A 144179-nucleotide genomic window follows, 5' to 3' on the forward strand; every position below is an offset into this window, starting at 1 on the left:
ATACAGAATTCCCTCTACCCAATGATCCTGTTTCTGCTGGAATGTTTATGTTCAGAAAGAGAAGAGATTAGCAAAATACATCCTCTCTGGGAGAGCAGGAAGGACTTCTTGAAGTTAAGATAACAAATAAATATATTGTCAAGAATTCTCTGTTGAGGGTCAGGCTTCTCTTTTCCAAATCTGTAGATATTAGATTAAAACATGCAAATTAATCACATAGAAGTTGCTTGGGACCAGACCATGATGTTTCACAGTTGGGTACATTTGGCTTAGCATAGCTGCTGTTTACCTCTTGAGTTCCATGAAAGGTAGAAAGCTGATATATGCCCACTGATATAATAACTGGCAAAGGAGAGGGGGGCAGAGTGTCTGGACTGAAAAATAAAAAATAAAATGGTTTAGGATTGCTCAGACATTTAAAGGATCTAAAGGAATGTTGAACATTTTTTTTTCTTCCAGCAGCAGAGTTCCATGCATGAATATCAGAGCTTGTGTTTGAAAAGGAATTCCCTTGTCTTCCCACATGGCTTGTCATGGGATCTAGAAGAGTCCGAGAAGCCCAAACCAAAAATGTTCACTGTCAGATCCAGATGGTGGCACTAAGAAGACCTGTCAAAGCATGACTAAACCTCCAAGCAAATTCCCTCCATTGTCTACAGCTGGGCATCATCAAGTGTTAAGGGCCCTGATGGTCTCTGAGTTCCATATTGCTGCTTTTCATTAGGCTGAGAGAAGGAAGATCGATGCTTTTGAACTGTGGTGTTGGAGGAAAGTTCTGAGAGTGCCTTGGACTGCAAGAAGATCAAACCAGTCCATCCTCCAGGAAATAAAGCCAGACTGCTCATTTGAGGGAATGATACTAAAGGCACAACCAAAATACTTTGGCCACATCATGAGAAGACAGGACACCCTGGAGAAGATGCTGATGCTAGGGAGAGTGGAGGGCAAAAGGAAGAGGGGCCGACCAAGGGCAAGATGGATGGATGATATTCTAGAGGTGACGGACTCGTCCCTGGGGGAGCTGGGGGTGTTGACCGACAGGAAGCTCTGGCGTGGGCTGGTCCATGAAGTCACGAAGAGTCGGAAGCGACTAAACGAATAAACAACAACAACAAAGCTTCCCAGAGTTGTCTGGAAGGGGACAGCTTATAATCCCAAGAAGGCAGGCAGGCAGGCAGGCCATGAAGCTAAAACAGGTGCAAATCAACCTTGGGAAAAATCCTTAGGGGGATTTTTTTACTTTTTGTTCTGAAGAGCACCTCTCCCCATCCCTTTGGAAGTCCTATCAGATTCCACAGGGGTTGCTAAGTAATACAAGGGCTGGAGTTTAAGCAATAAGACAAAAACTTCCACAAAGGCACTGAACTGAATCCTCCTCCTCTGCATATATCCCGTGTTTTCTCTGAGTGTTCAAGGTGGCTCACAAGAGGCTCTGCACTAATTTCTTCTCTCCCCCCAGACTCCAACTCTGTGAGTTTGGTTTTGCTGAGGGAACATGACTGGCCCAAAGTCATCTACTCAGTTTTGTGATCTGGGTGAGGACTTGAACCTAGGTCTCTCCAGCTCAGATCATAACTGCTAACTCTACGTTGGCCTGCTGGATCCCAGGCTATATTAAAAGGCAACATGTTAGAAAGGTATCATCTCTCTTTCTAGAGTGGAAAAAGTCGGCCTATAGCAATACCAATTCTACTGAATCGATCTCCACAGGGGTCCGTTCTAATTTTCAGGGCTTTTCTTTCATAGGCTGGATCCAGTTTGTGAACAGTCTTGCATATGTGAGGCTGTCTCTCCCTCTCACTGAGGAAAGCCAATCTCTTCAGTTCAAGAAGGAAAAGTAGTAACTTCCCAAGTGAAATGCTGTCATCCTGACCAATGACCTCGCCTTGTCTTTTGGCCAGATTAGTCATCCACCTAGCCCAATAACTTTTATGTGTTGTTTTTCCTGTTTTGACATTTTATGGCAATTTCTTTACTTGTGATCACATAGAAGTTTCCCCCTTTCATTCCTGAGTCTGTTTGTTGGGTATAAGAATGTATAATGGTACCTTCTGCTTGTACTCAAGATCATTCATGCGACTGATTTGTGCTACCAAAGAGAAAAAGAGAGAGAGAGAATGTTTTAAAAAGGAAGGGAAAGAGAACATCTACTAAGAGGAAGGAATCACAAAGAAGAAATTGGAGAGGGTGAGCGACAAGATAGTGTATGGGGTTCTAATTAAAATATTGGGGAAGGTTGGGGAAGAAGAGTAAGAAGAGGGAATAATTTTATTTGTTTGTTTGTCTGTAAAATTTATATAGTGGCCCATCTCATGAATGTGACTCTGGGCAACTTGCAATAAAACCAAACAATTAAAAATAAAACTTTAAAGAAACATTAAACAATTCAAACATAAATCCAGCGGTTTCAAGCACAAGTCCTATGCATTTGAACTAAAATTGCCATTACATGAGATTATTGTTAAGGGCAGATATGTTATAATGTACTGAGAGTGTGATCGGTATAAAATTCCAGATTTTATTATTTATGATTCCTTGACTTTAGAACTCAAAGAAGTTTTATGCCAAGGTTCCAGGTAAAATCCAAAAGCAAGAGCTGTAAGCTTGTCAATATCTGCCGCTTTCTTTAATTTTTGGAAATTACCTTATGTGAAATTTCAGAAGCTTTTAACGGACAATTTTTTTTTGAAAAAAATATTGAATCAAACGTTTATCATGCATTCATACACACAATTGAGTTCAGAAGGTGATATAACTCTAAAAGGAAAAATAAGACCAGACGGAAGAAGAAACAAGTACTGGAGATCATACAAAAGAGAAAACTTGTCCAAAATCTTAACTAAATACTTTAAACTCCTCTTCTTTGAGAAGAAAGTACCGCAAATTACTATTAGAAATGAAATGCAATTATATATCAATCATTTAATACTAAATAGCAGATATTATCAGATGTTAAATTCACCTGCATGTCAAATATTGTCAGAATACTAATTCTGACACAACAGGTGTCAAATGGTATTTTAAAAGTAGCAGATAATTCTATGAATATTCAAGTTTGGTAAAATGAATCAGTTGTAATCGCTTCCTAGAGTGATTAAGCTTCCCCAATCTGCTGCCTTCTAGTGTGACTACAAGCTGCTGTAGCCTAACACATCTGGAGGGGACCAAGTTTGGATGGGCTGCCCATTACCTGTCCTTTAATGTCAGTAAGACTCTTCACCAGATTCAGTAGAGGATCATGCATTTATAAATTCCCTAGATCAAAGTTTCAACAAACTTGGATGAGGTAACCTTCTGTTCATAGCGAAGAAGTCGAAGACTTCTGAATTGCTTCCATACTGTGAAGCATATGAACTCTACAGTTTCAGACCATTGTAGCCAAAATTACTTTCATGGGAAAGAAGGATGAAGGCAACATTATATTACCAAAAATTGGCTGGGTTTTAGGACAGTATATTCAGGAAAAAAGAAATTCCACTTTGGAATGCTATTTTTACCCTATGAGTGTAAAGTGACTTTTTAAGCATTTAAATCTAACATTAGTTCATTTCCTAACTTTGTTCTGCAAAAAAGTCTGAAAGGAATAATTAATCATTAAAAGGTTTTATTCCTCAGAGTTGAATATGCCAAGCAAAACAAAACACATACTGTCAGATACAAATTAATAACTGTGCCATATAATATACAACTCTCTAAAATATATAGACATATTTTTGTTAATATTTCAGCACAGTTATAATACAGCCTGTTTTATTGTTTGTATTTCTTGTAGATGAAAAGAAGATCAGATTAAATTATCAGCATTAATGCATCTAATGAATATTGTGCTTGACAATTTTGTGAATTTTTGTCTTTTCTCCATGTTATGTTAAAATAGAGTAACTGAGAACATGATTTGAAAGTTCAGGCAATCCTAATGAATGCTGTTAACCTGGGATAACAGTACTGGCTGTCTTTTGGGCCATTTTGTCCTCAAGATCAGTTCTTCCAAGGATCTTATGAGCATGGCTGTAAGGTCAAAAACAGCAATTTATATACATGTTTAATAACCTCAGTGTGAAATATGACTTTTGCCCTGTATCTCCTGTTTCCTTATCCTAGTCCTACCTACACTTTGAGATATGGCTCAGAACTTGCAATCAGAAGACTGTGCTGCTAACCCAGAAAGCTTTCTGACTAGATAGCCATCAGAGTGGTAAAGATGATCGCCAGCAATAGTATCTCACTGATGCCCGCTAGAGCAGTGTTTCTCAACCTTAGCAACTTTAAGACGTGTGGACTTCAACTCCCAGAATTCCCCAGCATGTGGCTGGGGAATTCTGGGAGTTGAAGTCCACACGTCTTAAAGTTGCTAAGGTTGGGAAACACTGCCCTAGAGTGAAGCTGCTTCTGGGGGATCAGATTCAGACAGCAAGCTGGAGTTGCTGGCACCAGCACCATCTGTCTACCTGGCAGTCTCTCTGGACAATAGTTTAGAAAGCTCAGGAATTGTCCCTGGCCCTACCAGGGATTCATATTGCTGGGAGGTTATTTGAAACTTCTGAGATTGCTACCACTGTTCATTTATCTAGTCATTTCTTGCTTTTTCCTACTGCAGGTCATGTCCCACAGGGAAAACTGAGTAGGCTTTTGAGTTATACTGACAATGGAACCCTAGGCATTTACATTACACACACACACAGACATACACAAGTAATCCCTCCAGGAGCTCCATCTCAGATAAATGGGTATCTGATTCCAAGCATTAGACTGCATTAAGCATGATTTGTTTAATCAACCTTTATTAAATACACCATATGGTGGTTCAGAAACTATGGCTTACAAACCATTATGACCTGATTCATAAGCCATGCTAAATCCAACCTAAACAAACTATATTCAGTTTAATGGTCCCTAACCTATGGCCCATGTTTCGCAAGCACACCGCAGGCTATTCCTGGGGTAGGGGAAGATAATGCAATCTCAGCTTATGTACTTCTTACGCATCATGAGCAACATCACATTATTATTCACACTGGATAACTTACAAATATCCTGGCATAATATAATATTCTTTGGACTGTAGCCTGTTTGTGAGCAAGCATACCAAATTATTACCAAATAGCTGTGTTTTGAATGATAATGTTATGTGATTCACAGAGTCTGCAGAAATGTTCTGGGGCAGCTTCAGTGTAAAATACAGACTCTAAACTCCATGCATGCCTCTTGCCTCTGCCACCTCTCTGTCCAAACTTTTTGACAGCTTCACATGATGTAGCAGGAAAAGGCTCCTAAAATAGGAACACAGGAAGTTGCCTTAGTCAGACCATTAGTTCATCTAACTTAATATTGTCTACACTGACAGCTGCTCTCCAGAATTTGGGTTTTGGTTTAAAGAATTTTGGTTTAAAGGGTTGTAGGGATGGCATAATATGGGGTCTTTTAGTGACTGTCTTGTTTTTTGCAAGGTGCATGTAACCATGATGGCCTGTAGACCCTTTGCAAGCATTTAAAAAAAAGGTTTAGAAAGAGGACAGTCAGCATTTTTTAAAGATCTGAATTACAAATAGAGGATTTTTAAAAGATCTGAATTACAAATAATATAGTACAGTATAGAATCCTACCTTCGTTACTGCTTTTTGTTTGTTTTTTGGTAAACATACCAAATCATTGATTGTTTTTGATTGATTATATGGCATCAAGTCGGTGTCAACTTTTAGCAACCACATAGATAGATTTTCTCCATAGATTGTCCATAGACAATCATAGTTACCCTAAATTCAGATTTTTAATCACTTCTTTTCAGAAAAGATCCCCAAAGCATAACTTCTTCTGACAGCATTAGAAACCAAACAGGCCTGTCTTACAAATTGTGTGTTTTGATTTGTCTCTCAACTTCTAGAAGAGCTCAAGAATAGTTCTTGGGAGCTAGGAATTTGGTGAGAACAGAAAGGGAAGCCCCCTTGTGAACATGGTGTGATCCCAGTCTAATTTGTAATCCAGAGTTTATCTGGACCCACAATGGAGGAATGGATTGTGAATGTGGCAGAATTCGCAGAAATGGCAAAGTTGACCTGTTTGATCAGGGATAAAACGGCAAGTATTTTTATAAAAGACTGGAAAACTGTAATGGACTTTTTGCTGAAAATGGAAAAAAAATGAAATCGTGGGTTTTGGATTTGCTGATTAAAAGGGTTGAATTTGAGATAGAGAAGAATTATGTGATGCACTTGTTGAGAGGGAGAAGGGGTAATAAGTTGGTTTGTAACTGCTGTAAAGAAGATAAGTCCCTTCTTTGTCTTTTTCTTTTCTTCTTTCTTTATTTGTATTGTCTCTCATACTTTTTCTTGACTTTCCTTTATATATGTTCTTATGTTTATCTTTTATTCATGTAAAAATATTCAATAAAAATTAGACATGTAACCAGAGTTTATTTGGTATAAACTGAAGGGGTAACAATAATGGAAACTGAGCTACATAATACGGCTTCAATCTAGCCAGGGGAGAACTCAGTCTCTGAATAATCTCCCATATTGAAGGGCGCCCATGCAGAATCCATATGCACCTCTCTTCCTACATATAAACATAAGAAAATGATGTTCTTCAGTTTCTGGTTTTTAAACTCAGAAAGTTATGTACAAGCAAGAACACTTAATTTCCCTCTGTCAACTGCTGAATAACAATGCTTGTATCTTATGAGCCTGCTGAATGTGAATTTTGGCTCTTTTGCCTTTTCAAATATGATATATTTGAAAAGGCAAAAGCAGGGCTTTAATTTCCCACCTTTGTTCAGATCCTATTTTTTTTTAAAGAAATGCTAAAGGAAAACATTATTGTTATTATTGTTATTGTCTTGCTTGACATTGACAGAGGAAGTAATATGTAGCTCTCCAGATGTTGGATACAGTTCCATGGTTGCTCATCACTGCCAAGTTGGATTGTTGCAAACTATTTCATCCCCAAGAAGCCAATTTCTGGTGGCATTTATAAGTCCTTATTGCCCAAATAGGTCTAAAGACTAATGGTCCATCATCTCTGTTCCAGTGACTACTGGCAAGAGCTTGGCTACCAGATGGAAGCCTCCTAGCTCAACAAATCAAAATATGGCATGAAGCTATTACAGATTTTTCCCTTCAATTAATTTATTCCCTAGAAGGAAAGAAGTTAGAAGGAGCAGTGGAAAAAACACAGGAAGATTTAACATCCCCTCTGGACTTTAAAAGTCCATTAAGTGGGATCAAATCCTTGCACATAAAAGACCCTATTGGAAGCAGCCAAAGTTATAAGGTTGATAAGTATCAATCAAACAATCAATCAGTCAGTCAGTCAGTCAGTCAGTCAGTCAAAATTTATTTACGGTCCAAAACCAAACACATTGATCAGTAATAATAATACCAGTTGAGCTAGAACTACTTGAGTCAAATGCAACCAGCTTTCAATATCTAGCACCCCTCCTGGTTTTGATCAACTGTGTTTTGCTGCCAAGAACCAAAAGACAAGGGAACTATAACTTACCTTCCAATCCACAACCCCTGATTGGTGACTGGCATTGCTTGATAGATCAAATCTTGTGAAGGTCTGGGACAGGGACACCATGGAGATGCTGCTAGGAATCAAACCAGCAACACATTTCTCCTCTGCGAACTCTAATCCAGCTTCTCCCTCTTCAACTGCTTTATAATAAATCAGCCCTGGAGCATTGGTCTATTAGTCCAGTATTTGTCAGCTCTGCCATCCTTTTAATTAAAGATGTTAGGGACTTAACTGCAGGCTGTCTGCATACCACACTATTGCTAGAGTTCACTGGGAGTTTTGCAATATATAATATCATTGTAATGACATCACCTGAAAGAACGGTTTCTCATGCATTTTGCAGCCATGTGTTTTCTTCTCTTACTTGAAGAATTTTTTAAAATAATAGTTCTTAATTTTTTTAAACAATGATGTCAGAAAAACAATTTTAAAGTAATCAGAATGGCCATATTAATATTTATTGAAATACTGGAAATAAAAATCCATTAGTGTTGAGAAAATTCCTGGCAAGGACTGACATGAGACAACATGAACTTCACAGATACATTCAGAGAACTTCAACAAGTAACTAACTGCACAGTTTAAAGAGTTGCATGGATTCAAATGCCAGGTAGCTGTGGAACATATTGGTAATACAAATATTCAGACACTACAGGTTGTCTGATTACAAACACTGAAACAACGATAAGAAACCAGCCAAAGCCAAAACCTTTGCATTTTAGTCTGCTTTTACTAATATGTAATCAATAAAGCAACTGTAAGTTAACTGTCTTGTTACAAAGTGGTTAACAATTAACATTCATTTTGCAAACTTGGGCAATCAGATTAATTTCTGGAACCTCAGATGTAGGCTAATGTGTATGATAATTTATTTGTGACTTTGTCCAATAATCATTCTTGGCCCTTAATATCCACGTGAATGATCTGGTTGTGTCTACTGAAAATTGTGCTCTGTTAGTGGTGTTAGTCTGTTTTCAGCTTTGAAGTGAAATCTGCCATAGTGTTTCAGTAAAAAAGGGTTTTACAAGACACCCATGTGAAAAATCTGAATTAAATAATTTTATAATTAACCTTAAATACCACAGATGATTACTTGATTTTTTTAAAGCAATCTTCCTGCTTTTATAGGAAATATAAAGTGAACTATCAACATAAGTTCCCTAAGATAGAGCTGTTAGTAGCTGCCACTGGAGAACCATTGGAGAATTCCAGAGCACTGGGCTTCCTAAAGTTTCTCAGCCTCACATCCCCACTTTAATGGCATGCGCAAGAGTTCTAGACCCTTTCTAGAATAATTAGGAAATAATTGTCAATACTGCTTTAACCCTATTAACATACTTAGGGTACTGAAGATGGAGATATTTCCAACATTTGATAAGGTGACACAATTGACTTTTTGGTACCAAGGAAGTCTATCAAGAAAGTTCATTTAATATATCATGGGCTTGGATACTAAGTGGTACATCGCATGCAGCCAATGGCTTGGGCTTACCTTGTGAAACTTCTGACTTTGCTTTCTCTTTTAACAGTAGATTCTCACACCTATTCTGAAGCCTCTTTCACTGCTTTCTGTCTGGCATGGATATACAGAAGCCCAACCCATCTGCATCTGTAGAGTGAACTGAAGGGGCTGGGACTTAGCTGTTAGGCTGCTACTTTGATTTCCATTTTAAGTTGCCTCTCAGTAAGAGAGGACTGAATTACCCATGTTATCAATAGCCGGGAATTGCAGAAATAAGGTAGCGTGAACTATTTGTGGTCAGAGAAATATCCTTTTGTATGAGCAAAGATGACTTCTCCTCTGTTTCTCCTGCCCCCTCTCCATTAAATGGCTGGCATTTAAAAACAACCAAATTCACATGATGGTAAAGTATTCTAATACTAATATGACAGACGTAAGTGTTGTCTTTGGTATTTAATGTCCACTGTTTAAAAAAATGTTCAGGTAAGAATGCACCTCTCTGTTCACATGAGACAAAGAAAAATGCAAATCACAAAATTTACAATAGATTTTAAATAAACAACATTTAGGATTATGAAAATGTATAAACATTTAATCAAAAAAAATGATTTTAAACTGAAAAGACCCATGAATGTCCCTGAACCGTGAACTATGAGTTGAAGACATGCTGTAATGAACACATATATTTGGCTTCTTTATTCTGCCTATATTTTTATATAAAGATGAAACCGAGGAACAATAAATTAGCATCATAATTGTCTACAATGAAAATGGTGTTATACAATATAAATAAACTATTTAAAAGCCAGCAATCTTCATGAAAACAAATGAACAAACAAACAAAGTTTGTGGATTAGAAGTTTGATACAATTTCTACAAGTGATTGTACAGCCAATAATCCAAACAGAAAAATAAAGCAATTAACACATAAATGAGATTCCTTTTCTGATTTTAGTGTCTCACGACATACAGTAATTAAGTACTGGTAAAACTAGTTACCAATCTAGAAAGGAACATTAAGGAAATCACGGTTTTGCAACATTATCAAGGGATCCCTCCCACCCACCAGGACCTCACAAATGTAAACACAATAATTTTTTTATTTTCTTCAAAACTTTAAAGTATTAATACTTCCACCCTAAACATATATTGATCCACATTTGTACAGTTACTATTCAGAATTCTGAAATAAGGCAAAGCTTTCATTATGGTGGCACATTTTATAATACTGATAACTTCATTTTGGATAAAATTATTTGTCCTCTGATATTTGTTCTGCAGTGGACTTTGGTTTACATAGATTAGGCAGTATCACTCTTCATTTAGCACACCAAAGGTTTTTGCTTGAATTGTTGTTTTAAAATATGTTTTCTGGTTCCAACAAAAAGGATGCAGATTTTTCCAACTACAATTAATATGAACCATCTGCTTGATTTCATTAGCTGATCTATTTGTATCAATAGGACTAACTTGTCATTGACTTTCAAGAAATTTGACTCCAAAGTAAGATAAAGCTGAAGAACTTGGTTTTCTGAATGGACAAGGTGAAATGGGCAAGAGAATGTGTATTGTATTACTTTGTGTTTTGCCTCTTTATGTAAGGGAAGTCCTGGACCTTTAAAAAATACATCAAGAATGTGAGGTTAAGAAGGAGAAACACTGATACAGACCAGCAGATCAAGGCAGAAGGAAGAAACCAGGTTATAGAGAGGGCATAAATGGATACATGTTAGGACCAAAGTAGCATCTTTAATCATGTCTAGATTCAGGATGTTTAGATTTGGACAAATGTGTGTTGAAACCAAAAATTGGCTGGACCAGTTCAGAAGCCACATCTAGCTTCTGCAACTAGCACCCTTAAACATCTTCCAGTTCTCAGTGCCTCAGCAGGACCTGCATATTGTTGGCTATTTTAAATTTCTCACAATGCCTCTTCCTCCCAATCCTCCCACAAAAGTTAATTGAAATTTAATATCATGCCCCTTCCATTGCCAAGAGTTAAGCTTTGACCCATGGGTCTGCTAAAATTAGAGAAGAGCCCCAGGAGAACAATCTGAGGATGGGTCCCTTAAATCTGAAAGTGCCTTCTTCTGACATTCATTTTTTTTTCCCAAGCCCCAGTTCTGGTTAGCTGTCAGTAGCTGGTTTTATTAGTCAGACAGTCAATGTGAATTCAGCCTACCAGTATAGCCATCTAGATAGCTTTTATTCTTAGCTATGAAGGCCAAGCAGGACAATCAGGATGCTGATGGTGATTATACAGGGCTACTGTACTGTCTGCCCTTGAACTGAAGACTCCAAAGTCACGCTAGCCTGCTCTTGAGCTGCACATGCAGATGGTTTGTGAATAACCCCCAACTGAGAAATATGTGGGAAAAGAAAAAGTCACAGTGAAGATTGACAGTGGGATATGATTTGAATTCACTAACCTGAATTCTCTTAAATCCAAGTACTAGACTGGGTTCAAGTGTGACAAGTAAAGAGATGCTACTGCTTGAAGTAATAATGTTTTATTTTAGGCAGTGGTCAGATAGTAGCCACAAGCCGATCTGGCACTAAAAGCTTTGAGAAGCCATTCCAGTAATGTATGAGTTGAGCCTGGAATTAAGGTCCACCATCAATTGCTTTGGAGCAGCTGACTTCCAATAATTGGCCATGGGTGGAAGAGGGATACTGCCTGGCTGAACAACATGAACACAATGACAAAAGCAACCTTAGAAAACATATTAAGAATGTCACGCTAACCGTACGAACAAAATTATTTTCTCTTGTTTGTTATCTGCAGGTCAGAGTCACAGACTACCGAAAATCCAGGCTGCATTTATTTGCTTGCTTGTGACACTTTGTGTGTGTGTGTGTGTGTGTGTGTGCACGCGCGTGTGTGGCTTACTCCAGATTTTTAATATAGATGGGTGCCACATGTTCCTTTTGGAAGGAGAAATAAGAATTCAGTCTTTGGAAAGATGGCACAGGGAAACTGCAGTGTTGCTTCCTTCCTTTAGAGGTGTTTTCAGTCCTGCTAACCAGTGAAGGGTTGTAGTGCATGCAGATCCCCTTGAAATGTTAGCTGAATAACACAGATAAAACTTGCTCCTAAATTTCTCCATAGTGGTAACTGGCAAAGTTTTTTTTTAACTTATAAGAATTGTTCTTTCCTTTCCTTTCCTTTCCTTTCCTTTCCTTTCCTTTCCTTTCCTTTCCTTTCCTTTCCTTTCCTTTCCTTTCCTTTCCTTTCCTTTCCTTTCCTTTCTTTTCCTTTCCTTTCCTTTCCTTTCCTTCCCTTTTTTTTTTTTTTTGCCTTGATTGACAATGATGATGGTAGCCTTTCCACTTGTAAATCTCCTTTCATTCCAGTGGTAAAGTCCTATACAAGTTCCTCTAGGGAGACTGTGTAGCATTTGATTCACAGTTGGCATTGCAAATACCCTGATACATTACTTATTTACTATTAAGTATTTGATTATTATAACATTAATTTTTTTTGCAAAGTTTCTTTAAACCAAGTTATTCCAATTAGTGTCACTTGGAGAACTTTAGAGTATTTTTTAAAATCTTTTCTGAAAAGCAGAAGCTGTATCATAGGCTATAATTTATGCTCTTTTTGCATGCAGCATTTCAATGAGAAGGTTATTACATGGCACATCCCCGTTTAGGTGTTTGTAGTAGAGATACTCTTCAGCCTGCATACTGATCGCCCGGATTTCTGGGAGTCGCAGGAGAAGCTGCCCAAATTTGTCTGTCTGCTGTGGATAGTTGCACATTGTATAGTCCAGCAAAGCAGCATTCACTTGCTCTTGAACACCTTCCACCAGCTGGAAGTTCTCTAGGTTTTTGACATCTGAGTAAAAAAAAAAAAGATTACGATCATGGTAATTTTATGTCAAAGTATAAAATCTGTTAAAATTTTATACTTTTATACTTAGATTATTAAAACAGTATCTCACTAATACGCTTTTATCTGGATCAACAAATGGTTTTCGTGCTTCTGAATATTCAGTTGAATTCCTCTGCCAAGTTTCTTGAGGACAAAAAAAAAAAAAATCACAGCCCAGCTTTAGAATGTCATGCTGAAATTCTGCATATAGCTTAGATCAGTTAGATACCAATGGATTTTGAGCAAGGTGAACCCTTTCTTTTCCATGTATCTTATTGAAAAAAAGGTTGAAGATGCCTAACATTCAGAACTGTAATATATAGTCAGCAAATGAGTCCCCTGAGAGGAAGGCGTAGCTTTAACCCGACATGTTACACAATTCATATAATTCTGTATTAATTCTTCTGATCCAAGGTGAAATCTCTGTCCAGGGTATACTGTGGTTAATTCTAATAAAAAATGACAGGCTTCTTGTTTCTTTTTGACATTTTTCTAAATTATTCTGAAAGACTTTGACTTGTCCATCCTTATGCTAATGAACCATCTGGAACATTCCAGTGACTGCCAAAATAACCTGCCTGACCCACAAATGTGTGTGTGGGTGTCTGTTTCTGAATTCCAGAACTATTGCCCTTTAGGCAAATTGAGAAGAGCATTTAATAGTTTTTGAATATTGATAAATTCCTTCTTCCTACTGGATGGTTTTAACTCCTTTAGACTCAGGTATGTAGAATAGTTTGTAAATATTTTCATTTATTATATTTATTCCTCTACTTCACTATCAACAACTCTAAACTCCTGGAATAAAGTGATGTCCAGAAAGCCTTTCCCTTATCAACTTATGGCTCTCCTAGCCTGTCTTCACTCTAGGACTTCTTATACCATGTAATATCCTGACATGGAACTCACTATGGTATAATCTTTGACTAACAAAAGTTATGCCAGGATACCGAGTAAGATTGGCAGTCTTACGTACAAGTGGATTCTCTCCTACATATTAATTTTGAGGCAGGATGCTTGGACACAAATCTAGGGCCCTATTCAAGTGCACCTTTTCCAGTTTTCTTTTTTGACTCAATACCATCTCCTTTACTATCTCTGTACAGGTAAATCTATCCCTTAATAACATTTCATTACAAGTAGAGCAAGAGGTAATAGTGGTTTAAGGCTCCAGGCTAGAAAGCAGGAGACTGTGAGTTCTAGTCCCACCTTAGGCATGAAAGCTGGCTGGGTGACTTTGGGCCAGTCACTCTCTCTCAGCCCTAGAAAGGAAGCAATGGCAAACCACTTCCGAAAAAGTTGCTAAGAAAACTAGTGCAGGCAGTTGCCGAGAGTCAATGCTGACTTGAGGCATGAAAGAAAAAAAAAAAGATGTATACTATGCTACTGAAAGCATTTTTATACATCTGCAAGGTGGTATGATCCATGTAAAAATGATACACTCAAGTATATATTTCTTGACTGTGTGCTAAAGAAAGTCACTTTGGACAAATCTTCCTATTTGGGTGTCAGGCTTAGGGTTACCAAAAAGAAACCAATTATTTTTCTGTCGCATATGATAACATGATGCAAATACATGTGGATGTTGCCTGGCTTCCTCCATCTGAATTGGTAAAACCATATTTCTTATTATGTTGCTGATTGTACTACATGATGCATTCATAAATTTTAACAGCCAATTCCTATATGTGCTTCAGCCCACAGCAAACTCCTTCAAAACATTGAAATGTGCATGTATAAAGATGGTACCAAACTTCTGACAGAGGTTTTGGATCTGGAAGGGTCCTTAGTTCATAAAGTATTCCATGCCTTGAAGGTCATGTTACTAGACTTCAGGCAAAACCCATTTGCTCTATAGCTATTGGTAATAAATGAAGAGGCAAAATCGACTCTAGGGGGAAAAAAAAGCACCTTTTTATCAGTCCTAGAGAGATCACGCACTCAAATGCTTGATGAGCACTCATTTGCAAGGTCCTATGATTATATTTTATATTGGAATTTATTCATAATTTTGCACTGAAAATGTGTGGCTTTTAAAAAAAAATGCCTTCTGATTTTGTTTTAAAGCAAGGTAATGAAAACAACATTTTGGCAAGACTAAAACTGAAAGGAAAATATTAAATAACCTGTGCTTCTGAAAGAAGGTTACACAGATTACTTTTAAAGCAAAACTCATACTAAGATGAGTTGTTAAACTATTTGAATAATGCCTTGCTATGCATTAAACTGTAGATATTTTTAAAAATCTCTTCAATCATATCTGATTCTTGGAGACTACCTGGATAAGTCCCTGCAGTTTTCTTGGCAAGGTTTTTCAGCAGTGGTTTGCCATTGCCTCCTTCCAAGGGCTGAGCAAGAGTGACTGGCCCAAGCTCACCCAGCTGGTTTGGTGCCTAAAGTGGGACTAGTACTCACGGTCTCCCGGGTTCTAGCCTGATGCCTTCACCACTACACCAGACTGGCTCTGTAAACTGTAGATTAAGTGATCTTAATTAAAATATGTGATTATATAGTAAGGGGTAAGAATTTGGATGAACAAAAAATCTTGTTTTATTGAGGCTTTAAAATGTCTTTTAGGTGCACCTACTGCTGCAGAGAGCTTTGATTTATTTACAGAAAATTATTTTCCTTCTGGGGGAAAAAAGCCTCTGTGAAAACATAATAGCAAATGAGGAAATACAATGCCTTGCCAGTAGGACTTTTTTGGTGTCAGCACTGCCTTGAAATCAAATCTGTTACTTTAACAAAGCAGTCTTTGGAACTTAGAGCACTTTCTTTTCCCAGTGTCCAAGTGCTTGGTAGCTGGAGGTAGAGATCTGAGAACCCATGTGTTATGCATAATCTAAGAAATCAGCATTTTCAAGTTCTGAGAGCCTTGTGCAAAAAAAAAAGGAAATAGGCTCCTACTTGCTGCATACTCTTTCAGTTCTAAATACAAGAAAGGGAAAAATAGTAGCAACCTCTTATCTCTTCCACTTTATTCACTCAGGGACTAATTACCAATTTTTAATATGAAACAGTCCAACTGCATGTTCACAGTGGGACACATCTCTTTCCCCATCCTTACAGGAGAGTAAACCCTGAAGTCTTGTAGAATATATTGTATTTTTGCAAGCTCTTGCAATAGTAGTTTGGTCAAACAGAGAATAAGAAAAGATAAAATTTACTTCTAAAGATCAAGTTTTTAAAACAAAAACAAAAATACCATTCTTAGCTATGCAGTCACTCTAAAAGTCTTCCGGCATCTCCTTAAAATTCCTATTTCTGACAGTTTATCCCATCATCACAAAATAAAGATGCTTAGCTCAAAGTCAGCATATTAAATAAGGCTAGAAAAGAGTATGTTCCCATTTCAGCCTTCAGAGAAGAAAAATATTTAGGTTTCACAGATGCTTCCTTTCCTCATATTTGAGGCACTGAAATTCAGTGCAGAATTAATTGATAGAAAATGCATGTAGTTTGGGAATTCTGAAAGTGAATGGCAGTTATATTTTGAAAAGTGGCTGCTGTGCAAAAGCTGGGTAAGTAGTTTCCAAAGAAAAATAACTATACTCACTGTATAACTTGGATATCTGACTGCTACGCTCAAGGAGCCCAGAGTTTTTCAGTTATATTGGTTTGTAGTTAAAAGATGAAATGCTAGTGGCCTGTAAGAAATGGGTGTCTTGTTTTATATCATTATTTAGAAGATTGATATGCCACCGTCCTCTTAAAAGATCAGCACAACTTACAAAGGTAAAATAAAAACACAGTGAAAACTACAGGAAAAGAATACTTATTAATAAAGCACAACACTAAAACAAGCATTAAAAAGCCTGAGAAAATAAAGGTTTTGAACCCCCTCTTAAACTATAATAAGGAGGAGACTTCTTTTGAATCCAGGGGGAGTTGGTTGCATAATATGGGGCCTGCCACAAGAAAGCAGAAATGAGCATTGACACAACATTAACTTACAGCGAGGGCCACTTTGGTGTGGTGGTTAAGCTATAATGCTAGAAACTGGGAGACTGTGAGTTCTAGTCCCACCTTAGGCACCAAGCCAGCTGGGTGACCTTGGGCCAGTCGCTCTTTCTCAGCCCTAGGAAGGAGGCAATGGTGAACTACTTCTGAAAAATCTTGCCAAGAAAATTGCAGGGTCTAGTCCAGGCAGTCACCAGGAGTCAACACTGACTCAAAGGAACAAACATATATACATGCATGTCCTGCCAATGAGCCAAGAGTGTGGGCTGGACCATATAGTAACATACAAACCTGTAAAGCTTTTATGAAAACTTTGAATTGGGATTGGATGGCAACCATGAAGCAGTTTCAACATGGGGAAGTGTGGAAACTTAAAGAAGCATCACTCAACAACACTGTTGCCACATTCTGGACCACTCACAGTTTCTAGACTATCTTTAAGGACTGTTCTATGCCATATTCGCTCTTGAGATTATCAGCAAACGAATAACCAGTTCTGAGCTCTGAGGTTACCAACACAAGACTACTCAGCACATGAGCGACAAAGCTAGGCCTCTCTTTTGGGTAAGGGCACATCTGATTATCAACCAAATAGATAAAAGCACTCCACCACAGATATTACATGGCCAGAATATAGCCAAATATTTCAGAACAACTTCTTTAGGAAAGGCACTACAATCGTAATGGACGTTCTGGTGCAATCTGGCCTTTCCCCTGAGAGCAAATGCACCACCCAGAGCCCAAAAGAAGACATGATTTTGTATAACATTTGCATGAACCTAACTCATATGCATAGATGCAAATTTAGAAAATATTTAAATATGCACACTATGATATGGTGCTCAGTCAGCCTGCTGTCCAAATACAATTGTTGATGTGCAGCTTCAAGGGCCCTTCAGCCCCTCTTAAGCTCCTTTATATTTAGAATTGGATTATAAAGGTAGGGCACCCTGTAAACAGAAGATGCCTTCAAATAGAGGATGCTCCTCTGGAAACGAGGACACACAGTTCTCCTGTATGTTGCTGCCGTTGGTCCTATTAGATAATTCCCACATAGAGGGGTGGTGGCACTGACACAAGTGAACAACTTTCATACAGTAGCCTTGGGAGGGTTATATTTCAGATACAGGTAGTCCTTGGGTTATGATGGCAATTGGGACTGGGACTGCTGTTGCTATAAGTGATGCAGTCATAAAGTGCGACATCAAGCAGCCATAGTGCTTAGTGACGGCAATCCTGGGCAGTCCTGGTTGCTGTCTTAACCCCAAGATATGTGGGTCATTAAGTGGGAAGAGGCAGAATCCCAGGTAAGGAGCGTGGGGGTGCTGGGGGGTGCTGCAGGGGGATGGAAGGTGCCATGGGGAGGTGGGTGAGAGGCTGGGAGGGCTGGTGCAGGTTGTGTGCCAGCCATGGGAGGCTGGGGGAGGGCCTGGGAGGTCCCGTGGGGCGGTGGGGGGGTGTTCTGCGGATGGGAGAAAAAGCAAGAGCGACATACTGGAGGGACTTGTGACCTTCCCCACTGGCTTCCCCATTAACTTTGTTTGTGGGAAGCCAGCAGGGAAGGTCTCAAATGGTGATCACGTGACCTTGGCTCCCTGCAACGTTGTAATCACTAGCCAGGCGCCTGAGCACCTGGATTGCAATCACATGATTGTGGGGGTGCTGCGATGTCCAGAACTTCAAGGACCGGTCATATGTCCATTTTTTCAGCACCGTGGTAACTTTGAATGGTTGCTGAATGGACGTAAGCCAAGGATGATAGATGTTGCTTTTTATGGACTAGTTTTAAAGAGGAATTTGCACCTTATACCTTTCCCTCTGCTTTCTTAGTTGAGAACATCCAGTTACTATAAAGGAGGTACTTCGATCAATGTTCCCTGATTTCAAAATGTAGGACAAAATGAGCTTTTGGGATAAATGAAAACTTTCCCAGAGTGCTGTGTTCTCTACATGCTCATCTTTTACAATATTTGCCAAAAAAACTGCTGGTTTGTTTAATTAGTGATAATGGTGAATTCACTTAATCATATATCATATAGCAAATGTTGCTAATACATGCTAATAAGAAAAGTCTCATAATTGGGGCAGTTTGTAAATATTGTAATGCAAGCAAGCAAGTAAATAAATAAACAAACAGTAATATGATCCTTGCGATGGTGTTAGCATGAGCAACAGACTATGACGGCAATTGAAATAAATGAATACAATAACAAAGAACACTTTTATCAACTCCCCCCTCCCCAACATCTCTTTTCCACTTCTAAAGATGTCTGTGAAAGACCTGAAGGAGTCGCAAATTAACAGCTCCAAAGGGTATCTGCTAGTTCAGCAGGTGTGGTCTGGAGACCCCTGGAGGTCCCCAAGACCCTTTCAGGGGATCCAGAAAGTCAAATGAATGAATGAATGGTTTTAAAATTTCTCAGTTTAATTTCTAATTCAGTAAATATTGATAGATATAACCTGCAACAAGAAGATGCTTTCTGTGACTGATGATCTCCCAGAACCCATATGACAAGAGATACCTTCCCCTGGAGTCAATATTTCCAAATCATGTCCTTAAGCCACACTTCTCTGTGTGTGTGAGTGTATGTGTATGCATGCTGGGTTGGTGATTGTCATACCATGCAAAGAATAAGAACCCAAATAGACCTTGAATTGTTGCTTAGCTATAGTTCTAGTATCCTCACTATTTGTCAAGCTGACTAAGGGTGCTGGGAATGGTAATTCAGCAACATGGGACACATGATCTACATTCATCTGCTATACAGATTTTGCCCCTTGAATGGATATTAGCCAGTTCTCAAAATCTGGAGTAAAGAGAAAGGAAAGCTAAACGGGGGACAATAATGTTGCACAGGCAATACAAGGTAGAAGGAGCATAGCAATGGAAATTGTACATAACAGGAGATCTGGAAAGCTATTAGTTGCTCTTCAGGAAAGGACCAATGAAAAAGACATGGTTATGATGATACATCATAACACCCTGATATGATGGGGGCAGTACCGTCACCTTTTGAGATATTCTTTATGAAAAAGTGTAATATAAATGTAAATGTATCAATTATGTTTTAAGAGGAAAAAGAAATCCAACTCCCAGCAATTTAGCAGGAAACTTCAACCAAGGCACAACTGGTAAGCCACCTCATTTGCTATGTAAGAACAAGGATGATGGTCTTAAACATTTATTCAAAGTCAGTCACCAAAAGGAGTGAACACACAAGGTGAACAAGCTGGCCAAGGAAAGTCCTGATACTTAATATTTTTTATTACTTGCCTGAGTAAGTTTTGGACACTGTCTCTTTATTGTGGCCATAAAATATTTTTGAAGTTCAATGAAATGTTAAATAATACTTAGATTGTTTTTGGAGTTTTGCCTTTTTAAAGTGCTTTACAACAACTCATGAGTTTCCATTCATGCAGAAATAATAGGTTAGATTCAATGATACTTTCTTGAATAAGATGCTTACATAGTAAGGAAATGCTGGAATTATTGATGTGAATCCTATTTAACTTCTAACTATTAAGGATAGTTAGAACCACAATTTGTTACAGACCAGCTCACAAGTCAAATAAAAGCACATTTTACAACATTTTATGGCATCAGGCTGCCAGGTGTATTATTTAAAATTATATTTCTTTTCTCTTTTCTTTTTCTTTTTTTTTAAAGCATGTAAAATGGTACTTTCCTATACAACAGATCAGCTATGCCTTTCTTCCTTTGCTAGATTGGAAACCCTCTGAACCAGGAAAATGTCTTCTGAGGTCAAAGGAGGAGAGTTTTGATATATCTCCTATAACAAATGGTTACAAATCACAACAAATAAAACTAAACTGTTCACTCCTAGAACTTGTTTCCCCTACCAGATTCAGCATTTTGAACATGGTCAGATAGGAGAGAAAAGAAATGGGGGGATTTCACTGCATCTGTCCCCAAGGTGGCAGTGAAACCATTCCAACAGCTGGCTGCAAGTAGGGCCTGACTGGTTTTTTTTTTCCTCCTCCCTCATCATTCTCTCTTCCTTTTTTGACAGGCATCTTAGATTTGTCTGACAGTATTTTCTGCTTGAAGGATAGATTAAAATAATGAATAATATGCAAAAAATCTTTCTCCACCACTGGCAGAATAGGCTTCCTTAAACAATACATGGAGCTAACAGAATTGCTCTGTTTGTATTATAAAGACCAGGGTGCCCCTTTGAAGTGAACAGGAGGTTCTGTAGGTTCATTAGAGTGTCAACTGCGTGGAAACTGGGGCATCTGGACTGTGCAACTGAACAGTTATAAAAAAGGGGCAGGGCTTTGACTGTGTGCTTGCAGATGCCATCCTAATTTTTTTTTACCTCTGCTGTAGATTTCCTTCAACTGGAAATTTAATTTTTAATTACTTTCAGATCAAATCAAATCTTTATTACGGTCAAAGACCAGCATAAGGAAGATTGGGTACAGTCAGTGAAAAGCATAGAATGTACAATAAAATCTAAAGAACATTATAAAAGCATGTATATGTATATGTATATCACACACAAACATCTAAAAGAAAAGAAAAGAATCTAAAAGGAGGGGTAGGAGCATTAGATAGGCATAGGGGAACATAAAGGTTAGTAGGTCTATCAGTAGAGAAATTATTTTCAAATTATTCTGAAGATGCCAGAGCAGTCTAGCCAGAGTGATGAATATGTAAGAAGAAATACAAGGATTTTCATTTCCTTTCTGAAGACATTTCTCTAGATACATTTTTCTTACATTAAAGCAAAGACCTCTTTTGAGTATACTATGTGCATTCATAAAATTATATCTACTAAATTGGGGTGGGGGGACCCAAGAACACGAAATCAGCTTTTCCTAAGGGGGGGGGGGATCTGTCATCAGTCAGAAAATAAACCAACACTCAACTTTTCCTTTTATTTTCATTGATGAACTCTTGTGTATTTCTCTTTTCTCTCCCCCCACCCCAAGTTTTCTTGGAATAAAATACATAGTTTGGTTTGTTCAGGTGGCAAGTCCAGACTATGAATAAACTAGTGTTATCATATGAAAGAGAATTAAATAGGCAGATCCAAGAGGGGATATATTAAGCCAAAATGCAGGCTCCAGTTGCTGAATTTAGCTGGTACTAGATGTCTGGCTTGCCTCAGGATAAATTCAGCTAATCGAATGAGGAAAACAGCCTCAGGTATGATAAAAATTACAAGAGTTCTCAGTCGAACACTTCTTGTTATAAATATTAGCTCAAAGGCATTCTTCTGGTTCTTGGGAAGAGAATGATATTTGCATGTAATTATGGCATTCAAGCTTTTATGAGCTTGGCTAAATACATTGACTTAGATAATTATTTCATGGGACTGGGAATTCTACCAGGCTAGTGACCCTACCAAACAATACGAGGCACTTCAAAAGACAAATCTGAGAAGCCACAGGTGTCAAGAGAAATGTGTAACACACTGAGTGTTACACATTTCAGAACGTGTCAAAATGAGTGAGAGGAAACGCTATGCCCATTTCCTTCTCAAATGGAAATTGCATGCTGATTTCTTGAGTCTTTCTGCCCACCTCAGTTTTGTTTTGAAACTCTTATTTATCTCCTTGACCGTTTGTTTGGAAATTATTATTTTAACCCTTTTTCCACATTTAAGATCTGCTTTGAGAAGGTAGAAGAGATGACTTGGTGAATGACAATGTTCCTGCCAAAGCCTCCGCACCTCAATTTTTAAAGGGCTTCAAATAGCATTTATACTTTAAAAACTTTTCAGAGAGGATTGGTGGGATTGGGAAAGGATGCTCATCCATGCTGCACCACAGCGATATCAAGATGATAAACAAAATATCATAAGCAGATAAGGAATAATTTACTGCTGCCTCAGTTACTTCCAAAATTCAATAAACCATATGGAAGTGCTCTGGGTCTGGCCAAGGGGGTTTTATCCATCATTGCTTAAGCTAATTTTAATCCTGTTACAGCATTGGAAGAAAATATTTCAACATTTATAACCCTGGTTTGCATTAAGCCAACAATGATTGAACTTCAGGAGTTATTATGTGTTCCCTCTTCCTTTAACCCTTAAGCTCATAAGCCAAAAGAAAGGAAAGACAATTTGGGGACTGACTACCATTTTCATTCTAAGCAACAGCTACAAGGAGATGACAGTTAAGCTATTGTTTTGATATCCTAAAGAAGCCATTAACACCAAGCATGTATTTATAATTTTCTGACCAAATGGATAAAATCCAAAGAACTCCATTACAAGCAAAAGGAATGTTTGCATGTGTGTGCGCGCACAAGTAGGGCATGCAGAGGGCCACCAATTTTGTAACTGAATTCCCTTGTAATTCATTAACTGCTTTTGCAGAAGATTATCTAACCTTCAGAAAGAGGCCCCAGTGAGAAAAGTGTAGGCTGGAAGAGGCTCATAGTGTGTGTAGAACACATGCAAGCCCTTGGATCGTGGCCTATGTAAATTAAAAATGCATCTGATTGCCATGGGAAATGCATACATTTGCCTTGTACACAGCAGAACATGTGGACTAACCACAGAAAACTGACACTTAAATGGTGGGTGATTTGGGACTGGATTCCACAAAATGAGTCATTTAAAAAAAGAGTTAGAAATAGCTAATTTTTTCCAGCTCCTGTTCCAAATTCAGAAACTCAGCCACATTCCTGATGATATTGTCAGAAATACAACATAATCTCTCTCCTGCTTCCCTTTCCACCAAGCAGCTGATATTAGCAGAGCAGTACCAGTTCAGGTGTCCTAATGAACTAGGTTTCTCCAGCTAGCATCTACGTGTCAGATTATGTCCATCCAGCTCACAAAATGTTGGAGGCAACTGAAAGACTGAACAACAACAAAGTACCAGAGAGTTTTGGGTGTTGTGTTGCCTTTGACGTTATTGTTACTACTGCTACACTGCCACTACCAAGGATTTATGGGGCAGGGCTAATATCAATGATGGAGCTTCGCATTCTTACATTTTAATTTTATGAATGAGTCACCACATAAAAGTTAGTGGAGGGATTAGCACCTTGAAGTGATCTTTAAAATATTAATCACTGAAACACACATTTCTATAAAGATATTGATTCCTAAAGAATGATCTAATTTTGAACACTGAATTAGCAAGAGAAATTTCTCTGGTGTCTCCAACTGCTGGTAAGTTTTTATGGATAATAAGGTGTTCTTGAATACTACTTCAGTAGGCCTGAGGTAATTCTGAAACATGAATGGAAATTAATAAACATTCAGCAATCACCACAGAGACAAAGCAATCTTTCCCAACATGCTGTCCTACAAGATATATTAAAACATATTAAGTCCATCATTCCCAGAATTCCCAGCTGGCATTACTGTGCATACATGACCAGGAAATTTGATGTGAAAAATAGATGGGGAAAAAAAAAAGATCTCAGATAGCTTCAGTAGCCCAAAGTCTTTTCCAGTTGCAATCTCCAGCCTTACATTAAGTCATTTTTAATGAACCTTTGAAGCAGTTTCGCTTAACTCTTGCTTATCAAAGTGCACAAGACTCAGAGGATTGCTCTGCTAATCCTAGAGGAAAGCACCCTTTTGAGATACAGTGAGCCTCACAACAATTAAAACGTCCAGTTCAGGTCAGGTGAGCATGCCAGAAGGACGGTGACACAATTTACAGAAAAACGCCATCTGCAGTTCTCATTTAGCTTTTCTGTTTTGTCTTTCATCCAGGTCTCAGTGTTGGAAAGACAGATCAGTCTTGCTCCTTGCCTCAGGGAAGAACTGCTAGCTAAGCAAACCAGACCCAAGCTTTGGTTGTGTCCAGAATTGGAGATGCTTGATGTTTCAAATTCAGACATCTTTCATTTAGACCAAAATAACAGACATTTATTGTGTACCTTGCAGTCAGTGACTATTTAACAGCAAGACTCTCACAGCGTGGCCCTCTTTTACTTTATGTTCTCAGTAATGAAAGTCTACTATTGATTTTTCTGTAGCTGCTTGTAACTATTGTAGTTGATACATCAATAGAAAAGGAAAGCACAATGTTTCATAGGGAGGCAGAAAATCAGAGAATACACCATGCTGGGACTGTAAATCATGCCATAATCTCTAGAATTGATAGATGGTTACTGCTAACTTGAAACCCATGGCTTTTTCTGAAAAGACTGGCCTATAATCACCCAATATGTCCTCACAGACTGAGAGCCCATAATAGCACTATAGGACATAACACAATCTTTCACTGTGGGTTTTTTTTTTAAGATTGCCAAAATTTGTCTACTTTATACAGGAAAAATCAACTCACTATGATTTTATATCTTGCAGTCCAAATAGGAAGGCAAAAATAAATTAATTAGAAGAAACTACTGATGGTAGTTGCTCATGATTGCTCATGAAATCTATGGATTTGTTTAGAACTGGATGTTTCTTCATGATTCTGAGTGTGCTTCTGTTGAAGGGCATTAATTTAGAAGACAATTTTCTCCACTCAGCAAAATGGGTAGGATGGAGTAATTATGGGTTCAGAAAACTATGGATTCCACTAATCCTCCAGCTTTGGCCTTGAGCAGAGCTGTGTTCCCTGAACAGAGGTGGTATGCAATATGGGGATCCTCTGGGACTCATGACTCTGTTTCAAGGACAGGTGAAACAGGACAGCCTTGGCCCAGCTCTACATGTTATGCAAACTGCAGCCATTCTTGGACTAGGACACTTTCTTGATGGTCACTCATGCCTTTGTGACCTTATAGATGGACAATTGTAATACATTCTACATGAAATGCCTTTCTCTGAAGACTATCTAGAAGCATCTGCTGGTCCAGAATACAACAGCCAGAACAGTAACTGGATCCAGTCTGCTTCCTCATGACACCACTATTTTGGGAGTTGCACTAACTACCAGTAGGCTTCTGAGTGCAGTTAAGGTACTGGTTATTATCTTTAAAATTATTTATGGCTCAGGCCCTGGATATCTGCAGAACTGGCTCTCTGGGTAGAATCTGCCTATCCAGGAAGATTGAGCAGAGGAGGTTTGCTGTGGATCCCAATCCCTAGGGAAAGTTGACTTAGAACCCTGAAGTATCCCATGGCATCCCCATAGATAAGGATGGCTTCCTCTTTGCTTCTGTTTTGGAAGGAAATTATGACCTGGATCTTCTGGGGCCTCTGGACATAGTATGGAAGTAATAATGAAGCCCGAAGAAGTGAAGCCTGTTGTTGATTAGGAGAGTTTTTGTTATGATTGTTCGTTACTTTGTTTTGTTTTATTTTCTTTTACTAATAAGTTGATTGTGACCTTAGTTGTACTTTTTAAATCTAATCAATGCATTCTGAAGTGTATGCTACATACAGAGTCATTTTTTAATTGGAGGAACATATGCACCCTATATATAAAGAAATACATTTTGATTCAACAGAGAAATTTCTGATAGCCTGTACACATGTTTCCAAAGTTGATGGAAAGAAGACTTTTAATGTAGGGATGGACATCATGTGGCTGCCCCGATGATAGTGAAATAAAACTCCCATTAGCCTTTGTTGGCCAATCACAACGGAAGGATAGGAGTAGCAAACCAACTTCTGGAGGGTTGCAATCTACTTGTCCCTGACACCATCATTTAATGTTATTCAGTGAAGTTTAAACATTACTGAAAGTGTGTTTTTGGAGGCTCCAACTCATATTAAATGTGTGAAATACTATCAGGAAGTAATTATTCAATTTCAGCCAATGAAATATAAGGGACGTATGTAGATTGTTTTATATCCTATTTATGTAGCAGTTAGAAAAATATTGAATATGACCATATTGAAAGGGAATAACTCTTATACAATAATGAATTTTTCACTATTGGGTGGTTTCTGACCTGACTGTGATTTCTTTCCTTCTGGTCTGTCAGCTTTTATACATATACACGAAATGGTTCAAATGCAGTATACATATTGTATATATTAGAATAAGAGATATAGGCAGTACAAGCCCACACTTAGTTTGCTATATTTTTTCAATGTACTGAAAAATAAGCTACCAATTAAGAAGAGCAATTGTAATAAAAGCCCTCAGATAAATATTTGACATAAGTGTTTGGGGCAAAAAAAGTATATTCTAATAGAAGTTTCATCTATTACTGTTAGCTGCAACTGTTGTACGTTATTCACTTTTTCTTGTTATAATTATTTATTGAGTTTACATTCTGAACTTCAGAATGAGTTATACCTGGTTACTACTAAAATGCTTAGCTTAACTTCCTTACCCCCCAAAAAACCACCATACCTAACGCCTATTATGCCTCTTAAATTAAGACAAGCATCACTTTTCTATTCAATTATTTGCTTCTGTCAGCTCTCTGTGATGTAAGCATTGAGCAGTCAGCTCTCTTGAATGAGTAATCAATCCTTTCTCCTTTCAGAATTCTAAGCATTTCCATACATTTCAAGAGAAATATATTTGCTGGCATCACCATTCAGTACACATGTTACTCAGGAGTAAAGACACTTCAATTTAGATATTTTTTCCAGGTGATAATATTATGGGCAGGAAGTTAATGAAATGTAAATTGTAACAGTAGTAGAAACTTTAAGATAACCTATCTAGGTTTCAGAAAGGAAAAGCTGAAGAGATGTGAGGAATATGTGACAAGGACTTGCAATGTCCTTTACAAATATAAAGAAGTTGCTTCCTTACATACTGATGTAGATTGAAAGACAGATTTTAAGATGTTCAAGGCAACCAAATTCATTCATTCAGAGCAAGTTGCTTTTACAATATTGTGGTGCAGGTCTCTGAGGAGCAATTAGTAATTGCTAACCACAATTTCCTAACCACAACAGCTTCAATACATGGGTACATGCCAATAGAGCTGAACTGCGAAAAAGCGTGTGGATATCCACAGAGCTTCTCCCAGTATCAGTCGCCAGATACTGAAGATATTTCTTAATCCTGATATGGCAGCAAATGAACAGAAAGGAGTTCTAATTCTTGTTACCCAGAGTTGGGTCTCTGGCTTTCAGAAGCTTCGTTTATAAGCAAGGCTTGAGAATCTCTGATGATAAGTGGCTATGTTGCTCAATAGGAGCGCGTAAATGTTACTGACAAACCTTCAAAACAAATGAAATGTGGTACTTTTTATCTGTCAACCCCATCAGTGTTTTATCTCCCAGTTGTCCTAACTCACTGTTTGCCTTCTGAGACTTCCATGCAGTTGTTAAGTAAATATACAGAATGACAGTCAGTATAGAATTGCGTATCTCCTACTCATAATGAATGAAATCTTAAAGCAGACTAAAGTATATTTTATTTATAACTCATGATACTTCAATTTTATATACTGTAATCCATGCTATATTAAAAATGCTTCAAGGGTTTCACATTCGGTGTTTGTCCTACATGTCATTTCATGCATCAACTTGCCCATGGAGACTTAGGCTGAAATCCTGGAGTTTACTGGGAATTAAACCTCATCAAACTATTACGGCTTGCAAAAGACTGTGTTGGATTCTTATCCATAGTTTACAGATATTCTTCATCTTTACTAAACATTCATAGGAAAGCTGCCAATGATCTCATCGGATATTATTTATTTTAAAGCAACGAACCATATGGAATTGACAGTGGGCAACAGATATGACCAGCAAGAGTGGTCTTTCTGATTGTGGGGAATTGATTAGAGTGCCTTAATAAAAATTTGCTCATGTAGCTGTATTTTAGAAAGAAAAATGTGTTATAAAAACTTTTACTGCAGAATAGATACATGGAACAAGAAAAGCTCCAGTTTGTCATAATTTATTTTTAAATCTGACATTGTTTCAACTCTGTTGCCATTAGAGCACTTACAATAAACAATAAAATATGATCAGCAAAAAACTTTTAAATACTCTGTGGTAAATAATTATGTGAGGCATTTCCCTCCTCAAAATAAAAATTAGCTTACCAGATTAGCCTCACTATCACATACTGGCAGAAAAATCAATGCATTTTGAGAAGAAATCACTAAGTTACAGACAGACAGTTTCCTAATTATGGAAAAACAGAAATGAGAATAAACACAAAAGGGAAAAACTATTCAAAATGAAAACAATGTAAATGAAGCTTTCAAAATGAAGCCACACAGAAGAATTACAACACCTTTTTCTACAAGCTGAGGAGAAAGATAAAAAACTCATTCAAATTTGGTTCAATTGTGTAAGTTAACAAGTGGCAGAATTCTGTGCTCACGTTATTCATACAGTTTAGGTGACGGCGGTTTAAATTTAATTTTGTTTGTTTGCACAAACTACTCACAAGTGTCGCAAAAGGTGGCCCAGAGCCTACGTGAAAACAGGCTTTCTCTGTGTTCAGTAAGAACCTGTTGTTTACCATAAGTAATGACTAAATGTTTATCATTTGTACAAGTTCCAGTTGTCTCTTGTTAAGTGAGACGTGGATCAATAGTTGCTCCGCAATTATTTGCCCATTGATAAAGTCTTCATTTCTTAAATGAAGTACATTGATCTGTAGTCTTGACAGTGATAAGAAAACACTACCCATCACTCGCTGCCTATCCTAGCATTAAGGCCGGTGGACAGACAAGTGACTGGACATGGGTCAAATGATGTCTAACTTTCCTCATATTGGCATTTCGCTTTACAAGCTGTTCCGATGGAAGCGCTGACAAATCATCCTTGCGGACTTCATGTAAGGAAAGCTAGAGGACAAATGGAAAATTTTGGGGAAATTAAAACAAGGACTAGATTGCTGTTGACATGGCTGTGACTGCCAGAAAGAAGACATGCTAAACAAGGGAAAGGGCCGGGCATGCCTAAACAAGAACAGCCTACATTTATATTTTTAAGAAAGAAAGAAAAAGTTTCTCTCTTCTAGTAACTGTTTAAAAGAATGCATTATAGCTTTGCGATGGCTGGATGGTTGCATCTCCCAGATTTATTCCCTAGGAGGGTCCATGCTTTTGAAATGATTTAGGAGAAGCCTGAGCACAGCACACAATTTTTTCAGGCTTTTCTTGTGCGAGTCTAAAAAAAACAAGCTACTCATTTAAGTTAATGCTGTTCTTTAAAGTACCTTTCAGGCTCATGTGGAAACCTGAAAAACAACACGCAGCTGCTCTAATGAAGAGCAGAAAGGTGCAAGGCTTGTACTTGGGTAAGGTCTGAACTGCTCTATTTCCAATAAAAATACTTAATTTTGAGTTGCAATTTTATATGTTTGCCCAGAAAAAAATGCAATTAAATTAAATTATCATATGATTGTTCCCCACATATTTAATAATTCCTCCCTTCTGCCTCACAAGGGGCTGTGGATGGCACAGGGGCCTTTGGACGTGCACTGCCGCCATATATGCTCTGGACTAGATTAAGGGATGCCATTTCTCACCTATATTTGTGAATATAATTGCTTGATTTGTATACTCCTTCCATCTGATATTTCAGTGGCAATGTGGAATCTGTGCAATATCTGTCGGAGAGAAATGTATTTGGTTTCCTCATGTTTCAGATCCAGGCAGCAAGCTAAAATACCATTCTAGAGCACCTTTTAAAAATATAGCAACTGGCTATTATTTATAGTTTTTGCTTTGTGGGGTTGGTTGGTTGATCCAATTTATATAGCTGCCTGCTTGACATGTGACTCAGGGTAGCATACATAATTAAAAACATCAAGTAGTAATCAAAAATCAGTGAAATGTAATAAAACGTATTGCACCAGAGGTGGTTCAGACAACCAGGAATAATAAATCAAGATGGGCTCACCAAATCTGCCCTGCCCTGGAGGAAAAGCCAGGTCTTCACAGCCTTTCAGAAAGGTGGCAGGGGTTGGATTTCAGGGATATGCTGTTCCTCCCCATCCATACCTCCACAGCCTCCAGGCAATCCCTTGGCCTCTCCTTGTCCAGAGAGGCTCTGTTGGCCCAGGCTTGTCACCCACCCGTCGGTCTCCATCACAGTGTCACCTCCACTCCTTTGGAGACATCTTAGTCTGCCATTACCTCACCCAGAAGTCTCACAGCGTCCAGACCAAGCTTCAGTGGCATTGCTTGGCCAGCCAAGGTTTCAGATATTTAACTAACCCCATGCTGATATATGACCTCACTCAGTGGTCACCTCACAGTAGCATTACATAGAGAATTGAATCTTGAGCCATCCTACAAAGCAAGGGTCGAGGGCAAGATCTCTCTCCCCATCAACACCAATTGGAACTGGCCCTGGAGGAAGGAGGAGAACCACTGCAACCCGTGCCCCCTATCTGCCCCCAGAGCCATTCCAGAAGAATACCACGATCAATGTTATTCAAGGCCACCAAGATATCAAGGAGGGCCAGGAAGGGTGAATTATTTTCAACCCAATCTGCCATAAGTCATCCACATGTATGATGAATGCAATCTCAGTACACTAATTGCCCAAACCTGAAACACAACTGGAAGGGATCAAGATAGTCCATTTTCAATAGAGCCCTTTGAAGCTGCATCCTGACCACCTTCTCAACAAACTTCCGTAGAAAAGGAAAGTTGAAGATGGGCCAGAAATTGTCCGATGCTGGGGGATCCAATTATGGTTTCTTGAGGAGGATGCAGATCAATGCTTCCTTAAGCACACAGCCAGAACCCCCTCATCCCTCAAGGATGTACCCAGACTTAATCAATCAGGTGGGACATGGATCTAATGAACAGGTGGCTGCGTTTACAGCCTTGAGCACACTTTCACTTCCTTGGGACCAACAGGTTCAAACTCTTCTCAGATAACATGTTGATGTCATAAGTACAGATGGTGAGCAGGAGGGGGCCCCTATCCAGGGGGGAAAACGCATGCGTAGTTTAGAGACTTTGAGCTGTCATTCAAAGAAACCCAGAACAGACCCACCTTGACTTTTGGGGTTTATCTGTCTGGGTTTTCCCACACTTCTTCAGTTTCGTAGGATTTTCTGTCTACAATAGCAGTAATAAAACGCTAGAGACTACTTCCTTGTCTCGGCGTGGTTCTTGCTTAGTCAGGACAGTCAGACTGTGTATTATCCTATTTGTTCCCTATAGCCCAACTTCACAAATAGGATCTCACATCATATTATTTGTGGAACAGTGCCTCTGAAAGCGGAGGGCATCTCTGGGATGGCAATAGCCACTTCCCCATTCCTGCTCTAGGGTCATGGCTGATGCCACACTCAAAATGCAGGTAGATACATTTCTGAGAGGGGAACCTCCCTTCTGTGCCTATCAAGGTGTAGATAATCATTATATCACATACTGTACCGTCACATATAAACCCATCTGTGGATAAGCTGACCCTCAAAAATTTTCAATATTTTTCATAGTATTTTGGTTAAAAATTGGTTAAAAAATTGGTTAAAAATTTTAGAGTGTGCTTATCTGCAGAGGGGCTTATCCACAAGTATATAAGGGATATACACGTACTTTTAAAAAGTATTACTATATATACTGACAGATAATCCCGTCTGCGGATAAGCCAAACCCATTTTGGGGATGTATTTTGGCACCTAAAATTCTTGGCTTATCCGCAAGTATATATGGTACTTTTAATATTTGTATTGTTATTGTTTTATTCCCTTTTGTTTCTTTTATTTTGTATTTAGCTTATACTGTTTAAGCAAATGTTTTAGAAAAATAAACATCTGAATGGGAGAACAAAGTCCTTATTGTGTGATTCACAATTTGTTCCTCAATTAACATGAAGCCAGGTAGTCTAAAAAAACAAAAGCAATGAATAACAGACATTCTAAATAAATGAACGTACTTGAAGTGGCCAATGGAAGTGACAACATATAATAATTATTTAAAATAAATGAGCATTTTTCAGATATAATTCAGATGTTCAGCTGTTTAGAATATTACTGAAGCATGAAGAGTTGCTTTAAATATTTCATCACAGAGCAAGCTACATAACTCCTTAGATATTTCTGCTGCATTGCCTAACATGTGTGAAAATATCTTACCTGCAAAACTATGGCAAGAGGTGATGTGCTATCCAGCTAGTTAATTTATAAGAAAATAATAATTCCTCTACAACAGTAGTGTTTTTATTTCCTAGTCATCAACATCTGGAAAGAGTCAGTAATCTCCAATTCAGAACTTTAAGATTAGCTGATGCCTAACTTTGTTTTGCTTTTTCTTACATTTGTGATTCTAAAAAAGTTGATGCATATACTGCAATTCACAAAACAAATTTATATGCTATTATATTTAACAATATACATGCAACATTAAGATGCACAACAGATTTTTTAGGATTCCTAAATTCTCTGTATTGAATCTACACTGACTTTAAAATGGAAAATTTCATTCCATTCCTAGAAGGGCAGAAAACCAGCAGAAGGAAGTGGGGACAATTTTAGCAAAATCTGCCTTATCTGACCACTTGCCTTCTAGCATTTGCCATCACAATAGTTATTTCACTCAAAGGGTAGAACCAGTGGGTTTTATCCACCGATTCAATATGGAGATTCCTTTATACCTAGTAATGGTTTTGATCCTGTGTAAATAAACTGCACTGATTATAGATTCGTCAGGTGCTTCTATGAGTATAGCACTGCATGTACTTTGTGTACCTCTGTGTGTGTTTTGATTTAAATATTCTTGGCTAAAGCAGAGGCAGGCAAGCTGTGGCTTTTCAGAAATTGCTGAACTTTATTTTCAGCAGTCCCAGCCGTAAAGGATCATGGTGAGGGATGTAGGGAGTTGTAGGTCAACGACATCTCGGCTGAATCAGCCCACCGTGGTTTAGAATATGAATACAGGCAATGTGTTTGGTCATGCCTGCCACAAGCAAAAATGAATTATAAAATGAGGGAAAGTCTGAAGAGTAAGTCAGAATTCTGGCAGTTAAGAACATTATTTGTATTTCAGACAGGACTGAAGATAAGTAAAGTCTAAATGAGTCTTCTGAGGGCAGACTTCTTAAAGCAGGACGAAGTACACTGCATAGATCATTGGCCTGCAGTTGCACTCCATGGCTAGAAGGTTGTAACTTACGTTTACATTTAATACATGCATAATAACAGCTTTCAGCCATGTGGTGTTTATAACAAAACCATGGTATACGCCATTTGATTTTGTTTCTTGTATACATTTTAGGGAACAATTCCTAACCTGAAAAAGTCCTTTCTTAGCCACCAAACTAGTTAAAATTTAAATGTGCAATGTAGTAATGTACCCCGTGTAATAACTTTAAGTGGTCTTAAAGTATATATTTTACTCTTTTTATTACTCTTTTTAATATTTTACATACCGTATTTTTATAGATACTTATATTTGATAGAATATTAGTCATGATAATGTAAATTAAAAAGATTGCTTTTAAATTTGATTAAGGGGCTCATTTACATTATGGTCAATACATATTTTAACATTTAATTGGAACTTGTAAATTCAAATTTAAAATTATTTGAAATCAGATGGTTCATATTTTAAGGCTAATGTATATATCTTTACAGAATTGTATCTTGTACTGTCAGTGACTGTAATAAAACTGAATTGGAACACCAATGCACAAATGGCAAAGACAAAAAAGAGGCATTCAGGGAGTGAGATAAGAGGAGATTGGAGAAATTGTTAGACGCCAACTCACTCCATTGCTTTGCTTGCTTGCTTGCTTGCTTGCTTGCTTGCTTGCTTATTTATTTATTTATTTATTTATTTATTTATTTATTTCTCAAACTTCTATTACTGCCCATCTCCCCCCAAAGAGGGGGACTCTGGGCAGTTTACAATAAAATCAGAATTAAAATCATAAAACATAAATTATAATATATAAACCAATAAATAAGAATAAGATAAATACCAAACCCAAGGGGTTGAGGTCTTATTCAGTGGGGGGAGATCTATGGTGCTAGCCACCCCCAAGACGAGCTGTTGCCTCTCCCACCCCAGGTGAGGCGGCAGAGCCAGGTCTTCAAACCCTTCTGGAAGGCCAGGAGTGCAGGGGCCTGCCTCACCCCTGGGGGCAGAATGTTCCAAAGGGCGGGTGCCACTGCAGAGAAGGCACACCTCCTGGACCCCGCCAGGTGGAATTCCCTAACCAGTGGGAGTCGTAGCATGCCCTCTCTGCATGACCGGGTAAGGGGACGAGACGATCCCTCAGGTAACCTGGCCCCATGCCATGTAGGGCATTTGTCTCTCATGTTCTCTTCCTGTCATGCCTCTCTCTTCTACTATCAATTTGCTGCTGTATATTTCTTGCTCCTCTCTTTTATTTACCTTTCTCTTACTTCCTCTCATTTCCTGTATTGCTTTCTCTATCGCTCTCTTGATCTCTTGCTTGTTTCCTCTCTCACTTACTGTCTCTCTTGCTCAGTTTAAAAACACCTGCTGGGGGACTGTTGAGATGAGCTGGCAAGAGGATTCTCCCACTCCAGTATCATTCCATTGGCAGACCAACCGGGCATCGATCCGTGTAGGTAAGAAACTGATATACTTTGCATCAGATGCCTGGTCCTGATAACTCATGATGCTCAAACCAAAACAGTCATGCAGGGAAGCCACCAGGGGTTAGAGAGGAGGGGTGTGTCTGAAGTAGCCAGACATAGCCAATAGGAGCTGGGCAGACCCCAGCCCCTGCTGCACCATCAACACAGTTGTTGCTGAGGTGCACAAATCATGCATACAGCAAATCTTTGGTTGAGAGAAAATGGGAAAGATAACTCTAACATCAGACCCAATAAATTTGGAGTTAGTTTCAGCTATGGACTAAGAATGAGTTGAAAGCCATGTCATTAGGCCATGTCCTTAAAAACATTTTTAATGTTAGGTATTTTCTGGCTGCAGTTAGGAAGATCTGTGGATGAGCTTTGAGTGTCACGTTTTATGCTCTCCCATAAAACCCCATAAAATAGAACATCAGCAGTCAGAAAAGAAATGAACTAGACCTCTCTCTTTAGGTGTTTGCTTTCTATTCTCACCTCATTCTGTTGCACAATAGAAAACGTCATAATATATTGACTCATACTGCCACTGAGAGATAATATATCTCTGAAGGAAAAAGATACGGTCCTGTTCTGTTCAATTTTCAGAGAGTAATCTTGCTGATGGAGAGAGAGAGAGAGAGAGATTGACAGAGTTCTGAGCTCCTTTACATAATTCCTTTCTAACATTCTGCTCGGCTGGAAAGAATAAAAAGAACCTGCTTACACAGTTGGGAAAGGATTAAACAGAAGAGTAAAGTCGATCTATTTTCATTTAGGTAAAGATTAAGTAATAAGGGTACATACCTAAACTGAACAGCACCAAAAATTTGAGACACACAAATTCTCGAAGATCAAACTGCAGAGATCGTAGTTTAGCTACCAGCTCCTGTGCATGGCTCATGAGGCTGTTGAGGGTGGCGCCTGCTTGAGATGCAATTATGGAATAATCCACCTGTAAAAGGGTATCAGAATTTTGTTGGCTGTACTTGACCAGGCATATTGTTTTCATTCATACATTTGTTAAATGGATTCATTTTACCACATCTGGGATTCTGAAGTGCTGAGAGAGGAGGAGGAGGAGGAGGAAAAAGTGGGCCATTTTCATAGAGTTTTTGCTAGATAAATGCAACAAACAAACAAACCAACAAATAAATCTGTTCATGCAGTTTTCAGTCCTGACCTGTTCCTGGCCTGGAGAACTTGGAACCACACCCTTCAATCTCTGATGAAAATCATCATCACACACTCAGTATTTTGTCCCAGAGATGTTATCTAACTTAGGCAGCAACCCATTAGACACAGCCTAAGTTGTCTTTCTAAGCAGGAAAAATAATACTTTTTTGGCTTTGCTGATCTATGGTGCCCCAAAATTTAACCATCAATTCTCAGAAAACGGATCAAATTGGCTAGATAACACCCCTGCCTTGTTTTGCCTATCCCTGAGGTTATTGTTAGGATAAAAGGAGTTAAACACTTATCTCCTCTTACCTTATCTCATCTTTCTGTTCTCCAGAGGCAGGCTGAAGTAAAATCTTGACCTTTCTAGATAAACATACTGTACACACATACACATGCCTCTTACTGTCATATAGTTCTTTTTTTATCTGAACTTTTCATCTGTTAATTTATTGTTTTGTTTGTATGGACCATTCTGTGATAACATCCTCTATTTGTAAAATTCTGACATGAATATTATTGCTTGTGTAGCCAGATTATATCACCCCAACACAAAAGTAAAATATGGACAAAGTAGGGAGAATCCTAAGGCTTGAACAAATATTAAAAATCAATAGAGAAAAAAAAACATTAAAGAAGTAGATAATTGTAAAAATCAGCAGGGAGGTACAGGGACAGATGGAATTGAGTTGTTTAAGAGGAATGCATAGCTGAATGACTGGACAGTGAACAGGAATATTTTGAGCTACAACATTTTATTGCAGAATGACTTATTTAAACCAACCTTCTGCAACTTAATGAGTAACAAATGTGCTGGATTTCAACTTCCAGAAATAAGAAGTAATTGTACATTAACAGGAGATAGGTTTATTTGAATACTCTGTTTAAATTATCTTCATGACAGTTCTTAAAGCTACTGTTTAAATCTACTTGGCTTCAATGTGATCATCTGACTTATCTTAAGACAATAGAAAGTAAGTATGGTCTTTTTTTTTTTTACTAGTTAGAAAACTAAAATAAGGAATCACATTTAGGTTAAGAATGGAGACAAACTCAGTGTTTAAAGTTAAGTTTATCTCAAGATGCCTTTCTGCTCCCCAGTTCTTGCTCATGAATAGTTTGAAATTACATGTGAATATATAAAGATTCACAGCTACACTTCCAACGTAAACAAATGATCCTAAATACTATGGCCATTTAACACCCTGTGGGCTGTAACTAGCAAAAGTAGGATTGCTGCAAAGACATGTTATATGCTGCCAACTTCCTCCCTGCAATTTGTTGGGAAAGTGTCCTAGAAAGGGGTTGTCCCTTGATAAGGTAACCAATTGTATTTTCTTTTATAAAAGAGAAAATATCACCTTCTCTTTCTAATAATACATCAAGATGTTCCAATGAATCTCATGAATACTACTGGAGCTGTACTCTTCCAATGATAATGTAGTGGGAAATCCCAACAGATAGATTCTTTTGCCCGCTGCTACTGGTGGGCTCTTAGGCACTAACTCCTCTTTCAGATGCATTTAATATTTGCAGAACCAGCAAATTTGTCTGGGAGGCAAGTCTTCATCTGCCACTCAGCCAGAGCCGACTGTATTAAATTTTTATATTTATTGACATTTCATTACCATAATTGACTGCACTTGGTTCCCTAGTAGAAGGCACAGGGATGCCTCCTAAGCAGGAGAATTGGTCCCTTGAGTCAGATTTGCAATTAAAAACAAGGCAGAATGGATTTTTTTTATTGTGTAAATATGATGAGTTGAATTTTCAGCTTTAGCTAGAGAATACAGAGAGCCAAGAAAACCTTTTTCACGAGTGAGCAAAATTATGACTCAGTGGAAAGATGACCCCCAAAGGTGTCAATCAGTTTATATAAACTCAACGGTGCATGAAAAGCCTCAGTTAATGTCTCCTGGAATGGGGATGGGGGGAGTGTTCTTGTTAAAGGGAATATTATCTCTGCTGCCTAGTCAATGGCCTGTTTGTCTATGAAAGAAACAAATCCTTTGGAGCTAATATTTAGCTCAGAATATATGACTGGAAATCATGGGGGGAAATGCAGGGTGAATCCTGATGTTGAATCTGATCCAGAGAGGGATTTTACTCATATATTTAAGACTTACCCTTGACTGAGCTCATTGAACGATTCCTTATAGAGCAACATCTGTGAGATGTTATCATCATAATTTGTGTATTATAATATTGCCATTAACAGAAAAAGAAATTTGGACTGCTGTTCTTGGACCTCAGGGACAATATTCTAGAAGCTATAGGATAGTTCAGATTTTTCCCTTTGAGATCCAAGAGGAATGACAACCTCAGAGGGGAAATGCAATACTGAAAATAGTTGGGAATTATAGGAGTTGCAGTACAATATATCTGGGCTGTCACTGTCTGGAAAAGCTGCACTGATCTTACTACATTCAACTTAGTACACTTATTATCTTATCGGATGCACTCATTTTATTAGATAGTAACTCCCAGCTGTTAGGATGTACTAAGAAAAGCTAAAGGAGTATGAATCAGATTGGCAAGGAACAGATAATTACAAAGTTCAGCTATTTTACCCCTTCCCAAATCCCATCACAAAGGAAGGGTTTATAAAGATGCTATGGGCAGCAGAAGTGGGCTTGTAATTGTAATAGTTTAATTGAAGGAAGATAATGATTACACTGATATGTTGATAGAAAATTATTTCCCTTTTTTAGAATAAACAGAAGTGGGAATTGGAAGTTAAAATTAATGGTCCATGTAGTTAACGAGAAAGCAGTAATTTATTTAATTATTTCTTGAATCAATCTATATATCACTATATATCCATATAATAAGTTTTTATTAATAAAAAATAAGAACCACTTTGAGACAAATACATATTTGTGCTTATTTCATTGTTTTTATCTGTGATTCAGTTTCTTATGGTTGCATGTTTATAAAATAATCAGCTTCTTAACACTTTGACCAATATCTGGGCTTGGAATAAGCTTTATTTCACAAGTAATTCCATCTGTTTGGTTGCTTAATGCATTTCTTTGTTCACTTTCAAGACTGCAGTTTTCTTATCCAAAAGCAGCTTGGAGACTTTCCCCCTTTCAATTCAGAAGATTATATTGATCAGTGAAATTAATTTAGCACTTCATAAAGACAAATCTGCATTACCAAGAATACATTATGCAGATTATTTAAATTATATGAAAATATATTTTTTTCAAGAAAGTTTTTTTAAAAAAAACCTATATTTTAATTTACAAAAATGTTTCCAGCAAGTAGTTTTGGGGGACAAAGAATGTTTTCAAACATTCTGAATAAAAAAGAGTTCAGTCTATACAGGGGTTCATCCTACACAGAGACAGCAGGCAGAATGAAATCAGCTTTCATTAAATTAATTAAAATTTTGATGACTTGTACAATATACAATGCCTGTCATTTTAACATGATGTGCCAATAACAGAAGATAATGAATTAAGTTCTGTGCAGATCTCTCCCTCTGGATGATGTTAGAGAGGTTGCTAATTAGTTCTAATATGCAAATAGTAAAATTGATAACTCTTCAAAGTGATATAAAACATCTAGTATGTTTATGGACTGTGGTTACATTAAGAGAGAAATTTTTAAAAAACTAGCCCCAATTTTATTTATCCAGATGACTGTGTACACTCATATTCCATCTCATGAAATGGAGGTTGGCACAAAATTGCTAATCTGTATGTAAGTTTCCTTTGTTTATACATAACCAGGTGGATGTATCCATGGTTCCTGCTTTTATTTATTTAATGATTTTAAATCTCTCCTTTTCTCAGAGAACTTTCTTCATTTCAACTGCGCAACAGCACCTGAGGAGGCTGAGGAGAAGTGACTAATGCAAAGTTATCTAGTGAACTTCCATGATTGAGGGCAGATCTGAATCTGGGTCATTCATTAAATGGGTCAGCCATTAAAATTAGTTATGCAAAGGAGTTTTGGTCTATAGTGTCAGTTTGGTCAAGGTGTGGCCCATCAAGCAAAACGCATCTCACCAGCCACATAAGAAAACTTGATAAACCTATTTTTGCTGAGGGCAGAAATCCCTGAGTTCTGGACAGCACTTTGTATCAGGCACAGTGGGTTGCATCCTGCAAATCAGACCTGCTCTCTAAGCAGGTTAAAGATTGCCGTTGTAAAGAATGCCTATGATAATTCTTGCCAGGTGCTAGGGCTAGATTTAGAGACGGCAATCCTGTGAAACTGGGCTTGGAGGGGTGCCTGTTGTTGTTATCTGCTCAGTTATGGGCTCAACAGCTGAAACAAACAGTATGAGCAGTTCATCATCATTTCGAAAGCTGCTAGCAGTGAAGTGCATGGTCAGCACTGCGTGAACATTTGTTGGTATGCATGTTATATTGGGGGGAAATTTACAGTGTTGGTGCCTATTCAAAAATGGCATGCATGTGAGGGTTGGTGATCAGATCTACGTGCACCAAATTATATGACAGAGATAAACCTTGCACGCCTAGAGTGTATTAGTATTGTGAAATGGGGTGCAAGGGTAGTTGTCATGAGTAAGGATGGCGAGCAGGGGGCTCCCATCCAGACTGTCAAGCACATGCGTAGCACTGAGGAATTGGTCAGCCATTCAAAGAGACACAGATCGGGACCGCCTTAACCTTTGGGGTTTATATGTCTGGGTTTTCCCACGCTTCTTCAGTTTGTTAGGATTCCTGTTATGTACTAGCAATAAACATTAGAGACCAGTTCCTTGTCTCAGTGTGTTTCCTGGCTGTTAGGACAGTAGTAAGAAATAAGCTATTCCAGAAAAGGTAGAAATCACCCCTCTCTTGGGGGGCCATTTGTTCAAAGGCTGTATAACTAAGGAGCTTTGTTCTTGAAAATACCAGTTTCAGTTGTAACAAAGGTTGAATTAAGTCATGCTGTGAAGCAAAGCTCTGCATCTTTTACATGGGACAAGGCTAAGATCTATCTTACTATAGTTAATCAACAGATCAAGGATTTTATTTATTTATTCATCAGATTTTGCCACTGCCCATCTCCCCCCAGAGGGAGGACATACCAAACATACCACATGCATTAAGGTCTGAAGAGATTTATGGCCATAAGCCCAAGCTGTAGACACTGGCAAGGGTTATGGAGGCTGCTGTACCAACACAATGTCAGTAGTTGCCACTTAGCAAGAAGAAAAAGTGTTTACACACTCACAATGGCATATGAGCCAATTTACCACCCAGTTTAACTAAAGGCACCATTCATGTATGCATTTGCTTGCAGATCTGCCCAGGAAGAAAGTAAGTGTTAAGACCTGGTGTAATGCACAGTAGAGCATATAGTATATCTTCCAACAACCCAGGATGGTGTAAAGAAAAGGTGAGATGTGGGAAATTTTTTAATCTATTCTTTGAAGATGGGATTCTGTGTGTGTGATTTTGTCTTCTGTGCTCAAATGATCTTGGAATATCCAATTGTTATGTTAGAGGAATGCTAGGCATTTCTAAAGAGGAAGGATTTTTATTCCCAGATTTCTGCACACTACAGAATTTTGTTAGAGAAATAATACTGGATGAAAACAAAATGAGTTGAGCTGGGATATCTCTCAGGGTAATAAGAATAGCAACAATGTAGTAAATGTGGCATCTGCTGATCCTACCTATGTGGGATGGCCATAGCTGGTAATAGGAAAAAGCTAATAGAAGTTTGCAGTTCTGACAAGTGCGCTAGCATCATGCTCTGCAATTTGGGGAAAGTTCTTTGAAGGGCCCATGAAAATTGAAAGCTGGCTCCAATATGAGTGGAGAAACCTTACAGTACTGTTCATTTCACAATTCTTTTAAATTTCAAAAATGATAACTGCAGATGGGCAGCATTTATTGCAGGAGTGGTAACAAGGGATCATGGTCCATGGGTAGACCCCAGTCCCTGTTCTTCAGTACACAGAAGATTCTCAAGATTGCACTGTCAAACCTATCTTTAAAGGTATAACAAAACAGCTATTCTTATTAAAACTCTGAAATGCAAGAAACAAAACGAAGAATGGGCCTTTAATCATTTTGGTCCTGCCCATCTGGTAAAAACACCATGTCACAACCACTAATCCTATGTGTTTTTTAGTCTACCCCACAAAGATTTTAAAAAAATCAATATGTCACTGCATAAATGTTGCCTGTCCCTAATTTAATATGAGATGGGGTGGGGTAGGGGAATGCAAAATTTAATTTCAAGGAACACCTGAAGGGTCATAATTCTTAATGTCAGAATTAGTATATTAAATTTGCTTATTTCCTCTTCCATTCCCATCCCTCTTTCCATTTGTATTTATAATTAAATTTTAAGTTTATGAAAGAGATTATATGATGACTAAAATTGAAAATGAAATCTGCACAGCCTTCAAGGTTACTGTGATGAATGCCATCGGAAACATATGTGATGTTGGGTTGAAAATAGCTTGACAAGGCAGGGCCAAAAGTGAAGCTAGTCCAATCTAGACATGATTTTGATTTAGCTGGGGACTCTATCTTTGCCTAGGAATAAAAGAAACAAACATTTCTAAAGATTCCTCAAGTTTACAGTCAGTGCTTGTGCCTATTATTTAAATGTGACTAAACGTTTAATATGTTGTAGCAATCTGTGCTCCTTTATTAATGGCTTTGAAAGTGATTTGTGAAAATACCTGGCAGGGCTTTGAATAAAACAAGTTGGAACTCTTGGAAAATTGTGCCATATGACACAATCCCTGGGGCAGTCTTTTTTGGCTTCATGCATTCTAGCTGTGTTGGGACTACATCACCCAGAGTTCCCAGACAGGACTGGTTAGGAATTTGAGGCACATGATTCCAACATGTCTTGAGGACCATAGCCTGCTTTGCATGCCATATTGAGGGTTGCACTACAAAACCGAACAGGATTAGATCCCATTTTTGGAGGGGGCTTCATGAGTTTTAATGGGTGAAATGGTGCCTTAAGCTTTTCAAGGCTCAAAGGACCTATTTTGCCTCTTAAGTCCCCTTCCCCCCTGCAAAAAGGGCCCACATTTTCAGGGGGGCACTGAAGCATATTGTTTATTGACATCAATGGGTTTTTAAACAGCTTAATTTTGACCATGGCCGTAGTTAATGAAGCTGTGATCAAAGGGTGGAACTCACCTGCTTCATATATAATGTATGTCTCTTTACCTAATGTATAGCGCATACAACAATCCATATAAATGCAAACGAATGACCTACATGGTTTAAATTAGGGCTAAGACTCTCTATGTAAATTTTGGAGAGCAATTGAATAATGTGGATTGCAGTCAAAACAAGCAACTGTTTCCTCATATGTATTTAAATTGAGGCAGTTTAGGTTTCAGCTACTTAAATGCCAGTGGACCATCATTTGGTTTCACTTTGAATCAGAAATAAAATGCACAAAATGCACTCTGCCTTCCCATGACACTGTACATTCTTTTCCATTAGAGCTGAAATAAATGTTCAAAGGGTAAGGTTTTGATTTAATTTGCCTTGTCACTCTCATTTATTTTACTTGAAAATTATGAGTATGGCCACGACACAAGGATGTTCTCTTGTGACAACCTATCAAGCTGTAGTGCTCTGGAACAGGCTGCATTCATTTTATTCAGGACGGTGCAAGAGAACTTCTTGAAGAAATGGATCCTATAGGGCATTTGTTTTCACTTTTAAAGCGGTTTCTGATTCCCTAATTTGACCTGCCTTTCCCTCTCATACTCATACAAGCCCTCAATTTCCAATAACACAAATATCCTAACTTTGTCCCATTCTTCGGTCACTGGACTGCGCTTCAGTTGCAGGACTGCAATGCTTCAGACAGTAGTACAATAGAACAGAGTAGAATAATGTAGATTGGATTGCACTCCACGTTTAAAATGATTGGGTAAGTAAACACAAATTCTGTGGGTGCTATATGAATTATCTTACCTATCTGAGTTGTGCACACTGAACAGATGCGTAAATGCGTTTAACTTCTCCTAATTTATCCAGGCTTTTGATAGCCCGTGGGGAAGAGGAAAGAGCCGTCCGTGGTGCTGACAGCTTTATTCCGACAACTGGACATTCTGCTCAGTCTCATCTCTAATTGTAAGATATGTGTCAGCGCTGCCTGTTTGGTTTTCAGTGTGTTTTTGCTCTCTAATGCTTTAGACATTTTTGCCTGTAATTTATCTGAACTGAACTCTGTATGCAGTTCAAAATTCTATATTTGTAGAGTGTGCACATACCAAATCTTGAAGAAAATATAAAGATTCCTGTGCTGTAAGTTATATAAGTTAAACAGTTTCAGGTTTTCCTCCAATACTTATTATCACAAATGATCTAGTCAAGTCTTCTCTGCACTGAATATTGTTTTCTTAGGAGAGCATATTATCTGCTTTAAAGTCAACTAAACTAGTTGTTTGTATAAAAGATGTACAATTAGCAAAGGGCTAGCCTGATCTATGATTTACTTGACATAAATCCATAGAAATAAAGGGAAAATGACCATTTATTTCACTGTTGTTTCTTCTAACTCCTGGCATTTGCTACTGCTTTCATCCTCTGTATCTACCGTATGAATACTGTATATTTTAAAAATAAAAAATATAAATTATGTTTTTATTTATTTTTATGTATAACTTTATTGCTGGGCTCGGCACAGACAACGCTTTTCATTTTATTTATACTCTGCTGGAGCCTATATCTTAATTCAATGGAAAATGCTTTCAGTGTCACCCAGGAGTGCTTCTGATCTATTTAAAATCTGATTATTTGCAAGATAATTAATATAAAAACTCAGTGATTTTACTGTGCAAACTCACTTGTTGCCCAGTGACTAGAAGGATGGAGCCTTCTTTCCCATGTACCACTTGCCGATAAATATGATCTAGAATTAAGAGTTCACTCCAGCAGTTCTGAAGCAGCTTCATTTGGTCATCAACCTATGTACCAAAACAAACAAAAGGATACCTTGGAGTTATTGTTGTTGTTCTCTTTGACTTTTTTTTTTTAAATCATGCAATTCAGCCACCATTTAAACATTAAAAAAAATTGGGAGATACTTTCTCATAAATTCTTTCACACTGCTGCTGTAATATTTTGCAACTGTAAGTTTTTTGTAAGTTTATTAGTAAGTTGTACTGCAACTGTCCATTCTGCAAAAGCATTTCTCCTCTAGAAAAAGACACTCATGTTGTTGTAAGCCTTTAAAGCTGAAATCATTTTCCCAATTGGGAAAAGTCCTATTGAACTTAATACGTCTTTTTCTCTGAGTAGATACAGAGTTCTGTTGCAGCATCATGAGATGAATGGATATTAAGTTTTGATGAGAGTTCATATTTCCAGTCTACATCCTCCTGGAATTTTACCAATCTTCAGTGGGTTATTTCTGTATTTTTTCCCTACTGTGCAAACTTTGGCATTCAATTGAGTCTGCTTAGTCTCTCTTGTGTAAGGATGTACCTATGGAAGGAATGACACTGACACCCAAAGAAAGAGAAGGAATTATCTTCTTTCATCGGAAAAAAAAATCTATTTTAGAATTAGTTTAAGGTGGCTAATAAGATCAATAATGAAAACCACAAAAATGATTCAATTCCAGAGATACACAGCATAAAACAGAAATAAAATACATGCTGTAGAAACAGCATTGAAAGACAGAATTAAAGCAATGTAAATTAATATCTTAAAAGATCAGCATAAAATAGTATTAATAAACTTCCAGCATTTATCATTACAAACTTCAGCTTTTTATGTCACAAATCAAAGACTATTCCGAAAAAGAAACAGCCTTTGATAACCAATAACATTTTAAAACAGAAGGGACAAATTGGACTCCATTTGGAGAATCAGTTATTCCAGATGGTGGACGAGCATCTCTTGCATGCATGCAAAATGTAAGCAAGTTGTGTCAATTAAGTATTAGTTTCGGAAAAAGGATGGACACAACTAAATAACTGTTGTTCTATGTTTATATGTAACATAATTTGTGGTTCAGGAGATGATCTATCTAATTAGCAGTATTTCATAGTTTTGTAAACTCTTTTCTATTATGAAAAATGAGAACTTGAGGAATGTGTAACCCTATGTGAAAATTTTGATATGAACATTAAAAGTGAAATTACTACTTTGCATTTTACGAATGAGTTTGACTTGCTGCAACCAATGAAATAATAGAACAAAGTGAATAGACAAATAAAACATAAGTAACATAAAAACAGGGTTGCTATAAAGTAACATGGTATTGTCAGACATGTAAAATTACATCCACTGTCCCCACCAGCTGTTGGATTGTGAGAGCTGTATTCCAGCTGCTTTGGAAGGTACCACACCGGGGAAGGCTGATATCAAGAATGCAATTTCCTCATAATTAGGAAAATTGCAGAGATTCTTGGGATCAAGGAAAGTGATTTAAATGCAATCTAGAGCAGAGATTATCAAACTCTGGCAACCATAAATGGGAGGAAGTCCATATTTTTTTAAATATTTCATCTTAGGTATTGCAGTTGAGCTTGAACTTGGAGGTCTGAGCTTTATTAAGCTTACAAAACAGTTTTCCAACTGCTTCCTTTTCTTAGTAGAGACACAAAAATTCTGCAGACACCACCAACATTGTATTTTTTAAATTTATACTATAAAATGTTATTTTATAATGTGTTTTGTAATCACATATCTATTTTCCAAAATGATTAAATGTATTGATTAAAAATGGCATGGCCATCTTTATTGTTGTTTTAAATGGTTTATATCATTAGTCTTAACCCTTGTAAGCAGCACAGTGTTTTGTACAAATGAACAGCTTGTACAGAGATTAAACAGATTAATAAATAAGTATTAGTCACTTTGTCCAAAATTACATATTAGTGAAGTTCAATACTTTAATCCATGTTTATATCACAAAGTTGTAATATTCTCTCTCTCTCTCTCTCTCTCTCTCTCTCTCAATCTGTATGTATGTATTTATTTTCAGAGAAGGGTCCCATAAATCTATTACCATTTTAGAGATTCACAGTATCACAGAACCCTTTTCCCAGAGGATTTATTAAAAATTAAGAATAAAACTTTTTTCCCCCGATATATAGAACATCCATTATAAATATTCCTGTTGATACCTTAATATACATATTTATTCTGGTGGAATGTGTATCTTTTATGTTTTTGTGGAGCACAGAAGCATCATCCGATAGCTTTAAGTACAGTTTTATGAATGGTAGTGTTACCATAACAGTAAACTCATTCTAAAATTAAGAATAGAATCAGTCAATTCTCCACTATTTAAGCATTGGACAGCCTTGTAACACCTTCATGCAACATCATAATTAATTGTAGGAGGTGGCAATCAATAGAGGAAGCTGCCAGCTTTTGCCACAGCCTCTCATGAGGGATTAAATCAAATGCAGCTTTCAGATCTATAAAAACAGCATAAAGGGCACCTCCAGAAGAGTTAGTATACTTTGCAGAGAGGTGGTACAAAGTGATACATTGGTCAGTGATGGAAAAATGTGATCTGAAGCCAGCTTCTTCCACTGCTAGAATACTTTCCTGAACCATCCAATCAATTGTAGGGGCAATAATTATGTGACCACAGCAATTAAGTTTTTTAAAGCTAAGGTGCCAAGGTTCTTGCTGTATAGTGTGCAATGTTATGCCTACAAGGATATTTGTATGTTGGAAGCTGTTCAGTCTAAATTCTTCAGATCTCTACTTCGAGTTCCCTGTGCTGCAGCTAATGCAATTTTCCAGCTTGAACTCGGCTGCTTTTCAACTTGAGGTTGGATTACTACTCTGCTGGCTAAAGTATTGGCTTAAACAAATTTGGGATGTATGTGTTGAATCTAGTCTTACTAGTTTTCATAAGCAGATACCAGTCTTCCTGGAAGAAACAAATAATGGATAATCTGGCTCATTGTGGGCTCATCCAGGTCTTGAATGAAGCCAGGAGAGAGCTCAGGCAAGAGCTTGCCGATCGGAAGGTCGGCAGTTCGAATCTGCGTGACGGGGTGAGCTCCCATTGCTAGTCCCAGCTCCTGCCAACCTAGCAGTTCAAAAACATGCAAATGTGAGTAGATTAATAGGTACCGCTTCGGCGGGCAGGTAACAGGGTTCCATTTAGTCATGCCGGCCACATGACCACGGAAGTGTCTACGGACAAACGCCGGCTCTTCGGCTTTGAAACGGAGATGAGCACTGCCCCCTAGAGTCAGACACGACTGGACTTAATGTCAAGGGAAATCTTTACCTTTACCTTTACAAAGAAATAGAACCAACATTTTTCTTCCCCACTAGAATGAGCTCATGCACTCTTGCATCATTATTCCCAAAAATCTATATCATTTATTAGTTCTGGCTTTCACACAGATACATCTGAATGCTTCTCCCTTAATGGTATTGTTGGGTACGTGCAATGGTATTCCTTCTCATGAGCATTTATGCATTTGCTCAAATTCTGAAATTGAAACAGTAGTGCACATAGTTTCTGAATTGTCCTATCTACCACTCTTTGACAATAGAGTTAATCTCCCTTTTATTACAAAGTCTTTAGATAGTTCTTGCAAGCACTACCTATTAAATGAACAGGATTGGGAAGTCTTAAGAATTGTAGTTAAATTTTGTACTAAAGCAATGACAATTAAAAGTTGCTGGGCTTGATTGATCTCCTAAGTGCATATATCTCAGGCACAAATAGGCTTCTAAACAAACATCTGTGTTATGTACTTAACAAAAAAACATTTTGTGTGTTTGGTCTGTGACCGTATATTTTAATAAATAAAGCTATTTAAGATTATGAGTTTGGAATTTCATTTGGTATAAATCAGCAAGGAAACTGTTTCAAATTCTAGTAAGTTGGAGAGAAAATTCACTGCAAAGTTCAAAAACTTTCATTTCTTTTAAAATACCTCATAATAACAAGGAACATCAGAGCTCCCTTTGTCAAAGCTGGTTTATCTTTCTCCAGACATGTTGTATTAATGTTGAATTGTATAGTTTATATTTGAAGCTACTTTGAGAAGACTGTTGAAAATATTAGTTTGACAACACCTATAACAATAACAACAATAATAATGCCAGCAGCAGCAACAATAGCAGCAGTTCTAACAACCATAGTAGTAAATATGATCTGAAACTCAAGTATCTATTTAAATGGTAGCTCTGCACTCAGTAGAATTGTTTATGAGAAATCGAAATAGAATCACCAAATATGAATAACTAGGATTGCACAATGATACCCTTTGGAACTTGGTAACTTGCTGTTTCTATGTGCATCTACTTAGATTTTGCTGGTATTCCTAGTAGTGCCAATATTTAAATCATGAACATTTTAAAAACAATGCATGGAAGGCTTTCCTTTGATTTCTATCTGAGTAAAAAATGGCAGATGCATACCCCACCTTTTCCCAGGTACTAACAACAAAACATACTTTTTTTATAACATCACTTTCTATACATCTATACTAAGACTTCATATTATGGTTGTTACTTCTAGGGGGCAAGAAAGCAAGCCAAAAGTCCATATCATAGCAGCCCAATGTGAATTGTTCTGGAAGTTACAGGGATGGCATAGGAGACTAAAATTTGTTTTTGGTCTATATGTTGAAAATTATTTCATTCAGCCTAAGTAAAAGAACTGTTTATTATCATACTGGGCTGGGCAGTACCATGTAATCTAACTGTCAAGGGATCATATGAGTTTTCAACAGCATCTAGTATAGTCACCAGCACAGACAATTTATTATCATTATTCTACCCTCCACCATTGCATACCAGTCACACCCCACTTTGACAATACAGTTGGATGAAGGAAAGAGGAGTGAGAGATAGCAGATGGATACATGATAAGTCAAAGTGTAGTCAAAGTGTAGCCTGTGTTTATCACAGGAACAACCTTGGTCTGCCCCCATACTATATGAATATCACAATGATAACACATTTCTATGTAGATAACAGAACAAGGTTGAACCTATATTTTGCAAAAAACAACATTTGTTTTATTCTGTCATGTTGCATTTCTCTCTCTTTCTCGTGCCAGTCTTAACAAAGCCGATGGTTATCTGGAAGAGAAGACTGCAACCAGGCCTTGTCAAAAAAGGATGAATCCCAGGTCCTCAGCATCTCTTCCCCAGATGTCCTATCAGTTTTAGTTTAGAACACTTTTTTGTGCTATTTTATTGAAGGTTGAAGATAAATTATAACTATGTTTAAGACTGATAGTTGACAGGCTAGGAATAAACAGAGCTGTCTATCTACGGTATATTCCAAAATATATCTTGCAACAAAATGCCCGTGCACACCGCGCGCACACACACTGTGTGCTGTGCAGCAATCTCAATTTAAAGGGCAAAACGTGATTCCAACAGCTCTGAAGTTCTGCTTTGCCTTGTAGGGTAAACCATTTTAAGCATCTGGATGGTCCTGTGTATTTTCCTTTTTGGGGCAAATAGCAGCATTTGGAAAACTGTCCAGGGGAAAAGTTATTTCTCCCTCTCCCAGTGCTATGCAGCTGATAGAGATTCCCCAGCACCTTAACCACTAGACCAAACTAGCTCTCCAATGACGTGCCTATTGAAGAATGGCCATATACAATCAACAACAAAAGCATTTAAAAAATCATAAATAATGCAAAAAGTTGTAAATGAAGCTAAAAAATTGTTTTTATGAAGCAGGCAGCAATTTGCCCCTCCCCCAAATTTTGAAGACAATGTTCTAACCGTGAAACATCCCATTCAGAAGAGTTATGAAGTTGTTCTGAACTTACTTGAATTGTTCCAATTCTAAAACACTCCCACCTATGTTTCACAGTCAGAATCGTCCTTTTTGAGGTCTTTATGTATCCAACCCTCAGGCTTTGACTACTGTACAGATATTAGGATACAAAAAGCCGTATTATTTTAAAGTTTTAATTCTGCATCATTAATCTGTCAAATCTCACAAATAATTATTTCTTTGTCATTGATACAATTATTTTTTATCTACTGAACTTTGTAATTTCAATATATAATTTCATCTCTATTTTACTGATAGGTAGCTTGGGCACTATTTTAGCAGAAAGATGGAACTTTAATTAATTAAACAAACCAAATACCTAGGTACAAAAACATTTAAAATATTAAAAAAAATATTTTCAATTGTACAAGATTACGCTGGACGTAATTAACAAATGCTTCCATATTGTCTTTTCAGGGACATACTCTTACCCACTGTGCCTCCCTTTGCCCCATTAATCCTTTGAAAAGAGATAATCAAATTTTTGTTAAAGGAGACCAAGACATTAGGCTATGAAAGGGAACCACATTCTGGAACCACAAATCTGGAAGGGAACCACATTCTCATATGATAAACTGTAATCCCATAATTTTCATTCTCTCTCATGCTAATAAAATGATTTTCAGTCCCTGTAGGATTCACATATCAGACAAAATGTTTAGGCTGTTACTTATACCATCTGTCTAGATTATGAAGAATTTATTCTACTTCTTTCTTTCAATGTATTTATCCAATGAATAATGTTATAATTATTGTCAGAAGGAAAGGGAATCAAGTTGATACCCCAGTTGCTATATGAGAAGAAACTTCACAACTGCCTAGTTTATTTCAAACCTTTCTTTAAAAAATCTTCTCTGGTGGAGACATTATTTCCCTTCTCCACACAAATATTAATACCCACAGAATTTTAGTGTATTGCAATTTGAGCCGTAATAGATACATCCAAAATCTAAAAGTAGCATCAAAGATGGGAGTTGAAAACAAAGAGCCCTTTCACTGACTAAATAAATAAATCCTAAATGTCTAAGCATGTAAAAAAAGAAAGAAAGAAAACTGGTGGAGAAAGCAAAATAGCCTGATGTTGTTATACCCATTTAACGGTGGGTGGGAAAGTTAGAGTAGCATACTGTATAACATTCCTGTAATGTAGGCCAGTTTCTCAACATGATCGATTTCTTTTTTGGGGAAATGTAGGGAGAGAAAACATCTGGAGTTGATTATAGCAGCAGATTAATTGATTAAAAGAGGCAGGGAGTGAACAAAGAAATGCAGACATTGCTAGATAGATGTCACATCACCAGTGCTGTTTACTGATGAACAGTAGTTCTAATTCATGGGTTTGGACAGAGGAAGACAAGACACTATTCTTTTAAATACCTAGTTACATGAACTAAATGTGTGAGTAAGCACAGAACACACATCTCATTAACTAACAAATAAAGATCTGGCAACCTGACTAGCTTCCTATCAATTGAGAAAACCCCCTTGTAAGTGTACATTCCAACGTGGACTTGGACACTAATTAATAAATCATGAACTATGATTGGACTCTTACGCAATATGGAGCGAGACAGCTATTGCTTTCTTTCCTGCAATGCTCTAAGCCTACCTCAGCTGATTATTCTCTAGGAACGTGTGACCTGTTTCTTTTTTAGAAAATGCCACTGCTTCTGCAACCTTGAGAGGGAAGTGATTCGAAGCAGCCAAGATTGGCTATGATACTAGGCAAGGTTTTGTGGTTATCCTTGGGAGCACCTGGATGGGAACCACAAATGAGCAGGGTTCACTCCTCTGGACCGTCTTGCAAAGGAGAAGCAGAAGAAAGCAAGAATTTTGATAGAAGGGAAGTAAGAAAGAGGAACACTGAAGGGAATTCAAAGAAGGACTTTAATATTCATTGTAGCATCATTCACTATAATGCCAAATAAAACTGGTAAGTATTAGCATCCTGTGCAGTCCTTTGATCCCTAGGAAGCTAAGGCATACTGGTTGCAACAAAAATTAAATAAAATTTAAAAAATTAGATGTATTATATTTTTATGTACCTGGTACAAAGCCCTTTCCTTACTTCCATCAAAGTCCATGCCAACTATTTGTCAAATCACTTATATCTGGACCGTATCTTATCCACGTTAATATTTTTTTGTGTGAGACGGTCTCTAAAATGTTGCCGGGTTCTCCACCTATTTCTAAATCTGAAGGTCACTGTCAACTGCTGCTGCAGTATCATCTGTGAACTATTTTGTTGCTTTGAAAAGCAGAGATATGCCCCCCAATCAGTGTAGATCTGGGATAGGCAGATGATGCCCTCCGGATGTTTTACTGAACATAACAGTAAATATGTAACAGCAGAGATGATTTTCTTCTACAGATTTTTCGGTTTGTCATAGAAGTAGTTATCAGGCTAATGTTCAGGCAGATTGGATATTTACTTATGTACTGGTGAAGCAAGTCAAACATTCAAAAGTCAAGAAACCATATTCTGCCCTAAGCATAAGCAAAGTTGTCAAGTTAAGAGGACTTCAACCTACTTGCATTCGCTTTGATTTGTTTTTTCAGCAGAGCATATTTTTATATAGAAGTGTGCTTTGTAATACAATGAAAGTATATACTTTGACTATGACTATGAATTCACTGTGGTGGGAGATGGAGCCAGAAATTTGTGTTATCTCTGGAGGCTTCCTCCTTCTGCATCTACTAGACATCATTGGCTATTAGTCTCTGTTAATGGCTGCTAGTTTTGATAGCTGTTTACTATCTCTGGTTTCAAAGCAGTGCCTCTTAAATGCTTTCTACAGGCATCTGGTTCACCAGCTGTATTTGATAGGCTCTTGGCCTGATCCAGAAGATATTCTTATGTTCTTAAAACTCAGTGCTGATGGTCCTTTCCTCCAGGATGAGGAGTCAACTGTAGCCTTTGTGGCCACCAATTCTTGCTAACCATAAGTAGAGACAGACAAGGGTGTGGTTGTGTCACTGGAGCTAATGCTAAGCAGGTTGAAAGGCAGTTTGGAGCAGATACTAAAGCTAGGGACTCTTTGCCTATGTCTCTCTAGCTCAAGGCAAGAGAACTTAGCAGCCCTTTTTATCCAGCTTGGGTAGATAAAACAATAATGGTGGCAGTCAGCAGCTCCTGGTGGTGTTTACTTTCTGGCAAGCAAGCATGCAAGCAAGCAAGCAAGCAAGCAAGCAAGCAAGGGTCACTGCAGCACAGGAAAACAAAAAAATTCAGGAGGCTGAAGACACTGGAAAAGAAAAAATGGCTCTACTTCTTGCTTCAGAACATTGTCTGATAATGTTAAACTCTGAAACTATCCCAGACTGATGTACTAAGGATTGGTATCAATATTTTTAATAAAATCAGTACCATTCGCATGTATTGATTATGCATAAATATAGGGCATATTAGCCCCATGTGAAAAAGTCAAAGGAACACTAGAAAATACACATATAGAGGGAAAACATTTCCTATATTATCTTCATAATTAATAATGCACCTCTGAAGTTCTGCTTTGCCTTGTAGGGTAAACCATTTTAAGCATCTGGATGCTCCTGTGTATTTTCCCTTTTGGGGCAAATAGCATTTGGAAAACTGTCCAGGGGAAAAGTTATTTTTCCCTCTCTCAGTGCTGTGCAGCTGATAGAGATTCCCCTTCAACTGTTATTAACACTAAGATCTTATTTAATCATATTATGTATGATTTGGCAGGTTTGCTAAAGTCTGGTTGGCCCATTGGAAGCAAAACAATCATCCATATCAATCCAATTCCCACATGTCAAGAGAGTTATGTGATTTTTAAAAAAGGGGAAAGAAAATACCAGAAGACAGAGCCTTACTCTTCAAATTTCCTAATATGATTGGGCACATATTGAATGTAGTCAGAGCATTCTGAATGGACTCAGGCAATTTATTCCAAATGGATAGCTGACACCTTCAATGAATCACGGAAGGCCTTGTTGTTGCAGTCACTAGGCTACCAGAAATCGATGCTTTGAAATATTATTTCAAAAGCCTAAAACAGTAGAAAAACAACAGAGAACGGAATCAAACAGTGTTAGAGTGGCACTGGGAGATGTCTCTTATTTGGCTGACCTGGACCCTATGCTGCAGTGCACCAATCATGTCTATAACAAAGCATGTCATTCAGCAATCTGATGTATATTCTTTTGGGGGTCACTGACCATTTCTTTGGGGCCAGGAACTCATTTACCAGCTCCATGTGAGTCATTCCCTCTGACCAAGACCTATATGCCAGAGTTAGCTCCAGCCGGAACAAAACCCAAAGAAAATTGGAATCTGCAACATTAGCTAGGTTGTGTACCAAGGGAGCCAGGACCTCTAGCCTGGAAGTCTCCAGAGGTTTACTAAATAATCCTAGCCATCATCCAAGCAACAGATGGGACTATGGCATTAAAGTCAACCTGGCCAGAGAAGAACATCCAACATTTGATCCAGATAGTTAAGCGGCATAGTATCCATCTAAATGTTCTAACAGCGATCCTGTTAGAGTTTGGGGATTCTAAGAATTGTAATACATGACCATCAAAAAGGTCAGGTTGGGAAAAACTTATCTACATGGAGGTTTGCTTCCAGGCTGATGGATTGTACATGAATACTAACATCCATCTAAAAGATTGGAGAAACACTGAGTAAAACAATCTTTTACCAATACAGCTTGTTTCTCTCTCACTTCTCCCTCTTTATGTGATACTGATTTTCAATAGAAGTTCAGACTGCTGAAGAATAGACAAATACAAGTTCTTAGCATTTCATGCAAGACCATAGATGATTTTTAAATGTGTGTGTGTCTGTATATATGTATGTGTGTGTGTGTATGTTTGTGTGTGTATCTTATCCATCCATCCATCCATCCATCAGCAGGTACTTGGATTACGCAAAGCATCAAATGTAGTTATTGGCATTTAAACTGTACTTTTGTGGGCTTTTTGATTTGTTTATGCTTTGCTTGCTAGATTGAATGTAGATTATTCATGTATAACATTCTGCATTACTTATGATGAATTATAAATATAATTTCAATAGTTTCTTTTCCTTCTTTTTTTTTTAAAGGCAGAAAATTAAAAGGGAAAATTTCACTGAAAACTGCAGATTATTTAGGTCCTGTTTGGTTTAAAAAAGTGCTTTGCCAAATTCTTGAAAAGAGCTAGATATTTAGAGTTCCTATTATTATTATTGTTGTTGTTGTTGTTATTACTGTTGTTGTTGTTTACTCTTACCTAGGCAGCAATTCCAATTAGGATAACCAGATGTAGGCTGCAAAAATCCAGATGACCATGATATGGCAATGCAGAGTTTTCTGCATCTCTTTGCAGCCATCTAGTGATTATCCAGATTTTGACAGTCCAGATCTGATAGCTCTAGCTAAATATTTCTTGTGAAACAGATTTTTTAGAATCAGTAGGACTTGCACCTGAATGATACAAGTAAGAGAGTTTTAGCATTCACAGTGATCATAGACTTGAATGTTGTCCCACAAAACAAAACAAAACCCTTCTACATGATGATATCTACCATTTTAAGAAGAAATGTAGCTTATATCTCTTTTTCTTTACTAGTTTTCTTTGCAAATGAATTAATTGTGATTCATCTAGTACAGCAGTATAAAAAGATGGCTTTGGGGCTGAACACAGCCCACCAGTATCTCTTTTATAACCCCTAGAGCCCTCTCAATGGGTAAGGCCTAACATTTAATCCCACCTTTTGCAGTTTTGGAGTACTAGAGTAAGTCAGGTGCAAAATTAGTGCCTTTGTAATGTATCTTTTGACATATTTGCAAAGCTGGTGCGGCCTCCAGTTCATGGGATAATGCTAGGACAAATAGTTAAGAAAAGACATCGTGCTAGAAACTATGTATAGTATTGACGGCTTCTTCTCTAGGGGATCTTCTGTTGTGATGCAAATGAGTTAGGGGTTCATTTCTTCAGCAGGTTGTGGCTGCTGCCTTTTGTCCACCAGATTATGCTGCCACTGACACCAAACATTGATTAATCCTCAGAGCAAAGGCAGTTTCCTGGGCTGTAGAGTGTCCCTCAGAATATGGCATCAGGGAGGCCCTTCAGGGAGATAGGCTGCACCAGTGCCATCCTCTAAGGTGATGCTGGGCATTGCCTGTGCTTGGTAGCATGTACATTCTCCATGGCTCTCTCACCTATAATGCTTCCACCTGAAGAAAAACCCTTCATGGTGAACCTTCCCTGTAAGGCTTTCTTAACTTAGCCTCTTGTTCTTTGTGCCTATCAACCTCAGCCAGAATGGCTTGGCTTAGAAAAAGGGAGTAATAATAGGAGGACAATAGATGGAAAAACCTTCACCAACCCACCACCCTCCAGATATGTAATAACTCCCAGAATTTCTAGCTGCTGGCCACGCTGTCTGATAATTGCAAATCATCTGGAGAGCATCAGGTTAGAACAGAATGAATTCTACTAAAGGGTATCAAAAAACAGGTTAGAGATGAATGTAAAATTAAAAATATCAGTAGTGAATATATTCTGGGTATACTGTATCAAAAATTAGCAATAGATCACAATATATTATAAATGCTTCTGATTTTATGCTTTTCTCCTGTTTTTCAATGTAGCCAATGTAATTCTCTCACTGTTCTCCACAGCAATTTTTCAAGTGGAATAGGTTTCGATAAATTATATGTAAAGCTTTCCACTACATATTTTAGAAAACAAACAGCCAAAACCTTACAGTCTTTCTAAACAAAGTGATTTATTGTGCAAAACAAATGGCACCTTTTTTTTTGGAATAGCGATTCCAAACTTTTCAACATTTCTTCATTTCTAACTAGCCCACCTACTGAGGATGAATTACAGTTCTTTCATAATAAATTGCAGTGGCAAAATGTTAGTACTTTTTGAAGTAGCATATCTGTTGTATTTTCAATTATTAGGGCCCTCATGCACTCTGAAGAACCTTTTTGGCTTTTGAAGCTGAAGCACTGTACAGCCCTAGTTTGTAAAAAGGTTGCCTCAGTGACAAGGGCACTATTGTCTAGCTCCTGTGACATCCCTGGAAGTGGTACAATTTTCCTTGCTTCTGGTTTCTTTGTAATGAGAAGCACAGTAGAAATATTTTTAATAGAACAAATAAATAATCAGTGTGTGCCATTCTGAAAAGTACTAAACTTTTTTTAGTAATTAAGCATTACATTCTTTCAAAGGCCATTTCATCTCTCCAAACAAATGTTCAAGTACTTTTTAAAAATTTTAAACCAAACCAAAGAAAATGTATATTGTAGTAAAGCTAGTCATGCTCTTTCTTTGTTTTGAGTCTAGAATTTGAGTACACATAAAGGTTATATTCCAAATACTCCATCAGAATAAGTTGTGGAAGATGGTTGCAGGTGCAGTTTGGGGAGTGCTGTCTTAATCCAGTATGTGAAGACAAAATGATGCATTGCTACTGCTAGGTCTGAAAGGGAAATGCTTTAGTGGAAAAACAAAAAGGAAAACTCCTTTTCTTACATTGCACATCTAGCCATCACTGCATTGATAGAACAGTCCAGAAGAGTCACAAAAATAGGGTTTATATTCCTGGATGTTGCTATATTGCTGGATGATGCACTGAAGAGGAAATGGCCCAAATTAACCAATATTATAGACTTTGACACCAATGGAATTACATACATCTAATTCTTCTAGAATATACTTCCAGTAATTTAATGCAAAGTCATATATAGCACACACAAGAGGTTGCATGATACTGTGAGTGACTGAAAATCAATTAGTACTGGGGAGTTTGTTTAGTAACTAAAAAAAGGAAAATATTTGTCCTGATCAAAATTATCTCCCTCCCCCTTTTGTAGAAATCCATTTAATAAGCACTAGATATTCCATTATGCAGATTTCAGTACTCCCTCTCTCTTTCTCTCTCACTTTCCACATACAAACATAATGTAATGAAGTCTCTTTGAACCAAGGAAGAAAGTGAGATGAAACTTATATACAATACAATATAAGAATACAATAAAAATGTAGCACTTTCCTGTTCAAAATAAAGGGAGTCCCATGCTTTTTGCTTCTTGGATGGATGAAATAGTCAATTAGGATGAAAGGAAAGAGGACGCCAAGTTATCTGAGGGAGCACACATGCATATTGTATGCATTTCTGCTTCCACGCATAAGCTATGCTTCTATCAATACAACTTCTTGGATGTCAAAATCAATTTCTTGTGGTTTCTCAGTGTTGTTGTTGTTATTTTACAAAATGTGTTTAGGTCTTTATAGTTCAGAAGAGAATAAATAAAAGCATTCTTGCTGAAATATCCTGGCTGAATGAGATATCTGGGTGACTGGAAGAAGGCTTGGGTATTTACTTCTACTTTTTTGTTTTTGTGCCTTTGAGTCAATGTTGACTCCTGGTGACTGCCTGGACAAGTCCCTACAGTTTGTGAAGTCCTTGGTGTACTCTGAGCTTGGTTGTTTTCTTGCAAATGTTTCATTGCCCGACTAGGCAACATCTTCAGCCCTGAGCTACAGATACTGAATTCTCTTCGATTGGTCCCTACAGATTTCCAGAAGTGGTTTGCCAATTGCCTTCTTCTTCCTAGAGCTGCGAGAGACTGAATGGCCCAAAGTTATCCAGCTGGCTTTATGGCTAAGGCCAGACTATAATTCATGGTCTCCCGGTTTCCAGTCTGGGGCCTTAGCCATTACCCCAGACTGGCTCTTGCCATACTATAAAGCTAGTAAAAAGTACACAGATCATGCTTAGGAGCCAATTATGCAAAATAAATAATATAATACAACCCCAAACCGAGTAACTGAAGCAGATTGCAGAATCCAGCTTTTACTCAGCAGGGAATTTTATTTTATTTTAGAGCTTTGGAAGCCAGGAGGCATCACATGACATTTTTTAAAAAGATGCTGTATATCAATGCTACCCTCTGTATGCTATGCCAGTTTTTACATATTACATGTTTATATCTGACAAAGCAAAAGTATGGAGAATGATAAGTAAAGCAGCAGTTATTCACACGGCAGAAAAAAAATCCTTAGTGTTTAATAAAATATTTACTAAATGTGGATTTCCATAAATAAACCCTGATATTGTGCATATCATTTGCTTAAATATAATCGATACATTATATATGAAGCATTATGCCTGGCAGCTTTATGAATGAATGCGTATGTTAACCAAGTTGCTTCATTGTTGATCAGCTGACCTTATTGATTTTGGCCTTTGTTAAAAAGGAAACAATACTGAATTGTTTCTTACATCACTTCTCCATTTCAAAAGTCCCTACCGGAACCTTGTTTCACACTTTGGGGAATTTAGGTATTTTCTATTGCAATTGCTTAGGATCTAGCCTATACAATGTCTGTTGGGAAAAACGTGAACTTTGATACTGTGGAATTTATGTGAATGATCAAGCAGTTGAAAAACACAAGTGTACTGATGCAGAGATGCTCTGAGGCAAAAAGATCACATTGTGTATCCTTTAGCTAGCTGAAAGCCTTGTCTGCTTTCAGAAGGCTGCTCCTGATCTAGAGAACTTTCCTCTTTGGAAAAAGTGACTAGAAATCCATAAAAGCTTGAATGCTCATGCATCCACACCCTGCAGAACTCCCTGCTATCCTAGGTTTCTACCTGTGGAGACTTTTTAAAGCATTAAAATATTAAAATATTACCTCTTGTTTCAACAAGTCATAGTTAATGTTAACCAATTTGCTGGGTTTGAAAGACCCAGTAAGCTTTGGTGATTAAATGCACTAGAAGACATATACTTAAGAGAAAGGCCTCATTCAACCCCATCATGATAATAACCACTATTTAATGTAACATCTAAAAAAAGCTACATCCATTTAAGAATAGATTCCAAACCATCACCCATAACTTTCTTTTAAAAGAGTGAGTAGGGTCTGGGCTATAGGACTTTCATCTTCATGGAGTGATGTAGGGATTCTTCCTGTATTCTGAATGGTCTAGCAGCAGATTAAACTGCATAACATGAGTGTTCATTCCAGCAGTGGCTGGTGAGAATGGTGTAGCATGTAGTTTTGTGTGTAGAGATAAATGTGGGTATGTGGCTTCAAAAGTGTTAATGGGTAGGAAATCAGAGAGTAAATAGATCCCTAATTCAGTGTTTCCTTGTGAGTGTGACTGGCCACTTAAAATAATACTTTTCTCCTATGAGTAGTTGTAGGAATTCTGGGAAATTATCTGTGTGAAACCAGGGGATGTGAATGAGTGTGTCAGGAATATCACCAGTACTGTTATGGCAACAGTAATGCTAACAAAAACCACACTGTTGTTGCTGCTGCTGCTGCTGCTGCTGCTTTTAGTATTATTTGAACTTGTATCCTGCCTTTACATCCAGAGAACAATCAAAGGCAGCTTAGGTGTAAATTATTAAACTGGTTTGTAAATAAAATGATTAACTTTGACTTATTGACACTGAATAACTTTTCTTCATAAGTCTACTGCTTCAGATGTCCTTAATTCTTGCGAAATTAATCAGAATTTAAATTTTAAAACATGAGATGCCTTAGTTTAACTAGGTTCATTTTAAACGAATTAAATGAATTCCAGGGGTGCCACATTTTACACATCATTCACATGCAGTAGTAAAAGTCTGTCCTAATCTCATCCAAAACAAAATCCTTGGGGTCACAGATCTATCAATCATTTTTCACACTTGAGCTAGCCAATCCATGAAACGAAGTGCCAATGAGGTATTAGATCAATATGATGAAGCATGGAAATTGATCTTATCCCAACACAACTCCATTAACAGACCAGTAGGAGAATGACCTTTCACCTGCAGTGCAAATTATCTTTGGTTCTGCAAACCACATAGCTGAACAAAGGCCTCTGAGTATTGTACTTTTAATAAATATGTTTTATTGTTAGGCAATAAAACTAAAGTCAAAGTTAAGAGCAAAATAAGTATATCTCTAGATAACTAGATCTGGACACTCACTTTTACCCATAAATGAGTGCACATGTGGGTGAATTTTAAGGTTTTCTACGTGTCTAGTGCAATATATTTGCTACTGTACTGTCCCACTATTAATGAGGGAAAATCATATACTGAAAGAGGGAATTGAAAAAAAAAATCCTCCTAAGTCTTATATAAGTCCTATATGATGTCAAATAATGGGTGCTTTTCTTCTGAGCTAACATAACCCTATCCCTGGATAGCCGATCCCTGGAGAATCATGCTAACTGGTATATAGATTTAGCTTTACTATTTTCTAATGAGCCCTGATCTAAACATCACCTGGCACCAGAACATAGAACTAGCTCCCCTTGAAGCTAGTCTGGACAGGAAAACAGCCTACTTCATTGTAAATACAACTTCTATAGCAGACTCGTAGCTAAAACCCTGCACATCTGTACACAGCTTGTTTTTGCTCATTAAACAATTGCAGCAGTTAATAACTCTTATGCAACGTCTCATACAATATTTTCAGTTTTAAAAAGGTTAATCATTTGTTTAATGAGAAGTGTTGGGCTGCCCATGAAAACTGTGAGTTGCAATTCACCTAAAATTAATTTAAAATCCAGATTTAACTCCCTAGTCGAAATAAATGTATTAGGTACATCTTCTATACATTTGGAAATGATATTTTGCACTCAACAGGTGTGGGCCTTTTAGTTTGTTTTATTAGTAAATAAATGTATGTCAGGAACTAATACTTAATCTTTTATGATTAATTGGTGCAAGGAAATTTCTTGACTTCTGTGATTTTTCTGACTCTAAGGATCACAATGACTGTGGACTGTGGGCAGAATCCACACCTATACTTATGTAATCCCAAATTCAGGAGTCACTGTAGAACTGTGTTGATACAACCTTTTATGAAAGTTGATTGAACTGCCTTCATCTTTTCTGAATAATTTTTAAAAATATATTAAAATGTATTTTATTTTTTCTCAGAAAAATGTTCCATTAACATTTCTAAAAATATACCTCTTATATAGAAAACATAGTTTTTAATACTGTTTTTATTATACCAAAATGTCTTTATCCTTCAGAATATAATTGAATCAATGAATTAGAGGAAGGTTACTAAAAAAAAGGATTAATGCATTTTTAATGATGCAGAATGATATAACTTCTGTTATTCACTAAGAATAATGGCAGATCTATCAGGTTTGTACAGATAAGAGCTGGGTAAGTTTATCTGAAAGCCTCATAATGGCTCCCATTTAGCCGTAACTGGGGGTGGGGGAAAGGAGCGGTAGACATCCCATTTACTTTCCGATTCATTGTTTATTTATATGAGCTTCCTTCTACCTTACAACCAGTTCAGAAACCTAAACAAAGAAATGAGAATTTGTTTAATAAATATACATTATTGATTCCCCTTAATAATATGCATTTTAAGATACTCTTATAGAATCAAGATGTAAGTGCTGAAATGCTCAGACCACACCATAGGGATTTGTATCTGCACTTTGGGGTTATATTACATAAGATAATGTGCAGTAAGAATGAAAAATATTTCAATTTGTGCAGGATTCCGATTCCTCATTGCCTTAACATAGTCGATAAGGATCTTTTTTCCCCATATGGCTGACTAAGGTAGGCCTTGGAGATCAGAATAGCCAACTATTACTATGGTGTTTATAGTTTTACTATGATGATGATTACCATGATGATTGTTATGACCTGCAGAGACCTTCATTGCACAGGGACTGATTATTTAAGGGACTACCTATATTGATTACTTCTGTCTATCTGATAAATTCTGATAGGATGGGCATGTTCCAGCTCCCCTCAATTAAGCAGGGTCATATGGTGGGACTCAGGAGATGAGTTTTCTCTGTTTCTGTGCCTGCCATATGGAACAACTTTCCCTGTGAGAGTTGGATGGCCCTACCCTGCCAGTCTTTCAGATCCCCCCAGGCACTGGGTCAGAAGTTATATGCCTGTCTTGATTGTTCTTGAATTCTTCTTGGTTGGATGAAGCTTCCTCAAAACTTTTATTATTTTAATTATTTTAATGTTTTTATTAAATGTTGTTTTTATTTTTGTACTGCCTTGAGTTTCATGTTGAGTGGGGGACCATATATATTGATCCAACCAACCAACCAACCAACCAACCATAACATTTATGTTATGTTGTATGCATCACTTTATTTGTGTTAATTTATGTAATGCTGTATGCATCACTTCTGGGCATTCAAATTCGTTCTGTAGTACATCTATTAGAAGCCAAGAGATAAGGATCTCAGCTTATGGTGCTATTTTGGAAGGATACAACAATCATAATTTTCCAGTTCAGCTGTATGGAAGCCTATGATTTGATTGAAACAGGAAGCAGTGAATGAAAATTATTCCACAGAACTCATTGACAATTTCTCTGCCCCTGTCCTGCCTGAATATAAACAGTGAATTACAGTGTGGCTTTCCATATAAAACAACCAGGCATGAGATCAGTTTGGATTCCATTCCTGTCACCTAAGCTAGAAATTGCCATATTAATATTATATAATATTCTGCATTAAAATTGCTACTGTTGTAGCCTGTCACCAGGGTTCATCAAATAAATTTTGGCCCACCAGGAAGTACTTTGTCATGGCCCTCCTGAAGTTTGAAGCCAGCCCAAAGGAATGATAAAGTATTTGTGGCCAAGCATTATAAATATATATTTTAATTAATACATTTATCAGTTTATAAACTGTAAACAGTTTAAACAAAAGAATTCCAGTATATAACATTATGTATTGTACTATAACAACAACAACAACAACAACAACAATCTACACTACAATTAAAAGGCAATACCCAGAATCCCTCTTTTGGGGGAGATGGGTGGTAGCAAAATTGCAATAATAATAATAATAATAATAATAATAATAATAATAATAATAATACCACCTAAATCAAAACATAATAATGCAGTAAAACTGAAAGGAGTAATAGTTCATTCCATTGAAAATGCCTGCATTTAATATACCTGGGCAAATAATAAGGGGTAAACATGGTGCTGAAAAGTATAAGGTGAGGATCAAGCATGCCTCCCTTGGGAAGACCTTCCAAAATGTGGTTAAAACCACAGAGAAGACTGCCCTCTTTATGACATGTAACATATATCTCTTAAAGTACAAATGCGAAGATGTGCCTCCTCTAGCAATCTTAATGCATTGACAGCATGGGATGAAAAAGGCGTGCCTTCAGGTATTAGTCTCCCCCACCACAAGACGTTCATGTCTGTTAAAGTAAGCACTAGTATTTTGAATTGGCCTTTATAAATGTTAAGGAATGTTTTGTAAGTTCTATGTTTCTTCTGTGCATTATTCTGTGCATTATTATTCTATTAAATGGAATAATTCTTTTCTCTTTTCATCAAAAGTGTATGCATTTTGATAATAGATATTTGCGCATAATAAATATTTTACAAAGTGGATTAATAGGATTGAATCAGCATGCCCAAGAGTTTGGCTATGCCCAGGAAGGTATTTCTATTTGCCTTGGCCCAGCAAAGGGGTGAGTGAGTCTCATGCAGAGCAGCAAGTAAATATTGCCCAGCAGTCTACGAAGAACCTGATAATCCTCAGATTTTACTGGCAGCCTAAGATTACACAAACTGGGGTCATTGGAAACACACTTAGTATGCCACAGCATGTAGCTGGTAGACTGGGTCACATGCCGTACATCGTGTTAATTTGGACTTTCAGTCTGCACTATTCAAGCCAGTGGGCTGGTGGATAAAGCATACTGTAAGAAACAAAGACTCAATATAGCCACAGAAACAAATTAAAATGCTACAAAATACTAAAAACACTGCAATCCAAAGGGAATAAATAACTGGGCTACGAAGGTGCAAATTCATACCTTAGAGCTGCTCTGAACAATCTGCAGCCTCATGGCCCATGGACCCATTTTAGCAGGCTCTGGAGGCCTCTCCCACTGTGATTGTCAAAAATTGATGGTATGGAGTCAAGTCATTTTGAGCCAGGAAAGCCAAAGAAAATGCAGTGTACACCTAAAATACATAGGCTTAACCTTCTCATTCCTCCCCCCACCCCCATCTTGATCCTGCCAACAAGCATCATGTAACTGCACCAACCTATTGTGGCCTTGTCCTTCTCCCAAATGTTAAATACCCCTAGCTGTCAAAGTTTATATTCTTCTCTTCTACAGACCGCTGCCTCAGTGGTCGATAAAGGGCAGGTTTACCATCCTGACTGTAATTTCAAGAGGAAATTTAAAAAAAAATAGTTCTGCAGAAAGCTAAATGCATGCCACTGTGATCCTTAACCTCCCCTCACCTTCTTCCATCCTTTTTGAGTAAAAGTTCTATCCTTCATTATTTCTTTTTTGTATTAAAATATCTGTCCATCCATTTTGCATCCTGAGTGCATACGGCATATAACCTCCTTTCAGGTGATGCAACATTTTCTCTAGATTAGAGAACCTACTTGCATAGAATTGAGTGATGGGCTTGGAGTATAACTGGGCTTTGATTGTGCTTGTGGCATAACAGCTACAATGTGTCCAAACTAAGCAGTACTATCTTTACCATTACCAGGGGATGTATATGTGGCATCGATTTAACCAAGCCTGTTACATCTTCTCTATTTTACTAAAGGTGTTATATATAAATCTTCATGACTAAAGCCATGATAGGCAGCAGAGGTCATCATCTATGGTGTCCATCTAGTGAAATTAAATTAATTTTTTTCCCCTCTCCCCCCCTTACCTCAGACCTCAATTTCTTTGCTCTGTTATTTCTTGCTTCTTTTTTGAGCTCTGCATAACATTGCTTTCTGTGAGAGGAATGGTGCAGTGGACAGTATGTATGTATCCTCCTCTTTTAGAGCGTACAGTATGTATTTCATGGGGAGGGGGGCTTAAAGCGTTTAAAAGCAATGCAAACTTTAAAATGATTAAAAGACAGAACAATAAACCCAACAACAAAGCTAAAAACTTGCATAAAAACAAGGACAGAAGTTTCTAAGAAACAGAGGTAAGGAGGCTGGAGACAGCATTTAAGTTGCTTGGGGAAAGAATGCCTTCCTGAAAAACAGTCTCCCAAAGATTCCAGCTGGGACGTTCCCCCATATTTCTCTGCCCCAATCAAACATGACTCTATTACAGTTAGGACAAAAGAAAAGCCATCTCCATCAGAACTTAGGAAGCAAATGCACCAATATGGCAGGATGCAGTCCTTGATGAATGTGGTGGGACTATTGTGCCAGAAACAAACTAGTAACCAGTGCAGCCCTTACAGGAGTGAGTTTGTTTGTTCATTATTTATTTATTTATTGCTCACATTTATATGGCCACCCATCTCACACAAGGCGACTCTGAGTGGTGTACAACTATGGTTCTGATTATGAATAGGATCAACATTCTTGCAGTTGCATTCTGGACCCAGATGCATGCGTGTGTGTGTGTGTGTGTGTGTGTGTGTGAATAATATGAAAGTAGTGCCCTGCCATATGCTCTGTCCCTTTTGTAGATGTGTTCTGATATACCCATATGAAAGGTGAAGAGCTTGCAGTGTGACGGTGGAACGCTGCTTTCATCATCTTGATCAAAGCATCCAATTGTGTGTTCGCCTCCATCTGGACTAATTGCATCTCCCGAAGACCTTTAAAATGTAGCCCCAGGTAAAGCACACTGCAATGATCCAATCTAGATTAACTGATGCATGTGTCCCTGTAGCTAGTTCTGATTTCATCAGGAATAGAGGCGGTTGATAATTCATTCAAAGGAAGGACAGAAGATAAGATCTATACACACAATGTCTGTAACTACTTGTGCAATACTCCCAGTCAAGTGTGGGGCTTCTTTCTGCACTCAGCAGAAAGAGAGAGACTTTGGAGAAAGAGCTATCTGCATTTGTTTGTCACTTTATCCTGCACATCTTAAAACAAAAAGCAGGGTTTTAAAAGGACATCAGAAATAGACATGACCAGCCACCTGCTGATGAACAGTGACAAATTCCACTGACACAACCGTGACCCCCAGTTTGTCAAGATTTAATTACAGATATAATTAAGTCAGTGGAACAGAACACTAATGAGTGGTTCTCTTTCTTTTTAATATGGATAATTACACCTAAGAATATAAAGTAAGACAAAGCTCTAAATATGTCATTAAAATGAAGAATGCAAGTTTCTAGCAGCTCAGTTTTGACAAAGCATTTCCATTTACAGCCAGCTAGCTTTGTAGCCATTTCAAGATTAAAATTCATTTGGTTTCTCTGGGAATTTTCCCAAGGAGAATTTGGAGTGTGTCTTGATCAACTTGTTTCTAGCCATAAAGCACACTGTTATTATGTAAATGGAACATGCAGTGTTTTAATGTTAAAGATGTTTCTGTATATTCTTCATGATACAAGTTTGGTGAACATTAATATTGATGGGCAATTGTCAGGATTTTAACATGTTTACAAAGTTTACTTCCTTTGGTGGCCGCAGAATATTGTCAATAAAGACAGGAGCAGATCTTCCAGAAAATGTGCCAGTGGTGCTCTTCCAATCCTTAGCCCTCCTTGGTAAATGGCAGCTGACAGGTGAGATGAATATTGAAGCTTTCACATAACACTTTGAGTAGGATAGGGAAGGGGTAAATTAGATACCTAGCCTGGTGCCACATGCAGCAATGTAAAATCAGTAACAACTTAAGCGTTAGTTTTGACACATTTTGGCCAGTATGCTACAAGCACAGCCAAAGCTACTTTATCCCAAGCATGCTCATGTTATGCTATGCAAGCTAGGATCTCTAATCTAGACTCTCTTGTGCCCCACCATATTGTTGTCCATATCCACAAACTCGGGGGTCTATGCAGTGTACTGACACACACTCAAGATGTAATGTATGAAGCAGTTCATGGATAAGTTGGAAGCAAGAACAGTTTGTAAAGACAGAAAAGTATGGTGAGACATTGTGAATGGTGCTGGTGTAAGCTATCTCCTGTCTCCTTTCCCCACTCTTATCTCATGCTTTTAATATCTTTGGCTTATGATTATTATTACTTTTTTTTTGTGCTCTACATACTTAATTTGCTCACTCTAGAAGGGAATGGTATGGTGCATATATATGTATGTAATTATATGAAATGATGAGATGTGATGTGACGGTCTGGATGATAGTTTCCCACATTCACAAGGAGCTGCCAGTGAACTTCAATTCAAACCATTCAAATCTAATAACTTTTTTTTCATAAAATACTTCCATATTTCCATATTTTACGATAAAAGTCTTTTATCGTGTTTGGAGATAAATGTGAAAAGCTACACTGATGCTGAGAACATTATTGACATGTCCCCAGCAAAACAAAACAAATTGTAAGAATGGCTGGTAAATGTCTACATTCATACAGTGTTTTGACTTTTGTGATTCATAACATGAAAGATATGGAAGAAATGTTGCTGAAATGGGGTATATATTTTTAAATAATCACAATGGCAATTGATATTATAAATATTTAAACTACAAGGAGATGGATGTTCAAGTAAGATATGAACTGATCTAACAATTTGTCATATTTTTATTTCTAATCCCCCAAAACTCATTTTATGGGCATACCAATCCTATGAGATTGATTAGAATTATCATTTATGTAAGACCTGCCAGTGAGAGCTGATCCATATTTTACAAATCAGTTGTGTTGTAAGGACATTGACATTTTAGTAGTCTTTGGTGTTGTAGCAAATCTCTTCCAATACACAATTAAACTCAAAGGAGAATTACAATCAATCATAGCTTCCTAGAATGTTTACCCTAGCCTGGTTATTACAAAAAGCAGATGAGGTCAGCAAACCTGCATTTTTTGTATCATCATATCAAGATCATATGACAGAATACTCCATCATGGGGGAAAAATTCCTATACATGGAAAGCTAGTATCTCACACACAAAAAAATCAGACTTAAACTCTTTGCAACCAAATATTTGATATTTTCTTTATGATGTTCAGGTCAATTTAGTATGGAAGAACATTCAAGTCATATAAACCTCTACTGCATCTTTCTGCAACTTTCTGCAGTAGTATGGAGTCTCCTTAGACATATAAAAATGGCCCACATATATAGAAGCATGGGGGCAATGTCTCTCTCTTTCACAAGTTTAGTGCAGCAGTGACTAGCTTGTAGCAAACATGAGTACTGTAAAACATGTGAACTGAAATTTGGAGTTCCTCATCTGTGGATTGATGAGAGCTATAGGAAAATGGGGAGGTGGTAGTGGGGCATTTAAACATTGTTACATTTCAAAACTGAAAGCAGTTTTCATCCATGATGTGCTCATCTCATACCAATTCAATGTTACTCAAATAAATATGTCAATTCTTTGTAGCCTAGCAAGATTCTATCTTTGAAATGCCTATAATTTGAAAAAGGCCAAACAAACTAATTCTTTACACTCCAGCATTTCCTTTCCATTGGGAGCTAGAATGGGAAGAAATTATGTCATTGGGCCAAACTGTTTTATTGTTGTTTGCTGGATGATATAGTGGATGATGTACCAGTATGGTAAATTTGAACTGGCCTTGAGTATCAGCTCCCAGGTCATTCTAGAAATTCTAGAAACCCTGTTTTCCTAAGCTTTTTGTAGATAAATCACTTATATCTGATCTGTCTTAGTTTCCATGTAAGCATAGAGGCAGAATACTCTTTAAATTTGTCTTGTTGTAGATGGATTTCAGCTATTATAATCCCTGGATGTAAAAAGATGACAGTTACCTAGTGCTATCAATCAAAAGTCTTTGTGCAACTTTTCCATCTTTTCCCCTTTCCCACTTTTTCAGGGAAAAAAGAAAGGAAATTATGGGGAAATGGGAAATTTATAAATATGTCATCCAAACCCTTCCAAAAATTCTATGATTGTCGCTACTCAACAGAAGTCTAACAGGGAATGTCTCTGTTTCACACTGCCACCATAAATGTCTTGAATCAAGTACCATTGTTATTTCTTGAATTCAGCAATAGATTGCAGGAGGAGGAATAAACTGAAGCTCAGTCTAGGCATGGTGAGATGCTGTTACACTGCCAAACCAAAAATATGGTATTCACTGATGTAATATATTATATATAGACTATGAAAAATGCTCAGAAGCTTCATCTGATGCAGCGCACAGTGATTAGCTCATGAAATGGGGCAGCAGATACAATTGCTGTCTTAGCAATAAAGAGACCCACAGTTGCAAAATAGGCTAGGTGGCTGTTGTTGTTGTTGTTATTATTATTATACCTTCTCTGACATGAACCAGTCTGCCAATTGAGATCTCCCTTTGATGCCCTTCTCTGATAATTTGGAAATTAGAGAAATGCCCAGAGAGGACCTTTTCAAATTATTATATTACATTTCTAGACATGTTTTCCTTATACCCACTACTGTTATCTTTTAAATACCAGGTACTCTACTGTGTTCTCATGAAGCTTTAATAGCTTTTAAATAGGAGTCCCACCTTCTTGACCTGGTTTTACTGGCTTATGATTATTGTTTTATCAGCTGCTTCTTATCACTGTTTTATTGTTGTTTGCTTTATTGTATAGTATGGTATGTCTTATGGTTTTTTTTGGAAGCCAACCTGTTATTATGGAGTGAAAATGTTTGCCAAAATTAAGAGTCAAACAAACAAATGCCCAGGGGAGTGGGTTGTAGTTATAATTCCTTAAGCGTTCTGGCCTTTTATCATTCTGTTCAGATCAACCCCCAGAAATCCATCAAAGTTGGCTATATGTTTCACCTGATGCTGTAGAATTATGGGAATCTTCATTCAGTTGAGTGCTTGGTTAAAGAGCAGAGTGGGGTCAATGAAAAATTAATTGAAAGAAAACCTGTAAGGCTTCCTCTACGGGAAGGGATGATGGTTTCCTCCAGTCCCCCTCCCCAATTAGGGAGGATGTCTGTGATATAAACAACTCCTTTGTATTCTCCACAATAGATAAGGTTGATATGAAAGTTGTTTTTATAGTACTGAGCAACCAGCCTTTCTGCTGAGATTATACTATCCATTCCCAGCTGGTAACTTATATTTCATGACAGCCTTTTATCCATTATCAAAGCAACAAGTAGAAAAGCAGATTCTCCTGATCTCAAATGCTCTCTCTTCAGTTGTCTCTGCAGAGTTTCGGATGCTATATCTTCCTGTTAACAAGCCCTCGGATTTCCTTGCTGTTGCTGCTGCCTGCTTTAAAGATTCTGTCTTGTCTTTAGCTTGCTTGTCTAACTTAAATGCAGCAGAATTCCACAGGAATGGAGAATCATTTGTTTTTACAACTGTATATTATCTACAGAGAGGGAGTGGGAGAGGGAAAAGGAAGATATCACCCTGCTCCTCTGGCAACCCTAGTGTGTTTTTCCAATGATTGTAGCAGAAACAGGAGCGTACCCTGAAACGATACGTAAAATTGTACGTAGCTGTATATCTCTTTGAAGTTTATGGCTGTGCTGGCCTCATCTTATCTCAGACTTTAATATCTCTTAACAACCAGTGTAGAACAAAGCAAACACAAAATGTCCAGAGAACAGAAAGGGCATCTCTCTAGGAGAGGTTGCTGTACTATTGGTTAGATGTTGCAGTGCTAAGCTGGCAATGCTACAAATGCCAGAGTCTTTCATACCCTTGATTCTGAACAGAAGCATGTTAGTGAACTGACCATTATAATTCAGAACGGTAAAGCATCTTTAACTCACACTCAGAGGGTATCTGGTTATATTCATTATAGAACAGCTTCAAGCCAAATGAATTATGCAGTGTTTTTTAGTTCAAGGGTAAGCAACTTGTTTGGACTAAGGGCTGCATTTGGCCTTTGAATGGCCTGCTGGGGGCTATACTCAAAAAGTCATTGGAGCCAGGAAGAAAAACCAAGTCTGTTTTAATGTAATTTAAATTTAATTAAAGCCAGATCACATTAATTAAATATATTTAGTATGATCTTCTTCAAGTGTTTAATAATTTCCCCCCTGTCCCATTAGAAATAAGAGTTTGTGACAACTTTGGAAGGTCTTCATGGGCTGCACTGAACAGGGATTTCAAGTTGGGTATCTCCAATTTACTGTTTGGGAAACGTATCAATGAAGCAGGAAGGAAGAAAAACAATGCATCAAAATTTTATGCTCATAAGGTTTTCCTGTGACATTGCCCCAGTCCTACCTTGTTAAGTTGTCATAGTGGAGCTTTGATTCAACTCTTCTCACTGTGGTTGGGATAATGTCTTTTATATTAGCATTAGCGGCATTAGTACTTATTACGCATATGTATTTCATCTTTGCTTATTAAATGTTTTATGTTTTTAGCATTTTTCTGCTTTTATTTTTATAATCGCTTTGCAAGCCAATCAGGGAACTCCTGTTATGGGGCAAATTAACTAAGAAAAGAAAAGAAAAGAAAAGAAAAGAAAAGAAAAGAAAAGAAAAGAAAAGAAAAGAAAACAAAACAAAACAAAACAAAACAAAACAAAACAAAACAAAACAAAACATTTTTGAAGGCAACAACTTCCAGCTGTTGTGATGTTTGCATTTGGGGAGTTTGCTTGATGACATGTGTCTTGCAGCATAAACAACTACCCTCCTCCTCACCTTTTCAGTGGATGTTGTCATGGGCCATCATGTTTTACTTATATTACTAATGGTGAACAGTTAATTTTACATTAGCCATTACTGTACTAAGTAAAGAAAAGCAGCGCTGAAATATATTCCATAGCCATTACAATTAGGACAAGATGGTCTAGGGTAGAAGGGAAAGGAATTAATACAGTGGGATTTTCTACTTTCTCCATGCATTGATTTGCATATGATCCAAGCTCAAAAAGCATCTACTGCCCATTCAAACCTCTGGAGGTCCAAGGATGGAGGTGAAGAATGGCAACACTAACAACCTATATACCACATTGAAAAATTACTCTTTTAAAGTCTCTCCAGTATCTAAAATATGAATCATTATTTACCAGGGACAGATACCAGAGAATAAGGAGCTGTTTGTAATTTATTGCCTATGTTTAAAGGGAAGTAGCTGGAAAGCGGTACCAGCCAAAAAGTGAGAGGAGAGAGCAAGTGAGCTGTGTCATGGAACTTTTTGGACAACTGCTTCATTTAGCTGTAAGAATAGGTGTTGCCACACTCAATTTGCTGTTTGAGTGATTGTTCTTTATGAACAGCCTACATGAAACTGGGGAGAAATGAACCAAGGCGAAAGAATGAGACTAAAGTCACCAGGAACCCCTTTTCCCAAACATCCATTACAGCAGTGTTTCTTACCCTTGGCAACTTTAAGACATGTGGACTTCAATTCCCAGAATTCCCCAGCCAGCCTGAATCAGATGAATCAGTCTAAAATAAACACAAGCTTTTGAGGAGCAGACAGAACATTCTTTCAGTCACTCATTTCATCTAAGTGGGGTTGTATTAAATATCCCTCCAGATGAAAGATATTGATGAACCAGACTTCTTAAAAGTATAGTCCCAGTATGCTGCTTCATGAAAAACTATTTTTAAACCCAAAATACTAAGCCATGCAATATACTTTTTTTTTCTGTATTGACGAAAGAACAAACAAATCATCCCAAACAAAAGCAAAGATGTTTAAATGAAAAGGAGGGCTATGGTTTAAAAGAAATCCCACACTGCTTCAAGAGCAGGGATCAGAAATAAATAGTGCATTCCTGTGCACCACTAGTGAGAAATAAGAATGTTTTAGTTTAATGAAAATGTCAAAATTCAAGCCAGATCTGCTATCATTTTGAAAGCCTAAAGATTCAAATATAGGATCTTCCTCACAAACTAGAATTGTCCAGTTTGTATTAAAAAAGAAAAATGTCAGCACATCTAAGCTTTTACATAGTCCAGAGTACTCTGTGGTTTTCACACCCAAATCATGTTGCTGTTAGTAAGAGAAGCAAAAGCTGAAGGGCTTATCATAAACTTACCCTGTTAACACAGATTGTTCCTGAAAGAGTCAACTAGAATAGGAATGATATAGGACAGCCTTCCGCAGCTTAGAGGCTTCCATGTGGGTTGGATCCCAACTTCCAAAATTCTCAAGCAACACAGAAATAATGGGAGCTGAAGTCCAATGTGATATGGAAGAACCCAAGTGAACATTTCTGGAGGGCAAGTGAGGAAGAATTATGTACAATGAATAGTATGGAGCAAGGCAAGGGACATAGTGTCTTCATTTAAAAAATTAATGAAACTGACGTTACTTCAAAAAGAAAAAAATGATATTTAAACCAATGGCCACTTTTCCACCTTGGGAGTAAGTTCCATTGGTCCCAACTGACCTTATTTCTCACTAGTTGTGCACAGCAATGCACAATTTATTTCTGATCCCTGCTCTTGCGGCAGTGTGGGATTTCTTTTAAACCATAGCTCTCCTTTTCATTTAAACATCTTTGCTTTTGTTTGGGATGATTTGTTTGTTCTTTTGTCAATACAGAAAAAATGTATTTGCATGGCTTAGTATTTTGGGTTTAAAAATAGTTTTTCATGAAGCAGCATACTGGGACTATACTTTTAAGAAGTCTGGTTTCATCAAGATCTTTCATTTGGGGGGAAATTTAATACAACCCCACTTAGATGAAATGAGTGACTGGAACAATGTTCTATCTGCTCCTCAAAAGCATGTATTTATTTTAGACTGATTCATCTGTTGTCTAATAGAGAGACTCCCCAGAACTGCAAAGAAGGTAGCTGTCTAAAATGGTGGCAGCCATTTTGAATCCCCCCCTTCAAACAATGCTTGCTTCAAAAAGAGGCTTGCTGACAAAAACAAAAATTGGCTGTTCCAATTTCCTTCCCTTCCTACAAAAATATATCTGAAGCCAAATAGCTGATTCCAAGCTCTATGAAATAACATAAATTGGCTTTACCAATTTGCTGTAGCACACTTGCATAGGCTATGCGTGAATGTGTAGAAGTGCTGTGAGGGTGGATGTGACCCCTCTATGTACAATTAAGTATACAGAAATAAAATGGCCAGGGGTGGGACGGGGCGATATCAAGAAGGAATACAAGCGGCTGGGACCTCAGGCCTCCATTCCAAACCTCTGGACATAAGCTGGCGATTTCTTCAAACACAATTTTGTTAACATAAAATGATCCAAGCCAATTTTAGTGATTTATGACCCAGTTCTAAACCTAACCCCACAATGATGTGCATACACTGGACATTCCAGTCTGTGGGGCTAGCATATGGGGAATCATGTTGGCACTACTATGAAGTTTCAATAGCTTGCAGCCAGGTAGATGGCAGATATGACCAGCATACCGATGCAAGCTATACCAATAATCAAAGTTGCATGACTTTTCTCACAGCACAAATTGGAAGCCTATATTGTATCAAAGGCTTTATCTTGGTTCAGCGGGTCTTCATCCATCTTGGTGTAGGATAAAACATACATCTACTTTCCTAAGTAAAGTCTCATGCAATCATTAAGAATGCAAGCAGCAACATCTGTGGGGAGCAGAAGTGTCAAACTTGGCAAGATGGTAGACAAAGGGTTATCATGCAAGCCCACTCCTTTTGAACACATGTGCAATGTTGGCGCACATGCAAAATAGGTGGGCTTTGCATGGCAACCCTCTATATACCATCTTGCTAATTTTGATTTGCCCTGTGGATCTTGCTGGATGCTCCCCGGCTGCTGCCCAAGGATAATAAAAAGAGGACTTCCTGAACACAAAGGAGCCCCACCAAATTTTGAAAACTTCAGAGGCAGGAGTTTTCTCTACTACCTTTCAGCCCGCATTTGATAGTGGAATTGCTCTTATATATACATTTCCCCTAACCATCAAACCAAGCCTGCCGTTCAGGGTTTTTCAAAATTTGTAAGATGGAACACTGGTCTCAAGAGAGAAGTGGGTGCAGTACCATGAAATGAATGCTGTAGCCTTTGAGAACCAGAATACCCCTAGGGTGAAGTTCCTGCTTCAAGAACAGCTCATGAAGTTTCCTTTATATAAGTTACTATCCCTCACTGTCAAGTGTCTTTTGATAATAGAAAGATGAAAAGACCCATTGTGCAAAGAAGCATTCAAAGCCAAAGTAGTAATCCATCCAGTCCACAATTTCAAACCAATACTGATACTCTAGGTTTTCAGGCTGCGGTCTGTCCCAAGGCCAGGACTCAACCTGGACATGTCTATCTCCCTAATATGTATTCTAAGACTAGAATCTCTCTGATTCTGAATGGATGAAATAAGAATTAGTGGATTGGATCCAGACTTAATTATGCTTAGAGTAGTCTCACTGAAATTATCAGGATGACTTCCTTAAATCTGATTGATTTTACTGGGTCTACTCTTGCATCACTAAGCTTGGATTCTGCCTGGTAAATTGGGTTAGTTAAAATGCATTGAGCACTGCTCAAATGTTAAATATTGTCTCCCTGAATTGTTTTAAAACCCTTTCTTAAAAATAGGCATACTGAAATTGCATTCAAGGAATGACAGAAACTGATGAAACCCAGTGCAGATAACTGAGTTTGGTTGTCCCGATGTGTTCAAGCTATTCAGTCTGAATTACATTTCTCTGTTGCATTTTCATTAGCAGAACTATTATTTAATTATTCAGGTTTTTTTTTAAATCCAGAAACATTAAATCAGTGTTTCTCAACCTTGGCAACTTTAAGATATGTGGACTTCAGCTCCCAGAATTCCCCAGCCAGCATGCTGATTGGGGAATTCTGGGAGCTGAAGTCCATATGTCTTAAAGTTGCTAAGGTTGAAAAACACTGTATTAAACATTTGTTTAATAACAGAATTGTTTTTGCAGTAATGAGGTTATGCAGGGAGTTATTGCTTAATTACAAAGGGGACAAAGAACCAAACGGTGGATCTCAAAGGGCTAAGACGTATTAGAATCAGTGAGACTTGTTTCCAAATACATACATGCAGGTTTTAATAAACTTTTAAAGGAGAAAAAAGGAAAATAAATGGTACTCCCGATTAACCAACTTCTGGATCAGGATTATTTGTTCAGCCATGCTGAAAAACAAGGAGATAAGATCTCGCAGAAAAGCAACAATAATTGTCAAAAATATAGAAGGCTGGCTTATTCTTAAACGCTCTAAAACGTTTCTTCCAAGCATTTTTATGCACACAACAGCCTCTATAAAGCCTTTCATTAAAGATTCCTTCTTCCCAGCACATGGAGACTCATGCACAATTGATTCCTAACATTGTTTCTGTTTTCCTTTTGCAAGGCCGCCCCTTATCAAGTTATGTATGAACGAACAGAAGGGCCTTTCATCCCCCTCCCCCTCCATCAAACTTGCCTTAGTGTTTCAAAAGGAATGACTAAAATAGCGGCGACAAAAATCCAGCCTACAGCCTGCCAGAAGAACACGCACACGTCCCATCCTTAAGGCATGTGAAAGGTTGAAGAGCTCAGCAAAATTTTTATGTACGGGAGCAGGCCCAAGGAAAACTCACACGCCATAACCAATTGTGGACAGAGTATCATCTATCAGCAGACAAATGCAGGATCTCCAGAATGTCTCTCCTCAAATGAAATAATATATCTTTGAAAGCCAATGCCTGTTTTAGGCCCGTGGCCCATATATCAAGCCCGAGAGGCTTGTGGATACGCTCTACGGCCATTAACCTTCCACCTGTTTCCCCTTGTCCTTCAGGAGGAGACCCTGCCCTTGATTTTACTCCCTTCCCTTGTTCATCTTCCGACAGAGTGCAAATGTAAAGCAAAGGGCCTGCGAAATAATTCAAAGGCAATGGACCAGGGACATGGTTACAAATCTCTGCCACTGGCACTGTGACTTATGCAGGCAGTTTGTCACACATGAGCCAGGTGACCTCTATGACATAACAGAGAAAAATATGGCCAGAGATCAAAAGAGGAGACGTGGAGTGCTGTAGCTAACTTGGGGGCGGGGGGGAGGCAGTTTGCAAAGTGATATTAAACAATATCTGAAGTGTCCCCTTTTCTGAAAACTCCTCCCCCCTCCCTTGATAAGAGAAGGAAGGGTGTCCTTAGCCACAGATATTTTTATATTTGAAGATGGAGAAAATGACTTCTCCAAGAATTTAGAGTGATTCTCCCCCTCCCCCTCCCCCCAATTCAGGCTAATTTCCCTGCAACATTTCACAAGTGGAAATCTTGTCTACAGGACTTCTTAATACCCTGATATTCTTACAGCAAAAACCATTACCTGAGGTACAACCACATGGATGCCTATACAAACAGACAGCATTGTAGAGGGCTCTTAGCCAGCTCTGTGTGGTTTTTTATACAGCAATTGCCTATTCCTGTTGCTAATAGCCTCCCTGGAGCATCCTGGGTCATTCCAGTTTCCTATGATACTAAATCTCAGAGTAATGGACTATAGTTCTAGCACAGAGGCATCTGAAATACAACCAACAGCTTTTACTATACTGGATGTAAGGCTAAGAAGGAAGGAGCATGTTGGCATTATGAGTCGATGCATCTACACAGTTCTATGAATATGTGCTAGACGCATCTCTGTATCTCACGGTGTTTCTCGCCATTCGGAGATTTGTATTTCTATGAGCCCAGGAGGTAACCAGACAAAAACTAAGCCTGGGTATACACAGGGACGATGGTTTGAAAAATAGTGCTACCAGGATTGCTCCAAGAGGCAGAGAGAAGGGATAACTCTCACAGAACAGTAGTGAAAATACTTTCACACACCCCTACATGATAGCCAGGGTAGTGTGGTGTAATGCTAAGGTGCTGAACTAGGAGTGGGGAAACCCAGGTTCTAGTTCTCCTTTAGGCACAGAAGCTGAGTGGGTGACTTTAGACCAGTCACTCTATCAGCTCTGGATTGGAAGATAGAAATAACAACCCACACCAGGCTAGTATGGTAGATAATCCATCACTTTCAGTGAAGTGGCCTTCAACATGCAGTGGATTGATTCAAGCTGATAACAACAACAGATACGCATACACATACAATATATGCACATATACATACATATACACAAACATATAAAATACATACATGGACAGATATAGATATGCAAAATGTGCCATGAACCAGATTTCCTCCCTTTTTCTGTTTTATAAAATGTAGCAAGTCTGCATATGGTTTGGTGCTACAGTAGCTGCTTAAGAGCTCGTTTTAAAATAATTTAATTCTGACTAGTGACACACTGTATCCATATGTTTAGGAAAATAAAAATGGATAGCTCTTGCTTTTAATTTTAAAATTAAAATTACAGTTACAGAAGAGTGTATCTTTTGTTACAAATACAATGCGGATAGTCTGATGAAGAAGGAAAGGGTAAAAGAGAGTTAATTGAGTAATAAATTCACAGTGCATAGTTTGCCATCCTTACAACCATTGACTAAATTCTTTTTTGTGATTCAGGTATGTAATTTTAAAATTATATATACAGAGCTGGAAAATAGGCAAATGGATTCTCTCTGTGTGTATGTGTTTGTAACTTGGCAAATGACCATAATTATGAAATATTAATACATGCTGAAACTGTATGATCTTATTTTCAAAATGTTGTCAACCTGATAAATGTGTCTGGGTGTGTGTATATCTCTGTATACACATGTGTGTGTAGACACACATACATTCGTAAGATTAAATTAAAGGAGTTTCAAGGAATACTTATTTTAAAAGGAGATTTGCAGACAACTGAAATTATATTCATGCCACAGAAACACTTAATGTGCAACACAACCCTGCTTTACACATGTATGCTATGTAAAGTTATGGCCTTAAACTTCAGGAAATGGTCATCCGGAAAGGAACAAGCCTTAATCAAAATTAATTTCTACTTTCAATTCAACAGTTCAGGTTGTACAATACATGACACTTCCCAGCTGTTTTATACATTGAAGATTTCTCTGTTGGATGCAGTTGAAAGAAAAGTTCTAATGCAACCCACCTTCATTCCTGCTGTGATTTTAATGGCTTGTCTGGTATGGACATTTATTTTTTTTCTTTTTCATAAATTATTATCTGCCATTACGATCCAGATATGGTGATGATGAAATTTATATTCTAAATGTAATTGTTATTGCAATTCATTCTCAGGCATTCAAGTACATTAACTAGTGAGAGTCCAACTAGATTAGATATCAGAGACCTGAAATAAAAATGCCGATTTTTTTCATTTTAAAAAGTGCATCATCAGTTTGAAATGGGACTGTGACATTGCAGGAAGTGTTTGATTCTTTATTCTAATTTGCTTTTTCTCAAAATAAAATGTTAGGGAAATGTGTACTGTATGTATAACACAAGGTAAACCTCTCTGACAGACCTCATTTTGTCAATAAAAATGCTTTCAGTGTTGAATGTTTTTATTCTGCTATTGAATCACTTGACCAAAGAGCAACCCCTTTCTTCCTCCCTTGACACAGGGGCTCATCCAGAAAAAGGTATTCAGACACAGTAGGTCCTTGGATCTGGAATCAGCTCACAGAATCTTAAACGACCGAGGAATTGTTTCATGGCTGTAGTGGTAGACTCTTTAGATGATAAACTAAAGAGTTTTTTACTTTTTACTTTTTTTTTTACTTCAAAAAAAGGTAAGATGTTCCTACTGCCATTTAGGGCCATCACATTTATTCTGCTGATGGAACCATCCACCTCTGCCTCAAAAGCCCAGGGTTAACGGGCCCATAGCAAGATGTTTTCTGGGGAAATTCATACACACTGTTGAGTTTTCCATTACCCAGTATCAGAGTCATTCATACCCTAGTCACCTCACACCTTGAGCACTTGGAAGTTTCAGCTGGTCCAGAAGGCAGTGGCATGGTAAGTCATGGGCACACCTTGGTGTGCCCATGCAACATCTCTGCTTCGCAAGCTGTACTGGTTACCGGTATGCTTCCAGGTGCACTTCAAGGTGCTGGTTATGACCTATAAAGCCCTATGTGGAATAGGGCCTGGATACCTGAGGGACTGCCTACCTCTGGTGATAGCAGCCCAGCCGATTCAGTCCGACAGGTCCCTTCAGTTAAACAATGTTATCTATTGGGAAGCATGCCTTCTCTGTTGCAGTGCCTACCCTCTGGAATGAGGTTCCCCCTGATATCCATGTGGCTCCTGCCCTGATAGCATTCTGAAGACCCATGAAGACCTAGCTGTTCTCCCAGGCCTTGGGTTAGGGTGGCTAGAGCCCCTGCCGAATTGTTTGAGGGCATGGGTGTGGTTAGCCACATTTGCCATTGATTCTTGTATTTTTTTATTTCTTATTTGTTTTATAATTATTATATTGTATTGTATTGTATTATTTTTATTGTACACCATCCAAAGTTGGTTCAGAGCTGGGCAGTGCCTAAGCTGTATAAATCAAATCAAATCAAATCAATTATCACCCAATTACTCTATGTTTTCCTGACACTCTCTTTCCTTTTCTTTCTTTCTTCCCATACCCACCTTTCTCTCCTTCCTCTTTCATTTCTCTCACTTTCTACACTAGGTTACAGCCCTGGAATGTTTTCTTCTCTCAATTCACTTTTAAAACAATGTGTGTGGAAGAGAATATCTATACGTGTGCCTGTCATTTTGCATTCTCTGGAGGGATTTTAGAAGATGGGAAAACTAGAGGTGGTGCAGGATTGCACTTCTCCTGCTTTTTTTTAAAGAAAACTTCAGAGGGCAGCTATGACCCTTTCACTTTTGCCCAATGGCCAATCTCAAAGTCACAACAGCAAAAGCCTACTCCATTGGTACCACTGGTCAGAGCTCACTTGTAGACAGGCTGAGTTCTCAAAAACTCCATAATACAGTTGATAATAAGCTGGATTCCAAAACTGTTTTGAACCCTAACTTAATAAAATACTTAATTAAGCCTGTCCAAAGCTGCCTTATGCATCTTTTGCTGTGGATATTATCAACAGCCTATCTATGACACCCTGATGTGGTCCCATTTCTTGACTGTTTTTATTTCTGTATAAAATTATTTACTTATTACACTCCAGAAAAGGTGCCCAAAACAAAAATTTAAAGGCCAATTTCTGAAGATGTATCCTGGCATGGCTATGACAGGACTTCTTTCTTTCTCTAAGAAAAGGTAGGGATAAAATGGCTAACTTTTTAAAATTTACACTGAGGTTTGGGGCTCTACCATTGCATTGATCTAGATGGCACCTCTGAGGTGTTTGTGGCCATCACCTCTTATCAGTACCTCTCCTGTTGGTCTATGGAAGTGTTGCTCAACCTTGGCATCTTTAAGGTGCCTGGACTTCACCTCCCAGAAATCACCAGACAGAGAGTTGAAGTCTACGCATCTCAAAGTTGCCAAGGTTGAGAAACATCAGTGCATGGTAAATTAGGGCTAATGGAAGGTTTAGTCTAAATCTTCCTGGAAGTGCCAATGCTGAAGAAGGCTGATCTCAAAACCAAAATGTATGCATGAGACAGGGATACCTAAGAGTCAAAGTTGTATTATCCGACAGGAAGGAAATATAAAGTACAGCAGGGATTGGATTGATGTGATAAATTGGTGATGCTGGGGAGGAAATTTAACCTGTAGTCTGGCCCTCTTGGTTTATTTCTGTTATTTTCTTCTGTTGTGGGATCTATTAGAATTAACTCAGCTGTAAGATAAAATGGCTTTAAAAAGGAAGAGAAAAAACAAAGATAAAAGTATTGAAAGAATGTACCATCCCTACTCACAAGGCTACACTTTAAACCTCCTTTTATCCCATTTTCTTGGGAATTAACACAATTCAGGATGCCTTGCCTAGTTTTAGCTTAAATTGGGAAACCACTTCAATCAAAATATGTTTATATGCCTGAATTCATGTTCCTTTTCTCTTATATAAATCACATTATATTTAACATTTTCTCCCTCTTCTCTATAGTCTGCTCTTGGCTCGTTATAGCTTTTATGGAAGCCTTTACAGTCCAAGCTGTTCCCGAGAGCCATTGAGGGGTAATTGTTGCTGTTATGATGTGGCCGTTCACTTATTATCAGGTTGATAACTACGTTTTTTGTCCTTGCTGTGTGCTATGTTACTTTCTTATTGTGAATTGTTATTTTATCTTTAATATGCCATTGTCAGTTGCCATGACTGTCAAAGATTCAGCAGCATAGAAAATTAAATACTACTAATAATAGTAACAACAATAATAATACCTTGCCAAAGACTCTTTAAGAACAAGACATCAGTAAAATAGAGATGAGAGGTATGGAATGATTGAATAGCTATCTGAGATTTATAGGAAAGATGTACACATACCTACATGAGATTTTTCCTGCTATTTGCATGAACCAAGAAAACCTGGCTGGTAAGTTTTATACCATTTCTCATTGTAACATTTGTTCAACTAGAAATAAGAGTAACAGCTGGAGCTAAGGTTGGCTCCAGCTTAAAATCTAATAAAGTTACTCTTAAAGAGCCTATTGGAGTGTGCAGATGTAATAAATTTAATAAAATAATTAAAACATCTTAAAAATGTGAAATTAAATACTGTTCTAGAGTTCCTGAGAATAACCATCACAGATGGTCACCTGGTTCTGTAATGGCAATTAATATTATAACAATATGCCAAGGATGTTGCAGTTCTGGAGGAATATGATGGCTTGTTTTGATTTTGCCAATAATTTGAGTTTCAGTACAAACATAACATTAATTCACTGAAAATCATTGTCTGTCTTAGAGATGTATTCCTTTTGCTCTATCCTTTTCCAGAAAATCTATTTCGCCATTCCTCCAGGAAGTTAACAATCATATTATGTCCAGACACAACTTCTAACTTTGCTGAAACTATGTTTTGAAGTGAATTTTCAAATGAAGGTTAAGGGAGAACCTGGTTGGTATTAATCATTCCTTATGTCAGTACATGTGTAGCTATACATTATTAACTGATGCTAAGAAGAGAATAGAATTTTGACCTGGTAATGAGAGGAAGAAAGAGAGGCACATTCTCAAAGACCAGATCTTGATTTGCAAACCCTGGTTTAAAAGAAGCCAGATTGATAACTGCATCAGACAACATTCACACACTGTGAAAAGATATCCCTTCAGATCTATGCTATCCATTACCTAAGTTGTGTGTTTATTTATTCTGTTCTTACCACAAATGAAAATAGAAAGTGAAGGAGGGAAACGGCCCATCTAAAGGAAATCATTTAATGAAACCACCATTTACTGTTAACAATACACTCTGAGATTATGTCTATCATTATAAAGGTTTCTGGAAACCTGAACAACCTTTGAAAAGGATGATGTGGCAGATAAATATAATATACTCTGAAGTTCATCTTCTTCCAACAAAAAGCATTTCTAGTATCCTATAGCAAACATTACTAAATGATATAGATTAATCTATCTGGCTTAGAATGCTTCCACGTAGCCAATAAACATAAATGCCCTTTTAATAAAAGAAAAGAGAGCAAACTATTATTTTCATGGCATTATAATTTTCTACCCATATTTGAGCTTTGTAACAATAGATGAATGTTAGATCAAAATACACATCAAAGTAAGTTTTATGATTATGATATCTTTTATCAACTGATTAGTAGTTTAAATCATTTTTTAAATCAAAGCTTATATCCAAGTACTGTTGGATAAACAGAATCCCATAAAATGAGAATTATAATGATTCTCCAAATGAAATGAAAACTATGCCTAACATTTATATTAGAAATCATATTATGCATCTTTTAAGAATATATATTTATGGATAGCTAAAATTATGCCACATTTTGAGAATGTTTTCTGCATTTTCTCCACAGCTAAATATAACAATGAGTTTCTGAGAGTGATGTGATGGGGAGGAAAAAAAAAGAATTTTAAAAGGACATGCACAAACTATATTGATTTCTCAGTACAAACTTTTTGTTCCATTGAGTCTGGAACAAGACATTTTTACCATAGCCAGCATTTAGACCACAATCATTTAAAACAACAGCAACAACTTTCTGCCTTTAAACTGAAATGCCTCTGTGAGTCCACGAAATCTTCCCCTGTTGTTAAATTTACTGCATGCCCACATCATCCCAACTGAAATCAACTAGAATAAAGAAGGCTAGAGTTTGGGTGGATTATGTAGTTTCATATGAATTCTGGGAACATAGAAAGCTCTGAGCAAACACAAAGGTGAACTTAGCAAAATATTTAGTACATGCTAATCAAATCTAAATAGCCAATGCCCTTATGATTGCTGAGACCACTCTAGTGTCACAATTTGTTCTTTAGAATGGGCTCTGCACCTAGAGAAAGAAATATAAACCCTTTGTGATATGATTCCCCCCCCCCATGCCCACACCATCACATTCTTTTCCATCCACGAACAATTTCCGTTGGGAACAGGGCCATGTAATATTGACAGTGACAACAAATTGTATAGCCTGGTGAACATCTGTTTCCCGGCTCCCTCACTGATACTGCAGGTTGGTTACTTAGAAGTCACTTTGTCTTTACAAGTTGTCCAACTACAAAGGAACTGGAAACTGCTGGTACAGAATGGACAGACTTTATTATTGGAACACAGGAAAGCTTTATCAGCAGGCTGGGATGTTCTGTATCTCAAAGACTGGGAGCTGGGGTTATATTAAGCACACTTGCCTATGGGAAGATTGCTTCTAGTGGAAGTATGGGAAAAAACAGCTTCTTGTGCCATCCATCCTTGAACGGATTGGATATAAAACCATCCAACATAAATCTCATTTTATATTAGTTAATCATAATCTAATTTTTACAGTGGCAAAAATTGTAAAAAAAAAGCTCAAGATGTGATGAAGACTCAGCATAGATTCCAACCCATCTTTACTATATAATATAATGTGATTTAAAAACAACAGCTACAGCATGGCTACAGATCTGGTTAAATTGGAGAAGACAACAATTACACAAGAACTTGACAAGGCCAAGATTGAAGGAGCTTTTTGTCATGTCCTATTATGATTTTTTGCAACCAGTCCTTTTACTATTTAAAACTACTCACCTTGGGCACTCAAAAAGTGCAACATAAATGTGAAATATTCCTATAAATATTAGGAGACCCTTACAAACCAGCAAATCAACAATGCAGCAGCGACAGAATGAAGATGGATGTTGCCATCTCATCCGATGACACTCCCTGAGGCTGATATTTCCTCTGTTTAGCAAACAGGCCTGTTAAGGAATTTCCTTGGCAAACGGACAACATGGAAACATCCTTCAACCCCGCAGAACTCATGAGCCAGCTAAAACCATTTCCTATGCTATGGCAACAATATCTGCGTAAGGTTAAACAAGACATTTCATACTATCCCTTACTCAAGCCACCGTATCTATTTCTGGATGTCTTCTTTTGTTCAACCTTTGCTAATAATAGTGACCTAGCTTAGGTGGTATTTATAGCCTTTAAAGACTTGTTGCCTGCCTTTTCAGAACACTTTATTCATGTATATTTCCTCTGTTTATTGTTACCGTAACACTTTTTTTTATCATCATTAAGAAGTTTCTGATCCAAGATTTTTATTTAGCAACTCATTTTCACAGAAACATTTCCATTATCAAGCAAACAAGCCAGATTTGGTCAAAGCCTTTAACTTTACCCTTGGGTAGACACAGCCTAGGCATGTTTAGTTAGAATGTCCCCTGTGAACTGAGAAAAATGTGGGTATCACTTTCAAGTCAAGGAAGAGAGCTTTCTGTTTCTTGCCAGTTGCTAAGAGCAATACTAGAACTTGCGGCAATAAATAAAAAGTTTTGCTAAAAGCTTTTTTATCTATCTGGCCAACCTTTTTTAATACTAAATTTTCTCCCAGAATATTTTCACAAATACTACCATTTGCTAAATTATCCTGTTTGATTTCCTATTTTACTGGCACAATCTTATGAGGCATGGCAAGAAGAGGTTGGCAAAGCAGTCTTGATACTAAGCACTTCACTCTAAGGCCTTTAAAAAAATTGGTTAATTGAGTCCTACTGTACTGCTCTGCAAACTAAGTCACATGGCTATGTTCACACTTCATATTATACTAGGAAAAGAAAAACATAGCTTAATGTGATGCATAAATCAAATCAGCATCATAAATGGGACTCTGAGGTTAGTGTAGCTGACCATACACCACACAAGTAATCAAATGGCAGGCCCTGCTATTAAACAGAATGAGAAGGCCTACCTCATTTGGCAGATCAAGGGCTGCAAATCATCATTTGTTAAGTTAATGTATATTTATCACCATGGAATCTCATGTGGATGTTACCTTGGGCACAATAATGGCTGAGGCTGTCTCTAGAAGAAACCTAAAATTTGTATTTCTACCTACTTGCAAAGCTGGTCTTTTGTAAAAGTAATTCAAGAGACAGAATGAATTGGACTACTGCTTTGTTCTGTCCCTCTGCCTTTGCCAATATTTCAATATTGGGAAAATGCTAATCACTTTCCAGGTAATTATGTATATACTTATAATAACTGATTCATCAATCCAGGTCCACCCAAACATCTTTGTTCTTGAGAATTATGGAAGTTGGGGGGCAAACAAAAAGCAAGTTGACTTGAAATTTGTAGTCAAGTTGGGCCTATCTTTTGGACAAGTGTGAAAGTCTGTAATGAGTGCTACTTTAGTACATCTGATACTAATGTATGTGCATCCTCTCCTATTATACCACCATCTACCCAGTGCAATTTAGAGAAGAAGTATATTTGTAATGTTTCTTGTTTATTGATTGATTTAAAATATTTGTTAGCTACTTATCAGTCCTGGTTTCCAGAGTGGTTTCCAAATAAAGCATATCAATACAATGCGACAACATAAGCCATACAACTAACAGCAGACAATAAAATCCACTGTAAAAACAACCCCATAAAAGAACGTTTAAAAGATCATGTGACATTCATGTGACATTCATGGGCCAAAGTGCAAAAATAAAGGCATTCTCTTATTCACAGACAAATATATGCAAAACAGTTCCCAGCAATCGAGCCAGTGTGAATAAGAAATGGATTTCATGACAAGGGCTATTCACAGAATGCTCCTGTTGGCAAGGTCTACCGGATTAAATGCCTTTAAAAAAGATAACATAAACTGCCTTCGAAGGTGAAAGCATTGTATTAATGATAGTCTACTTTTTTGTCTCTAGGATGATAATATAGTAGAAATTCTTAATGGGACAAATTATCCAGTTGTTGAGTGCTTTTGTGGCTTCCATACACAGGCACGCACACAGACAGTGTAAGAATTCTGCTCCTCTTGTTCAGTGCAATCTGTTTTCAGTTGCGGCTAATCTGTTGCTCCTGGTAAACTGAGAAGCAGGACACTAAAGCACAACCATTTATTATTTGTTTCCTGCATTTATTAGTCAAATGTGGAGACTCCGCTGAGCAAAGAAGCTACAAAGTATTTCCACAGCCAGTAATTGGAGGGGCTAGGTATAAGAGCATACCTTTCATATCCACAAAAACAAACATTTGCTTGAATATTTACGTTGCTTGTAGCACTTAAAGCTCACTTAAATTGTGGCGAAGAATTAACCCTCCTTGTTTTCAGTACACGTTTTGAAACTAAACTTTCTCAGAATTATTCTGTATACTCAGAATCTTTAGGAGAAAAAAAATCTGCATGAGGAAAAAAAACCCATCTCAGTAAGGACTAAGTATTGTCAGCCTTAGAAATGCTGTTGGTGGAACTGTGTAAATAGATATTCTGGCAGCATCTAGCTGACCATGACCAAACTTAAAAGTAGGTAGGGTAGGCCCTGAGTAATACTTGGATGGGTGACTGCCTGGGCTACTGGGAAGTTGAAAAAAGTTCCCAAAAGAAGCCGCTGCCATGACATCACCCAGGATTTGATCATTCACTAGTCAAATTCTATTCGAGGGTGCTCAAAACAAATATTCTAGAAAATTTAATTTAGATTTTTTTGGTACCACATCTGAATTTACTACTACATTCTTCACTGTGTATAAAACAGAGAGATTGAATCCTTGTTTTTCATTTTGGCCATGACTGGCCCAGACAACCCATGCCGAGAGAGCATGGCCATATAATTTGGAAATCTGCCTGGATCTTGTTGTTGTCATCAAGTTTTAAAGAAAAAGCAGTGAAATCCATTTCTGCCACTTATTTATTTATTTATTTATTTATCCATCCAATTTGTCCCCGCCCATCTCCTCCCATTGGGGGACTCTGGGCGGTTCATGCCTGATTACACAGTATTACAGATTACAGATTACAGATACACAGATTACACTTCATGCCTGATTACACAGTACTGTGGTTATCATTATCTCCTCATTAGTTAAAGTAGGATATGCAGCGTGGTATTAGGCTTATAGATACAGCCCATAGTACCCACCAGATTTTTATATTTTTTAAACAATTCCTTTAATTAAAAAGCAGGAATATGCAATCTCATCATAAATGGATGTATTATGGCTGGCCATGCCCATCATAGCAGCCATTTTGTGAATATGCAAATTCTTCCTATGACAATTAATTATGAAAGTGTCTTGTTGTGCCCTTAATATTCCAAATCTGTCCACTAATCTAAAAGAAGCTGCCTTCCTCAAATTAAGGAAGGAAACTGAGGGTCTATCTGGAATGGCTGTTTCAAAATTTTCCATGGTATTTAACATCTCCCTAAAAGAAGATGGTGTTCCAAGAAAAATCTCTTACCAGGTTTACTACATTGGTTAACATAATTAGATGGGAAACCAATGCAAAATAATAGCACAGAAGTCTGTGAGATTTAGGAGTATCCCCAAGGCATGGTTTGAGAACACATGGTTCCATAATCATGCTGCAACTAAGCAAATCTGGTCAGTATTTGGCTGGGTTAATCCCTCTGAATCATGTATATGCTGCTTTGAATTTTATTGATGACTGGGAATAAAAAATGAACAATGGAATCTTCTCTAACAAAATGTTACAGGTTGGTACATTTGTGTTCAGGATGTCAGCTGTGCCCTTTTCCAAAATAAAGGCAAAGACATCCTCACAGGGGCCTGTTCCTACTGAAGATGGTGAAATGTGCACTGTTATGTCGTAGCACAAGTCCTGCCCTTTTGCACTTGCTGTATGTCATGATGTCACATACAGGTAAGTAAGGGGCAGTTTCTGTCACAACTTTGAACTGCATATTTAGGTGCTTGCCCCTGTGAAGATGCCTATGGCAGGCTTCTTTGTAGAGGAAGTAAAGAGAGAAGTGACATTATGCATGATGGCACTGAGCACATTGTGCAAATAATGCACTGTATGCCATGCATGCCTGATGCAACTGATGCATATTAAATAATTTGCATTATTTGCTTGATGAAGTCATAATACAGGTGACATTGCAGGTTCTATCCAATGCCTATACTAGAACCTAGGGCATTTAAACACTCAGTCCTCACTATTTTCCATCAATGTTTGGACCCTATTTCGTGAACATTCCTTCACAGTGGTGTCTATGACCGTAATGAACTCTAACATTCTTTCACATAAAAAGTAAAAGATTATCCACAAACCTCCCAAGCACACAGAAAATGAATAAGAGGAAAAAAATGTGATAATTTATTATTACACAGGAACTTTTGATGGTGCAAAACCTTAGACCTTCAGTGATACATTCCAGAAGGATGTGACATAGATAGCCTATAGCTTCAGTAACCATACACTGGGAACTTTCAGGTTAGATGACTGTAAAGGTTTTGGGAAGGTTTCCCTAAAAAAAGTTTTTTAAAAATCTGTTAATTCAAAATTGAATGGATAGATTACATGGACTGAATATTCTGATCATAATCTGCTAGTACCCTTTGTGCCTTTTATGGCAAAGGATCAGAAGTATTATGCATTTCAATATGCGTATGTCAATAGCTTTAATAGAAGGAGTTACATGGGTATCCTATACCCCAGGTGAACTGAGAGGGTCTTCTGAGTGGCATCCCAGTTATGAAATGCTATTTCCAGAGCGTCTCTTTGCAATGCTGGGCCTTTATATTTCCCACAGCTTTAATATGGCATTTTAGTTCTCAATTTAACCTTGTTTTTAATATCTTGCTTTCTTTTCCCATATGCTGTCATTTGAATTATTCAAGTGCACATTAGATGTACTTTAATATATATATATATATATTTTCCTCTTAAGCTCTTCTGAGGTAGCATAAAAATAACTATTATAAATAAAATAAATAAATATTTTATTTTATTTTATTTTATTTTATGGTACAAATGTGGTACATAGCACAAAATAACTCTTGGGACTGGGAATGTTATGAATTTCAGGAAAAGCAGAAAGTATGTCTCTTGGCAATTGGCAGCTGTGTCCTAAGTAAAAAATTATGCTACAGAAGTGAATCTCTGGATTTAGCTATCATGGTTTTCCTGCCTCTGTCTTTTCTTGAAGTGTGGCACAATCCATGTAGCATTTTGGAGCAGAAGACTTAAAACTGAAAGGGTTCTAAAAGGCTGCTTGTTCTAGTCCTTTACCCTAGGAAAGGTTGTGTAAGACATATGTGAAATCCGAGATTCTTTTTTGCATTTCACTGAAAGGCACTGAGAAAGGCGATTCCCAGTCTTTCCTAATACGTACTTGTTTTTATGGGTAAGTAGCTTATACAGCACTGTTTTCCCCAAATAAAAAGTATTCTTCTGCTATTTAAAACCATTGTTCTTTGTCCTATCATCAATGGATTGAAATCATATTTGTCCATTTTTCCTGTCTTCTTTAAAGCAGTCCATCTTCTCATCCCACATTATTTCTTCTACAGGCCAAAAAGACTCAGTTATGATTTTGCTCTGATAGTTCTCCTCAACTTGCTCTCCAATTAATTAGCCTGCTACTCCAGGATATGGATTTTTTGTTGGGCTTCAAGCAGGAACTTCAGCAATCTGCCCAGAGACCTGTTTTTATACCATTTTTCAAAAGACTCCAGAGCTGCTACATACTGACAGGATATTTGTTTCTATATCAAATGCATATACAGTATAATACTTGCCGACCCTGCATTCTGTCTTGAATATATTGAATATACTCAAAGTACAATATTATTTTCAGTTAATGCACCTATTACTATTCTCCTAGTTGCTTTTTCTGGAGTATCTTGCTCAAAACATCCTGAATCCAGAAACCAGAATAATAACTCTTATTTCATAATACCTCTGATCACAGAACTAGGCTTAGCTTTAGACATTTGTTACCTTATGCAAGATGTACACATAGCCTATTTTGCAGCATAGTTGAAAGTTCATGGATCCAAAGGCCTTTCCATATCAATTTTTTTCCTGGTTTTATGACTCATTGACAATAGCTTAAAGGATTGGTTAATAGGAGTGGGAACCTGGGAGATCTTCAGATGTTCTGGACTCCAACTTCTAGCAGGCCAAGTCAGGATGGCCTGTGAAGCTCTAGCAACATCTGGAGGCCCTAAGTTCTCCATCGTAGGTTATATTTTTAATCCTTTCCTTCAGGAGTCATACACTAGGATCTATGAATATTTTTCTCCCAATATTGCTTCCAATATCTTACATGCGGCTTTTTTGTCTGTCTCTCTATCATTATCTTTTTCTAACTCCACTTCCAAGAAATAAGCAAACATACAACATGGCAGCAAGGGAGAGCTTTTTATACTTACTGCAGCAACTGTTCTGTCCTACTTCTACTAATATTGTTAATCAACAGCTGCCTATAATCCTAATAAAGTCAGCCAGGCAAGGTATACTATAAGACAAACCTCAGAGTTTCCCCAAATTTCTAAGATTTAGAAAAATCTTGAACATCAAATTCAAAGAACGGAGACCTGACTTTGCCCCTCAGAATTAGTGAGAAGATCAAAAATGTCATTACATTTTGAAATGTTTCTCTCAACAGCTTTTTGGCAAAGAACAATACATTAATATAAGCTGTGCGAACCAAATGCAAACCACATTTTCTTATACCCAAACCCTTCTTTGTTACCATATCACATCAAAGTGTTGCATGACATACCTTAAGTTCTCTGAAGAATATGCTACTCCTGGCCCACTCGACAATTGAGAAGAGGGTTTGGTCAGCCATTTTGCACATAAGCCCAAAAGTGTTGAGCTTTTCATGCTTGCTTCTGTTGGCCTGCTCTTGCTGCAAGTAGGCCATAATTTTAGCCTGGACTTGAGGCTCATCTGGCTCACACTTCAGGAGTTCCAAAATCAGATGAGGAATACTTGCTGGCGAGCTGGTCTGATGGTAACCATCCATGTAAGAGTAGCCCATTATCGACTCTGGAGAGCTAGTATAAGGATCAGGGTACTCAGACTTGATAGCACGGCTTGGAAAGTGACTGTAGCTCTGATAACCTTGTAGGCTACCATGCGGTGGCATTGTCATGCTAATTGGAGAGGTTACAAAAGGGCTTCGGTCATAGTCTGTGGGAGGCAAGGCTGTATGGTTCAGAGGTAGGCCCTTGGAGGCAGAATGGATGTTCTGGATAGCAGAAGATATTGTTAGGTCAGTCGGCATTGCTTGAATCACCTGAGTCATGGCTTCTAATTTGAGTCCATTTGCTCGGATGAGAGCTTTCTTCTGCTGCTTCAGTGCCCTGTCCCTCTTGTACATGGGTCCAAATTTGTTCCGACCCCCACGCATTCGGTCAGCTCTCACGGCTGTTGAATGTAGCAGTGAAAAAAAAGTTATAGGCATCGCACTGCGGATATGACACAAATACAAGTATTGACATGAATCTCATCCTTTTTAGCCCCTGATCAACCTTTAGCACAACTTTATATTGTAGGGATTTAATGTTAATAAGGGTTTTTATTTTGTTCTAATGTTCTTAATTGTAATTTCAATTTTATGAGCCACCTGAGAAGGTCTAACACTGTGAATAAATATATTGTATTAATTTGCAAAGCATTTACTGTTTTCCTGTTATATAGCTGGATGAAAGCATATTAGTGAGGAGTCCAATTCTAGCTTAGTGCTTTACATTTTCTAGTAAATTTAACAAGAGAAGGCTAAGAAATTCTTCCACTAAGGAAGGACTCAACAGAACTCAAAACTGCTTATCTGGGGCCGTGCAGGACCTTTTAATAACAGCTTTTTAAAATGCTCATGATTTAATTTTTCTAACTAATTTTTACCTTCTTTTGGCTTAACCCATTGAGTGGATGTTATTTAAAGGCATTTAATGCTTTTCACGTTGGCCCTTACACGGAAAATATGAAGCTCGCCAATTTGGAGAGAGGTAATAAATTGCACTACTGTTAGTTCCTCAGTTAGACTGCACATGATAAAAAGCAAAGTGTCACCCACGCCAGAAATGAATAGATTTTGCAACTTCCAACACCATTCAAATCATATCAGAATTAGGACTGTGGAGAAAAAGTGTTGGTCTTGGTTACAGAACTATGTTGCCTGAACATGTTTTGAAAGCAGCAGTATTTTACCAAGACTATCCTTCCCAAAGGCATTCAGACAGTAAGAAGGGCCTCTGACAGCTTGGTGACATGCTGAGATAGCTGGAGGTTACATTACTAAGCTTTTATCTTACGGATTAGCATGCCATTAAAAATGTATTAGAAATCCTAGGTATACAGAGACCTATAAAACTATCATAAAGATGTTAACAATTAATGATTTGATCCTAAAATGTAATTTATGGACTAGAATGTAACACTATGTATCATAATCAAGGAAACATGGATATAAATATCATGAACATTTACAGCTGAAAGCATGAGTTCCTTCCCATCCTGCTGATAACGAAGAGGAAGTCTGTTTATAAAGGAGGATAGTAGCAAAGTAATCTCTAATAAATAAATAAGCAAGCAAGCAAGCAAGCAAACATTGGTCATTACCTTTCTGCTGGCAAAGAAAAGGTATACAAAAATGAAGATTTCCTAATAAATTATAGGTAAATAGTTTTATCTATTTTATTCAGCAATGCCATCTTTTGGCATTCATTTCTGATTGCTGTTCTTTTTTACAAGTCAGGTGCATTCAGCTTCTTCTGACTATGGATTTTCTGAGATATAAGGGGCGTGTTGCACATTCGAATAAGGTACATAGAACTCTTTTCTTCATTATCATCTTCATGCAAGAGCTGTAACAACACGTTCTTGCAAAGAAGTCAAGTTGTGTTTCTTTTGGAAACTAGTAGTTAAAGGTCTCTGTGCAGTATTTAGTATAGTATGAGCAGCAGGCTCTCAGCTATGAGTACCTCACTGAACAACAATCTGAAGGATTAGGGGGCTGTACATAAAACGGTAAATGTGATCCTTCAGTGTATTCACAGAAGTCTTTATGCGCAGGCAACCTCCTATCATTTCTAACTTTGTTCCAAAATATTCATGTTTTCAATGATATAACCTGTCATATCCTTCTGTTATGGTCTTGTGTTCCTTATTGTTTTTTTTAAAATGGAAATACTATTAAACCAGTAGTAGATAACATAGCTTTTCTGGTTAAGACCGAGCTAGAAAATATCAAAACATTTCTGGTATAGAGAAGGAGAGCACTTTTGAGAAGAATTTGAAGACAGGAGCTTACATCTTGTCTTCTTGTTCCCCTTCCAAATCTTCTAAATATCTTTTGCTCCTAAACAAGAAGCAAGCCTGTCTCAGGAGGGGTGGGGTGGGGAATGATCTTGTAAGGTGCATTTGCAAAAGAAGTGTAGAAGGTGTAGGATAACTTGAGAACTTTTCCATCTACCCACCAGATGCCCTTTTACTGTATTAGCATTATCTTGGGAAATGCAGATTTCAAAAAATATATTTGATGCAATCACTTTTATCTCCACCCTGATATTATATTTTTTTAAAAATTATCTGTTGATTCCAATCTAGGTTGCTGTAGTTCAGGGTTTCAACAACTTCAAAGTTAGGCTTAAATGGCATAAGCAGAAGTATTCTGGAATAAGCAGTTTATGGACTGAAAGCTGCATGTGCTAAGCTGTTCACATGCTCTACATCCGCACATAAGAAAATAGACAACTTCTAATGGGGAAAATTAGCTGATTTGCTGCCTTGATCTTGATAACTAATGGATTGAACCATCAGTACCCTTAAATAAACTGACACCAATGCTGGTGACTTATTGAAATGGAAAATAAAGCATAAGAATGTTTATAATTTAATAATAATAATAATAATAATCACTAGCTCATTTTCAGACAACAAATGTTTCACATTATCTGAGAATTAAAGCAACTTCAAAAAATAAACAAATGTCCCAACCCAATAAACCCAAGCTCTAAGTACTGATTTGTTGACTAAAGATTGCAATTATTAATTAAATTATAGTTTTCCATCTTTAAAAGCACATCTTTAAAAACTAAAAATAATAAACTGCACAGTACTATGTTTTTGTTAGAAGTAAAATCAGTTGTTATCAATGGGATTTTCCCATCACTGGGTTTGTAACTGGACTACTAAATATCAGTGAAGAGAAGAAATGAAGAATAAGCCAACTATGGCATCTGCAACAAATATATTGGAATACATAACTGGGTCATATATCTAAATGTAATTATATGGGATGAGAATTTTCTCTCCCATCATTGATATCTGAAGCCTTACTAACTAATGAAAATGACATACAAGATTATTTTCAAACTAACAATGATTTAACTTAATTGAGGGGGAACCAAGTAAACTGCTGAATTTGTAGTTACAAAAAAATGACTAATCTGAATCCCATCAATATTCACTGTTAAAAAATACTACCAATTATCTCCGTAGGACAAATATTTATCCAAAAAGTTTCAAAACTTTTTGACAGCAAAATTGCTACTTATTTTTCAAGCTAACTGTTGTTTCCTTGTACAAATGAATGTTTTTCAGACTATGTAATAGTAATTTACTCTGAATACAATAATGTGACAAAATGTAGCCCGTATTCTGTCAATGGTTTATATATAGACAATGGTTTATATATAGACTATATATATCATTATAATATATCTGAATAATTTCATAAAAACTGAAATCCATTCTATTGGATGTGTAATGAGTTTTTTTGTTTCTGTTTTTTTGAGAAACAAATCTGAGGTCTCTTTCTATGAAGTGCTAAATGATTGTTTAGTCAATGATTAGCCCAGTTGCATAATCCCTCCATGAGGGGAATTCCACTGACAAATAAGAATAAGCAATTGTCTCTGAAAGGAAAAAATACCCAGTATGGTGCACTGTATTTATAACTCTCAGATATGGCTGAAATGGTTTCAGTTTACAAATTGTTATCAAATTCTCCCTCAATAATTTATTTTGCCTATCCTGATTGAATTTTGTTTGCCTAAAGGAATCAGTGTTATTTGTTCTAAGTATTTATGGCTAATGCTGGATAGTCTGCATTCTTTGGGAATACTGTAATTGTAAAATTATACATATTGACCCAGCAAGTTCTAATGCTTACATCTGAAATGAGCCTCTAAGTACCACAGCAGCAAATATGACAAGGAAGCCTTCAAAGCTCTTTGACGTAAAGTTGTAGTAGTGAATTGTAAGCCTCAATTCTTTTTGACCAGTCATATGCAATAATCCTCTGGAATAATGCCTCAAATGACAGCAGTTTAAATAAAGTACATAGAAGGACCTGTATATAGTACATAATGATTTTTTTATACCTATGTAGGAACAAATGTAGACCTTACCTTCCAACTTCATCCCAACACTTAGACATTTTTGAAACCGACAATAAGGGCAGCGCTTTCTTTGAGTTTTGTCAATTTGGCAGCTTTGATTTTCTATGCATGTGTACCTTTTGTTGTTCTGGACTGTTCGCTTAAAGAATCCCTGTAAAACAGATAGAACATATTTACAAATTTGGCACGAATGGATTGAGCCAGGAATTTACTTCAGATTATGAAAACATTCACCAAATCCTCTGTTCTACTTTCATAATGCTAATTCAGCATTTATGAAATGACTGGTTTGCTTCCAGATTTCCTTGGAGGAAACCCACTAGGCCACAGGCAGAAATTTTCTGAGGCTGGTCTGCACTGGTATTGATTTACATCAGATCCTGGCAAGGCATCCTTATTGTTTCCCTAGCCCTCATCTATGAGGAGCAAGCTAACATCTTTGTAGAAAGAATTAAAATTCTTTCAAATGATCCTAATTTTTTTTTAAAGTGGCCTTTTTTAGTGATCGAACACAGCATTTTAAGACAAACTTTCCTAAGGTGTGAAAAAACAAGCAAATGTGTATTTGCCTATTTCTTTAGGCTTCACCAATATGAATCCTAACTCAGCCCTAAATCCCAAATGAAACAGCGCCTAAGCATGTTTCTCCCATCTACCACTTTTACTGTGGACACTTCTGTCTCTGCTGGTGCACTGTGCTCCACTATCTTCCACTACTCCTTCTACATCGTCTTCATTCTCTGCTATCTCAAACTGAATTTTAAGCTCTTTGGGATATCTTTGCAAGGCTTTTTTCCTCCCTCCCATCACTAGGTACAGCTGTATTACTACGTTGCTACTTCTGGTGGTAATGATTAAAATCATGTGCTAAACAACAAACAGATATTCTGTTTCTCATGTCTCTTTATGGCCTGGGAATAGTGGATGATAAGCATATTTACACAAGGAGTAATGTTATAATGTGATTAATTTTTGATTCAGCACGAATATTGACTTGTTCAATATTTCCCTAACCAAGTGGGACTTCCTTCTATGTAACATTGGCAGGTACAGGTTGCTATTGCATGAATATTTCTATAGAGTCCTAAAATTATACATGTGTCACTCCAGAAAGCCGTGTTAAAAAGACATTGCTTTATTACTGTGAACTAAACAACTTGCTTCGTTTCTACACTGATACAGAATTATTTTACATGACTGTAATTATTTAGTCCAGATCTAAGGTATGGCTGGCTTTACTAGCTGGGTGCATGGCACTGGCCTATAATTTTGAGGCTCAGACAGATATGCATAAAATGGAATGCATGAGCAAAAAATATCCTTCATGGTGATGTATGGCATTTACAAATCATTTAATTGATTTCCACTTAATCACCTTGCAAATAAATATGGACATAAAACGGTGTGTATGTATGTATGAGTGTGTGTGCACATTTATAAGTACATGCAAGCATAAAAAGAATGACAACAGAAATTTACATTTGCATCCTGAAAGATGAAAAACTTGAAACAGTCGCCTTCAATATTGTAGCCCTGAAATTTATCAGGAACAAGATGCAGCAACAATAATACTCAATGTATATAAATCAACTAAAATCAATATTGAGGACAGCTGGGAATGAAAGTGTCTCTACAACTACATCACTTCACGACAACCAAATATTTAAAGGCAGTAAATATAGCCACTCTATACAGAACACCCTGGGTAAGTTTTTCTTTCCATTGGCTAAAAAAGAGACCCTTCTTACTCTTTGCATAACTTCTGCCTCCCAAGAATGCTACTGTATGTTTGCACAATATTCTTCTTCTGTTAAAGGAAACAGAAGTATGATTATCTAGCATTTTTCTGGATCTGATTTTAAGCTCTCTCCCCCCCTTTTTTCCCCATGAAAATAAATTGTACAAAACCTTGCAACTTTCACAGGTAAGGAGTCCATAGTGATATCCAGACACTTTATCTCCACAGACTGGACACAGTTCTTCAAGATCTTCATCATAAGAGTAATTCACCATTTTAAACTGAGACACTGGGGGGGAAAGAAGAAAAATAGGGGGGAAATTAAACCCCATGAGAATAAATACAAAACATTTGATGCATTATTTCTTCACTAGGGAAACAATTCCAGGACATCCATGGGTTTTATTTCCCTTTAAATCCTCAAAACAGGAAAGCACAATTTTGAAACAACAGATTTTTATTAGCAACCAAAAATATTCTCTCCAAATTCAGTTTAGGAGAATAAAATCTGTTAAAACTACCCACAGTTCTAAACCCAGCAAGCATTTTATCTTACTAATCCAAAAACCTGGTTTTCCAAAATACTAAACTCTTAGCTCATTCCTATTTGTGCTTACACATAAGTAGGCAGGACTAGTTCAAGACATCTTACTCTGAAATTCACATGCCTGAGGCTGCAGTCTTACTTTTCTTCAGTTTATTATTCTTAGGATAAAGATCACCATTTATTTGTAATATATTTAAAACGTAATTGCATTTAAAAATTAAAAATCAGGTGACTAAGTGGAAAACTAACTTTTGTCTCTATTTTGAAATTTCTGCTATAACAAGTCACCTTAAAGAAATGTTTACCTAACCCCCATTTCAAACTTACAAAACCAGTAGCCTGAGTGGAAAAAAATCAATAGCTTAAAACAGTATTTTAGAAAGGGTGATGAAGGGGAGGGAGAAGGGAAGGAGCTGTAAGTTTTACATATCCATCGAATTTGTCTTTGAAAAAGAAAATAATTCTTCTGGCTTAACTCTTCTTTCTTGATGTCTCAACAGCCAAAGGAAATATATAAACTGTTCAAGAGACCCTATCGGCTGAGCTTAGGATTTCTCTTCCAAACTCCTTCAAATGCTGGCAACTAAAAACAAAGAAGAAAGTTTTACGGCAAGCTCTTCCTTCCTTCCTTCCTTCCTTCCTTCCTTCCATGGGGAGGTGGGGGAGGGAGGGAGAGAGAAACCTCGTGGCGCGATCCTATGAATTTACTCAGTGGGATGGAGAGTCCCAACTGATTTAGGAGTGAGACCCTCGCGAAAGAACCCGATACCTGACCGAGGGGGAGGGAATCGGCGTCCCACCGGCTCAAGGGATAAAAAAGGCTCCAGGAAGATCTGCTGGTCTGAATTCCCCACTCCCCCACTTCCCGCCGCCCTCTGCATCCTCCCGGGCTACCTAAGGCGAAAAGCGGGCTGATCTCTCGAAGAGAAGAGATCGCTCGCCTGCAGGAGTTCAGAAGAGTCTTCGGGTGGCCGAGGCGGAGAAAGAATTATGCTGGGCCCGGGTCGGCGCAGCCGGCCAGAGGCAAGGGAGGCCAGATGTCGACAAGGTAGGTGAGTTGAGCTAGGCAGGGCAGAGACGAATCTTCCCCACCCCACCCCGAAGAAGCTTAGTCACCCCACCGATTTGCTCCACTGAGGAAGCGACACTTTCCCAGGTGACCAGAATCCCAGGAAGGAGCTGTATGAGGTGGTCGCAAACGTCTACTGAGGGGGTAGGTGGGTGGGAGGCAGGGAAGAGAGGAAAATGAGCGAAGTCCCCCTTATTCCTCGATTGGGGTCGGAATTTCCATCCAGCCAAGGGATTCAAAAGTTCGTCAGACTTCTCAGAACCGACCGAAAGGGAGCTTCGAAGAAGAAGGCGGTGGCTGTCGAAGAGTCCCCAGGCTGCGGGTTAGGAAATGGGAGACTCCAAAGGAAAGGGAGAGGGATTTGCGTGGGGGGAGGACAAGGAACGTCTGAGAGGTCTTTTGGCCAGGGAGAGAAGTCGCAAAAACCTGAACCCGGGTCCCCCGCCCCCTCCGCCGAGCCGTCGAGGAATGGGAACGTGAGGCGTAATTTCAAAGGTGCGAAAAACGGGGCAGTGCGGGAGAGCCGGGAAATCTGCGGCGTCGTTCCCTTCAAAAGCACTTCCCGGGAGACACACCGGAGCAGCGCAGGCAGACCAGGCAGACCATTGGCCCGACGTCCCCAGTATTGGCGGCACTGACTGGCAGCGGCTTTTAGGCGGGAATTTTAGGCGGGACCTATGGAGATCCCGTAAGTCCAACCTGGGACCTTCCACGTATACTTGGAAGTTAAATTATTTCTTCCTTCTCTTTTGGCTAGAGGAAAGGCACGGAACAAATGCTGCGCGCAACCCCAAATTGTTCGGTACCCCCACATTCTTATCTAAGGGACAGGCGAAGTGAAGGTGCCATTGGATGGGTAGCAACTGTCCAGTTTTGCTTTGGGATCTGTTTAGGTAGGAGTGGGAGAATCTCTCACACACACATACACACACAGGCACAGTGCTGATTTGTAACTGGAACTGGCTGCCGAGGCCGTTTTGGATCTGGACTGTGAAGGCGCAGTTCCTTTAGAGGCCGATTCCCAAAGGGGCTGCGTCTCAAGGAAATGAAGGAGGGAAACCAAAGAGAACGGAAAGCCACACTGTCACTCCATCTCCAAGTCGCTTCGTTCGGGGGATGCCAAGAAAGGGAAAACGCCTTAAGGGGCGCGTTTGGAAATCTAAAACTGCCTGCCTGCCTCCCCCCTTGCTGCTCTGCACGCACGCATCGCCTAGGACGCTTCACACAGCCCTGCGCCTTCCTCCGGAGTTTCCGAAGCGGGATGCACGGCTAATCGAGGGATGGATGGGTGGATCCGGGCAGAAGGCAGAAGCGGCAAAGGAATCGTCAGGAACTGAGAGGCCAACGGCTTTGCCTCTCCATCCGGGATGGGCGCCTCCAATTCTGCTTGCTCCGCTGGTGGACACCATCTCAGCCAGGAAGAGGCCGTTAGTCGCCCGTCCGGCCCTTCCGACTGGAGTTTTCCCAGCGGAGCCGTCAAGGCAGGACTTCAGCTGTCAACGGCCCCCGGAGAACTGAGCCGAACAGGACGTCCCCTGATGCTTGTCGTATATGAAGTCAAAGAGAAGGCAGTATTGCAGCCTTAGCCCATTTGCCTGTGAATCTCTTCTAGCATCTTCTAGCCTCCCCCAGGCGTCGCCGCAGTGGGGTAAAGCCTGCCTGCTGGATCTGCACCAGGCTGGTTGGACGCCTCTAGAAGACGCCGAAAGCGATTAGTGGGGACAGGCCAGGATTTATAATTACCTTACTGTACTTTCGGTCAGACTTTCGCAGGAGAGAACCGACCCACCCCTTTACTGCTATCCACGTTGACCCAACTATCCGTGTCCCTCTTACGCCGAAATAAAAGTGCTGTTGGCGATTCCTGCCGCCGTCTTCTCACATACAGTCACCCTGAGATCGGACAATTGTGTTTCCAAAGGTGACAGAGATGCTCAGGAACGGGCATCTCAGGGCATGGCTTCATTTACACAACACACCCGCCTACCAAGTTAACAAATTAACTCATTTTTCTGGGTAGGCACAAGCCCTTGAAGCAGAAACTAACCAAACGGACTATGTTTGCACAGCACGTATGCCCCCCTTCCCCGAAGCTTAACCAGACTGAACACCAAACTTAGCATGTTGTGTGAATGCATCTACTAAGTCTCCACCCGAGCTGCTAGTGCTTAATGGAGGAATACAGCTACTGTGTTATCTACCGCAGAAGCAAATCACATTATCTCTTCCCTCCTCCCCCCCCAATCAAAACTCCTAGCACCAAGTTATTTTGAGGCCTGAGGAGTTGGTTGGTTTTAATCCCATAGCACTTCTCCTGGTTGATAAATGGCGATCACAATTTTTCGCCCTGTTCTGATCCCACAAGTCAGCCTTCGCTTTGCATAATGGGAGCTTCCCCCTCCACCCGACTTGAAACTGGTGCGAGTGCCGCCGACTTCCATGCGATTCAGGGGCTTACGCGAATTACTTGGCCAAGCCCTTCTAGAAAACGTGATGAATGAAAACGTGATAAATGAAAGCAGGATGAGCTACGCGCCCGTGTCACCAAGAGCCTTGACAAACACGCTGCTTGCCGCCACCGTGACTGGGAGTTCCAGATTTCCCCCCCCCCTTCCGAATTAAATAAATGCAAGTAAGAGCTTAGCCTGATGTGACTTCGGATTCAAGTTGGGAGGAAACCCGACTGAAAACAACGGAACGAGGCTTCCATCCGGAATACAAGTACCAGAGTTAACGCTTTGGAATTTAGTGGGGCTTTACCCCTAAGCGCCTTCCTGAGTAGCGATAGTCAATGGGTCTTTACCTCCCTCCCAGCCCCAATTGCTCCTACGTCTTAACTGATCAGCCACCCTTGATAAGAATGGGGGAGGCTGTTAAAATGTGTCTCAGATCCGCCCTTTGAATTTTCATTAAGGAAATCTAAGAGTGGTGGAGGGGGCGGTGTGCCTGAAGAGATTGCCGGCTAACAAAGTGACCAGATGCGCTTCTGGTTTTCCCGTAGCAATTAGGCTCGAGCAACTTCCCCGCCCCCGCGATCCATACTCTGTTTCTCCCCGGCCCAGGTGTAACAAAAAGCACCCTAGCAATTCTTTCTATCCCTTTTTTCCCGTAAAGTTTCCCCAGACAGTTTTGGAAACCCTCCGCACTTTCTGAAAGAAGCGAAGTCCCCTACGCGTTGGTACTGATTCACCGCAGGTATTAAAAATATTGACAAGCCAATCCATTGCAACCAAGGTTTTATGTTCCCCGCGCACAGGACCCCCGGAATAGCAATCTGAGCCCCGCGGGCCTGGCCGAAAGTAAATATGGCTTTAACACAGCAACAGACGCAGTTCCGAAATCACGGGGAGGAGTAGGGTGGACTAGAAGGAAAGAAGTTAAGAGCCTGCTCCTTTGCAGGGAGCGCTCCTTCGGGTCCCGTCCCGCGCCATCTGCTAGGGGAGTTTTGCTTTAGGAAAGAAACTTAGAAAACTCCATGCGATGTTTCCGCCCTTCCATTCCCATGCTTGTTTCCCTCGCCCCTGTGATGGTTGGGATCTATGAGATGGACGGCATAGGATCAACTAGATCCCTTCCGAATCTGAAGTCTCTTCTGTCCCTCCTTCTCAAGTTTAGAGAGAGTCTTCAAGTGACTTCCTCCTCCGGTGTCTTCGCCTCATCTGATCCTGGTAAGGGGTACCCTACTGGTCCACTAAAGGCTGTCCCAACTCTCCGCTGCCCAGACCCATAAGCCGCGGCTTGCTGCTCTAAACTCCCCGCCCTTCTGATGCTTCAGGGCACGCGATTAGCAGCATTCAGACTCTGTCCCGGAAAAGGTGTGTGCCCGCGAGAGAAGAGAGAGAGAGAGAAAGAAGAGAGAGACCGGAGGGAACTTCCTGCTCGACCCCCTTTTCCCAGGACCAATTCCTCATCCCCCCAACCCTTTGAATCACCTCCTCACCCTGAAGTGGCCAAGGGCGCACACCCACCCTCTTGCTTTCTGTTGGGGAAGCGCCGGAGTACCCTAGTTTAATCAGTCAAATCCTCGCTTAAAAAAAAAAAACAACAACCCTGCCCCAACAGGCAGGAGATTTTCCGTATAAATGCTTCGACGTTTCCTCCTCGGCCTTTCTACCATCCTTCATTCCGCCCCCCTTCGCCCATATCAATCATACTAAAGCGAATGATTCGGAGCGACACTGTTGGGAAGGCTGGCCCTTCTGTTTCTGAGATAGAGACGGAGAGAGAGAAGGGGGGGGGCGGGGGAAGGAAGGAAGGAAGGAAGGAGCTTTCTTTCACACCGAGACTGGTGAAGATTTTCTTCTTACTTGAAAGAGGGCACAGTGCACAACAGCCCATCCCAACATCATTGATCTAATTTTGTTTTAAAACCGAAATATTTTCCCCCAAACGATTTAACCGCCTTCGTAACTTGAAAACAAGTCCCACGAATTAGTCTGCAAATGTCCCAGTTAATCTTGGGCAGTCCACCCCGTTCTCCTTGAAGGACGCCGACCCCCGAGTCAGCAGCGACCGGATCGGATTGTTTCTCGTCCCCAAGAGATGCCAACTGCTCGGATCGCTGCTCAGCCTTTCTTGAAGGAAGGCCGGCTGCCAAGTCCTCTTCTTTTGGCCGCCGCCTTTGGTCCCCTACTCCCCCGCCCTACCTTCTCCCAGGAGACAAGTCCCCTGGCGTTTTCAGGGAGGAACTTCCTTCGAAGTGCGCCTCCGGCGGCCGCTGGACCGTCAGCACGTCGAACCGGAAAGTCACTCGGACCGACTTTCAGGGCATTTACTTTCATTTACTTTTCAGTAAAGGGGCGCTCGGAGTTGAGCACGAGGCGGCTTTGACAGCAGCCCTGCCAGTAAGACGGGAGGAGGCTGCGATCAAGGCAGCCGAGAGCGAGGCAAGTCCCACGTGGGACAAGGACCTCCCGCGCTGGGAGCCGAGGATCGCAACCGAAGCGTCTAAAAGCAGGCGGTCTCTCCCGACGCGGCGACTCTTTCGAAATCCGGGAGCCGCCTGCAGCGAGCGAGCCCTCCCGGCACGCAGGAGAAAGAGGCGCCTGGGCTTGGCTGGCTCTCGCCCGCCTTCCGGCTGGACACATCCAAGCTCCCTCGCCGGCCGGCCGGGCGCCCACCGGTCCGCTCGCCCCTTACCTTGCATGTTTTCCGGCATCTGCCCCCGTTCCCCATTCGATCGGACGAGTCCCAGGGCTTCCGTCTCCACTTTGGGCAGCATGTCAAGGCGGCCGCGGGCAGGGCTAGGCGGCGCGCCGGCTCTGTCAGTCCGGAGGCAGAGCAGCACCTGGAGGCGGGCAGGAGCGGCTAGTCGGGGAAGCGGGAGGACGAGCAGAGGGAAAGCGGCGGGAAGACCGGGAAGCTGTAGCTGGGAGAGTGCGCTGGGCAGTTGCCGCCCGCGGCCGCCGTCCTAGCAGCCGGTCGCCTTGCCGGGGCTGACTGGGCAACCCTCCGGGTGGAGTGTCCGAGCGCCCCGATCCCAGTTGGGAAAGGAGCGCTCGCTTGGCCTCTCAGCCCTCCCTCGGATCGGTTTAAAGAGATTGGGAGGAGCGGGCGGGAGCGAGCGGGGAGAGGCGCGACCTGCCCAGCCCGGCCACCTCTCCCTGTCCCAAGCGCCGCAAGGGCATAGCGAACTTCCAAGCCTCCCTACTCCGGAATCATTCTGCTTCTGCTTCGCGGATGGACTCCACTTGTACAAAAAGGAAGGGGCACTTCCCAGCCGAGGGAAGAGGAGGCGGGGGTTCGGGCCGAGCGTGTGAACGTGGGCGTTTGTGTCCAGAGGGGTGGGGGGAGAGGAAGGGGGGCGCTGACACTGCCCGTGCAGCCAATGAGGAAGACGCCCAGTGAGACAAGGTTGTTAAACCTGCCTGACGGACGGTCCGCTTCCCAGTGAATGGGGGGAAACGCACGCGCGCCGGTATTCTGCTCGGGCCGCGCAACGGAGTTCCTTCTTTCCTAAGGTCCCCCCTCCCGCAGCATTTCCGCTTCTCTTATTCTGCTAGGAGCGTTCAGGGGTAAAGGTCCGCGGTCAATGTGAACAACGCCTTCCCCTGCCGGAGCTAGGAACAGGGGTGCCGTTTCATTGCCTTAATTTCCCCCAGCACCCAGGAGTTGGTCCTCTGCTCCCCCGCCACCGAGGGAATGACTTCCGAGTAGCGAGGCCAGGGAGCGCTTTGGACCGGTTTTGCTGGGAAGGCGTTCCCGAGCGGGAATCAAAGACCCACTTTCTTTCGGAAGAAACCTCCAGGGGCCGGACTGCATTCCTCGGAGCAAAGGGATCTTTTGCGAACCGTGGGCTATTCGGACCACCTCCAACAGACGCGGGGCGGGGGTGTGGAGAGAGAGAGATGGGTGGACATCCACGGCTCCGGGATTAATGGACTTTGAGGCAGATAATCGTCCCCGTACCCATACCGAGCTACACGCCTGGAGAGCAGCGTCATGTATAGGTTGAGAATAAGCTCATCCGTTGCGCTCGGTACAAGCCGTGTGCGTGCGTGCGTGCGTGCGAATGAGAGGCGGAGAGAGAGCTCTAACTCTACACTTTCTCAAAGCCCGCCTTTACCTCTCTCCCGTCCCTTTTGGGTTGTTAACTCTGACGCGCAACAGTTTGAGATCCTCGTTAGGACCCTGGATGCTGCAAAGTTGATCTTAACATGCCAAAAGCTTTTCTCTCCCACCTTCTCCTTATTCCCCCATCCCAGATGATTCTTAATGTTTCCAGGACCCAGTTTAAAGAAATCAGAGGAGGTCGGTCCATGGGAATCCACCCCTAGCTTTCTGCTTCCTGGCAAACACAGCCCAAGAGAAATGCGTTTGCTTTCGATAGATTCCAGGTGGGGAAACGTGCTTAGCTGCTGTGTAAGGCTTCCAGTGAAATCAGTGGGGCTTAAAGGTGTTTAGCTTGTGCCCCATTAGCTGAAGTAAAACAACCGAGCGAACTCAGCAGTACCATAACTGGGTCAATCGACCAGCCGAAGCAAAACTCTTCTATGTTCTCCTGAACTCTTTCAGCTTGCCAGGGAATCCCTTTTGCGTTTTCATCCTGCACTCCTAGTTTGTGCACCTTCTTTTGGGTGAAGAGAAACGTTCATTCTCACTTGTGATCCAAGTTTGAAGGCCCCCCCCCCCGAACAGCTTCTAGCGTTTGATTGCCATTCTTATTTTTCGTATGACATTAAGACTTCCCCCACCATTCAAATCTGAAACAGTTAACACACCACACACTGCAAAACTGAAACGTGCTGGCGAGTTATGAATGAATTTTTAGGGTTACCAAAAGACAAGTTCATGCTGCAAGTGTACACAAATTAAATCAATTTTGTTGAAACGAATACCGCTTAAAAAAGCAGTCTTCTTAATGTGGTATTGAAAACCTAGGGTTTAATGCACTGAGTTTTAGGAAACACATTTCTAAATATCAACCAACCCGGTGCTGATTTTCTCATATAGTAATGTAATCCACAAAACCAGATCAGGGCAGACTTTTCTTAGAATAACTACAGGTTTCAAAACTGCACAATGCACACCTTGGGGTTCTCCTTCAGAGCTTTGCAGAGAAGTAGCTGATGCTCAGACTATGCCCAAACTTCATGGCTTCTAAGCTCCAACCTCATCCTGCTTGAAAAGAGCCCCGGGAGAGCTGGGAAGCTTACAGAAAATATTGTGACTGCTTTATGACTCGGTGATTTTCAAAGAGGAGATGTTCCTCTAATACGAATTTTTCATACTGGCTAGAACAACCCTCTTGGCTTCTACAAGGAAATTCACTTAAGGTCCTGATCTTTGGTTCTTTACTCAGTGGGAAGAGAAGACTCGGCTTTCAAGAAATGACCTCCCTCCCTTCTCTCCTGTTGTTACTTTCCTCGAAGTGGGAGGAACCAGCTGTACAGCAGACCCCCCTCATGCAGCAAATTAAGACACCGCCAATGAGCAAAACCCCCATCAGTCTTTCCTTCAAAGGGTCCTCCTTCCTTCTTTCCTTGCACCCTACTGCGTTCAGCAGTCTCTCAGCCCCACAGTGATGCTGCAAAAGGGCCAGATGAGCTTCTTCCTCTGGGGAGGGCCTCACACTGCTTTCTCAGTCCACACTATGCACTCAAATTCGAATTAACAAAGCACAAATACTGTTTTCCCATCACATGTTAAGCTATAGCTGGATTCCCTCAACACACTGAACCACAAGCTATCCAGATGTAGTTTAGCTTGGTTCAGCCTGCTGTGTGAATCTAGCCCCTTATGCCTTGTGCTTATCTTTGGCATCATGCATTATGGTGACAGAATAAGTACAGTACATATAGAGTAATACACCCAGCATTTGCACCACTTCCTGTGTATGTGTGTTACAATGGCCTTTCTTCCTAAAGGCAGTTTTTTCTTTGGCCATTTCAGTGCTGACAAGCATGAACCAGTTTCTAACCCCCACCCCCCCACTTTGAATAATCTTTAAAATTGGGTCACCACAGAAAAATTGCTGCACAGAGCTTTGGATACACCAGCTGGAAAGAATGCTTGCATTTTACATGGCTTAGCTATGCCAAGGAGACTTATCAATGTGTTTTGCATTCAAAATCACCTGGGCTGAACAGGAGGGTTTAAATCCTCACCTTTGGAGCAACATGGCTGATCACCACATGCTCTAGTAATTCTAAGAGGAGGAACATGGAGGGCAGGCTATCAGGCTTGAACTATGGCAGTATCTACAGTCAACCCCTCAATATTAAATAGTCACCAGAACTTATGTACAGAACTTCTCCAGAAGTGAAGTCCTAGATCTGCTTGGAGAAGGAAACTGGGCTAGTTCTCCTCTCCCTTCAGAAAGGGGCAGTGGCACCCCTCTAACCCCCATCTGTGGGGTGAGTACATTTGACAGCCAACTGGGCATTGTTCTAGACCACCCAACAGGAGATGTTACTCTGTTCCTGCAGAGAGGCTCCTGAACAAGTCTCAAAGACTTTCTCTGACAGGCAAAACCTGCAGTATTCTAGCCAGAAGCATAGCTGTAGCCGGCTAGAAAGCCACAGAAGGACCCAGGATGAAGGAGGGCTTAATCTTCTAAATGTCTGGTGCTCTCTCCTGGGTGGTTTCAGACCCAGAATTGGTATCAGTGCCAGGGAGGCACTGATCGTTTCCTAAAACCTTTGTGCCCAATGCCAAGAGGAGAGACTTCAGTGCCTGCATGACTGAGTTTCTCAGAGGGTAGCCCCGTGCATGCTGACTTGGGAGCTTGCATTGGTTAGCACAGTGAGACTTGCAAGGCAAATGATCAGCTGGGTTTAACGGGCACAGTGGCAATAGCATCTTCTCCACAGACTATGAAGATTTCCTAGGAGAAAGAACTAGGGCTGGATGAATAGCATTGGCCTCTTGTTGGATGGCTGCCACTCTAAAGAGCCTTGAATGAAGGCCCATGGAATAAGGATTCACCCATGTACACAATCACCTTTTCTCCACCTCCGCAATGAGCTGCAACTCAGACTGTCTGTTCACATACATTAGGCAGCATATTTAAGAAATATGCATGGATTCTTTGGCCTGAACAGAAGAGGCAAGAATGGAAAAGGTGTGGCCCTCCAGATATTGTGAATTCCTAATCCATCAGCCTGGCAAGGGATGATGAGAACCAACATCATTGTTCATCTTTTCTAAGTACTTAAGACTTATCTGGGGTGCCTTGCTTAGACCAATAGCTAACTAACTGGGAGTAAGTGAAGAGGAGGAGGAGGAAATGGATAGCTAGCCACTCTCTCAGGCCTCAAGGGCATGGGGACCACAGACTTCAAGCACCAGCTTATCCAGCTGGATTACTGTGAAGATGTCTTGCATCACAAGAGTCTTCTGAAGGTGCCTTAACTGAAACCCAGAACTTTTCCACTACAAGGCTACACTTGCCTCAGGCAATCTTGATTATTATTCTTGCAAGGCACTTCTATCCTCACCCAGCACTCCAAACTTCTCTTCCCTGGCAAGATGCATCTTTTTCTTGACTGGTTGACCCTTGATATGGCAGATCAAAAAATGAATGTCGGAAAGCCTTCTTCAGGAGGAGAAAGTAGCAATCTGTTCTCTTTGCTTCTCTAGACCCCACCTGATCCCTCTTGAAGAGAATAAAATGCATTCACCTTGTAAACTGAATTCTCTTGGTTTGGTGTGCTTTTCAGTGGAAGCGTTTGGTTTACCAAACATTCCCACTCTCCAGTTTCCAAATCTTGTTCTTTTCCAGAGTCCTGAAACTCAGCTTATAGCTAGCCCCCAGCATGCCAGAACAGATGCCGGACCATAAGCGGAGTGACCATAAGTGGAGTGATTCAGGTTCAGGACTCCGTCCCTATCCCATGCAGCTGACTGGGCTGTCATGGGAACAAGCAGGCACCCCTACACCTCTGGAAGTTTTAGAGTTTGATGCCCAGCTGTTGTGGAAATTGTAGTTCAATAACCAACTGGCCACCAGCCTCTGTAGCTCAGCAAAGCCCCCCTGAATCTATTTATTCAGCAATGTCCCACTACATTCAATAAAAATTATGGAACTGATGTCCATTCTCAAGCAGCAGAACTGCTTGGGCTGGACTTTAGTAGACCGGAGCCTAAGAAGTCTCCACATAAACCTCCCCCTCGAATGTCAGCAGCAGGAGGCAACGCCAGCATCAGCACCAGGCCTGGCATGGCAGGCCAGGACCCTATCCAGCACATCGTCTTTTATTCCTCTTATTTTAGAAACATTGCAGAATGGGGGGTGGGGTGTTAACAAGATGCCTTCTCCCACATTGGCCATATATGGTCAAATACTCAGTTTATTATTTTTATCTTTAAATAAGATTATGCTTATCTTGAAAGTCAGTTGATTCCCAAGTAAATGGATTCAGCAACAGGGAAGATCTGGTAAATCATGTTTTTTTGCCTGTGGTGACTCAAGAGAGTTTGAAATGTACTACATGCTCAGAGAGAAGGTGTTGTAAAGTCATTAAGTCCAGGGACAGCAATTTCCTGGCTAAACCACTGTTTTTGAGTGTTTCCGTCTTCCCCATGAAAAGAAAGGATAACATGACTGAATGGAATTGGACAGTGTGTGCCTTACTTCTGAGTAAACATACAGAAGATGGAGTAGAAGATGAAAACTAGATAATCCTATGGAAAGCAGCCTTTTAAAACACTGAATACTTCAGAGCTGTTGAATATAATGGATATACCTAGTCCAGGTGATGTCTGCATTTCATTCCCTGCTCCCAAGGAGCTTACAACCCTCATTCGGCCGAAATGTCTACAAGTTTACTTAGATTAAGTTCCATTGAATTCACTGGTCTACTCTGAATAGTGCTGAGTTTGGCTTCCACCCATGACTTTGTTTCATAAACGCACCAGCTTTGATAATACTCCAAACTTCAAATAAGCAAATGTTTTCTCTAATTTCTCTATTAGATCATTATATCACAGAAGGATGGGCATAAAAGAGAAACTGCGGGTGATATCATTTTTCCTTCTGAGTAGATCGTTACTGCAAAGTGGAAGAAAGACACTTTATTTAATCCTAAATAATAAACAGTTCTCAGAAAGAAAGTTGGGTGAGTTTCACTGGAACCTCTCGCTCACTTCCAAACAAACATGCTTAGATTTGTGACAGCAGCCCAGTGCAGTGATGGACTCACTAGCCAGCCTTGGATATGTCACTCATCTCACAGCCTCAGCTGTGACCTATCTTTCCAAGACTTTTGTAAAAAGGTGCGACGTTAGAAGCACCAAATATAAAATGGAAAGAACTGCAGCAGTGGCTGCTAAATAAACTGTTGATAACCCACCTATCTGCTCGATTTAAATAAGCAAAAATTATTGTTTACTTCGAAGTTCTACATGGAATTCAGTAACACACACACACACACGTACTTCAGACTGCAGCCTTATTCACCTTCCCCTGTACAGCGAGGAGTTCGTTCGTCCTTCCCTCCCTCCCGAGTCACCGGGCATTTTTTCCCAGTGGCCATTAGGGTATACTGCAAACAACCTGCTTGCCAAGTTTTTCTGCGTCCGGTGAACTTCCCCGAAAAAGATGCAAAGATCACATTAGCACACAAAGCACGCGAGGACAGGATGGGGGGCGGGTAGTAGAAAAGATCGCCTTTTATTTCGCCAGGCGCGCGCGGAAAAGCCACTCTCAGTTACTTCGTCCGGAGTCCACCCGGCGCTCCTTTCATAAACACGGCGCTCGGGGTAGGAGAAGGCTTGCATCAACTCGGCGAAGTGAGCCGCAGCCCAGGAAGACCGAGGAGCTCCGAGCAACTTCGGCCCCTCAAGCTCTCAAGCCACTCCTCCGGCTGTGGAAGCCCCCACCCCACCCCACCCCACCATTCCCCTGTATAAGGTCCTCTGTAAAAGTCTGCCTCTCTCCAAAAGAAACAATTCCACGCTGAACTGACCTGCCCCGAGCGGTCACGTAACGCCGGCACGAAGGAAACTTCCTTAAGAAAGAAAAAGGAAGTGGAGGAGGGCTCCTGCCGCAACTTCGTTGTACCAAAAACTCCCGCCGCTGCCCTCCACCACACCTGCCCGATCACCGATTGCTTATCCGGTGCAAATGCAATCAAAGACAATTGGCCCTTTGAAACTTGCATTCAACGGCACCCAAGCCGGATGTCAGGGAAACATTTCTCCATCTCCAACCCAAAAACGCGCACGCGCGGGCAGACTCGGAAAACTGTTGTACAGTATGTCTCCTCAGAAATGAGTCCCATTGACAATCTAGAAAACTTGCTGCTGGGGCTGAGCTGCGGAGTGCTCCACTCGTTTATTCTTGGATAAGTGGGAAGAATTATGCAATCTAAAGCATGGAGGTAAATGCAGTTGAACACTTAGGAGTGAGTGTTAAGCCTCACTTTTTATAATTCTCTCCCCCACACCCCTCAGCTAAAGATATTTCCAGTGTAATCCTCAAAAGCAGCTTGAAGACAACCTGTGATTGATCCACTGAGAACAAGCTGTGAAAAATCACTGGAGTTGTGTAATGTTGTGGAAAGCAAGCAAGCTTTCCCCAAGAGACGGAATCTTGTCAGCTTGGTTTCTTTGGGCCACTGGGTGGGAGATGCCAGCAATCAAGACAGTATTCCACTTAAAGGACCTGTTAAGAGTCAGGAGCTGGGGGGAGAGGTGTTGCAAACCTTTCCTCCAAGGGCAAACAACCTGTCTCCAAACTCCTGAGCTTCAGCTGCTCTAGCATCTATAAGGGTATGTGCTGCCACCTAGCCAAAAGTGAATTAGCTTGGCTTCTGAAAAGCAGTAAAGATATGTGGGGCCATGGGTGTGAAACTGATCTGGAAGCAGCCCAAACACCCCATGTGGAAATGCTCTACAATCCTGTGCATGCTTATCTGGAAGGAAGTCTTACCGAAAAAGCACCTTTATTCATAGGATTGGAAGAATTAACCTACCTCAGCTGGGTAATTCTGGGAGTTGAAGTCTATAGATCTGGAGGTTGAGAAAGGCTGGACTCAGCTTTCTCTTTGATTTCACTTGGCTATTAAGCTTACCTTACCTGGGCTGCAAAAATCTAGAAGACCATGAGATGGCAATAAAGGTCAGTTTTCTTTATCTCTTTCCTGCCACCTATTGGTTATATGAATTTTTACAATCCAGATACAATATGCCTTAACGAATGAGACTGGGATTGTTAGGAATTTTAACCTACCCATCCACAAGCTGCTGCAACGAAGCAGTATAACATAGCCAATAAGCACAGTGAGTGAGAAGTTTGGGAAACATCTTTCATACTTCCAAAGAACCTCTTTTACATCATACTTATCTGCATGAGAACATCAGCACAGGCACAGCTCTTTGAGACTAACTTGGATCCTTGATACAGTCTTTAGGTAAGAATGCTTATGATTTTAACGGTGTTCATTGCTGCCTTTATTGGACTAGAATCAACATGTTTAGATCCAGGTGTTCTTTTCTTTTCATAAATTCTCTATTTTGGGTAGTCAGGGTCAGAGTTTGGGAATTAACTGGAAATCATGCAAAAATAATTATGCTTCAGAATTTTAAAAGCACTTGATCTACATTATGCTTCAGAATGGTATTTTTACAGCCAGGGTAGTCAACATGGTTGCCTTGCTGTCCATCAGGTTTTAATAACTGAAAAGAATTAAATATGTGGTTGGCATGCTGTAAAACGAAGTATTGGCTTGGGCGGCATATTAAATGAATGAATAAATAATAAAGAAATAGATACTTTGCAGCAGGACCTTTGGATCTCACAAAACTCTCACTAGGGAAGTAGAGGCATTCTGGTAAATGGACTCGCCCTCCTTTATATACGGTGGCCATTTTGTGAACAGATAATAAATCTTCCATGGTAGTCTTTTGTGAAGTTGGTGACTAAATACTCTCAAAATTCCAAATGTGCTATTGACTGAACAAAATTGTCTACCCCTCTTGTACAACAATGACATATAGGAATTTAAAGAAAATGGCTTTTGCCATATATTGGCTGGGTTCACCCAGTACTCTGTACCATGAAGCTTGTTTCACAAACCATGGTGGGTGGGTACACACAACTTGCTATATTGCATGCAAACCACATTACAGCTTAGCATGGGGCATGAATCCTGCCACTGAATTTATAGCTTAGACAAGCTTTGACATGTCTATAATGTCAGCAAGACCTAACATTTATTAGTATAATTAATAATTCTCTTATTTATGTGATTGAGTTTATTATAACTCAGTACTAATATACAGCATCCATTTGTTTACACAGCTAGCCTAGAGCCTGCCTCTCAGTGGCATGCGGCCCTTAGGATAAAAAATGTTGCACCTGGTCTATAGAGCCACACTTTAAATCATTTCTGGGAGAAATACAATATATGTGGTTTAAAGCAAACACATAAACGAAGGCAAATCCTTGCTCAAGCACTACCTCTCAATGATGGTGCTTAAGTGGACCTGTTTGGAAAGTTTCCCAGCAACCAGTTAATGCTTTAGGTGGCCATTTGTATTGGCTGGATGGCAATAAACATTATACAAGCTGTAGAATTTCACAGCAAAAATGACGTGGTTTGTTTTTTCTTCCCACCTAGCTGGCTTCATTGCTAGCTGGTTTTCTTTCCTCCTTTGTCAGTGCTGGGGTGTACCCCTTTAGCCAGACAGGCAAAATTCCTTAATATTACAAATATATTATTAGAAAGCATGTGATTTTATAAGGGTTGAAGAAAAAAAAGAAGAAATAATAGATATGATGCTTTCTCAACCTTGGGAACTTTGAGATGTGTGGACTTCAACTCCCAGAATTCCCCAGCCAGCCAGCATCGCTGCTGTTGAAGTCCACGCATCCTAAAGTTGCCAAGGTTGAAAAACACTGCTTTAAAAGTTCAGGAGAGAACTCAGTATTTGAGACATTATTTCACATTGCATCAGAGAACAATATTAAGAGTTGTGTATACTGTAAAAGGAGAGGAAGAAAACAGGGGCAAAGTTTATAAAATATTTTTATTGTGAACAGCCTAAAGTCCCTCCTTGAGGGGAGATAGGCGGTGATAAATTTGATAAATAAATAAATAAAAAATTGCTGAAGGCTGCTCTGTGGTATAGGGCCTACTGCTAACCCTGCAAAGTCTTTTGGCTCTGTTTCTCTTCACTGTTACTACTGTTCACCTGACCTTTCTAACAAGCAAGAAAGAGAAGGTTAAGGGACAGAAACTATTAACATGCTTCATCCTTTCTCTATGTAAAGAAGTGGTATGTCTCTAAGGTACCCTGTTGCCTTCTGGTGCAAGATACAATAGTGAAGTAAGATTAATCTGCTAATCTGGTATTGATATACAGCATTCCCATTAAATGTGGACTTACAGCTTTAAGAGAGAATTAGAAAAAAAATCCCTACTAGATATGTTTGTTGAAAGGCTGCTCCTTATTCAACAGCAGTACACCTCTAAAATCTAGAGTTTTAGAGCTCAGTATTAGAAATAGAATTCTAAATTGGATGGATCTTGATCTGATTGAACTGCACTGTTAAATTCTTATCCCATGAACAAAAATCATATAATGTTCATATATCTGCCTAACTCACACTGAAGACAAATTAGTAGGGCAACAGCAATTAAAGTCAACTTGTAGGATGGTGATGATTTTTGCTGCATCTTGCATATTGCTGGAATTAGATACATGTTAAGTAATGGCAATAGCAATCATATCTGAAACTGCAAAAACTCCACAGTTAACTCCAATGTCACTTCCTATTAAGGTCTAAATCTAATCTAAAATGACATTGTGGAAATATATAATTATGATAATGTATATTAAGACAACTAAAATCAAAATCACTCTACTTACTCCACATTTTCTTCTATTTCTTTTAACATGATAAAAGAATACCAAACTTTTATATCAGCTGTTTTAATATAGGAATTAATTTAACTAAATTTATTTCACTTTAACTTCAAGGGTAATGAGAAAATATTCAATTCATATTTTCTTCACTTGCATCAATTTTTTTCCTGCCCCAAACAAATTGCTGAACTATTTGTGCACTGCACTATTTTCTGTATCTAGAATGAGATGTCAAATCTTGGTTTGGTCCCAGGATTGCACTTAGCCTTTAATTAGTGGGTCAATAACACACCCTAGAAAGTGGGCACAATGCTGATAAAAGCTAAATGTGATATAACCTAATCAGTGAAATAAAATTAATCTGAATATGGTTCTGTGTATTCAATAATCTTCCCATTCTGTCTCATTCAAAAATTACAATTCATCAGCAACATTTGGAGGGGTTTTGCACGCTCCAATGAAGGTATTTGGGTGGAGATGAAATGTTTCTGTGGCTACTGGTTGTGCACTGCTACTGCAATACAGTACACATGCACACACTTTCCATCGAGAATCTGTATTCAAAAAGTAGGTAGCTAAACCCCCCCCAACCCAGTTTGACAATTAAGAGCAGCCTGCGAATCTGGGTGCCCTCCAGATGTCTGGGCCAACTCCCAGAATTCCCTGCCATGGCTGTTGCTAAGATTCCTGGAGATTAAAATCCAAACCTGAAAGGCATCCAATTTGTATAAAGTTAGTCAAGAATATTGTGGTTCAACCATTTCAACTGCTAGTCAAAGAGAATGGATGGAGTGTCAGAACTTCCCAGAATAGTAGCAATTGGAATTTGTAAAGAACATGTGCTGATATTTGTGTAATTTGTATTAGCCGTTATTTGTAATAGTCATTATTCAAATCTGTATATGTAAATTCAACTACAGTGCATAATATGGTTGGCATAGGTTTCATTCAGAAATGGGGGAGGGTATTAAATAAATAATTTGTAAAAAAAACCCCTTGATCATGCATTGATCATTCAGGTTTATTTCAACATAGCATTCACAGACTGAGTGGCATATCTGTGTTCCTGCTCATTTAGTTACAACACACTTTTCATTAGAACATCTCTACAGATGATGCAACACCAATGATACAGTCTTTATAGGAATTAAACATAAGTTGTCTATGTAAAATTGCTACTGATGAGTATACAGTATAAGTAGGGCAAATGGTTGCAACTCTGTTGTTAGAGGTTGGTGCAAAAGAGTGGTAAATAAAAATGCCAATGTTTACAGGCAGAAAAATATAAGAAAATAACTTTAAAACAAGGTTATGGAGATTGGAAGCTCAGTTTTAAAACTTGGAAGATCAGGCCTGATAGGGGAGTGTAATATCCCCCTTGTTAATGTCCATGTAAGGTAAGTCCTAGATACTTGTTTTTCATTGAAATAAAAGAGAAAGGTTTCATATGTTTTGTTTCCAAAGTGTTCTGCTGTATATATGTTATATTGAACAGTTACCCATGTGCCTTGATTTTCATTGCAAGAAGAAAAACTACATCTTAAACAGTTTCACTAACAGAGCGGTATTATGCTTGTTTACTCAGAAGTAAGTCCAACTGTGTTCAGAAAAGATCATTCCTGTACTGAGGCACAAATCAATATGAATCAAATACCATGCATTTGCTGGCAAAGAATTCAGTCCTTTATATGTTACTGAAAGTATGTTCAGGATTATAGTGTTACACTTTTTGAAAGGAATCTGGGGATAAATCTATTGTCCCTAATTTTGTTATGTTATAGCCCATCTGTAATTGCATATGTAGGAAACTGACACACAACAAATTTTTGGAAGTTTTGCCATTCACCTTGGTAAGACCACAAACCCAAAAATGTTCCAAGCAAATACACACACATATATACACACTCATATACATAAACTTCTAGCCAAAGACCATAATATGATAAGCTGTCGCTGCATACAAGTCGTATTTCACTTCAGTGAAATGAATCTAGGAAAATATTAATCCACGCTTCTTTCAAATGTCCAACATGAATTGAAAATATCCAGAACTTTTCTGTTGATTAAACTGATAAATGAATTGGCTAGAATCTTTAGCAAGGACCAAAAATGGATTGCAAATTGTACATGAAAGATAAAAATATAACATAGGACAATGTGACAATCTAAAATGATACTATACAATTTTGGGTGTGTGTGTGTGCTTTTTCATTCCCATTTAGTATTTGATCTGTTTAAAATGTTATTTTATAACGTGCATTAAAGATCAAATCATTCAAACTTAGAACTTTTTTAGATTTTGTCTAGTGCAGTTTTCCAAAGGTCTGCTTGACTTTCAATTGTTATGAAAATATTTATTTTACTATAAATGTTGGCTTAGAACTTATATATAAATGCAGTATATCCAGTGCAATGTATAATCTACCTACCTACCTACCTACCTACCTACCTACCTACCTACCTATCTATCTATCTATCTATCTATCTATCTATCTATCTATCTATCTATCTATCTATCTTCCTTTCTACTTTCTTTCAGTAAGAATCTCTGAGTTTCAGTTTAAAACATTTACACCTATTTACTTAACAATAGAGATTTCAGCATACGTCCAGCTCCCTTGCTGAAGTAACTGGGAGTTGTTTTTGATAAATTTATTGCATTTGAAGAAAAACAGGCTAATTCAACCATCAATATAACTGTTCTGTCCTTTTAAATATATTAATGAAACTGAATACTTCTGAAGCATCAATTCATTAACTATGAAGAGATTCCATAATGATTATTCTCCATTGTGGAATGCCCAGTAAGGCTTGTATTTAATTCTGTCTGATAGGGTTTATCAAAACAGTTGGAAAAAGTCTTACCGCCTGGAAGAAGCCCATGTTTTATAGGTTCCTGAGTGCTGCTGGTATCCGAACCAGAAGACATAATTAAGCACAAATATATAGTGCCCTTGGGTTGCAGGTATACAGCATTGAACACAGCAAAAGGTGAGGCTTGTAAACTTCTCTGGCCTTGGGACAGCGGCTACAGTAACCTTCAGTGAAAGTCAGGAAGCAGTCCATCAACGGTGCGCACACACAAACACACACATGCGAACGAAAAATCCAATAATTCAGAAAGTAACAGGCTGGGCTTTCAATGGACTCTGTACTTTTTCCAGCATTAGTGACCCTCTGTAAACCAGCCATCCCATTTCATGATGGTCTCTAATCAGGGAAATCAGGAGCTGGGATAGGCTGGGCTTGATCACATGATCCTCAACAGGTTGATAAGCAGACCCTGTTATAAAGTGACAGCAAAAAAGAGATAAGAACTCTTGGCAGATAGCAACAGAGAAATGATTAACTCTGTGTTGGAGAGGTGCTATGAAGCAGAGAGAGGAAGGCTGTAAACCTGTGGGGGTCAGAAGATCATACCGAGTGGATAACCTCCCCCACTTCCATCCCAATGTAAAGGGTAACACCTATAAACTCATGTTGGTGACCTGCCTCTGGATGTCATCACTTCTTTACTGAGTGGACAACAACACTGAGCTCTTTGGGCTTCTGTAAATATCTGGAGAAGGCAGAGCAAGCAAACATTCCTGCCTTAACCTGGGCCTGCAATATATTTATTGCTCTATATCCCAAAGCCATACTATGGAGTAAACCCATGGTGATTTTCTGTCTGACACAAACATTTTATTGTACCTATTCATTAGACAGGAGACTAATCCCAGCTTGTTTGTCTGATAGCCAGCAGCTGAATGTATAAACACTCTCCTCCCCCACCCCCAGTAATTTAAAAGCCTTTATTTCGTGGTTAAATATTTATTTATTTATTAGATTTTTTAAAATCCCACCTTTATTATTTTTATAAATAACTCAAGGCAGGGAACATACCCAATACTCCTTCTTCCTCCTATTTTCCCCACAACAACAACCCTATGAGGTGAGTTGGGCTGAGAGAGAGGGACTGGCCCAAGGTCACCCAGCCAGCTTTCATGCCTGAGGCGAGACTAGAACTCACAGTCTCCTGGTTTCTAGCCTGGTGCCTTAACCTCTAGGCCAAACTGGCCAATATGATTGTCCAGGGAAAATTGTGGCATCTACACAGTTGTATTGATTTTTGTTTTTAGTTTGGTTACCTGACCCGAATGAAACATTTTCCAGACTCCTCAAATATCCTCAAACATTATATTGAGGCCCCAGCAACAGCATGTTGCCTAAATTTCATCCCCGGCCCCTCCAGGTAGGATTGGGGAAAAACTCCACCCAGTGTAGACAAAACTGGGTTGGATGAATAAGGGTCTTTCAATCTATAAGGCAGCTTCCTGTGAAGTGATTCTTCTTTCCTAAATTATCGCTTCATACCTATGGGGCATCTTGTAGGATTATTCACTGCTGCCAACAAGGCAATTCATCCAGGGACTGGATGTGACTCATCACCAATCAACTGTAATTCTAATGTGAAGGGAAATCATAATAATTGAAATAATAAAAATTAGAGATAATAATAGCTACAATATTAACATTTTAACTGAAGCATTGAATTTAGGTGTGAAATGTAGTCCCCCGTTTAAGAACAAGTTCCATTCCCAAGGTCTGTCCTTAAGTCGAATTTGTACGTAAGCCGGAACAGTATTATTATATAATGTTGTATAAGTAGTATGGTGTAGTTAACTTGAACCATTGTGTATTTAACTCAAGTTTTGCTACAATAGGATCCATTCTTAACTATGTATTTACAATTCTTCTCATGCCAAATGACATTCAGTCTACTTTTGACATTCAATGTGCAGAGTGTACAGTAGCTCCATTTAAAAAAAAGTGCAGCTCTCAAATGGATTATGACTATAATGCATGGAAGGAGAGATTTAATCCTGTGCTTCCTTTCCTCCAAGTGAGCAGATTCTTAGAAAAACTGCCATTGCTGCCAAGAACGATAGAGTAAGGTAGATACCATTTGAGCCACTTCTGGAGCTGATGGGAAGTAATACTGTTGAAGGCTTTCCTTTGTAAATATCTTGCATGTAGTGAATCACATTGGACGTAATCTATTCACATAATCTGTTCACATTTATTGGGGGAAAGGAACATACTTTGAGAAACATTCAGAAATAAGACGTTCTGAGTGGTTCGGTCTGAATTTGGCAGGATGCTTCCTAGCACGTTATCCTGCATAAACTAGGAAGTGACTCTTAATCCAGTTAATATTTCTCAGGCCCAATTCTTTCTTCTCTGTTTCAAAGCATTTTCTTTTTACTACAATGCCGCAGTAAGACCTGTCATGAGGTTTTCATGTCTTTGGAGGTGTTTTGACACTGATTCATCTATGAAGAAACTGCTCATCTCTGGTGCATGTTCTTGAGTAGGATACAGGCTTAGACTACTTAATCCCACTATCAGCATAGATGAATTGGGAGGGAGTAACTATCTTTTCTCTCTGCAATCCCCGCATACACATTGCTTGGAATCTGGTGTTGTGCCGGAAATTTCTTCTGTATTGTTTTCAATCATACTCATTTAGTATGAGGGAAAAAGATTTTGTTTTTGGCTTTTCCATAGAAGAACATTTCAGTGACATTCTTAGAGGTGGGGTGAAGTTCTCCTGGGTGAAGTCACATTCTTATGGATGGATGTGAGTAGGTGGTGTGTCCCTTCTACAACAAAATTTCATTGTGTCAGGGACACACTAGTTTTTGAGTGCTGTGTTAGGGAGCTTATTGCATGGGGCAATGGGGTGATATTAACAGATTTAAAAAGAGTTTGAAAATTAAATCAATATTAATATGTTCAATTGATTATTTGTTAAATTTCCACAGGCACACACACTTATAATGATCTTCATCCCCTCACATCTCAACTAATTCCTAAATTTAAACTAAGAAATAATATGAACAAGAAAGGAAAACCTATTATGTTATACACAAAGCCAAGTGTGGTATAATAATTGAAGGGTTGGATTGGCATTGGGGAGACCCAGTGAATTCTAGTTCATCCTCAGCCATGATAGCTCCCTGGCTGACCTTGAGCCAGTCACTCTCTTTCTGTCAACTCAACTTACCTTACAGGATTGTCATTGTATACCACAAATGGGTATACCAAAATGGGAGGATGAAGCTTTATGTATACCACCTTGAGCTCCTGAACAAAAAGCAGGATATAAATCTAACAAACAAACAAACAAACAAACACTGTCCAAGTTGCAGGTACCTGCACATGAGTCTTATGTAAAAGAAATAGGGTGAAGCAGAAAGAGCTGGTTTAAGGGGGTGGGGTTTGCTAACCCTCTGGTCACTTGTGGGTTTATCCCTGCTTTACAACAATTTTACTGCAGCTTGTATCCATACTGGCTTTCCACATTTCAATTAAGTCCCCATGAAAAATATAATTAGGGAGTTCTCAACTGTTTCACATTGGCAAGCAGGGATAGCTAGGAAGTAGATATGTAACAGAAGAAAATCAATCGATCAATCAAATCAGATTAATTCTTATTATCACAGCCAAAGACCAGCCAAATAAAACACAATACTGATCAATAACATAAAAATAAATCACTTATTGGAGAATACACCAGCTTATTCAGCTGTTGTATACACACAGTCACAGAAACATACATATAATGCATGTACACATTTATAATCTAAAACCATTCCAAGACAGACAAAATAAAAATTAAATTGTGATCAGCTAACAGTCAAATGGTCAATTCACAAAGGTGGCCTAGGTAGGATTTTATGCTATTATGTAAAATGTTGTAATACTTTATGTAACAAAGTCATTTTTGTCTGATAATAATAAGGAAACATAGAATTGCTCTGATCATTCTGGAAAATGCAGCAGAAGAGGTATAATGTACTTGGTGTCATAGTTTCTATAAAAGATACAGTAGAGTAAAACATGAACAGCATTGTTTATTATTTCTCTTTCACAGACCACCTTCATTCTTTATAAAAAGTGTTTAACAAGCAGCACGTTCCACTATATCACAATAAGAAAAAAACCTCAAAAAGAAATTCCAAAGTATCCTGAAAATGAGTAGAAAAACAGAAGCCTCTTTTACAGAGGAATGAAACTTTCAGGAAATTGCTGGACAGATCTCTGAAGAGTATTAATTAACATTAAGCCACTGGGATTTCAGAATTCACGTGGGGAAATGGAAGAAAGTTTGTGCGTTTTCCTCAGCATGAACACAGTAATTTGTGTAATCACTTGGAACAGTAGTGGTGGTTCTAATAGTTACATCATCTTAGGACTAGACTTCATGCTTATATAGTCTCCATTGTTTTTACCAGAATCTAGAGAATACCAAGTGCAAAATTTAGGCATAAGCATGCCCTAAGAAATATGGAAAAAAATGTTTTTGAGTGCATGTTTGGCTGGAGCTGTTTTCAGTACCAGAACTATAATCAACCTTTTGTTACTCACTTAATCCATTTCTGATTCCCTAAACTTCTAAATTTTAGCATCCTAACTGTACTCTTATCTGAGAGTAAGTCCTGTTGGGCACAGTGGTCCTTAGAATAAACACACACATGCAGACACAGAGGTACTGTTTGGAAGGGAAAATATTTATTGCTATTGTTAGATAACTGGAAGTCAGAATCCTGGCTTGAGCTCCTGCAAATCATCTACTCGGTGGTAATCTATCTTCTGCTGATCCAAGTAGAGGTTATTATCTGATGGAGCTGGTAATTTCAGCTACATAGGTTAGAGATGGATAATCTGAGTCCCTCCAGAATTTGTAGAATTACAATTCCCATCATTCCTATCCATGCTGGTTCAAGATGACGGGAGCTGAAATTCAACAACATCTGGAAGACCCATGTTGTCCTTGCAGGGCAGAAATTCTTAGGCTGAACTAGTATTGCTATTAAGTTTTTCATTCAAAAAGGGAAGACTTGTCCTATAATTAATTGTAAGAGTATTGGCGGCTTTTGGCGATGAACAGGCTTAATATCCTGTATAGCTAGCCAGGAAATGGACAATTGGAACAGACAAGGATTGCTCAAACAACCTGTAACAAGCACGCCTGTCCTTAGCTTCTAAAGACTTTTGAACTACCCCTCAGTCTAACTTATTGGCAAGCTAAGAAAAATGATATTAATGAGTTACATTAGCTACATTAAGGCTTATCTGGGAAGCTCATTTGCTAGAAATGATAGTGTTGCAGATCACACTGTGAGAAAATGCCAGGTTTTTTTTAGTCATTAAACAGGCAGGGGGTGGGAAAGTACTTGTATTTCTGGAATAAGTCACAGATGCTTGCCTTTTCATCAGTAGGTCAGGATGTCCAGAAAGTAGAAGCCATAGTCAGCCAAAAATAAAACACAAATCTACCTAGAATGATGAAATAGCAGAGTAGGCATTACAATAGTGTGTCTTTATCTGTTCAGATTCTAAAACTAAATGGTCACTCTCCAGGTGTTCTTGGACATTTGTAATACACTATCAGCTCTGGTCAGCGTAGTGAGGTTTATAGTCAGTAACTTCTGGAGGGGTACAGTCCCTCTACCTCTATTTTACAACTCTGGCATCTAACTTCTTATTAGTATTACATGCATTTAAGGGTAACAGCTAAAAAAGTCAATAGTGACTGTTGTTACACATTTACTGGGATTGCATTACATTCAAACAATCGTGTGTGTGTGTATTTATTTATAAATTTATATGCCAGCCATTCCAAGAGCTCTAGGTGTCTGTCTGTCTGTCTGTCTGTCTTTCTCTCTCTCTCTCTCTCTCTCTCTCTCTCTCACACACACACACACACACACACACACACACACACACAAACACAAGTTACCCATTGTCAAGGGCTGAGTTACCAAGTGGTTATAAATGAAAGGAAGGTTATTAAATGAATATGTATTGTGAACTAACTTGGGAACAACGTAGTAAGCTGGGAAGACAGGCTTATGTTGAATGGGCATGTTGGAGGTAGGACTATAGTATCTTTGTGGCTGCAGGAAAATATTTATTTATTACAGCCTTTTTATAGTGCTCTACCTCTAACAAGATGATTTACACAATAGAACATTATCATAACTCAGTGGAATACAGAAAAGTTACCCCTGCAGCCCAGTTCCACTGTCAGGTCCACCAAAAGTCCATCAGAAAATGGTGGTTTTCATGGCTTTGTGAAATGCAAGCATGATGGAAGCTCCCAGTAACTTTGGGAACAGGCATTCCATCAAGTGAGGGCCACAAAAAAGAAGCTATGTCTCTGGCTTCCCACCCCCTTTATCTCATATGAGGTGGGGACTTGGGTAGCCCCTCTTAAGGTAAATCTACAGGCCAAGTTGATTCTGGTTAGAAGAGATGATCCTGCATGGTGCCAAGCCATGAAAAACATTAAACACTGCACCTTGTAATGTGCCTGGAAGCCTGTTGGTAATGAATGAGGGTTAGGGTTAGGATTATTGCCATAGTGCTGGTTTTTAAATAAGGGAATACCAGAAAATAGTTGGTGAAGGGTAGAGGAGGAAGCTGCATGTTCAAGAAGAGATTTCAGAGCAGCTAATACTGAGGAGGTGTGAGTAACTTGGAAGTTATGTCAATTAGATTTATGAGCATCTTACCTGAAATGGTGAGAAATGCGGCACCTGGCATGAAAGATAATCAATTGAACAAAGTTCTAACCTCAGCCAGGAAGATACTGGAAAATACTAATCATTAAGCAGGATAATAATGATGTGCTGCTTTTTTAAACCTTCATTTTTTGTGGGGGGAGGGCTTATGAAGGGGTTGTTAAGGGGTAAAATGGAAATACTAAAACTTCAAAGGCTTAGCTCAACCACAGTTGATCCTTATTTTAGTGAGAAAACTGGAAAACAGGGAAAACCACACCACAAAAAAAGTGGTATCTGAGCTAAGAAATTAAATTGTTGCACAGCAGATTTCAGCAGAGTATTAGAAGAATTATTTAGAAGGGAGGTTAGCTCCTATTTTCTGAAAATCTTTAACCAGAGGCTGGTGGGCATCCATTGTGGATGTTCTAACTCTGAATTCCTGCACTGAACAAGAATATAAAGAATAGGAGCTTTATATGTGATGAAATATAAAGCCCACTCTAACACTATAATTCTATGATTGTACACTGGATATTAGGGATGTGCCTAATCAAAGCAGATCCATTCAGGGAAATGGAGTGTTTATTTTATTTATTCTGGTCAAAGAAGTTCCTTCCCTTTGGCTATTCTGCTTCACTTGGCCTTATTCTAGAATCCACAGAAGGTAGAGTGGCTGGTCAAGGCAGATTGGTCCTAGTTTTGAAGGTGTAGCACAGCACTTGGTGTGGCGCTTCCTTCTAAACCCTGAGGCGCATTCCATTGCTACCAGCTCTTGAAGTAAAGTGCCAAGGTTGCATTGCATAGGCCAACTAGATATTTGTATACTGAAATTGAGAACTGCATTTATCTGCCATTACTGATGGAACTTTGGAGAGGTCTGAGGAACATTCAAAAGGAGAAGTAACTAGAATATTTTTGATCAATTTGTCACCTGAAGCAGGTCACTGGTATCTGAAAAGCTTGCTCCTTGAATGACTTTCCATGAAGGACCAAGAATTGCCAGTGAGAGAAAATATCCATATACTCCTCTAGATTGTAGACTTGGAAGAACTTTACAGATGGAAAAGGGCCACTTTACATCTTTCACTGCCCGTCTACATGTATTCTGTCTTTGAAATGTATTAAAAAAAAACAGAAAAAATTCTATACCACTGGCATTACTGAGAGATGCTTTGGGAAATGGATAACAGTTTCAAGGTTCTGCAGTTAAATTGTAAACTCTCACGTAAGCATTCACACTAGAACATTTTCAGCTGCATTTATTTATTTATTAGATGTACATCCTATCTTTCATTCAAGAGCTGAGAATGGCACACATACCAGTCCTTCCTTCCAATTTCTTCTCAAAGAACAACACTGTGAGGTTTAGCAGGCTCTCACACCAGAACGGTGAGAAGATAATAATGGTAAGCAACACATGCCCCAAACACATCTTGCTCACCACTGTTGTTGTCCTTTCCTTTGCAAATAGAAAGGCACTGAGTTGTTTGATAGAGTTAACCCTGTGACCAAATGTTGCCACTTTGCCACTCTTTTGGCAGCATAATCTTGGAGGGAGTTCCTCTGGAAGTTGCAAAAGAGGAATTGTGGGCTGAATGTGGTTCTGCTCATTCTAATGTAGAGTGAACATTGCGTTCATTTTCCTGATGGCTTCCTTTAACATCTTTGCCTCTGCTGAAGACTTTGTGCAATTACACCTCTGCTTTTTTTTTTTTAGTTCAATCAATAGCTGTTGGTTTAATGAAGCCAAAGTGTATGCTTGGGCTTGTGTGAGCTTTTAGCGCTAAACTAATGAGCGTCTCCAGTGGGAGGTTCTTTTATTCTCATTCTTGACATTCTCTCTGGGTTGCTATCTGACATTCCTTTTTCACCCAGCAAAACATACCTTTTTCTCCTTCCTGAGTAAAAATGAAGGTGAAATGGCTGTGATTCCATTAGTTTTTAAAGATAGGTTAATAGGTTATGACTGTATCAGATGGAAAATGATGGAAAGACACCCCCTCCCCCTCAAATGCTTTCTTTGGGTAAGGATCTCTATCTATCAGTATGCAACATACAAATAAATATGAGAAGCTGGCAGACATTTACATCTTCCGTCTCTTGTTTCTATGAACCCTTGGTGTCATGAGTAAGGATGGCGAGCAGGGGGTTCCCATCCAGACTGTCAAGCGCATACGTAGCACTGAGGAATTGTTCAGCCATTCAAAGAGACACAGATCGGGACCGCCTTAACCCTTGGGGGTTATATGTCTGGGTTTTTCCCACGCTTCTTCAGTTTGTTAGGATTCCTGTTAAGTACTAGCAATAAATATTAGAGACCAGTTCATTGTCTCAGTGTGTTTCCTGGTTGTTAGGAAAACTTGGTTCCACCACCCTATTGGTTCCACCACCAGAACTTCCATCCTGGCATAGCAAGTTCAGAAACAGTCTTACTTCTCAGTTGGTGATAGTGTGCTTAAAAGCTCATTTGTCTACTATAATTGGAAGATTGAATAGAACATTTATGGATATGAAAGACTGCTTGCTTCATATAATGTTTTATATGAAGTGTACAACTCAAGAACACAGGGTTACATGCAGCCTTTGGAAGTTCTGGTGTTGACCCCAGAGCCTTTCCAAAATAACCACTAAATTGGAGGTTTTAATGCAACAAATAAGTTAATGATGTTAAATTAGTTTTTAATTATATTTAAATGAAATGAAATAAAATTTAGTCTTAATCTTATCCAGGTTTAAGATTCAATAGAACATACACATAATTAATGCTCAAAATTGCAGATGCACAGAATGATTCTCTACATGTTTCCTCAGAAATAAATTCTACTATGTCATGTAATATATGACTGCAAATTATTTTTATTTATTTTATTTATTAATCAAATTTATCACTGCCCATCTCCCAAAAGGGACTAAATTAACAGTATAATCTCATTTATAGTTACTCAGAAGTAACTTATCATCAGATAGCTATGCTTGGGATGACAGCATGAATCTCACAAATTAATTTTGGTGGGTTTGGGATTCTTTTTGCTAATGGAATTTGGCAAATGCCAGTTGATTTTTCTTTATAAAAAAACGACAGGCTGACTGAAAGTTGTAAAAACGCAATCTAAGGATATGTAAGAGAAATATTAAAATATCATTCTTATTTCGGTGCTATTGAGCAGCCACGTATGTAGCATTTTTGCATCTAAGTCACTTGCATGTGACATAGGTGTCCATGGGTGTCTATATCTACACATGGGTATCAAATGGGGGCAAGCAACAAAATGTGTATCACAATGCAAATAGTGTGACTTTGTACTTGCATTGGGATACTGTCATTTTTGTAGTGATCCTGGCTTACTGTGGATTCTGCTATTTATCTCTATTTATTTCGATTTATATAGCTGCCCCTGCCACCAAAGTGACTCTGGATAATGAAAAGAATTTAGGATTAAAACAACAGTATGAATAGTTGTCACAAACACAAAACATATAACCTAAAGAAAATAACATGGCAACCAAGAATAAAAAACTAAAACTAAAATAAAAAGTAAAAAGTAATAATAAACTGCCCCAATACCTGGGTAAATAGCCAGACATTAAGCGCTTTCCAGAAGGCCAGCAGGGTTGGGACCAGTCTGATATCAGGGGTAAGGTGTTCCCGAGGCCGGTGCCATGACCGAGAAGGCCCACTTCCTGGGTCTTGCAGGATAGCAGGGCCTGAACCATGCCCTTCCTGCCAGATTGAATAGAGTAGGCAGGGACAGATTTAGGAAAGGTGGTCCTTTCTCATTCTCTCTCTTTCTAGACACACACATATACAGACGTACACGCACCCATTATTTAAGAAGTCAGTCATTGATATCTACAGCTTCTTGCATCTGTCTCAGGAACTGATTTTTCTAGTGCCTGCCAAATAATGGTTGCAAAAATCTGGATGACCAGTGGATGGCCACATGCATAAAAGCTTGATTCTAACCTTAACCCATCTAGGGGCCATTTGGACTCTTACAGCTGAGAAATGCTAATCCTAATCATTCAAAGTTGGTTACATCCAAATGCATAAACAACATAACCTACCGTTGTGATGTTGATGTTGATGAAAGCAAGCCCAACTACTGTATTCTGAAAGTGTTTCTGTGAATAATTTTTATTTATTTATTGAATTTATATAGCCATCCATCTCACTTGCATGTGACTCTGGGCAACGTACATAATTAAAACAAAAACTAAATCATTGTAATTCATCCATTAAAAACCAATTAAAAACAGTTTAAAAACTGTAACAACAAAAAGGCAGGGAAGAATGCAGTCTAAACTTATACCAGCCATTTAATAGCCAATGTTGATCATTTTTGGTTCTCTTGCTGTCCACTTTTCACAGTAATGCTTGATTTGGGGGGAAGGGAAAGAAGAAATTCCAGCTTTTCTATGATTGCAGATACATGAATTAAGGAACTCATATTTTGGTTCACTGAAAAGGTCCAAAGATTGCAGGAAAATCACTGACTCAGATCTTTCTTCTATTCTAGCCTTTCAAAAGGTGATTGCTTACAGGCATTCACCATGAATCCCATGTCAGTACAATGAGGTAAGAAGGTTGGAAACAGAAATAAAGAATTCACAAGATTTTAATACCCCACCAGCTTTTACTAAAAACCCTTGGCTCAGTCAGGCGCATTTTATATGCTTAAGCCTTGCCCAGTAATTTCAAATGTGGGACTTGGACATATGTAGCTGAGTAATTTGTGTAATCAGTGAAAAGCCCAGGGATTTGCATGAGTCTGATAATTTGCTTAGTTAATTGTCATATGATTTCATAGAACTGAAATTCCCAGGATTCCTTTGAGATTGGAAAACCTTCTTCTCTGAGGTTGGAACTAGAAGGGCCTGAACACACCTTAAGAGATACTGTTGCTGGAGTTTAAAAGAAATATCGGAAACTATATGCAAGTGATGAATGGTAATCTTTTTGAAAAATGTAATATACAGTATGTTAAAAGATTTAATTAAAATCTTTCAAATGCATTTAATTTTTGGGTGAGTTTTGTGACAATCTTAAATTTAAAGAGTGCTTAACCCCAATAAACATATTAATTTGCCCTTTTAATTTTTAAAAAAGTGGAAACTAACAGCCATTTCAAAAAGGGCCATGGGGATCACATATACTGATACTTCTGTGTTGCTATAGTTTAATCCTAAGTGCATAAATTTATGCCACAGACAGTGATGTTCCCAAAGTGGGATATTAAATCATGGCTAGGGGTGGGTGTGTGTCTCAGAGAGATAGTTGCAACGATCCTGCTCTGCAGCCAATTCAGTGTGTGTCTCAAACCTTTTCTGCAACACTTTGGAACGCAACAAACCTGAGCATTCATCCTCCTGGATCTTGCTGTAGGGTTCAGCTTACAGAAAGTGAGGAAAGATTTAGGGAATCTCCCTGAAAGAATAGGGCTGTGTGTGATTTGATAATGACTTAGGTGTTCTCTGCTTTATCTTGTTTAATTTGATCACCAACAATGTTGAAAGTGGCTGCTACGTGATGGTACTTTGCACTTTGCCTTAAGCTTCTATTGCTTCGACACCATTGTTTCAATAAGCTGTTTAGGGTGTTTTGAGACGCACTGATGGCATAAGGTAATCTTACAGACCTAAAATACACAAACTGCTTATTGTCCTTATAGGGGAATGTAGGGGGGATAGTCCAATTTACAGTTTTTTAAATGTATTAGATATATTAAATAGGACCAAAATGCCCCCTTCCACAAACACACATGTTCACCAGTAGAAGCTTCTAATAGCCTCATTCCCAATGGGTGACAATGGCCTACTTTAAGGTTCCACCCATCTTAACATATATGGAGATACGACATGGGAAAGTGTGATCTAGCAAGGCCTTGGACTTTGTGGTCTTTCATAAATACGCCAGTATGCAAATCTGGTGTCCCATTGCTTTACCAACAAATGTTGTGTTTTATTTTTTTCATTGGGACCCAGTAGAGTATGATTGTGGATTGTTTAAAAGTACTTACTAAAATTATAGAATAGATATCCGTGTGGGTATGCATGAAAGAATGTCCCTCTGCTTTTTCAGCTAGTTAGCTGACTGCAAACAACATCTCAAGTATGTTTCTCAGCTGGTTTGTCACTCATAGGCAGATTGAGGCGGTTGTCTTAGGCAGCAAACACTGATAGACAACAATGGCAACCTCTTGCTTTCCAGTCTGCCCTTTCCAACTCTCCTCTGCTGGAGGACAGCATTATGTATTCCACACAAGCTACTCTGGACTCCCTAAACTTTTTTTTTAATAAGAATTTTATTAAGTTTCAAGCAAAGATAAAAGCTACAGAAAAACAAAAAACTACAAAGAAAAAAAGAGAAAAAACTAAAAAAGCATAGAAACACAAGAAAAAAAATTCAAAATTACAAGAAGAGGTGACTTCTGACTTTTAACAGCAAGGATATACAACAATTTTCCATAATCAATCCCTTACTCTATATTAAACCAAAATCACATTATTTTTATAAATCATTACATTGGCACATTATAAAAATCGCTAAATACAGTTGCTCTCTCCCCTTATATTAAGAAAATATCTCTCTCTCCTTCTCTCTCTCTTATCTATCTATCTCCTAATCAACTCCCCCCCAATAACATTTATTTAATTATTTCCTTCTTACTACTATTCTATACATTCCTGCCTACTATAATAAAGATCAAACTAAAAAACATAAATTGTCTGCCATTGCACTTGATAATACAACAATTTTAATAATCTTAATCATATTAAACCCAAACCGTACAGATAGATATTTATTTATTTTATTATACCTTAATAATCTTAATCCAAATCGTTAGAGATAAATGAAATCAGCCAAACCCTAAAAGCAATCCAGATATTCTTAAACCCTTATCCCACTTCAAAACAAATCAGAGCATTTACATATCCCCACAATGCGCACAGAGCTTTTCTCTTGAAAAAATCGAACAGCCCAACTGCCCCCCTCAAAACTCTGATGTCTCTTCAGGAGACCTCCCATACATAATAATCCCTTCTTTTCCATGGCGTTCCATCACAAGATCAATTTCACTTATGGCTTGCAGCTTGATCTCTCCCTTTAATTTCTTCAACTTGACTATCTGATCTTTCAACAGAAGTCCGGATCTCACTCTTAGAAGAGACATTTCTGTTGCTGTTAAATTCCTCAGTTTCATCTACAACTTCCCCAACCATACGATACATTTTAGACCTCATATTTTCCACAATGTCCTGAATGCCTTGCATAAAAACTTGATAGGAATCAGAAAGAATCTGTTTAAAATCTTGTTGGAAGTCAGAGAAAGTCTATTTAAAATCTCCATGTTTTCATGCAGTAGGTTATGGCACCCCCTAGGAGCTTAACCAGCAAAAGTCAAAGATATGAAAGAGTTCCAAAATGTCTTTACGTAAGTGAAAGTAAGATGACAGACAGTTCCCCAGGGAAAGTAGAAGCAGAAAACGGAAAGTTCAAAACAGCTGATTCAATGTATAGGAAAATGCTAATATCTTCAAATTCAGTAGCAAAATAATAACAGGGAGACGATTATTTACTCTCAGTCCTCCTTAATATTTGGAAGGAAAACAAAGTCCAAAATTTAAAAAGATTTTTTTAAAAAATTGATCCCCAAAATAACGATAAGCACCAAGAGAACCTGCTTTCCTTGCTGTAGAAAGCCTCTCTTAGGGTACGCATGCTTAAAAGAAATACACTGTATATTGAGTGATTTAGAAATGGGGTGGCCTGTCTTAGTGTCCCTTTAAGGCTACAGTGTGGCTTGGAAATGGTGACATCCCAGCCTCCCGGCTAGCTCTTACCAGGCAAGTGTGAATGCTGTTTGCAATCTTCTGGCTGCAAGCAGCTGTCTGGAGGACAGATGGGGTGATTCCAGGTATTTTCCTTTTTCTGGAAAAACACTCCTGGGCTTCAGAAAAAACCTGCCTGATCCCAAAAAACTGTTGCGTTGTCAGTTCTTTCCACTGAGCCCGTGGGCACAGCTGTTCAGTCTGTCATGTCCCCACTGGAAGTCCTAGACTCCCTAAACTTAACCTGCTCGTCCGATGTGGAGATAGCTATTCCACTGGCAATGTTAAGGGCAGCCAGGTCTGAGCTGCATACATCTGGATGACCATAAGATGGCAGCAAAGAGATACAGTATAGAAATGTTGTCTTCATCTTGATATGATGATCAGATAGGCCTGCCAGCTTTGAAGGTTTTCAACCAGTTACTGTGTATAGATTAGAACAGAGGTGTCACTTATCCTCCTTAAGTCCTACAACATTTTGGATTGACCCTACTGTTTTTTTATGGAGGCCTATGCTACTTTATATATTGAGATTTATCTTTTCAAGAGATATTGAGTGTTGTGACCATTTTAAAAGCTAGATATTCACTGTTACAGTCATCATTTGCCCACGTGGCTTTAGGGATGGGAATCTGTGGTCAACAGGGGTCATAGTCCTAACTGCCCTAGTCCTTATGGCCAAAGGTGAGGGATGCTGGAAAGTGCAGTTCAGCAGCATCTGGAGGTCTTCAGATTCCATACCCTTTCACAACCAAAGCAAATGAAGCGGCATATAGAGTTTTATCTCAAATCCATCTGTAAAATTCTTGGAAGATAACTATTAATTTCAGCAGTTTAGCTGCTGAAAGATACCTTGACTCAGCCTATTTTCAGGTCTATAAAACTGGATTAAGAAAATAGATGTGGTAAATCCATTTCTAAACATTTCCTTACCTTTCTCTGAAGCAGACATATTCATAATACATCTAATGTGATGGAAATAAGAACTATTTATGTCCAAAGTAATGCTGATCTCTTCTCAATATGTGACTTCCTAGTTCTTTCCCCCTTTGAATAGCCAACATCTCCATGGAGCTTAAGTGTGAATTATTTTTGCCTTTAGATTGTACCTTTTGCCAACTATTTTATTAAACAAGATAGTAGCATGAGAAAATATAGAGTGCACATGTGGAGCCACTGAGCTCATTTAATCTTACTGTGGAGGAACCAGCTGGCAGCAGGGTTTCCTGAGCACCTGCACTACATTGATGGCTATTTCATCACATTAGTCAGAGAAACTGAAACATATAAAGCTTTCAACAGCGGCTAAACTTTACCAAATAGCAAGGGCTCTCCCAGTAGACATTTACTGCTCAGCTAGTTAATGGAGACCAGTGTTGCTGGATTATCAACCAGCAGCCCCCTCTGTCCCAAGCCTCTCTTCATACATCATTTTTTGGCCTCCTTTGAAGGGGTAGAAAAAATTAAGTACAAACAAAAATCCTGTGCAGTATCATGCTTTTCCACCTTGTCGGCTGAAAACTCATGGAGACTACCTGCTCCCCATAAATGTATGCATGTGATACTTGTATGCATAAATGTCTGTGCATGTAAATAAACTTAATATATTTATTTATATACTGCTCCTCTCCCAATCATTAGCTTGACAAGTCATTCCCCCCCCACAACTATTGACTGGAACCATCTATTTAGGAAGGAAAGGAAGAGGAAACACCTCAGGATGAGAGCCAGTTTAGTGTAGTTGTTAAGGTGCTGGGCTAGAAACCAGGAGCCTGTGAATTCTAGGCCTCCCTTAGGCATGAAAGCTAGTTTGGTGACGTTGGGCCAGTCACTTTGCCAGCCCAACCCATCTCACAAGGTTGCGGTTGTGGGGAAATGTAATGGTATGTGGGAATGATCTTGGGAGACAGGGCAAAGAGATGCTGCCTAGGGAACAGTCAGATAAGAGGGAACATAGCCCACAGCTGCATAATGGGTAGAGCAAGAGGCTCAGGAGGAACCATCCCTACATTATCTGGTTGTAAAAGTGACAGTGGGAGAATTGTAATTTGAGACTTACAAGATTCTAGCTTGCAATAATTTGTAGCTTTAGAATAAAGTAAAATTAGCTCATCTGGTCATATTTCCTGTCTGGTCTACCTCAGAAAGCTGACAGGAAAATAGGAGGTGGGAGCATTAGGTATGTATGCCACTTTGAGTTATGTATTAAAAGGGTGGGAATAATAATAATAACTCCCCTTCCTCAAGCCCCAGTAGGTGGTCCAGAAAGATACCAAGATCAATAGTATTAAAAACTTTTAAGAGGCCTAAAAGGAGCAGAAGGGGCACACACCCTCCCTCCAAGCCCCGGAGTTAATCCACTAGAACGATCAGTACTAACCCTGCCTGGACAGGGCTAGGATGTTTTGCAGCTGACATCCCACCACTTTCTTCAAAATTTTCCAAAAAGGTAAGATTGGAGACTGGGTGAAAGATGTCTAATATGGCTACCTCAAGAGACAGCCCCTTTATAAGAAGGTGCACTTCTGCCTCCTTCCAATTGGTGACCCCTCCCCCCAATTCCCAGGTGGCAGCACTACCACACACCCAGCTGCCTAAAGCAGCCAGCCTGGGGATGGATATAGCCTACAGCTAGTAGAGCTCATGCTACAGAGGAGACTATCCACTTCCTTGGAGTCCATGAGATCCAAAGAGTCCCAGAACACACTGCAAGATGTTACCCTGCTCACTTCACTAGATTCTGCCCAAGAGGCATTTTACCTTGAATGAATGTGAGTGACTTTGCAAGGAATCTCACAAACATGTCAGAGCCACCTGCAGGAACAGTATTCTGCTTGCTCTTCCCTAATTAGAGCTTGAGTGTCCTGGAGCTAAGTTGCTTGATGAGAGTTTACAGACACAATAGGAACAGAGAAGCATATTCATTTCACCATTCTTATCATCACAGTGTATGCCTGAACGCAGGCTTATGCAGTATCTGTGCTTGGTTATATTCATTCTCCATCCTTGCCACTGTCAGTCTAGCTGTATTTTCAGTCTACAGCTTTGATTTACTTCTTGAATCAGAAGTGAACTAAGTCAAAACCTGCATGTTTTTAATATTAATACTAAGACCAGAGTCACTGGTCTGAGATGGGCAGCTATATAAATTGAATAAATAAATAAATAAAATAAATTAGAAATGAAATGGAACCATTTCTGAATATCTTATAGAACTATACTGAATTATTGGGGGTATATTCATTTGGCATATTCAGTGCACACATAAAGGGAAGAGAGTGGCATCCTAATGATCCATTATGCACAATCAGAGAACAAATCTATAGAAAATTTCCTCTAACTTGGATCTCTCCAGATATACTGGAACTACAATTCCCAGAAGATTTGGCCTAGAGAAGGCTGTCCTAGGCTGAACCCACCCCTTTCCATGAATGTACCATTGCAGATTCCACCTATCCAAACAGACTTTGGCCTTACAGCTCTCAATCACATGTTTTGGACAGAATAAATAAAATATAAATAGAGTGTACTTACACAGTTTATATTTGTAACACTTAAGATTCATCCAGGCTTGTTCTTGGAAAAAAAGCCTAGGATGCCAAAGCTATAGTTCAGGACAATTAAGTGTGAAAATAAGCCTGGTGAAAAGAAAAGGAAAAAGGAAAAGAAAAAGAATTCTGTGAACTTCAGAGTTCCTCCTGTACTATTGCTCTGTAGCAATTCATTATACTATGTTTTTTTAAATAATCACCTTTAAAGGACTGTTTACTTAGGATTGGATTCAGATTTACGGTGGGTTCTCGTCTGGCAGAAAGTTAAGTTGCAAGTTCTTGGTTTTGGCTTAATACAATGTGTCAACCAGCCATTGCAATGTGTAAATCATGCACTATTATGATTTATTCAATAAATCATGGTTAAAGAAATTATGGCTGAATGTGGTGGCTGAACCCTACCTTAGTGATGGTGAAATCTTGGTTAAACAATTGTCATAATTATTCAAATAATACATTGGCATGAATAGTTAAAACAATTGACAGATTGTGATTTAGTGTGGCATCTGAACCTGCCTTAGGGCTTAACCACACTAAAATTGAAACATTTGCCTGCCACCTGAACAAGCCAGCAACTATTTTTGGAGGGAAATAATGAACAACACTGATATGTATTCAGCCCAACCCATCAATATGTTAGTCTATTAATGTGCTTTCCAACAATGGCTTAGTGGCTTTATTTATTTATTTATTTATTTATTTAATTTTTAAAATTCTGCCTTTCACCTAGAGCAATGTTTCTCAAAGTGTGTTCCAAGGACCGTGGGGATCCCTCAAGACCCTCTCAGGGGACTGCAAACTCAAAATTATTTGCCAGCCTATGTTGAAAAATAATACATTAAAATTCCATCAAACAATCATGGGAAGTAGTAGTGGCAGCAAATGTTTCAATTTTAATTTTTAATATGGTAAATATTGATAAATATAACCCATACAAAGAAAAGGTCTTTTGGGTCCTCCATAATTTTTAAAAGTGGGAAGGGGTCCAGAGAGAAAAACACTTAAGAAACACTGATCTAGAGCAGTATTTCTCAACCCTGGCAGCTTGAAGATGTGTGGACTTCAACTCTAAGAATTCTGGCTGGGAAATTCTGGGAGTTGAAGTCCACATATTTTCAAGCTGCCAAGGTTGAGAAACACTCATCTAGAGTGCAAAGTAGCATACACAGTACTCCTTCCTTCTAGTTTCCTCACAACAACAACCCTGTGAGTAGATGTGATGTAGGTTTTTAGTTTAGAAACTTGAGCCCTGTATATTAATGTTACACTCTTGCAAATTGGCTCCTAGAAGAAGGGTCACGAAGGGAGAAAAGGTGGAGTTGTTCAGAGTAATGAAGATCTTTGGTTATATGAGAATGGGGTTGTGCAAAAGGAAGCGTGAATGCCTGTTCCACACTTGGATCAAAATACTAATATTTTGAGAACTTTACTCAGAATGAAACACAGCCTTTTCGAGTGCTGGTGTTTCAGATGTTCTATGTTGTTCTAGACAATCTCAGTACAATGTTATGTCTTGGGCCACTAATCGTGTTGCTGCTACTTTTGCCTTAGACTTGGTGGGATGATCTGGGAGGTGGGCTAAGAGCCGAGCAGCAGGCATTGAAGCAGCCGTGCAAGGAGACTTTCTGCATCTGGTTAGTAATGCTATCTTTGCTTCTGCTGGAACTGGTGAGTGTGTCTGCTTCTGATGTTAACCTCATTCCCCTCATCCCATTTTAGTTCAAGTGCATGCTGCTTTTGGCTTTGTGTTCTAGTTTTAAAGTATGGTATGATGGATGATTAAAGAGAAGAAAGATTCCCACTCCCACCCACTGCTTTTCTGTTTTGCCCCTTTAAAGCTGAAAGTCCATTTCCCATTCCATACCCCCTCACCCCAATTTTCTTTGCTTATTTGGGGAATTTAGTTTTTCCAGCTAGGTGTTGTATGTGTTCAATAGCGGCAGCATTTCTGTGTTACTTGCTAGCCACACACACACACACACACACACACTGAGTATAACTATTGTTTCCTTTTAAACAGAAACTTGCCTTTGTGGCTTTCCTCCTGACTCTACCAATTCAGAGCTAGCCGAATAGCTGCATCTATCTACCTCCACCATAAAAAAGTCCACTCTGCCAAATCATAAATGCAAGAGATGGAGGCTGAATGCCAGGCAAAGATCTGTTGGTCAAGAGAAGATGAGGTTGACAGCTTTGTGGAGGCTTAAATTCTCCAACAAGAAAGCTTGCTCTTCCTGGGGCAGTAATGGTTCCATCACCTAGAATTGTGGTAGGTGAAGCTGAGGAAGGGTTCTTCTTCTGCACAAGGAGAGGAGGTAGAGATGCAAACTCTTCATCTAGTCATCTCATTACCTCCCATGATCAATGCAAGGGTCTGAGGAGCAGAGTCCAGATGAGGAGTTACTCCTGGATCCAAGTCCATGGTTGATAAAGTCACCAGAATACCTCCCACTGCCAAGAAGATGGCTGTATTCAGTCCTGAGGGCAGGAGATGGAAACCCTTCAAGCTTTAAGACTCATGCTACACCACATAAAAACCACTGCAAGGCAAAGCTCAGCAGGGGGAAAGACACTGAGCATCTTTTGGTCTCAGAAATGTTTGAGCACCTGCTTAGCCATCAGTCTGGCATCCTTCCCACTGCTGATAGAATATGCAATCTGTGTTCTGGCTAGAGGCAAAGAGCCTACTCTCAAGCAAAGCAAGGTCCTGGCAAAGTGGTTAAAACACTGTCAAGAATAAGAGGTACAGCAATCGAAAGACTTGACACAACTTTTGGATGATAAACACTACAAAATGATGGAAGTTGTTGGATTTCAGCACCTCCTTTATCTGGTTGCCTCTGACTGCTCTGGTGCTACCTTCAGCAGACAGGTGATGCCCTCCTATATCAGTAGTGCACGCTGGAAGTGCTGAGTCTGCTACCAGCGGTGGGCCATAACGCAAGAATTCATTTACACTTAGTCCAACCAAAGTGGAGTGCATGGTCTTACATTTCCCTTAGCACACACTGGGTATCTGTATCTGTGGAGGATACAGGAGCCAGGCATAAGTGAGCGATGCTTCACATCATGTTGGCAGATTGCTGGGAAAGCCTTTAGCCCAGGAGAGATCAGAAAAGTCACACACACCAGGCATATCTATAAAAATAATTTATTTACAGAAAGCAAAAACAAAAGCAAAAACATATTTAAAGGACTTAGTTCTCATTGAGAGCTACCTGGCTTGCTACATGCCGGCAGACAAGGGAAAGAGGAACTGAAACAAGTCCGGGCAGGTTCCTCCCCCCAGGTGCAATAATTAACATTCGAAAAGGGGGCAGTTGAATTCAACCTCTGCACCCGGCCAAAATGATTAGAGACAATAGCACCTTAATCTGTTAGTAGGAAAACCTCAACACTCCTCTTTTTATACGATAGATTAAGATGCAAACCGATCTTCTTTGACAACTTTATATGTCTTTCCATTCACATTATTTTACCATTATCTCCCCTTTGGTTTAACAGAAAGCTACCATCCTTCTTCCTGTGTTTTTCCAAACCTAGGTTGTTGTAATTCCAAGGCTTTTTAATGTGAAATGGCTTTTCATGCAGGCTTCAAAATCAAGCCTTTGTTTTTCTGTTGGTGTGAACAGCAGCAAATCATCAACATAAATGCACAGATACATACAGCCTTGTTTGTCTTTCTTCATATATACACAGGGATCTGCTTTTCCTTTTTCAAAACCAAAATTCTGCAGTTTTTCATCTACTTTTTGGTTCCAGGATCTAGCAGCTTGTTTTAACCCATAGATTGACTTCTGCAGTTCACAGACTAGATTCTCCCCTTTTTCATAGCCAGGGGGTTGCTGCATGTATAATTTGTGGTCTAAATCACCATAGAGAAATGCAGTTTGAATGTCATAGTGGTGAACTGACATTCCTTTGAGTGCAGCAATTTTTAACAGTAATCTAATTGATTTACCTTTAGTAACTGGTGCAAAAGTCTTGTCAAAGTCTAAATCTTTCCTTTGAGTGAACCCTTTTGCAACTAACCTTGCTTTATATTTTTGGATTTTGCCATCAGCATCCCTTTTCAGTTTGAAAACCCACCTACAACCCAGACAGCGTTCATTGGGAGGTAGCTTTACCAGTTTCCATGTTTTATTTTCTTTCAAGGATGCTAATTCCTGTTGCATGGCAGAATGCCAATTTTGTGCAACCTCTGGTGGTAAAGCATTCACTTGTTCTAAAGACTCAGGTTCTGTGAATACGTGAAAAGCCTTTATTGTTTCAGCCTGAAAACATGATGGAGGAACGCCTTTATTACTCCTCTGAGATCTGCGAGGTAATACAGGGCTTAAATTTTGACTCCTATCACTTTCCTGAGAAGCATCTGTCTCATCAGACAGATCTTCAGTTTGCTATTCTGGTTTAACATCCTCATCAGGCAAAAGATCACCACCACCAAGTCCTTGCTGTTCTCTTGTGGTGGTCAGTTCAACTGGAGAGCTAGAGTTTAATCTCCCCCAGTTTTGTTCAGCAAAAGAAGCGCTTTTGCTAATTATTAATTTCTTTCCCATTATGAACCTGTAGCTCCTTTGGCTTTGTTCATAGCCAACAAAGGTGGGTTTCTTTGTTGTGGGGCCTCCTTTCCTTCTCTGCTGTTTTGGAATGTGAACTCATGCAGTGCTACCAAACACTCTAAGATGGTTTACCTTTGGTTTCACACCATAAAACAAATGGAATGGAGTGTCCTGAATCACAGAGTTATACATTCTGTTTTGTACATAACAAGCAGTAGATATGGCCTCTCCCCAATACTTAAAAGATAAATACGAATCTTTTAGCATGCATTCCATCGCATTTTGCAAGGTTTTGCCCTTTCTTTCAGCAACACCATTTTGCTGAGGGGTGTAAGGGTTAGAAAGAATTTGTTCTATCCCCTTTTCCACTAGGAACCTTCTGAATTTGTGAGAAAGGTATTCTCCTCCTCTATCACATTGGAGTGCAGATACAGGCCTTGGAAATTTTCCATTTGCCCATGTCACAAAACTTTTAAATTTCTCAAATGCCTCATCTTTATGTTTTAAGAT

General features: G+C 39.0%; 1 protein-coding gene across 3 annotated transcripts; it reads right to left on the reverse strand.

The window, feature by feature from the left end:
- Nucleotides 1-7937: 7937 nt before the first annotated feature.
- Nucleotides 7938-121307, reverse strand: NR5A2 (nuclear receptor subfamily 5 group A member 2). 3 transcript variants are annotated; one of them, XM_063298381.1, is made up of 8 exons: nucleotides 121038-121307; nucleotides 116920-117002; nucleotides 100416-100534; nucleotides 98517-98658; nucleotides 93881-94530; nucleotides 45157-45276; nucleotides 35988-36135; nucleotides 7938-12812 (listed from the first exon to the last, which is right to left on the reverse strand). In XM_063298381.1, exons 3-8 carry the CDS (start codon nucleotides 100518-100520, stop codon nucleotides 12565-12567), a joined length of 1413 nt encoding a protein of 470 aa, XP_063154451.1. In that variant the 5' UTR covers nucleotides 100521-100534; nucleotides 116920-117002; nucleotides 121038-121307; the 3' UTR covers nucleotides 7938-12564. The 3 variants fall into 3 exon arrangements, with proteins under 3 accessions (XP_063154451.1, XP_063154450.1, XP_063154452.1); XM_063298380.1 differs by lacking the exon at nucleotides 116920-117002; XM_063298382.1 differs by lacking the exons at nucleotides 116920-117002; nucleotides 121038-121307 and adding an exon at nucleotides 107001-107269.
- Nucleotides 121308-144179: the final 22872 nt, after the last annotated feature.

Source organism: Candoia aspera, chromosome 3 (assembly GCF_035149785.1).
Source record: "Candoia aspera isolate rCanAsp1 chromosome 3, rCanAsp1.hap2, whole genome shotgun sequence".
Lineage (NCBI taxonomy): Eukaryota > Metazoa > Chordata > Lepidosauria > Squamata > Boidae > Candoia > Candoia aspera.

Excerpts from the sequence above, each read along its gene's own strand:
- NR5A2 (XM_063298382.1), bottom strand. The coding sequence starts at position 107,082 with ATGCTGCCCAAAGTGGAGACGGAAGCCCTGGGACTCGTCCGATCGAAT. Across the intron at positions 36,136-45,156 it reads TTCTAGTCACTGGGCAACAA|GTGGATTATTCCATAATTGC; the intron begins GTGAGTTTGCAC and ends ACCCTTTTACAG. Across the intron at positions 12,813-35,987 it reads TTTGGTGCTGTTCAGTTTAG|ATGTCAAAAACCTAGAGAAC; the intron begins GTATGTACCCTT and ends TTTTTTACTCAG.